Source organism: Borostomias antarcticus, assembly GCF_949987555.1.
Source record: "Borostomias antarcticus genome assembly, chromosome: 5".
NCBI lineage: Eukaryota > Metazoa > Chordata > Actinopteri > Stomiiformes > Stomiidae > Borostomias > Borostomias antarcticus.
This window is the reverse complement of record NC_140238.1, coordinates 12,503,235-12,647,413: the sequence shown is the minus strand read 5'-3', so window position 1 is coordinate 12,647,413 and position 144,179 is coordinate 12,503,235. Positions and strand designations below refer to the sequence as shown.

At 43.4% G+C, this 144,179-nt stretch overlaps 3 protein-coding genes across 3 annotated transcripts; all 3 read left to right on the top strand.

The window, feature by feature from the left end:
• Positions 1-546: 546 nt before the first annotated feature.
• Positions 547-1,443, top strand: LOC311309585 (uncharacterized protein; the record flags this gene model as incomplete). Its single annotated transcript, XM_084438915.1, has 3 exons — positions 547-632; positions 968-1,179; positions 1,261-1,443. Exons 1-3 carry the CDS (start codon positions 608-610, stop codon positions 1,441-1,443), a joined length of 420 nt encoding a protein of 139 aa, XP_084295041.1. The 5' UTR covers positions 547-607.
• Positions 1,444-50,183: 48,740 nt separating this feature from the next.
• gabra2a (gamma-aminobutyric acid type A receptor subunit alpha2a) lies at positions 50,184-107,271 on the top strand (the record flags this gene model as incomplete). The annotated part of the gene is made up of 9 exons (XM_084438914.1): positions 50,184-50,295; positions 63,044-63,111; positions 64,627-64,847; positions 66,290-66,372; positions 67,161-67,304; positions 67,823-67,975; positions 71,425-71,627; positions 80,388-80,654; positions 107,185-107,271. The coding sequence occupies exons 2-9, from the start codon at positions 63,109-63,111 to the stop codon at positions 107,269-107,271; spliced, it is 1,161 nt and encodes a 386-aa protein (XP_084295040.1). The 5' UTR covers positions 50,184-50,295; positions 63,044-63,108.
• A 1,532-nt stretch (positions 107,272-108,803) lies between these two features.
• Positions 108,804-120,816, top strand: gabrg1 (gamma-aminobutyric acid type A receptor subunit gamma1; the record flags this gene model as incomplete). Its single annotated transcript, XM_084438913.1, has 9 exons — positions 108,804-108,895; positions 113,994-114,154; positions 115,115-115,182; positions 115,494-115,714; positions 116,012-116,094; positions 116,653-116,790; positions 116,886-117,038; positions 117,472-117,671; positions 120,541-120,816. The coding sequence occupies 9 exons, from the start codon at positions 108,804-108,806 to the stop codon at positions 120,814-120,816; spliced, it is 1,392 nt and encodes a 463-aa protein (XP_084295039.1).
• Between the last annotated feature and the right edge of the window lie 23,363 nt (positions 120,817-144,179).

Sequence of the window (144,179 nt, the reverse complement as noted above, 5' to 3'; positions counted from 1 at the left end):
GAGTAGTACTTTTGAAATCGAGTAATCTGAGCAAATTTACTGATATTCCACTAGATATTCCAAGCCCCGGGCAGCCATTGGTCCCCAAAATGCAGGCCAAAGACGGTATGCCAGGTGCCGGAGTTGAAAGGCCTCTGCCGGCTGTCCAGTACAATCCACGTGTGCTGTACAATCCACGTGTGCTGTACAATCCAGGTATGCATGTTTGTGTTGAAATGAAATGTCTATGCCTACTGCACACTGATAGTTGGACTATTTTTTATTTATTTTGAATACCATTTTACTCATCTTGCAGATTTTCCAAGCTTGTCCCATGTGGGCGAGCGGGGCCCAGGCCCCATCTATAGCACCCCAGCCAGATCATACAGCACCCCAGCCAGACCAGGTAAGAGTGGAATGTACTGCTGTGGTGTCTACCCGTCTTGTCTTTATTTAGTTTCCCTCCAAATGCCAGAAGCCAAAGCCAACACCATAAAGTTTCCTGCTAATCCCTTTAGGTTTTCAGTTAGCTCTGTGATTGGCTTTTTTAGATTGAATACCATTTACTCATCTTGCAGATTTTCCGAGCTCATCCCCTGTGAGCGAAAACCATGCGAGCCCAGGCTTCATGTATAGCACCCCAGCCAGACCAGGTAAGAGTGGCATGTACTGCTGTGGTGTTGTGATGTCTACCTGTTAATGTCTTAATTTATTTTCCTTCAAATGCCAGAAGCCAAAGCATGCTGCCAACACCATACAGTTTCCTGCTAATCCCTTTCCTTTATCCTTTTTGTTTTTCAGTTAGGTCTGTGATGCCGTCGCCCAAGAAAACGGCTCCAGCACCATTGACTCCATGTACCCCTCTACCTAATCGATGCTGCTCTGCAGATGCTGGTATGGGACTACTTCATGTTGCATGCAGGGATATATTTTGAGTTTCATTTAGTTTTATGTCAATGTACTTATAGCCACATCTGTGTTTATCTAGATTTCCAGAGGTCTGTACATCAGCAGTTCTCAGAGATGCGGGAGCAACTCCGTGAGCTTGCACGGACTGTGAGGGAACTGGCCCAGAGCACGCGGCCTGTGGAGTCTGGAGCCCAGGGAGAAGTGCTGGATGTACTGAACCCTGCCCAAACGGACGAGGAGCTGCAGGTCTGTGAGGCCAGGTTGAAGGACCGGGAACATCAGAGGAAGATGGTGAGTGTCTGCAGGGCGGAACTTTGTCTTATTTTTGCAGTGCAGGGAAGGGTACAGTAAATGACTGTCTTTGTTTTGCAGACACAATACCTAGGTGCCATTGGTGGCAGAGACTTGGCGGACACAGTCCGGCGGGTGCTGTCAGCTGTAGCCACACATGCGGTGTGGAGCGCCTACAGTGTGCACGGGAAGAAGGGGAAGAAGCCACTGAAGAGTATGACACTCTTCAATGTTCTAACACGTAAGAAATGGTTCATATTTTGAATATTTTTTAATACATCGTCTTTGTTCCATGACCGATGTGAATTGAAACCATTACCTTTCTTGATAACTTAAAGGTGCAGTGATGGTCTCCATGCCAAAGGCTACGATGGCGGAGGTGGCCGCCCAGCTGCAGGAGACATTGAAACATGCCCCTGCTAAATGCAGAAGGGTAAGTGATGTCTTTTTTGTTGGTTTCTCCTACCCAGTGACACTGCATGGTTCCAAAGATTGTGTACCACTTTTTTGTGCATGTATGTGCGTTGTGTATTTACGGCCATTTCATTGTGTCTTTAGGTATCTGCAGAAGTCCGCCTGAGCACAGCCCATCCAAGAACAGTCCATCTGAGCACTCCCCAGCATTCTGATGAGGAAGACTTCCCTTCCTAGCTGCCCCCCAGCCCATCTGAGCACAGCCCCCCCCCCCCCAGCCTATCTGAGCACAGCCTGCCATTTTTTTTGTAAATAACTTTTTTTGTAAATAACTGTTTTTGTATTTTTTTTTTTAAATCCTTTTTGTTTTTAAACTTGTTTATCATATTGCAGGCCAGACATTGTGTACTTTTTTAATAAAATAAATTGTTCTTGACTGAATGGTGTTGTGTCATAACTTTTGTACCATAATTTTGCTTGCTGCATTGACTATGACATTAATAGGCTCTTTGCACAAGCTACACTACATCCTGACACTCTACAGGCATATTTCTTTCCTGGCCTATACTAGTGGATGGAAGTGATTGATCGGGTGTGCTGCACACCGGATTCATCGCTATTGCTATCCAATAGTATAGGACGGTAAAGAAATATGCCTGTAGAGTTTCAGGAAGTAGTGGAGCTTGTGCAAGGAGCTGATTTGCTTTGTAATGCAAATTATATATGTAGCCAACGGAAGTGTAGACCACGTTGCAGCAACGTAACAAAGTAATATATAAACGTGTATACAACGTTGCAGCAATATACATCGAAATCATCACGGAAATCACAACGTTGTGTACACATTGCAGGCACGTTGCAGACACGTTGGACCTGCACGTTGCAGCAACTTGTGTGCAGATACCGCGTTTGCGTTGCATGCACGTTTAACTTGACGTTGAGTGGACCATACAAAAGTCTAAATTGCACGTTTCTGCAACATTGCTGCAACCTGATTGTGTTAGTAGGGTTGGAGCCAGAGTACAAAGTCAACTCACACCACTGCCTACTATGCACAGTATGCAGATAAACAACATCAGAGACCCGGTACCAGCGTTTAATTGTCAAAACAAAACAAATGAAGTGGCATATACTGTATATAGGCTTAAGTCTATAGTTCTCTCATAGGCTACCTACGCTGTAACAGGTTTGAAAGTCCGAGGCTCGATCCATAAAATGCTTTAACACTATGCAAAACCACGGTGTAGTTTGATCTGAAAATGCTTAACAGTATGGAAAACCGAACCATGGAGAGCGAGCATTAGCAAGCCCATGGGCTGATTATTGCTAGTTTTTGTGACCACGTAACTTTGCACCCAAGAACTGTGTCCATGTAAATAAATATAGCTTTTAAAACGTAACCAGTTAGCTGGCTAGACAGTAATCAACTAGTAATCAGTCATCACTGCCCCTGACAACTGGCTGCATTTATTATTTTTACGATCGGTGCACTTTCAGATATTCCGTTTAATAGCCAGGCAGGGGTTCCCCCGGGATCCCCAGACAGCTGACGAGTCATGCCCTATCTAATATCTGATCATTGGTTGCCTGAAAGAGCCGCAGTGACGTTGGCAGCACCTTTCTGAAAAGTTGAGATGGCAAGGTTTTCAAAACGCCGGAGAGCTCGAAAAAAGACTCCGTATACAGCGCTTTTCTCCAGGCAGCAGCCAACGCTCTATCCTCTTTGGTAACAATGGCACATGCGCTCAGAAATGCGAGCTTTCACGGCCAAACATGCCATATTATATAGCCTTTAGATTAACCGAGTAGTGTTTATTTTCCGACTAGCAGATTGCCTACTCGGGTACTCGAGAAATCGGTTAACCGTGCACATCCCTAGTGATGAGCGAGCAAGAACGCTACACAGTTCAGTTGAATTGCTGTTTGCGGTACTCATGCACGTTGTACTTTACACGCGTGCATGTATTACTCACACGCACGTCGTGGAACCGAAATTGGTACCGAGTACCGTTGAAATTTACTGGTACCGGTACCGACTACTGAATTTCTGGTACTGTGACAAGCCTAGGAGAGAAGGACTGTGTTCATCCGAAGAGACGCGATGTCAACACCCTGCCCTCCAAGGGGGTTAAAAAAACAGCTCGCGAGGAGGGAGAGGCACTTCTTCTTTCCATCAACAGAGGAATGGAGTAAGTCACACTTCTTCTTTCCATCGACAGAGGAATGGAGGAAGTCAGAGGCTGGAGACCTGGGAACTATTCTCTTTCATGTTTTTCTTTTGTAACCTGTATTTTTAATGTAACTGGATTATCTGTATAATTTATGTATAACACCAAATTTTCTATAAAGATTTTTTACACTTGCATCAGATATTTTCTCCTCGCCTTTATTGGTTTGGTGAGTATTGATATATCTTGCTTGAGTCATTGAATTAATGATTGAAATGTAGCTCAAAGGTTCTGCAGCAGGGTGATTGGGCCCACCAGCCCAGGCCATGAGAGAGACTGGTCTGGACATTTCCTCTGAGGAGGGAGGTTGAAGAGGAGTGCGTGTGTGTGAGTTGTTACTGAGGAATTTACCTCTGAGCTGAGAGAAAAGCACGAACAGAGAACTAAGTCAAATGGTACTGCTCTGACACAGAGAGAGAGAGCATTGGAGCACAAACTCGTCTGGGAGATGCATTTTAAGAGAGGCTATGACTGATTGACTCATGTGATGGTAGTTTAAGCAATAACATATTAGATTCATGAGCCACAGATAACAATAAAACCTGGTGGGAGAAAAGAGTTGGTGGTAAGGTTCAATAAGCCAATGGCAGGGAATTCACACATAATAAGCCATCACATTGAGGTCGATAGGTCGGTAGCCTACTCTTCAACAGAACCAATATGTTCAACTAGAAAGTACATTTCCTGGAGAAAATGTCAGGTGGGCTAGCTGCTGCAGCTGTATGTAACAGCTACTGCTAGAACTACTATGGACCGGGCAATTTCCATGCACCCACCGGCGAAGACCGTGCGTCTCTAGCCCACTCAGGGGCTGAATTGTGGGGTCCGTGGCGTGGACAGTGGCGTGGTGGTAAGACTCCGCCCCCTCAGGTCAGAGCTGGTCGGGGACAGTGTACCCCTCTCCGGTCCACCTACCTGACTCCACCAGTGAAGATCGTGTGTCTCTAACCCACTCAGGGGCTGAGTTGTGGGGCCCGTGGCGTGGATAGTGGCATGCTGGTTAGGCTCCGCCCCCTTGGGTCACAGCTAGTCGGGGACAGTACAGTGACCTCCGGGCAAATTCCATGCATCCACCATTGAAGACTGTGTGTCTCTAGCACACTCAGGGGCTGAAAAGTGGGTTCTGTGGCGTGAATAGTGGCGTGGTGGCGAGGCTCCACCCCTTTTGGTCATAGCCAGTCAGGGACGGTGTACTCCTCGCCGGGCTACCCACCGGCCCCCACCAGTGAAGATCATGTGTCTCTATTCCACTTTGGCTGAGTTCTGTGCTACCACATTAGTTATAATAGGGTGCCTGTACCTTTAAGAGAGGCTGCACATGCACACAAATTCAAAAAAAGCAACAGCTACCAACACTCTAATCCCAACTGACACTCTCATCCTAGACATGGTCCGCTTCAGACAGCTCTATCGCGTAAACTATAAATGTAACAGCTTATATATTGATACCATAGGAATCCTGAGAACTTGCAGAACATTTCTTTGTATAATATGTCCGTATAGCCCAAACACTGTAGGCATGGCGACAAGTTAGAAAAAGGGTAAAAATGCAAAATTAGCAGCTCAAAAGTTAGTGCGGCACCATATGTTTCAATGGGGAGCGCAGTTGCCGAACAAATCGTCATACCTCAAAAACGGTAAGTCACACAGCTTAGATACTTACATTGTACGAATCAGCACAGCTGTGTGAACATTTTGATGTATAATATGATTATGAGCTGTTAAAACTGTAGGCATGGCAACAAGTTAGAAAAAGGCTAAAAATGCAAAATTAGCAGCTCAAAAGCTAGAGTGCGGCACCATACGTTTCAATGGGGAGCGCAGTTGCCGAACAAATCGTCATACTGTGAAAACTATAAGTCACACAGCTTAGATACTTACATTGTACGAATCAGCACAGTTGTGTGAATGTTTTGATGTATAATATGTGTGTGAGCTTTCAAAACTGTAGGAGTGCCAGCAGTTTACAAAATGTGTTAATATTTTCAAAGCAACAGCTGCCACCACTCTAAAAACATAATGATAGTGAACATTCCGCCAGCAGTTTCAATGGCACAAAAATGACTAATAAAAGTTAAATTACTAAAAAAATATAAAAAATCTGAATACATCCGGGAAACAGCTAAAGACGATGAACATTTTAAAGTTTGAATTAGGTTTCTAGCACAAAGTATGAAGAAGTAGTTAAGGGACATAAAACTGAGGAGAATAATAATAAACTAGAAAGTACATTTCCTGGAGAAAATGTGAGGTGGGCTAGCTGCTGCAGCTGTATGTAACAGCTACTGCTAGAACTACTATGGACCAGGCAATCTCCATGCACCCATTGGCGAAGACCGTGCGTCTGTAGCCCACTCAGGGGCTGAGTTGTGGGGTCTGTGGCGTGGACAGTGGCATGGTGGTTAGGCCCCGCCCCTTTGGGTCACAGCTAGTCGGGGACAGTACAGTGACCTCTGGGCAAGACTGTCTCTAGCCCACTCAGGGGTTGAGTTGTGGGGCCCGGATAGTGGCGTGGTGGTGAGGGACAGTTATTTGTCAGGGACAGTGTACCCCTCTCCAGGCCACCTACCTGACTCCACCATGAAGACCTCCGGGCAGTCTCCTTGCACCCACTGGTGAAGACTGTGTGTCTCTAGCTCAATCAGGGGCTGAGTTGTGGGGTCTGTGGCGTGGTTGCGAGACTCCGCCCGCTTGGTTCAGAGCCAGGCGTAAACCGTGTAGGCCACACCGGGCTATTCACCTGCCTTCACCAGTGAAGACCGTGTGTCTCCAGCCCACTCAAGGGCTGAGTTGTGGTGTCCGTAGCATGTTCAGTGGCGTGGTAGCGAGACTCCGCCCCCTTGGGTCAGAGCCGGTCGAGGACAGTGTAGGCCATGCCGGGCTACCCACCTGCCTTCACCAGTGAAGACTGTGTGTCTCTAGCCACCTCAGAGGCTGTGTTGTGAGGTCCATGGCGTGGATATTGGTGTGATGGCGAGACTCCGCCCCCTCGGGTCAGAGCCCGTCTAGGACAGTGTACTGCTTGTTGTGGGGGGCAGGTCAGTGATTGCCAGGCCATCCCCATGCACCCCTCATTGGAGACCAAGATGGATGGATGGATGGATGGATGGATGGATGGATGGATGAAAGAAAGAAAGAAAGAAAGAAAGAAAGAAAGAAAGAAAGAAAGATGGATGGATGGATGGATGGATGGATGGATGGATGGATGAAAGAAAGAAAGAAAGAAAGAAAGGATGGATGAATGGATGACAGAAAGAAAGAAAGAAAGAAAGAAAGGATGGATGGATGAAAGAAAGGATGGATGGATGGATGGATGAAAGAGAGAATGGATGGATGAAAGAAAGAAAGAAGGAAGGATGGAAGGATGGAAGGAAAGAAGGAAGGAAGGAAGGAAAGAAAGAAAGAAAGAAAGAAAGAAGGAAGGATGGATGGAAGGAAGGAAAGGAAGGAAGGAAGGAAGGAAGGAAGGATGGAAGGAAGGAAAGAAGGATGGAAGGAAGGAAGGATGGATGGAAGGAAGGAAAGAAAGAAAGAAAGAAAGAAAGAAAGAAAGAAAGAAAGAAAGAAAGAAAGAAAGAAAGAAAGAAAGAAAGAAAGGATGGAAGGATGGAAGGATGAATGGAAGGAAGGAAGGAAGGATGGAAGGAAAGAAGGAAAGGAAGGATGGAAGGAAGGAATGAAGGAAAGATGGATGGAAGGAAGGAAAGAAGGAAGGAATGAATATGTGACCGCCGCTGGTAATTTGGTCCTCAACTAGGCATTTTCATTTTTCATTTTTTTACAGATTATGAAAGTGCAGATTGTAAGCTTTCAAATGAGGTCTCATACATTGAAATCTGAACATATTTGAAGAAGATATGCTTATTTGAATGCTAGTACTGCCAAATCAACTTAGCTGAGAAATCTCCCTCCAAAGTTCTCCAACATTTTCACACCTCTGACTGCCAGGTAATGGGCGTGAACAATAGCCTGGTAACCGCACCCCCAGCCACTCCCCCACTGGACGATCTGTCATTATCTGTCAGAGTGGCTGTCAACTTGGGGTATTACCTGAGAGTGGCTGCCAAGTGAGGTGCTCTCTCACTGATGATCCCACACTCTTTGAGTCAGTATTAATCTTGTGTTGTGAATGCAGTTAAGAACAATATAAGATGAAGTTCAAATTTAACGTTCTTTATTGTCACATACATGATATACATTACAAGCATAAGTAGTAAAGTGTACAAAAAAAGGCAACAGTCTAAGTGTTAAAGTGTACAGTCAGTTGTCTGTTGTATAGACAAGGTGCATAGTGTTCATTGTGATCAAGTGCACAACAAAGTAATAAGGTGCATAGTGTTCAATGTGATCAAGTGCACAACAAAGTAATAACAAGGTGCATAGTGTTCATTGTGATCAAGTGCACAGCAAAGTAATAACAAGGTGCATAGTGTTCAATGTGATCAAGTGCACAACAAACTAATAACAAGGTGCATAGTGTTCATTGTGATCAAGTGTACAACAAAGTAATAACAGTCCCCAGCTCAATACTCAAGGTAATAACAGTACTCGGCTCAGTATTCAATATTCGAACAATGCAGTCTGTGCAAGTGTGCGCAAGTCTGTGCAAGAGAACAAGCAATGCTTCAGTATACAAACAGGAAAAGGCTGTGGCCTTTCTCCTGCAGTGCTGTCCGTCCTGATGATCTGCAGTGAATCTACAAGCGGACAGTCTTGTTCTGAGCTGCTGTGGAGTTTGGCGGGGGACATGTGATGTCTCGTCCCTCATCAGAACAGAACTCTCTGATCTTGTTAAAGAGATATGTCTGTCTGGCCATGTCCAGTCCGGGTGGGGCTTGCACAGGAAGACCTTCTCTGGGGGGCAGGACATCAGGCTTGCGCAGCAGCTGAAACTCAACTGCTGGTGCATCACGGTGTTCTCTGGCCACAACCATGCCAGGTCTCTCTGCATCAAAACTGCAATAGAATAGAAGGAAGAAAGTACATTAAACTATTGCCCACAGTACTGGCACTCCATATACATAAAATAGTACCAGAAAGTGTTGATTAAATAGACTAGCTAATGCATGATAATTACCTGAAGTGCTGGTAACTCGAAATCTGTGGGAGTGCCCGGAAGTAGGGTTTCAGATGCTCTTGCCAGTTGTAGCATTCAACAAGCACGGTGCCGTCTTCCAGTCCAACAAGCTGGGGGATGTTGACGTGCTTCACAGGAGAGCTGTCCCTGACGACTCCAGCAATGGCAGACAGAGTGTCCACTCTGGTCTTCCTGAAGCTCTGCTTGACCAGGCCGAAGCACCAGTCAGGGCCAAACTTGGTGTGGCCTGCAATCAGGAAGTGGACGTCCAGCTGCAGGTGAAGCTTGTGCATGGTCCGCCAAGCACAGTACCACAGCACAAAATTGTTCTTGTTTTGTCCACGGCAGTTGTCGCAATGAAGGTCCACGTGTGTTTCTCCAACTCCATAGTTGTTGAAGAAATGATGCACGTAGTTGATGACTGCATTGCTGCCCTTGCTTGAGGCCATCCCTTCGTCGATCAGGTAGTTCACTTGCTTCGGTATTCCCTCACAGCAGACACCAAAAATGCCACACTTATGAGGAGTCAAGAAGTACATGGGTCCTGGCTGAAAAGGGTCAGAAGGGAAGTGAACCTAAGAGACAAAGGAAAAAATAGGAAGAAAAGGAAAAGATGAGATGCATTGAAAATCAAAAACACACATGTAACCCTAACCATACCACATCACATCCCAACACACTCATCATAGGATGAACGTATTCTCACCTGTTGTGCAAAATCAAAGCTGTAGTGCATAGTGATCTTCGGGCTGGCTGGTGTGGAGGGGCCAAGGGAGAGCTGCAAATCCTCACAGGTCTTGGCACATGTAGCTTTCATGTCATTGTAGAGTGACCGCTCCTGTAGAACAAGGTTGAGATGCTGCTCCTGCTTCTTCAGCTTGGCTGATTTCACATTGTCAGGCAGGTTGGCACTTCGGTAAACTTGATAGTTGTTGCTCTGACACTGCCAGCAGAGATCTGTCCGGGGTTTGGTGCTTGCTATGTGAGGGAGAAATGACTTCCACAGCCGTCTGAAGGTGTCCAGAGCCACAACACGGTGTTCTGAAAATAAATAATATTTTATCAGAATGATATTGAATTAAATATGTGACACCGGCTGGTGATTTGGTCCGCAACTCGGCAAACCCCGAAATGCGCTAGAGGGCAAAATACATAAAAAAACGTTTTTTTTCGTTTTTTGTTTTACTTTGTATTACCAAAGTTGAAGTTGTGAAGAACCCACTTACTATAACAGACAACAGTTTTAGGTTCACGAAATACGTTTAATTAGTCTGCAAACTAAGCTCGTTTTTAGCTGATTTCGAGCCGGGCTTGGGGGCGGGCAGATCGATTAGCATGATTTGTTTTCATTGGCTATTGCTTCCGGGTTCTCCGCCCCCACCCTTCCCAAACAACACGCCGGCTGTTTACATTCAGTTCCAAGTTTACCAAGGATGCTACAGCTTTTGCTAAAGAGAAGACGGGGATGGCATCCAGGACATGGAAAGAGTTTTAAGAGCAGCTAAAACTCCAGCAGAGCAGGACTCGTTCATACACGGAGTTTATTCTTGATGACCTGTGATACAGAGATGACTGTAACAAAGCAAGCTGCTACCAAGCGAACGCGAACGACGTACCATTCACACCACCGCCAAGCATTCTGCTTTGCTTTGGGGTAAGCTGATCTTTATACTATCTGTGCTGTTTACATTACATTAACGTTAGTCGTTTAGCAGTAGCTCCTTTCTAAACAAGTGACTAAGTCTAGCTAGCATAACAAACTAACAAAGGCTAGCTAGCTAACGTTAGCCAACATGCTAGTTAGCTGAGCTAGCCCTTTGTTCCTAAACTAGCCAGCGTGGCAGCTAATATCGAGCTAGGTAGCTATATTATAGAGAGAAACAGAATGAGAGAGCATGAGAGCTATGGTAGTCTGACACCTTTGTTTTTTGTTTTGGTTACAGGATGAGCAAAAGGGTGAGGATTTGCAGCTCTCCCTTGGCCCCTCCATACCAGCCAGCAAGAAGATCACTATGCACTACAGCTTTGATTTTGCACAACAGGTGAGAATACGTTCATCCTATCATGCATTAGCTAGTCTATTTAATCAACACTTTCTGGTACTATTTTATCTATATGGAGTGCCAGTACTGTGGGCAATAGTTTAATGTACTTTCTTCCTTCTATTCTATTGCAGTTTTGATGCTGAGAGACCTGGCATGGTTGTGGCCAGAGAACACCGTGATGCACCGGCAGTCGAGTTTCAGCTGCTGCGCAAGCCTGATGTCCTGCCCCCCAGAGAAGGTCTTCTTGTGCAAGCCCCACCCGGACTGGACATGGCCAGACAGACGTATCTCTTTGACAAGATCAGAGAGTTCTGTTCTGATGAGGGACGAGACGTCACATGTCCCCCGCCAAACTCCACAGCAGCTCAGAACAAGACTGTCCGCTTGTAGATTCACTGCAGATCATCAGGACGGACAGCACTGCAGGAGAAAGGCAACAGCCTTTCCTGTTTTCCTGTTTGTATACTGAAGCGTTGCTTGTTCTCTTGCACAGACTTGCCCACACTTGCACAGACTGCATTGTTAGAATATTGAATACTGAGCTGAGTACTGTTGTTATTACCTTGAGTATTGAGCTGGGGACTGTTATTACTTTTGTTGTACACTTGATCACAATGAACACTATGCACCTTGTCTATAAAACAGACAACTGACTGTACACTTTAACACTTAGACAGTTGCCTTTTTTTGTACACTTAACTACTTATGCTTGTACTTTATATCATGTATGTGACAATAAAGAACTTAAATTTGAACTTCATCTTATATTGTTCTTAACTGCATTCACAACACAAGATTAATACTGACTCAGAGTGTGGGGTCATCAGTGAGAGAGCACCTCACTTGGCAGCCACTCTCAGTTAATACCCCAAGTTGACAGCCACTCTGACAGATAATGACAGATCGTCCAGTGGGGGAGTGGCTGGGGGAGGGGTTACCAGGCCATTGTTCACGCCCATTACCTGGCAGTCAGAGGTGTGAAAATGTTGGAGAACTTTGGAGGGAGATTTCTCAGCTAAGTTGATTTGGCAGTACTAGCATTCAAATAAGCATATCTTCTTCAAATATGTTCAGATTTCAATGTATGAGACCTCATTTGAAAGCTTACAATCTGCACTTTCATAATCTGTAAAAAAATGAAAAATGAAAATGCCTAGTTGAGGACCAAATTACCAGCGGCGGTCACATATGTATGTTTTTAACCATAGGATGTAAATATGTATGTATTTATACAACTTTTACATACCAAGCTTTTCCACAGCATCTTTGTAGAGCCGCCACACTGAAGCTTTGGAGACATTGGATGGCAGCAACTTTGCAGTTAAATCCCTGTGACCAGGGTGTCTGCCAGGCAAGACAATGGCATGGTCTTCAGCGTAGTTGCCGATGAACGTCACAACTCGTTCGATGTCCTCTTTCTTAAGGAAGTAGCGGTTTGTACGTGGACCTTTCTTCCTTTCTCGCACTTGTCCACCATTCTCCTGGTAGTCTTGGGCTATGGCCTGGAGCTTGTTTTTGCTCATGCTGTAACCAAAACAAAAAACAAAGGTGTCAGACTAACATACCTCTCATGCTCTCTCATTCTGTTTCTCTCTGTAATATAGCTACCTAGCTAGCTAGCTAGATATTAGCTGCCTCGCTGGCTAGTTTAGGAACAAAGGGCTAGCTCAGCTAACTAGCATGTTAGCTAACGTTAGCTAGCTAGCCTTTGTTAGTTAGTGCTAGTGCCTTTGTTATGCTAGCTAGACTCAGTCACTTGTTTAGAAAGGAGCTACTGCTAAACGACTAACGTAAATGTAAACAGCACAGATAGTATAAAGATAGCTTACCCTATAGAAAAGCAGAAAGCTTGGCGGCAGACAACCGTCGTGTGAATCTGGTACGTCGTTCGACGCAACTTTCGTTTGGCAGCCACCTGCTTTGTTGAAACAGTCAGCTCTGTATCACAGTTCATCAAGTACAAAACTGCGTGTACGAACGAGTCCTCCTCTCCTGGAGTTCTAGCTGCCATGTTCAGTCTCGACCGGTAAACCACTTCAGGGTTCACTTTGCGAAGGCAAGAGGTAGGAGCCACAGCAGAATTCTCCTTTCGTCTCACTTGGCACTTGCAATCAAAGTTTTTGATCCTGTCCATTTCTTCTGCTTCACAGTCGATGTTCACGGTAACAATATCGATTGCTCGTAAAACTCTTTCCATGTCCTGGATGTCATCCCCGTCTTCTCCATCTTCGTCGACTTCCAGCTCGAGATCAGAAGCATTGTCCTCTTCTTCACTACCACATTCCGAGTTTGTACCCTCGTCAACATCCATGTAGTCCTTTAGGTACGAATCCATAAGTTCTCTATTGTCGAATCGTCGAGTGGCGTTGAGCAGATCTTTGTTCAGAGCTTTCGCAAAAGCTGTAGCATCCATGGTAAACTTGGAACTGAATGTAAACAAAGACGGCGTGCTGTTCTTATGGGCAGGGTGGGGGGCGGAGAACCCGGAAGCAATAGCCAATGAAAACAAATCATGCTAATCGATCTGCCCGCCCCCAAACCCGGCTCGAAATCAGCTAAAAACGAGCTTAGTTTGCAGACTAATTAAACGTATTTCGTGAACCTAAAACTGTTGTCTGTTATAGTAAATAGGTTCTTCACAACTTCAACTTTGGTAATACGCAAAAAAACAAAAAAAAAAAAAAGAAGTTTTTTTTAGCTATTTTGCCCTCTAGCGCATTTCAGGGTTTGCCGAGTTGCGGACCAAATCACCAGCCGCTGTCACATATGAATGCTACCACAGTAGTCATAAAAGGGTGCCTGTACAGAGAGCCTGCACGTGTCCCCAAATTCAAATCCCAACTGACACTGTGAGCATCCTCTCATTCACTTCAATGGAAAGGCATGTTGGCTTCAGACAGCTCTCTCTCAAAAAGTATAAAGGTCACAGCCTAGATATTGACACCGTAGGAATCCTGAGAAAATGCTGAACATTTTAGGCTATGATATGTCCGTGTAGCTTAAAAACTGTAGGCATGGCGACGAGTTAGAAAAAGGGTAAAAATGCAAAATTAGCAGCTCAAAAGGTAGAGTGTGGGCCCATACATTTCAATGGAGAGCGCAGTTGCCGAACAAATCGTCATACAGCAAAACTATAAGTCACACGGCTTCGATACTTACATTGTACGAATCAGCACAGTTATGGGAACGTTTCGATATATAATATGTGTATGAGCTGTTAAAACTGTAGGCATAGCGACAAGTTAGAAAAAGAGTAAAAATTAGCAGCTCAAAAGCTAGAGTGCGTTGCCATACGTTTCAATGAGGAGCGCAGTTGCCGAACAAATCGTCATACAGCGAAAACTATAAGTCACACTGCTTAGATACTTACATTGTACGAATCAGCACAGTTGTGTGAACATTTTGATGTATAATATGTGTGTGAGCTTTCAAAACTGTAGGAGTGCCAGCAGTTTACAAAATGTGTGAATATTTTCAAAGCAACTGCTGCCACCACTCTAAAAACATAAAGTTTCTGAACATTCCAAAAGCAGATTCAAGCAATTTCAATGGGACAAAAAATAGTTTTAAAAGTTAAATTTCTTAAAAACTATAACAAATATCAAAAATCTGAATGGATCCGTTCAAGAGCTAAACATTATGAACGTTTGAATGAAGTTTCTAGGACAAAGTATGAAGAACTAGTTAAGGTTCAAAAAAGTGGGGAGAATAATAAGAAAGAAAGAAAGAAAGAAAGAAAGAAAGAAAGAAAGAAAGAAAGAACGAAATAGTGGGAATATCACAAGTTGGGCTAGCTTTTGCAAGCTAGCCCACCTAATAATGAAATAGTGGGAATATCACAAGTTGGGCTAGCTTTTACAAGCTAGCCCACCTAACTAGCTTTTACAAGCTAGCCCACCTAATTATGTTGTCGTTCAAAGATGTCAGTTCGTTCCTCATAGCAGCAGATCGCTATGTGTCTCCGAAGGTCTTGTTGGTCACATCTTCAACAAGATTATCAGGCAACAGACAGAGGAGCAGCTCACTCCTGTTTGAATAGGTACAGTATGTCATCTGTGATCTCAGATCTGGCGGCCGAAGTTCCTCTGTTATCATTTTTATTTCTGTGATATCTTCCACATCTGAATGGCATTGTTTCTCTGTAGAAGCTGGAAGTGAGGCTCTTCCACTGTCGTAGTATTTCCAGGACTCCAAAGGTTGTCTGTCCAGCCTCTTTCAAATATTCTCCCTGGATACATGGGACCTGCTCCATCACAATCAGGAATTGGTACCTTCCATCCATTTGTCTATCTAACTTATAGTCTAGCAGGAGGGACCCTCAGATTTTGAAGTACCCCTACCCGAGTTAGAACAAAACACAACCATGCTTTTGTATATCCCCTATGTGTCCCATTAATGAAATAGATGGTTGTGGAACCTTAGTTTTGTGGGAAATACGTTTTTTGGGCTATTCTTTAGACCTACTCTAATATCTGAAAAAGAGCCAAATTAGGCCAGTCCGGATAGGAGTGAGGTGACAAAAAAGCCCATACTTTCATAATGCTCACTCAAATTTGCATCAACTTTTCTGTGGTTTGACCTAATTAACTGTCCAACAACACCAAAGAGTTAAAATCTAATTTTCCCAAAGTAATACTAGAATATAGTCCTGCAAAAATTACTTTAGTGTAGGCGGAAATTGTTAGTCTAGCAGGAGGGGCCCTCAGATTTTGAGGCACTGTCCCTACTAACACAATCAGGTTGCAGCAATGTTGCAGAAACGTGCAATTTAGACTTTTGTATGGTCCACTCAACGTCAAGTTAAACGTGCATGCAACGCAAACGCGGTATCTGCACACAAGTTGCTGCAACTTGCAGGTCCAACGTGTCTGCAACGTGCCTGCAATGTCCACACAACGTTGTGATTTCCGTGAAGATTTCGATGTATATGGCTGCAACGTTGTATACACGTTTATATATTACTTACGTTGCTGCAACGTGGTCTACACTTCCGTTGGCTACATTTATAATTTGCATTACAAAACAAATCAGCTCCTTGCACAAGCTCCACTACTTCCTGAAACTCTACAGGCATATTTCTTTACCGTCCTATACTATTGGATAGCAATTGCGATGAATTCGGTGTGCAGCACACCTGATCAGTCACTTCCATCCACTAGTATAGGACAGGAAAGAAATGCGCCTGTAGAGTGTCAGGAAGTAGTGGAGCTTGTGCAAAGAGCCTATTAATGTCATAGTCAATGCAGCAAGCAAAATTATTGTACAAAAGTTATGACAACACCATTTACAGTTAAGAACAATTTATTTTATTAAAAAAGTACACACAATGTCTGGCCTGCAACATGATTAACAAGTTTTAAAAACAAAAAGGATTTTAAAAACAACAAAAAAGTTATTTACAAAAAAAGTTATTTACAAAAAAAATGACAGGCTGTGCTCAGATAGGCTGGGGGGGGGGCTGTGCTCAGATGGGCTGCGGGTGGGCGTCAGATGGGCTGGGGGGCAGCTAGGAAGGGAAGTCTTCCTCATCAGAATGCTGGGGAGTGCTCAGATGGACTGTTCTTGGATGGGCTGTGCTCAGACGGACTTCTGCAGATACCTAAAGACATAATGAAATGGCCGTAAATACACAACGCACATACATGCACAAAAAGTGGTACACAATCTTTGGAACCATGCAGTGTCACTGGGTAGGAGAAACCAAAAAAAAAAGACAACACTTACCCTTCGGCATTTAGCAGGGGCATGTTTTAATGTCTCCTGCAGCTGGGCGGCCACCTCCGCCATCGTAGCCTTCGGCATGGAGACCATAACTGCACCTTTAAGTTATCAAGAAAGGTAATGGTTTCAATTCACATCGGTCATGGAACAAAGACGATGTATTAAAAAATATTAAAAATATGAACCATTTCTTACGTGTTAGAACATTAAAGAGTGTCATACTCTTCAGTGGCTTCTTCCCCTTCTTCCCGTGCACACTGTAGGCGCTCCACACCGCATGTGGCAACAGCTGACAGCACCCGCCGGACTGTGTCCGCCAAGTCTCTGCCACCAATGGCACCTAGGTATTGTGTCTGCAAAACAAAGACAGTCATTTACTGTACCCTTCCCTGCAAAAATAAGACTAAGTTCTGCCCCGCAGACACTCACCATCCTCCTCTGATGTTCCCGGTCCTTCAACCTGGCCTCAAAGACCTGCAGCTCCTCCTCCGTTTGGGCAGGGTCCAGTACATCCAGCACTTCTCCCTGGGCTCCAGACTCCCCAGGCCGCATGCTCTGGGCCAATTCCCCTTACACTCTGTGCAAGCTCACGGAGTTGCTCCCGCAAGTCTTAGAACTGCTGATGTACAGACCTCTGGAAATCTAGATAAACACAGATGTGGCTATAAGTACATTGACATAAAACTAAATGAAACTCAAAATATATCCCTGCATGCAACATTAAGTAGTTCCATACCAGCATCTGCAGAGCAGCATCGATTCGGTAGAGGGGTACATGGAGTCAATGGTGCTGGAGACGTTTTCTTGGGCGACGGCATCACAGACCTAACTGAAAAACAAAAGGGATAAAGGAAAGGGATTAGCAGGAAACTGTATGGTGTTGGCAGCATGCTTTGGCTTCTGGTATTTGAAGGAAAATAAATTAAGACATTAACAGGTAGACATCACAACACCACAGCAGTACATGCCACTCTTACCTGGTCTGGCTGGGGTGCTACACATGAGGCCTGGGCTCATGTGGTTTTCGCTCACAGGGGATGAGCTCGGAAAATCTGCAAGATGAGTAAAATGGTATTCAATCTAAAAAAGCCAATCACAGAGCTAACTGAAAACCTAAAGGGATTAGCAGGAAACTTTATGGTGTTGGCTTTGGCTTCTGGCATTTGGAGGGAAACTAAATAAAGACATGACAGGTAGACACCACAACACCACAGCAGTACATTCCACTCTTACCTGGTCTGGCTGGGGTGCTATACCTGGGGTCTGGGCCCCGCTCGCTCACATGGGACAAGCTTGGAAAATCTGGAAGATGAGTAAAATGGTATTCAAAATAAATAAAAAATAGTCCAACTATCAGTGTGCAGTAGGCATAGACATTTCATTTCAACACAAACATGCATACCTGGATTGTACAGCACACGTGGATTGTACTGGACAGCCGGCAGAGGCCTTTCAACTCCGGCACCTGGCATACTGTCTTTGGCCTGCATTGTGGGGACCAATGGCTGCCCGGGGCTTTGAATATCTAGTGGAATATCAGTATATTAGCTCAGATTACTCGATTTCAAAAGTACTACTCTTTTGGGACTGTTGAATGCACTTTAGTATATTACCTTCGTCACTGGAGTGATAGCGAGTGTTGCGCCGTCTCTTTCGAACATCGTCCATTGACGACTGCTGCTCAAAGACTTTTGCCATGAGCCTGGCACCTTCGTAATGATCTGTGTGCATAAAGTACCATAATCAATACATTTCAGCCATCCTTTTTCCTCAGAATAATGAGTCATGATCTCCCCCCCCCCCCATCAGTATTTTTTAACAGCTTAAAATGCAAACAGTACCAGTTGTGGACTTTGGGAAAACCCGGACTCTGTGGAGCGCCCAGCCAGGGTTAGGTTCCACACAGCTCTTTATCCGTTGGCTGACTCATTCATTGGCCAGGAACACATCTGCAACTGTGAGTGAAACCATGTTAGTACCCGCTTCCTTGTACAATTGAAAAGTAGCACACCAATCAGAAACATTGTTCACACAAACATGTTCTTACCCCATCCTTTTTGGAGAGCCAGGATACTGGGACAACCGACACAGTGTCCTCCCCCAGAAACTCCACACTGCAATACAGTCTGCCCAATAAACAAAAAAATATTAAGTTTATAAACACATAAGGACCCTATGGGAAAGTAGGCAGAGAGGAAGATGCGACTAAAACAACAATTCAACAAGTCATTACAGCCGATAAGTAATTAGTGACACGCCACTATTCTATACTATTCTTTTTTTTTGATTCTCTGCCGGCCCAGGACAGATGCGGTCAATGGCGGTCAATCATCAGTGTGGGAAACATGAAGCTAGTTTAGGCATTAGCCACTGCAGTGCACAGATTAAATGTATAAGGCCCGTGAATCACGCGTTACTACTCGCAGTTTTAACAGGAACGACTTTTTTTTTTTACTCGTGAACTCCAACAATACACACCGATACTACTAATGTGGCAAACAAAGCTGCCTCCATCTTTGTTTCGAGCTAACGATATTGTCCATGGTACCCCGCTTACCTCGTGGGTGGCATCTTTCTCAGTCTCCCACTTTCCAGACAAATGGAAAATATATAAAGCATTATCTTGGCTTCGCCTTCACTTTTGCCTATGTAAAATTAGCCTATGATTCGTGGTGGCCTTAGAAAGCCTGACACGAGCGAGTTCCCAATGTGAGTCTCAAATTCAGCAGAGTCAAACAATTCACATTTCCCTCAGTCCAGCGGCCATTTTAGATTAACGTTAACTAACACAAAACTTAACAGCTCAGACCGTTCGCTTATGTTTCTGCAAATTTTCGCGGCGAACACAAAGCCAGCAGTAACAGAAAAAAGGTTTGCAATAGTTTGTCGGAGTATTCGCAATATTGTCTAAACGTTAGTCAAGTTCGGGCCTCGACTTAGCTAGCTAACACTAGGTAGCATGCTAGCTAGCATTAGCTAACGTTAGCTAGCTAGCATTAGGCTTCCAATTCCTGAACTTAGTTTAGCGTGCAGGTTATGAGTTACTTCTGTTTACTTAAATTATTACCGGTAAGTAAACAAATAAATAGCTAAACCAACAGTAAAATCAATGTAATTTGATGAGAAAAAAACCCAGAGGTAACTGGTATAATTTACCAGAGATGAAGTGCGCACCACACAAAAAAAGAGTTTGTTGGTCCCCAATCTGCTCTCTTTATGGCTTTAAACCACAGCTTTCGGCGGTTCCTCTGAAAAGGGTGACATCTCAAGGGGATGCTGAAGAATCTGAGGCCATCATCTTGTCCTTTTCTGTTTGTACAGTTCACAGCACAGCAGCTTTGAGGCATAATTAGCTACATGAAACGGAGCTCCTGGCTACTGTGGCTAGCGAGTTTCGCTCGTTCCTTTTTACCGAGAGGCTGCGTGCGCACCCCGCTGTAACGTAGGCGGCGAACACATCTATAGGGAGGGAAAGTAATCTCATCGCCCCCTAGTGGAAGCGTTCCATAATGCCGAGAGAATGAATGGGATTTCTCATAGACACGTCTTTTGAAAAATGATATCTTGGTCGACACCGAAAAGTTAGTTTTAATTAATGAAAAAGCATTCAATTTATAACAAACAGGGAAATATACAATCAATAACATTTCTAAGATGAGTTATTCACCTCAACATACAGTACAATATGAAGGATATAAGCGAAAATTAAAAAAAAAAAAAAAAATACAGGAGCAGTTTGGCAAAGAATCCTGCCTACTTTAACTGTGAACCAGCAAGCAGTGACGTCACGGGATAGCCCGATTGCTAGCCTAATAGGACTGTAATACAACGTTACTGTCACGTTATGTAATGACGTTGCAGGGACCCATGTTGCCAATGTTTCTGCAACGTTGCAGTAAAGTCTAATTAGACTTAGGAGGGTAAAGTTATTTTCGACCATAGATGGACGTTGTCACAACATCGCCTGATGGTAACGTTGCAACCTACCTAAGTACAACTTATGTGCAACGTTGCTGCAACCCACTGTGTTAGTAGGGGTACCTCAAAGTTAGAACAAAACACAACAATGTTTTTTTTATCTTCAGGGTTTCCCATTGAAGACATGCATTGTTGTGGAACTTTATTTTTGTGGGATATTAGTGAAATCAACTGATGAAGTGATGCACCCCACAGAGAATAAAGATCTTTCTGGGGGAGCGGGGAGTGCAAGGGTTACATTATGCAGTCTAGTTTTCCAAAGGAAGCTCTGATCCACTTAAAGTTTTATGTGAGAGTAGTCAGGTACCTCAGGTATCCTGTGCACATGGATTACCTGAATTTATGTTGATAATTTGTTTTAATTATGTACTGTTGACCTCTAAACACTGTGATGAATAGGCGGAAAGCATATACAGTAAATTATTTTTCATGCAGAAATAACACTTTTTATTTGAACAAAATCAAAAGGTTTTGGAAGTCAATATCCTAATTTACCATAAACCAGCCCTTCCTGAAAGAGATACATTAATTGTTGTAAAAAGTGTTAATTTGGGAATCCATATCACCCTCTGAAGTCAATATAGCACCACATTCCATTCAGGCATTACATTACATCCAGGAGTGTGTCTCTTTGTTTTTTCCTTGTTTTTTAAATTTGAACTGCCATTTTTAAACTGCCAGATCCAGAGGATTGTCATAATGTCATGTGGCAGAAATAAAAAAGAAAGAAGAAACCCTTCACTACCAGTCTAATGATCAAATAGGTACCACAAATGTCTAAATATGATTCATTCATTTTTATATATTCTTAAATTGAGTATAACATGTTTTGTGTTGAAAGAATTATTATTATTTTAGCTAGCTTAGCCAGCTTACTATTCCTTTAGCTAGATAGCATATCATTGTACAATGCTAAATGCAGATACAAAGATAACTCTTGACAGTGTGTGTGTGTGTGTGTGTGTGTGTGTGTGTGTGTGTGTGTGTGTGTGTGTGTGTGTGCGCGAGAGAGAGTCTGTGTGGCAAATATGTTAACTGTGTTTTCCGTATTCACCAGCTGTGTCTGAGTCCAGCTGTCACTTATGGAACCAACAGAGCCAGCACAGTCAACAAGGCATGTGGAAAAGCTCTGCGAGATTATTTAAAAAAATCCATATATCAGGAATCCCAAATTTGAAGGACTAAAAACAATATTGAAGGTTGCCCAGGAACGAAATGACGAGGTTCACAAGATACTCTCTCCCCACTCAAGTGACCTACTCTCCTTCAAAGTAAAAGTGTCAATACCACAAGTCATGCAGAGCAAATTACTCCAGCACAACCAACCTGGCCTATTGCGCTACTTCCACCGTGACTGTGCAAGACCCAGACAAGGATCAGTCCCTAATCAAAAAACCAAGACTGAGCAGAGGCACCGAATTTGACATCCGCAATCAGTGTTTCATTTATGACGAGAAAGCCCACTATAACCAGGCCAGGTCTAGCCTGTCTTATGTGCGTGGCTGGCTTGTTTATGTTCAGGACTGGTAGGACGGAAGCTAGTCATGCCACTGAAATAGCTGTGAATTGAATTGAATGAAATTACATGAAATAATGTCTGAAAAATTAAGATAGGTCTTGTCGCCTGGACACATTAGTTCCAATGCTTCCAATGCTAATCCTACCCAATAAGAGCGAGATAGCCAGTTAGCTCATTAGCTCACAACAACTAGCAGAACAACTAGCTCACAAACATTAATGGTAGCAGTCAGTGGCTAATGTTAGCTATTTTGCTGCAATTGGTTCAACTTCTGTTTCTGGACAAAGGTAATGGATAAACCCAGATAACACAAGGCTAGCGGACCTACAGCGGGTCCCCGATGGACGAGTTGGCGGACTTCCGGCAGAATATAACACAAGGCTAGGGGACCTACAGCGGGTCCCCGATGGATGCTCCACCATCATTTCACCGGTAGTTAATTGTCTATATCCTAGGCCCATTGGCCGTGGGGTCCGTGGCCTAGTGGCGAGACTCCGCCCCCTCGCGTAAGAGCGGTTCGGGTGTAGTGCAGTTACTTCCGGGCAATCTCCATACACCCACTGGTGAAAACCGTGTGTCTCTAGCCCGCTCAGGGGCTGAGTTGTGGAGTTCATGGCATGGATAGTGGCGTGGTGGCGAGACTCCGCCCCCTCGAGTCAGAGCTGGTCGTGGACAGTGTACCTCTCTCCGGGCCACCCACCTGCCCCCACCAGTGAAGACCCTGTGTCTCTAGCCTATCTCTAGCCCACTCAAGGGCTGAGTTGTATTATTATTATTTATTTTTTTTTGTTATCAATTTTTTATTTCAAAGTTACCAATTGCATGTCCAACATACAATCTTGTTGTCTTCCGACATGTAAAGTGCAACATGACATGCTATAACCAATAACACTGACAAAAAGAACAAAATCAACCTCCCCCCCCCATCTCGGTGTGTGTCCTCCCTCATCTCCCTAGTAGCTTTCCTACCTCTGAGGCTGTTCCCTTCCACATTTTTACTGTCCCGGCCTTGGCTCTGTGCAACCTGGCTGTGGAAAGTTCCATAATTATAACATCTAGGAAATATTCCAACCATTTCTTCATGCATAACGTGTGAGGCGGGATCCAGCGTTGTACTAACAGTTTTTTGGCTGCCGTCAACCCAGCCAACAATAATTTCAGTTTGTATTATTAATTTTGAGAGCCCCTGCATTGTCCTTTCCCAGAGGTCCCTGGACGTGTTTCAGGACTCTTGTTCCACATATCTACGTATGTATGTCCAACAAGACACAGTGAGGATATGGTCTGAAATGGTCTGAAAAGCAATTCCTTTGCAGTTTGTTAACGGATAAACACTTTCATCAAAATAGTGCAGTCTTAGAAGTCTTTGTCAATCTGTTGGTGGCACATGCCAAGCTGAGTTCTGTGAACTTTTATCTGAATTTGAATTAAGTGGCATAACACTCAGTTTTGGGGGGCATTAATCCATTAATATAATATCAGGGGTTCAAGGAGTGAGAGTAAATCCTTGAACCCCTGACATTCTATTAATGGATTAATGCCCCCCAAAACTGAGTGTTATGCCACTCCACAGTTGTAATCTCCTTTAGCTCCCTGCTGTGATGAATACCAAGCATTGGGTCCTCTTACCTTCCCAGCAGTAAATGTTGACTAATATTGGTCACAATGGACAGTTCACACTCAAGATAATAAGATGAAAATTGAATGCCTGCTACATACAGTACTATGTGTGTTAGCAGAAAACACTGCAGTTGTCGGAACTATTACATCCACGTTGAATTGCACAGCTTTTGGGTGATTTTCTATTCATCAAATTGTATCTTAAATATTCAGGGATTAGTATTGTAAGTATGAATTCTTGACTAACAAATTAAATTATAAGATTTTCAAACAAATTTGCTCATCATATATTGTCATACCAAAACCATGGTCTATATGTCACACACAGCTGAAATAAAGATCCCAAAGCAGTGTCCTTTGAACTATAGTGACATCTAGTGGTGGAAAGGGCTTCCTACAGCCTTAATTAAAGCAGTCTAATAATACATCAAAATCAGAAATTGTTTATTGCCATGCAGTTTTTCAACGTACTAGGAATTTGCTTTCGATCGTGGTGCATAACATGGAGACAACATTGGGCAGGGTGCAGGGATGAGACAGGACAGTGCAAAGACAGGACAGTGCAAAAAGTGAGTACAAAATGCTAGTGCAAAAAAGGATAAGCTAAGAAAAAGAACAATATCAAGTAGTGCAGTCGGTGTACAGTTAGTATGCAGAGTGTAATGTGTGAGTGGGTGTATGTGTGTGCGGTGTGATATGTAAGTGCGGCGCATCCTATACAGTACATTCAGGTCATGTGCAAATGTCTATTGACAATGTCTCTAAACGGTGGTTGGGTCCATGGTGGGGGGGGGGGGACACAAGCCTTGGTGAAGAGCCTGTGGGAAAGAAGCTGCCTCTGTGACGTGCAGACGTGGTCCTGGATAGACTGCAGCCTCCTGAACATAGTAGGCCTAAGCTTATCCCACCAATGTTAGTGTTTGCCAATGGCAAAGACGAGGCAACTTGAAATTTGCTGCGCCTTCTTGTGGTCCTGGGAGATGATGGTGCCCAGCAAGCAAAAAGTATCCACAGAGTTTACTGGGGAGTCACCCAGGATGATGGGAGATGAGTTCCTTCTGAAGTCCACAACCATTCCACTGTCTTTAGATCGTTGAGCTCCAGGTTGTTTTGGCCGCACCAGGGCCCTGTACTACGAAACAGGTTTACGGGGTTAGCGCGATAACTTCAGGTTCAAGCCTGGCTTATCCGTACCACGAAGGTGGATCACTTTTCACCGTGCTATATCACCATGGTAACTTATGCTGCCGAGCTAACCTGCTCCGGGGCAAGTTCCAGATTATGGATCAAAAGGTATGAAGCACTGCTCGTTGACCGATCAATTCACTTGGAAAAATTAAGATTCTATATGGAACTTCAGTGTGCGAATTAAAAAATAATCTGCAGTGCGCGAACAGTGAGAGGTTATTTTAAAGACGACTTTTTACAAACCAACAAAACCCTCTTTGGCTTTCCCCGATATCAAAAAAAAATTTAAAAAATAAAAATTGCAGAATGACAGCTGCTTGAGACATATTTTGCCTTGTGCATTTACAGTCTTATGTGGTCTAGGTGGGGGAAAAAGAGCGAAATTTCCCTTTTCTGGCTTTCACAAATAGGACAAAGGTTTCACAAATCTGACACTGCATCTACATGAGCCCTTGGTGTCTACTTGATAATCTAGTGCAGGTTTTACAGGTGTAAGTCATTTGGTTTTTGATCTGGAGCTGGTCTAATGTGGTCTAGATGGGGAAATAATAGTGAAATTGTCTCTTTTCTGGCTTTCACAAATAGGAAAAAAGGTTTCACAAATCTGAAATTGCATCTTAATGAGCCCCTGGTGTCTACTTGATAATATAGTACAGGTTTGACAGGTCTAGGTAATGTGGTTTTTGTGCAAGGCAAAGCCCGCACCATAGAGAGCAAATGTCTATTTGATGTCCCTCCCTTCCTCCCTGGGTCCCCGGAATTGTTGACCTGCAGTTCCATGTTGCTACCACAAGAGGCAGTGGTCACAAAACATCAAAACACCTATGACACCTCAGGTTTCCCAGATATTCAGTGGCTTGGTGGTTAGGGAGTTCGCCTCTCAAACTGAACGTCGCGGGTTTAAATACCAATGGGACAGTATTTTGTCACTGGATGTTATAAAAGCTATGTAAAAATGTGGTTACCTGGTGGTTCTATGTCAGTTATTGAATTTATGTGCAGTAATTAAACATATGAAATACTCCTGTTTTGAAATTATACCTACAGTATATGTCTCAGTAATTACCCATTATATATAGACCCTTTTACTGTTGGCAAACAGTTAAAGGACAATGCTCGTTTTTGACAACCTGGACCTTATTTACGACATATACGTTTGACTCACCGAGATCACTTTGGTGTAGTTCGGAGGCCTGTAGAAGAAATGTAAAATCCAGCACGAGCCAGTATATCCATGTAATGGCGGTGATCGGGGCAACGAGAATGCAGCTTCTAAAAATCTATTTTCTGCCGGTTGTTTTCATCAATCTGTCTGGATGGATCGCTAGTTGTGCTTACATAGAGCATAACTGTTGTGGTTTTCACATGCCATGATCTTTAGAAACGTCTTTCGAAACGAAATAGCTTCCGCACTTGCTCCAGCACTAATGCGCACAGCGCGCAATCGTTGCTCCAGCACGCTGTGCACGCGCATTTTGGCAACAAAAGAATGAACTACGGATGCCACCAGGTCCATCAATCAAATGCATCGATTCTTTTGACCGGTGTCATTACAGCGATGCGTGCGCAATGTTGAAACAGGATGATGATGTTGCACAGAAAAGGGTCTATTAGGCTATACTTTTTTTTTCTTTAAAGAAATGTAGTCTATTTTGCAGATGAATTAACTGTGTCAAACTGATTGTGCCACCACAAGACGAAGAACATCAAAGTCCCAGAACATCAAACACTATAGCTGTTTTCCCACTGTCGGACCAAACGGTTACTAGGCAGTTTCGTTCGGCTCCGTTCTGTCCTGGACTCGTGAGAACCATTACCATCTGTTTTTCCACTGTCGGGCCACTAACAGTATGGAGGAGGATTTGGTTTATTTTGGACTTTTTCTGTTTTTTCTTTTTATGTGCCTACATGAGCACACAAACCGTACCTGGCGTGATGGTGTTGAAAGAAGCAGACAGAGAAGAAAGAGAGAGGAAGATAGTAGGCAGGAGGATGACACAAATCAAAGAAGTTACAACTAACGTTACACACTAACTACAAAAAGTAAACCTTTTGCGTTCTTGTGATTGAAACAAGTTTAGGTAGGCTACAGTAACGTTATATTACACAGCCTAGCAGCAGTGTTTCCCCTATGATAGTTGCAGAATAAGACAGTCTAAGCTGGAAGGGCTAACACAGCCAGACAAAGGATTTGAGGCACGTTCAGGTAGCTAACTTTGGCCAATACGACTGGCTAACGGCTAGCAAAACCTAATGAAATGGTGATAATTTGGCTTATGTGCGTTGGCTGGCTTGTTTCTGTGCAGGACTGGTGGGACGGAAGCTAGTCATGCCACTGAAATAGCTGTGAATTGAAATGACTGATGTCTGATAAATAAAGATGGGTCTTGGCACCTGGACACATCAGTTCCAATGCTTCCAATGATAATCCAGCACAATGAGAGCGGGATAGCCAGTTAGCTCATGGGCTCACAACTAGCAGCAGCTTCCATAACATTAATGGTAGCGGTCAGTGGCTAAAGCAGTTACACTGATGATAACATAAAGTCATCCCCACCGGGAACCCCGGTCTCCTGGGTGGGAGTCCAATGCTCTCACCACTACTCTACTTGTGCAGTGGAGATCGGCGGGTGGGTTTTGGTGCCCTTCTTCCAGTCCCTAGTGTGGGTTGGGGTTAGAATATGGGTTGGGGTTGGGACAGGATCTGATTTATAAGGCAAGGGGTAAAGGTTGGAGTGAAAGGATGAACATGTGGAGGTTTGGGGTATAGTCCCATAAAGTCATCCCCACCGGGTCTTCAACCCCAGTCTCCAGGGTGGGAGTCCAGTGTTCTCACCACTACTCTACTTGTGCAGTGGAGATCTGCGGGTTGATTTTGGTGTCCTTCTTGATTTTGGTGTGCTGGGACTACTGCCTCTTGTGGTTCCAACAGAGAAATGCAGGCCAACATAGTTCACAAGTTATAGTCTGGTGACCTATGAACTCTCCAGACCGAACAGAAGAAGAAGAAGAACTCTCCAGACCGGCAGAGACAGAGCGAAAATGGCTACTGAAGAGGAGTGCATTATCTTGCTGCAGACATAAAGAGTGGAGCCTCAGGTGAGGAGAAAGGAAAGAAAATATTGCGCTGTCCAGCGCACCACCTCTAAAACACACGCCACTTAATGGAGTATTGTGCCCGCGTAGCCGGCGCCCTGGCATTGAGCATGGTATCAATCACACCCCGTGAGTTCACTCATGTCCACATCAGAGGAGGCTCGTCCATTGAGGCAGGGGAGGACAGTCCTCCTCAGTTTTTGGAGAGAAGAGAGGGATTATAGAGAGGGAAATATAAATATATGCATTTATTTATTTATAATTAATATTTAATATTATATCAGTTTTGTTCATACATCAGGTTTTCCCTATGGATAAAAACCCATTATTGAAATTCTAAAACTCCAACAGTGACATCTATAACATGCAGCTGGAGCTTCCATAGATATCTATGGAAGGGAGGCTAGCCTCCGTTAGGGCGGGTTCTTTTATATTAAATCAATGTAATGCAATTTTTTCATGCTAATTTGTGATTGGCCAAAACGCTGAAAAATTACAGCAAGGGAGGACAGTCCTGCCCTGTCTGAACAGGATTGAGATATTGACATTTTGTTAGTCCAATCACATTCCAGATTCCAGATTCACCACAGTGAATTAAGGCCGATTGAGTCGGCGGTGATGTCTGTGTTTCTCTTCCCTGTGCCATTGGAGACTTTTTGTGTGTTCGTAGCTCCATAATATAATACATCCGAAAGTATTATGGGACATATTATACATCAAACTGTTCGTCTCTTTGTCTTGACTCTAGCCATCTAAATATCTAAGCAGACACAAATACGTTTTGAGCTAGAGCCGTCTGAACACGACAGTTCCACTAGCTGGCTATAGCCTGTAACGTTAGCTACGAGGTGCACTCAGACTACGGCATAGGCAGGAAGATTGGCTGGAGGCACAAACTGTAGGCTACTCGTTCAAAAAATTTCTAGAGATTGGGTCGCAACCCCGGATCGGAGAAATGCACTGAACAGCCTGGCTCCTGCTTGAGTGAGAATTGATCGCTTTGCGGTGCTTATTCCTCATCTATGTTCTGATAATTGTAGGCTATAGCAACATAAGAGTGGCAGCTTTGACAGCAACCCAAATGAGCTAATCCCATAGTTGTACCATTGCTAGCTAGCCATGAGCGAACTATTGGATACTGCATTTGCTGTGCAACGTATTCCATTGTCCAGTTGTCAAATCTATTTGCCAACAAACCGGTTCTCCAGGCTCGCTCGCTGGGCTGTCGTGATCGGATCACAGAGTAGGCACAGGGTCCGTCCCCACTGGTCAAATGTCACTCACGTCAATTTCCGCGTCCAATTCAAAACCAATGGAGAGCGTTTGCCGGAAGGTGGAGTCGAATGATCTTCCAGTCGCGGGGAAAACGCACTGGCGGCGCGTCGCGGACTCGCGAGCTAATTAGCATAAAATAGACAGCCATCCTTTAAGCAATATATTTGACAGAATCAGTATTCTATGCAAGATTATGACGCTCGTTAGCTTGAAGCCCGAACAAGCCCACCCAAGCAGATGAAAACGCGGAGGGCACGCGGACACGCGTTAATTCCCGCTGACCAGTGGGGACAGGCACAATTTTATGCTAATTAGCCCCCGTCCCCACTGGTCAGCGTGAATTAACGCTGTACGCGTGCCCTCCGCTTTTTCATCGCTTGGGTGTGTGTGAAGGGGAGGAGTTCAAGCTAACGAGCGTTATAATCTTGCATAGAATACTGATTCTGTCAAATATATCGGTTCGAAAAATTATTATTATTATTATTTTGTTCACAAGTTCGCGATCGTACAACCAGGCTACAGAGCTCCAGGAACCCCTATGCCAAGCCGAGCTGCATCAAATTGTGGCCGGCCCAGAATGTGATTCGGCTCGGCTTGGCATAGGGGATCCTGGAGCTCTGTAGCCTGGCTGATCGCGAAGTTGTGAACAGAATAAATACAACATACGAGCAAATATAACCTGCTCTGCTATAATGAAACTGTTAAAACTAAGATACCTGGATAAATAAATATTTTTTCGAAATGATATTGTAATGTTCTGGGGTTGTTGTGTATCGCTCTAGTTATATGGTCTTAGGGGCACCACTGTTTAGCTGGGGGTGTTGTTTCCCCCCGGGAATTGTAAGAGTGAGGGACCAGATGTGAGACGCGGGTGATGCGAGTTGTGGATGCAGAGAACTTACTGTGTGTTTAAAACGTGGGCATCAGCCGGTAGAAACCAACACATACCTTCTGTTTTAAAATCCTTTGTTCTTTAGTGTTATCACTAACATGGCAGCTCAAATCAACCCTTTCAACCTCAATGCTCTTTCTAACCTCCGGGGAGGAGCCGGTAGTCGCTATGCACGCAGCCTTGGAGCACGGCCCCCAGCTCAGGGAGGGGCACCACGTGTCTATGGTGCTCTCTCACGGGGGCTCTTCTGACGACAGGTGTAACGTGAAATGGCAGCTGAGAACATCATCCGTGATCCGGACGTACGCCAAGCCATCGGAGCCGTCAATCTTGTCTCCGGCGGGATGGGGCAGATCAACCCTGATTGGATGTTCGGGGATGCCGAACGAATTCACATCATGTGGGGCTGCTTCGGTGCACAGCCGGCCCCACTCCAGGGATACTCGGTCAATGTTATTGTTAATGTCAACGAGCTCCTCTCTGGGAATTGGCCCGCGGCGCAGCAGATGCCATGTCGACCCAATCAGGGTGGTGAGATCATCTTCAATGCTACCAACTTCACCGCTTGGCTACTGTTGATTCACGATGCTCAGAACCCGGCCCGTGTCGCCAACAATGTTCCGAGCCTGCCCCCCGCCGGGATAGTTCCGGCCCCCGGGGCAAATGAGATCACGCCGTGGCATCTTGGAGGCTACCTGAATGTCAATGTGGCGACTGGGGTCGCGGTGAACGCCCTCATTCCTGGAGCATTGCCTCCGATCCTTAAGGTTCTGGCATTGGTCAGTCTTTATCAGCCCAATGGAGCCCAGAGGCGCAATGACATCATCAACCTGCTAGTCCTCGGCACCACAATTGTCACCAGCGGAGGGAACATCACCCCAACCAAGGTGCGGAAGGTAATCCTCGCTGCGATGCGGGAAACGATGATTGACACAATCGATTTCACGCGGGAGATGGTCCTTCGCGGGTGGGATTTCTTATCCCTCCACTGGGTTGGTCCCGGTGCAGGACAGGCCACCTCAGCCAATTTTTGAGCAGATGTTTTCGCTAATGGCTCAATCGACTACCCCCGTATCCTTGCGTCTCACACTCCTGTGCCAACAGACAGAACTCAAGATGTTGACCGGGATCGTAACCATCATCCGATCCATGCGAGGCTTCGGAGACTTCCCTTGGACCGGGTTTTTCGCCACAATCCAGCATTGCACAGGGGTGGATGAGCTTGTGAACGTGGTCGCCTTCGCTGACTACATCGACCCCCCGGTCGGAGGTGTTGGACAAGTGGCGGGTCCGGTTGCTGCGGGAGGTCACTGGGCAGGATGGACATTTGCTCTGCGTACCCAAGCCCAAGGGAACTTCCACATTGTAATGATCGGGCATGCGCTTTACCTCTCTCTTCGCCTATGCATCCTCGTGGGCGGAAACATGTCCCCCCGGTCTCGATAACATCACTCTCCCCTGCCGTCCACTGTGTGACACCTGGGTACAGGCCTATAGGAACCAATTCCCCGCCGCCCCGGGCGTCCCGAATGCCCAAGTCGCTGCTGTGACTGCTCATAACCTCTAAAGATGCCAACAATGTACCTCTACTAATCCGTCCATGTATTAACTCACTGAAGCCAAAGACTGTTCACTACTAACTATTCACTTTTCTACTTTAATCTTTTGCATAAACCTCACTTTGTAGAAACCAAACTACTGTTTTAAAAAAATAAAATAATAATTAAAAATAAAAAACCTGGGCATCAGCCATATAGTTGCCTGTCAAATAACAGAGAAAATGAATCACCATTCACAAGTGAAACTCTCCTCATCATTTACTAAGACGGATCGTTACAGTATATTTGACAGAATCGTGATATGATGGAAGATACTTCACAATGCTAATGCAGGGACATGCAATACAGCTGGGAGAGCAAAAATCCACACGAACGTGTAATACCCTCTCCTGATTGGACACTGCTCGCGTAAATTAGCATAAAATAGGATGGATGTCTACGCGACGCGAGCAACAGAACGCGACATTGCATGCTTGCTGTCCTAACTGAAATCATTAAATTTCCTGTTCTGTTACGTCATTTGTCTATATTCCCAACTGAAGACAGTTAAAGAACGAACTCCTGTCAATGCGGGCGACAGGAGGAAAATAGGAACAGGGCGAGCGTCAAAAGGGCAGTTAAAACATTGCGCCACTTCATGCTGCGTCGCTCGCGTCCAGTTAGGACATAACAATATAAAACAAAGCAATAGAACGCATTTTGTCGCTGACGCTCGCTCGCATCGCATGTAGTTAGGACACGGTGTAAGGAACACTGAGCTGTGCTCATCGACTGGAAAACCGCAACCAAAACAGCCACTGAATCCGCCTGCAAGCCGTTAAGCGACACAGTACCTTTAGAACTGGCAACTCAAGCATAGGTTCACACAAATCTTCACGGGGAAGAAAGCAAGAATGACGTTTGGCACGGTGACGCAGGTATATAACCTGGGAGGGCGGGGCCTCCTGTCATGCTTTGCCAGTCCAATCACGACAACAGTTGTATAAAAGCTTCCGTCGTGGGATCCGCGCAAGCGCATCCCATAGGTGAAACATTGAAACTAATGTTTGAAAGAGAACTTCAGGAGCTTGACTGACTTGTGACTGGAGGTGCTGCTGTTCGTATACAGGGAGAAGAGTGGAAGAAGAGGGGAAAGGACTCAGCCTTGAGGGAAACCAGTGCTGATGGTCCAGGGATACTAGGCGTGTTAGGCCCTATCCCAATACCCCCCCTTAGCCCTACTCCCTAGTTTTGGAGTGCCCTCGACTGGGTAGTGGCCCTTCAGAACAGAGCCACAAAGGATAGAGGTTAAAATCTTTACCTTAGAAATGGGACACCACTCGCTACATTTTCAATCGGAATTTTATTAGTTGCCTGATTTTCTGTGGAGTCCCTGGGATGTTGCAGTATGATTACTGTTATTATAGTGACACATCTGACCAAATTTCAGGACAGAATAAGACAGATGCAGGAAGCATGTCGGCTGTTATCATTAGTCCTGCCCATAGAAATGCACTGATATTAGATGAGCAGGGAAGTGCAAGAAAATGCTAGCCTACTGAATTATTTTTCCGTCACTCAAAAACTGTCACTCAAAAATCGTTGTTCACACAAAGTTCTATTGATTAGATTAGATTCAACATTGCACCGTAGCCTACTAGTAACTTACTGAAACATCAAAACGCAATAAAATGTTGTTGACGTCGTAAATAGCGACTTTTTTTCTGAAGTGCGGGTCATAACGATCCAATGACATGAAATCCACAGATTTTACAATTTTTGAATGATTATTTGCAAAGATATTGGGCTTTTTCCCCATGTTTTTTCACAGCATCGACAGCTAGGTTTCATATCACTGCCTCAGCTCGCAAAGTATTGTGTGAGTTTTCATCTACCCCTCGGTTTTAAGTCAGGATCTAAAAACCCTTGTTTTGGAGGACTGTTTGAACGTCCACTAGCCCCTGATATGCCCCCTAGCCCTAGAAGCTAAAATGAATGGGACAGACTACCCTACGCGTGAACACGCAAAATGTAGGGGTAGACCCAAGGGCTAGAGCTAAGGGGGGGTATTGGGATTGGGCCTTACACCAGCTTCATGTGCTGCTTCCTGCGGGAGAGGAAGTTGGTGATCTACTTGCACATTTAGGCATGTGTACCTGGGAGAGCTTGTCCTCCAGCCAGGCCAAGTGACAGAGTGATAATATAATACCAAAACATGTTAAAATCTTGATTATCTGACTCCATTTTACATTATTTCATCTGTGGATAGAATTGTTTATTAAAAGCTTCTTTGGATTGTATTATGCCATTCATATATTACTGTTTTCATATATCCAGATTACTAGGCCTATACAGATTTATTTTCATTTTCATTATTATTCATTCATTGATGAAGCCTTGCCCCAGTGCAAGATGAACAGTAGCTTAAATTCCAGATAGTGTAATGTTTATGCTATATTATTAGTGTTATTGTAGAGGTTTTATGTTGGGTCTCCGAAACGGTAACTGCAACATATTAAAGTCTCAAAAATAGGCCCACTTAGCCTGATAGAGGATCGGTAAACTGGACAGGAATGATATAATACCAAAACATGTTAAAATCTCGATTATCTGACCTTTTTAATTATTTAACAATCTGTGCAAAGACTAGTTGACTATGGGTTTAACTAGTGCAAGAATGGTCAACATGATGTTAAATCATATTTCTGTATTACATGGCAAATTAGTTAAATCAATTACAAGGCACGTGTTACCATACATATTATGGTATGGTAACACAGGATTTAGATCATACCCTACTCTACCATTGTGATGTGATATTGGAGAGAGACGGGTAGAGAGAAGGAGAGAGAGAGAGGAAGAGAGAACTCATGGCCAAAGCATATGAGGAGAGAGCCACTGGAAGAATGGGCAAAGAAGAAAAGATGAGCAAGAAGAGAGGAAGAGCAGTAGATAAAAAGAGGAAAAAGAGAGCCAGAACAATGAAATGGTCTACATTCCCCCTTTATATCCAACCATCAACTGTTAGATTTCAAACTCAGAGATGATGTTAGGATGACCAATCAGAGCCCACCTTGTAATCTTTATGAGTAGGTAGCAGATTATGGACATGACAAATATTCTACAGACCATATTGTGAGACCATCTCACTGACTGGAATTTTGGTGATGCCTGATAAAGATCTGCCAGGCCCGGGACATCCTGCCCTACCCTACCCAGTGACTAATCAATGGGAGGTCATATAGGGAGGAACATGGTTAATTTAGACTGTTTCCTGTCAAACTCAGAGTAAATATGACAAAACCCTTTTAGCGAAAGCTAGTTCTTTGAAATGGGATTTTGAAAACCATTAACTTTTTCTCTCCTTGCTATGGTCCTCCTCCCTTCCCCCCTGGAGTAATAAATCCATGGCACAACATTCCTGAGGCTACATGGGCCCAACAGAGACTCACAGTTAAACAAAGGAGTATGAGCATGCTTTGTCTTGTTTCTTTAATAAAGTTCAATTACTTTCTCTCAACTATGTGATGCAACCACCACGAGAATAAGACCCAGGAATAAAGTATGGGCATTGATGCATTGTATTTGTAACCAAGTGTTACTGTGTGTTGTAAATAACTGGTTATATGCTGCTAGGTCAACCTAGCAATGTTTGCTATCAATCTGAAGCTAACATCATGAATTCGTTGATTATGCATGTTGGGGAAATGTAATACCATGTTGAAACCATAACAGGGATATTTAATGATTCCAGACTGCTAAGAGAATCTTGGCTCCCCTTTTATGACCGAAGGGAGTGGGGGTCACTATGTGTGAGTGACCAATTGGTGCTGTCTATGCAAACAGGACACACCTCAATGTCCTGCCCTTTTTAAGTAGGGACCGGACAGGTTCTCTCTCTCATGTCTCTCTCAAGTTCCTCTCTAAAATTTCTCTCCGTAACCAAGGATCCAAGCTTGTGCCTGATTGGTGAAAATCAATCTGTATCCATAGAATTGCTGAACCGCTACCAACGTCTAAGCTCTCTGTAGTTTTGAATGAGACATTTGCAACATTTAAATTCTGAACCATTTCAGTTACTGTACACCGAGCAGCACTGAAATTGAACTCTAACCTCTGTGAACATCAAAGTTCGCACAATAGTCTACCATCACTGTTTCAACGGGAGCGCAGGCACACTACCTCCTCCTTCAGACTGAGATTGATAAATTAGACTATTGATGAATATGATGATATCTGTTTCCCTGTACAGAACAGGGTGGTGGCCCATACGAGTACATTTAATGTATTAAATCCATATTGCATCATATTTTTTGATAACTGCGGTATAATCATAAATTATACTTAGTCAGTCATATTTCCATAGTTCTAACCCTTAGGCTGCTACAACTACCATTGCAAGGAAACCAATGATCAAGTCTTTTGCATAATGAGACGGGGGCAGGATATCTCTTAACCTATAGTACAATATCATAAGAAAAAAGAGAGTGAATTATTGAGAGAAAAAGTGAGAGAGAAATAGAGAGCGAGAGAGAGAGAAGACGTCGGGGCAGTCGGGGCCCTTCGGATCCCCCCCCCGACACACACATAATGTGTCAGCTGAGATTAGTGTTAATGTCTGAGCCTAGTCTGAGTCCTACAGGCAGTTATTCACTGCCTGAGTATTTATAGAACAGACACACACTCATACAGTATACTGCCTAAAGCATACATTCACAAAACATACATAGTCATATTAGCCACACACGCATGCACATACAGTATATGGACCCACACACACATACAGTACAAACAAATCCAAGGCAATTATTGTCATGTCAGGACAAACAAATCTCAATAGGGATAACCACTATAATTTTACTTTGCTTATTTGAACATGTTCTTCATAGGTTTGAAACGGAGTACCCTGCCCAACCACTTCCCAGACCCCTGACCCACACTGCCACCCAACCACTGCTGTCCCATACATCTACGACTACTTGACTGGCAGACCGCAGTATGTGAGAAAGTGATCAGTAACACAAGGTCCCCACAAGGGACTGACCTGTCTCCCTTCCTGTTCGCACTCAGTTCATGACTCACTTCAGTTACATCTTGGAGACGTGTCACCTGCAGAAGGTTTCAGACAACTCTGCTATTGTTGGATGTGTAAGAGGAGGACAGGAGGAAGAATACAGTCCTAATAGAGGACTTGGCAGAATCAGTTGGGATATTGTGTGCAAAGTATTTCACATTTAGATGTGCAAAGTAATTCACATTTAGTAATGTATCTTCATAAACAAACCTCAACACTAGGCTTTCATTCAAAGCCAGCCTTGTCCACAATTTGTGCTTTTCCAAACCTCTCCATATGATGGCATACTAAGTTTGCTTAATATTCAGCAGGAAATATACAGTACTGTAGCCTACACTTTAACTGTGGGTGAGGAGAATTCACATCTGTCATAGAATATCATGGAGGGGATGGGAGTGCTTTGATTTTAATAAATAAACATTTTGAGCAAATTGAAATCTAATCATCAGTTAGAAATGTTTGGCAGCATTTTTTAACACTCAAATTATTCTGAAACCAGTGCACCTGGATACACAGCAGCTTAAGCCATTAATAATGTGTTTTGATTACTTTTTGAATCTTATTAAGGTTTCAACCTTCAGGTAATGCTCCAGGCTATCGTTAATTGTTTTAATCTTCTGATTCATTTGGAATAATCAGAGTACATTTGGTCAATAATAATCATTCTTATAGGACATATGGAAACCATCAAAGGGAATTATTTGTTAAATGTCTTGGACATGTGACATGTTTTAGGAATACAGAGTACGAGCTCTCCCAGCTGCACGTGTCCGACTCTACCTGCAGATGGATCACCGACTTCCTGTCCGTCAGGAAACGGCACGTAAAGTTGGGCAAATGCATCTCCGACTCCAGGTCCATCAGCACTGAGTCCTGCCAGGGCTGTGCCCTTTCCCCCCTACTCTTCTCCCTATACACGAACAGCTGCACCTCGGTCAAGCTCCTTAAGTTTGCGGACGACACCACCCTCTTTGGACTCATCTCCAAGGAGACAAGTCCGACTACAGGTGGGAGATCAACCGGCTGTTGTCCTGGTGAGGCCAAAACAAAACCTGGAGCTCAACACTCTCAAGACAGTGGAGATGATTGTAATTTGCACTTTTTGGCATGCCCTGGGTGGAATTTGAACCTGGACATACCCGCGGGACATACACGGTTTTATTCAGCTACAACGATGAAAAGCCAGCTTTTCATCGGTGCGGGTGGACGGTATTCATACTGGGGGAGTGAGTTTAACCAACTCGCTACCTACTCAAGGACACACAAGGACTCAGTTTAATTTGGTTACACTACTGTAGGTCATGTACAGTATGTGTTGTGACAGTTGTAAACTATTAGTTTTAACCTTTTTCATGTAATTGAAAAAACGTTTTTAAAATGTGGTGAGGGCAAATTCTCATGTGTAGCAAGCATATGTATAAAATGTGTTATGTATTTCATCAGTTTCTCTAGTGTTTTCTAAGCTTTCCGCGTAGACAATTGTGCAATGCTCCAAAGGAACGGAGTAAACGTGTGATAGCCATGCCCAGTAAATGCCATGGTAAATGTGAAAATCGTTTTTCCGAAATGGGTAGCTTGCTTCAGCCTCGTTTTTTTTAAGCAGATTATTAACCTGAGGTTTAAAAGAAAGGCAGTCATCAAGACAGATACTGAGATAGTATAACAGGAGACAACTACGAATGTATTTCCCTATGTGGAAAAATGTCTAACGGCCGAGCTACACCAAGATAAGCACACGTAGTCCGTGAAAATAATCCCACGCGGGAATTGTCTGAGCTACACCAGGAAGTGTAGAGCGCGTGTATGACAATTGAAAGATCAACTTTGCATTTCTGGAAACAATATACGCATGTACAAAATACGCGCGGGGAAAAAATCTAACCAATTCCTATTTTAGAGCACGCGTACGCGGGGTCCGCGCTGTCCGCATTCCGGTATCGTTGACATCAATTGAATCTTTCCAAACGCAAAGTACGTGCGTGCGAGTTCCACGCACGAGACACACGTGAAAAGGCTTGGTGTAGCTTGGCCGTGAGGTGTTCTCGGGTTTCTTCCTAGTATTTCAAAAATGCATTAACTTTTATCAACATTTAAAATCAGCTTAAGCTGTGATAGCTGAGTCTGAATAATATTAAAAATAGCCTGCAAATTAATGGAGGGACCAGCACAATAAACCACATATCATCTGCATAAAAATGAATGTTAGCTCCATCCACATTATGACCTAAATATGAATATAGATAGAGAATAACAGCTGCCCTAAAACCATGGGGTACACCATTACAAATGTTTAGCCACTTAACACTGCAAACAGAAAACGATCAAAAAGGGCTTGATACTATTGACTGATTAATCAAATGTGTTCATGAAAATGACCACAGCACAACATCCTATGCATAATAATAATGCATTTGATGTATAGCGCTTTTCACAATACTCACTCAAAATAGTTGTGGGGTTGGTGATAAAACTTGAGTGATCATTTGACAGAAATGATTTGCCTTTTCCAGAAATGGACAGCGACAACATATTTTGTAAATAACTAGAATTAAATGTATTCACATACATGGAAATTAGTTGATGTTGTGTAGGCATAAAGATGAAATGATAAACTGTCATTCAGTAATTCCACTATAATTAGCCTACTGGTAATACATCTCCGCACTGGCCAGTGAGCCCCCCAAGCTCAGCGGGTTAGCCGCGAACTTCATGCCGCAACGAGAGATCCCGTCTCTGGGTGGACAGCTGTTCAACTCGCCTGGGACCAGGTCCCCTGAAGCTATTTCGCCTGTCTGCCCATCACGTTGTTGTGAACAGAATGAATACCACCTACTAGCAAACAACAAATGTTCAGTCACAATTACACTGTTAAAACTAAGATGCCTGGATAAAAAAAAACATTTTCCAACGGATATATTTGACGAAAGTAGATTAATAAGCAAGCCGATCTGCATTGCTAACTCAGAGCCATGAACGCGCGTTTGCATTTCACATCTGTTCGTGGACTACAAGAATGCGTCATTGATACCTTTGACTGCGCATGTCAAAGGTACCAATGAAAAGATGGCACGGTCCTATAGGGCTTCACTTTAGATTTCGAATCCTGGGCGCCTGACAGAAACAGACATTTCAGATCATCTAACTTCCGTAGTTTGACGTATTTCCGACACAAACAAGCTATGAGGGTGGGACATACTGTTTAGAGGAATTTGATTGGAACATTGACAAGTGGACGGGTTTAAGAACTTTAGACAGATTCGATAGAAGGATAGCGTTGATTGACGGGTGGATGTCGTGAGATTATTGGCCTAAAATCTAAGGTAGCTGTTGTCGTAATTGCACATGACCTACCGTTTTCCAGGAAGTAAGAAATTATATACTTTGATATAAGATTACAACAAAAGTACAATTTTGAAAAATAATTTGGCATACATCGTTGAATAGGTGAACACTATGACCAATTATGTGAACCAAAATGGGACAGAATGCTTTTTTCATTTCTGTGCGGCTTTAAAACCGTTTAACGCAGACCTACTCATTGATTATACCTTACATAGTTCTCTCTTCTAGGCCATTCATCATTGTTGACCTGGTGGTCTATCAAAGAAAAGAATCCTAAATATACCACTATCACAGGAACCCACTCATTCTCTTATTCATTCACTTATTAGTACTATTTATTTGGTATTTATTTAGGCCTAGCTATTTATATTGTACATAATCCATCCAGACCGCTTGTATACTGGAATTATAAAATATGTAAACTTGTATTTTAGTACCTGTAAATTGTAAACTGTAATTCTGTATTTAGTAAGTATGTTTTTATTATTACAGCATGTAGGCCACTAACTCTCCTATGCCCCCCCCCCTCCTCCTCCATGGTCATATTTATATTTCCTTACTATTTACCCCTACATACAGCATGTTCAGTACATAACCCTTCCAGACCACATTTGTAGGCTATTGCACATCAGATAATTTTTTATAGCATGTATTGTACACGAGACTTATACTTTAAACTTAGACTGAGACTTGTATATTAAACTTGTATTCTGTAAACCTGTAGATTAGACTGTAAATGTGTAAACTTGTATTTTGTAATACATAGTATTCTACTTGAACCTATTGTAGCAAATCTCTGAGTCCGTAGCAACATTTCACTGCCACTGTACAATGTTACTTTGGCATGTGACCAATAAAGAAATCTTGAATTCTGAATCTTGAAAACTATGAGAGAATGGCGTGGCTGGTGGGTCCACAGTAGTCTACGTGTCCTAACGTTAGCTGTGATCAACATTGAAAGAAAGAAATGTCGAGGACGTGGGCCGATCTGCTGCGGGAGGCAGCAGATGCTATTGAAGAGACTCATGTCTCTCCAGCCCCAGCCTCACACCCTGGACCTTCACCTGGGTCAACAAGGGCGGAACAGGTCCACCATGCCTCTCCAGCCCCAGGCTCAGCCCCAGCCTCACACCCTGGACCATTCTAGCCCAGCCCCAGCGTATTTTTATTTCAACTCCATGTTTTGGCACACCTCTCGAAATACAATACACAGCATATTGCTATTGCTATTTTGACATGAGGTTTTGGCACACCTCTCGAAATACAATACACAGCGTTTTGCTATTGCTTTTTCGACATGAGGTTTTCACACACCTCTCGAAATACAATACGGTTGTATTGTTTTTATTTTGGCACAAATATTCCTGACCGACATTGAAATACAAAGCATTTTTGTATTGTATTTATGTTACATGTATTGTATTTCAATATTGTGTATTGTATTTCAATGTCTGTATTGTATTTCTTTTTGGCACGAATCACCCTGCTCGGATAAACCAATACTAGTCAGCCTTTGCTTCAGAATAAGATGATTGACTGTTTCAACACCTTGGACAGATCAATAAATAGAGCAGCACAACTTTGCTTTTTATCCATAATGCCCACAATATCATTCACCATTTTCATAGTTTCTGTAATGGTGCTACAGGTATGTTGCTTTCTGAAGCCAGATTAGTGTATAGAAAGTGTCATATTTACATACAAACTATTTAACTCTTTAACTGTTCACTTACATGTTTTTCAAAGATTTTAACCAGAATCGACAATTTCGAAATGGGCCTATAATTATTTCCCCTTTTAACATGGGGACAACATTGGCTGACTTCCACATTTTTGGAATCAGATAAGATATCAAGACAGGGTATGTCACTCATAAACAGCAACGATGATGCACCATGAACAGTTGCTGTGCTTGATGTGACTTTCAAAATTGTTTAAGGTGAGTGACATTAGGGTACAGATACTTAAGAGGCCACACATGTTTTTTTTTTTTTAAGTGTGTAATAGTAGTGTTGTAACTTGTTTTCTCTTGCATCAGAGAGATGTCTGCCATTTGTCTGCCATTGTTAAAAAAAGTGACATTAGGGTACAGATACTTAAGAGGCCACACATGTTTTTTTTTTTTTAAGTGTGTAATAGTAGTGTTGTAACTTGTTTTCTCTTGCATCAGAGAGATGTCTGCCATTTGTCTGCCATTGTTAAAAAAAACATCACTTTATACCAGAATAAACCTTAAATGAAAATTACTGCAGTGCTAGCTAGATAAGTTTCAAGATTTCTTTATTTGTCACTGGTAATGTATGTGTACCGTTACAGTGAAATGTTGCTGCTGGCACCAAAATTATGCTCGATGCAGATAAACTCCAATACTCAATTAACAAATTTGAAATTTACCAATTTACAAATTACACAATACTGTATGTACCATGTCTATACGGAATGAAGATAGGACTAATGGCACGTTCCAGGCAACCCGTAACTCATGTTTTTCCTACCTCCTACACGTGAAAATGCTCTGGAATGGCAGTCAAACCCGTAACTTCCCACCCGTGAACTCGTACAGATCGATGTACTCCCAGTTGCGCTCTCTGACGTCACACAGCCCTCTAAGCGAGATGGCAGCCCCCATGGGTATGGCGACAAAGATAACTTTAGGGCAACGTAAAGTAAATTTGTACGTTGTAATCAAAATAATACAAACGATTATGCACTACAACCTGCTATGTGTATGTAATGATTCCCAAATATGTTGACAAGAGATAGCTACTGCTAGCTAGCTAACATTAAGGTAAACCTGAACGTGACCATGCAAACGGCGAAAAGTCGATGATGTCAATAAATAAAATGTAACGTACAATTTCTTAGCATAGCGAAATTAGGCATACAATGTTTAGCTTGCCAGCTCTGACAATGTGCCAAATCTCAAGCTTTTACCATATCGGCTTGTTTACATTTATCCAGAATGCCACGCATTCAGACAGTTTGCCTGGAACGCTATGAAGTCGTGAGTCGGGACTTGAAGTCGTAACTTACGAGCTCAAAATCCTATCTGGAACGCGGCATGAGATACCAGTCTGGATGGATTATGTACATGCTGTATATGGATATTATTGGATTGGATTGGATTGGGAGTAACTCCCTGCGACATTCTAGCGTCATGTCCAGGGGGTGAACTTGTACATCAAGCTGCCTCATGCTACAGAAACAGGAGAAAGGCTCCTGCCCTATGGGCCACTAGGCCAAAAAACATTCTCAAAAGGCTTACTTACTTTACTTGTATATGGATATGAATAAATAAATAAATAACCCGGGTGTGTTATGTACATGCTATAGCTATAATAAATAATCCTGGGGGAATTTACATGCGGTTATGTTATGTACACTAGATATTCTATGTAGGCTGCACTAGATGCTCTAGATCGAGTCATTCAGGTGCAGGATGGCTTGCGAGAAGAAGCTCTTCCTGAGCCTCTCCGTCCAATCCAATGTAATCCACTTTATTTATATATAATATATTATATAACACACTAAAACACATACAGTAGAACACAGCTAGTGATTTCTAACATTACAAGACACAAATACAGAAGAAAGCCAAAGAAAAGAAATGGGACTTAAGGCAATCTTGACACGTTTCAAGGATGGGGGCCATTTTCATTTCATTTCATTTCAAACCTTTATTTATACTCATAAACACTGAGGTTTCCCTTATTTACAGTGTTAAAGGAGTAGTAAAGGAAAAATGCATGTTTAGCCCTGTTTTAAGGTTACTTATGATCATATACAATGCTCAGATCAAAACGTTGACAAAACTAGCACTTTTGAGAAAGTCTGATAATTGCTCTACCACCGTTTTGGTCATACAATGGATGTGGGTGGGCACCTTGAAAAATCTTTCAAAAACATGTTAAACTCTTGATTTCAAAGACAAGAAGCTCACCGAGGTGAGATAGTCAGATAGTCCTGAAACGAATCACAGGCACCTCTATCCAAACCAATACTAGACAGTCTATTTAAAAGCAGGTAGTGATTGACTGTATCAAATTGAAGGATCTACAAAGAGGGCAGCACAATGTTTCCTGTTGTCTAATGCCGTGATGATGTCATTAGTAACAAGAGTGACAGCAAAAATGGTGCTGTGATTAGCTCTGAATCCAGATTGGTGAATATTTAAAACTGAGTGACTTGAATGAAAATATTTAAATTGCTTATTTACCAAGGTCTCCATAACTTTGGCTAAACATGGTAATCTGGAGATATAACAATAGTTAGTTTTCCCTATCACCCCCTTTGTGCAACGGGACCACCTGGGCAGATTTCAAAACCGGAGTAACTATAGCTGACGCAATGAAGAGATTAAAAATACATGACAATGGCTCACTAATGACTGGGGCTGCCAGTTTTATAAAAAATGAATGTAGATTGTCCTCACCAGTAGAACACTTAGGGTCTATGGATGGCAAGATTCCTAACGTTTCACTAGGTGTAAAAGGTTGAAAGGAGAAATGAGAGACACGGTCCAAAGGGGGAATGCAACCAGAATCAGTATCCAAAGGAGCTACTACACAACGTAGCGATTTTGGGGTTCAGTGTCTTGCTCAAGGATACTTCGGCACAATGCTGGAAGCTGGGAATGAACCTGGGACTTGCGATCCCAAGCCAGCTGCGCTACCTTCCAAGCTACGAGGGGACAACTGTCCAAAATGAAATGGCGGTGCATGGCCGTTGCAGTTTATGAGTAGCTGGGTTTAACACAGTCAGCCAAACGGGTGCTCTTCGACTCTGCTCTCTGAGGCACGATATATCTTTTATGCATCACCATCACAATGTGCACATGCGCAATAGTCACATCGCAAGGGCCTACAAAGTTTTCTCTTTTTTCCCCTGCTATGTTAACTCAAAACATGTCATGCTACAAACTTTTTGCTCAACTTTTTAATTTTGATCACTGTCAAAAACTAAGAGACGCATTATTAGTAGGCGTTTTGGAAGACACTTGGCTACCAGTGTAAGCAGACGCAAGGATCACTGTTTAGTTCTAACCTCATATAGGACATAGGCCTGTATGTTTACAAGTTTGCTTATTTCTGTTTTAAACAAACAAAATATATTTAAATATTATATATTGCAAAAAAATTGCATCACTGCAATGTATGTTTTTGTCAATATCGCCCCGCCCTACTCTGAGGTATCTCAGCTCCCTCACTAGCTACATACAGTATGACAGGACAATGACAGGATGAATGGAACTGAATAGGCGGCCGTGTATGGGCAGCTCTGTGGCACCCCCCTCGGGTCAAAGCTGGTGGGGGGTGGTTCATTGCACTTCAGGCTTTCTCCCTGCACCCCCCAGTCCAAACCCTGTGTCTCTAGCACCCCCACATGGGGAGCTGGCTTCACTCAAAGTTTTTCACTCTTCACTTTTGTTTTTACTCTGTGCACACACATGCTTGCAAGCATAACATGTTTGATATTGCTGCATTTGAGAGCTTTACGCCAGTCCAAACCCTGTGTGTCTGTGACCTTCCCACGTCGAGATATGGCTGTTTCAATCCATACTTGAATACATGTATACTTGTATTTAGATACCATTTATACTGTTCATACTTTATTAGGTGGGCTAGCTTGCAAAAGCTAGCCCAACTTGTGATATTCCCACTATTTTCTTCTTTCTTCTTTCTTATTGTCTCAAATTTTTGGGCCCTTTACTTCTACATACATTGTGCTAGAAACTTCATTCAAACTTTAAAATGTGCATGATGTTCAGCTGTTTCCCTGATCTATTCAGATTTTTTATATTTTTTTTAAAGTTTTTTAGTAATTTAACTTTTAAGTAGTTTGTGTACCATTGAAATTGCCGGTAGACTGTTCAGTAACTTGATGTTTTTAGAGTGGTGGCAGTTGTTGCTTTGAAAATATTCCCACATTTTGTAAACTGCCTGCACTCCTACAGTTTTAAAAGCTCATTCACATATTATACATCAAAATGTTCACATAATTGTGCTGATTCGTACAATATAAGCATCTAAGCAGTGTGACTTATAGTTTTCGAGGTATGACGATTTGTTCGACAACTATGCTCCCCATTCAAACGAATGGCTCTCCACTCTAACTTTTGTGCTGCTAATTTTGAATTTATACCCATTTTCTAACTTGCCACCATGCCTGTGGGTGCATGTGGGTAGCCCGGAGAGGGATACACTGTCACTAACCGTCTCTGACCCTAGGGGGCGGAGTCCCTCCATCACGCCACTATTCACGCCATGGAACCTACAACTCAGCCCCTGGGTGGACTAGAGACACACGGTCTTCGTCGGTGGGGCCAGATGGATCACCCGTAGAGGGGTACACTGTCCCCGACTGGTTCTCTACGCCATGAGAGACAGCTAGAGACACATGGTCTTTGTCAGTGGGTGCAGGTGGCCCAAAGAGGGGTACACAACCCTGACCAGCTACTGTATGACCCAAGTGGGCAGAGTCTCGCCACCATGCTACGATCCACGTCACAGACCCCATAACTTGACACCTGAGTGTGCTAGAGACACACGCTCTTCACTAGTAAGGGCAGGGGGGTGGCCCAGAGAGGGGTACACTGTCCCCGACTGGCTCTAGCCCGAGGGGTCGGAGTCTCGCCACTACCCACGCCACGGATCCCACAACTCAGCCCCTGAGTGGACTAGAGACACATGGTCTTCGTCGGTGGGGGCAAGTGGATCACCCGTAGAGGGGTACACTGTCCCTGACTGGTTCTGACCCAAGGGGGCAGAGTCTCAATACTACGCCATGAACCCCACAACTTGGCACCTGAGTGGGCAAGAGACACACGGTCTTCACTGATGGGGGCAGGTGGGTCGACCGGAGAGGGGTACACTGTCCCCAACTGGCTATGAATTGAGGGGGTGGAGTCTCGCCACTAGCCACGCCACGGACCCCACAACTCAGCCCTTGCGTGGGCTTGAGACACACGGTCTTCACCGGTAGGGGCAGGTGGGTGGCCCAGAGAGGAGTACACTGTCCCCGACTGGCTATGACCCGAGGGGGCGGAGTCTCACCACCATGCCACTATCCACGCCACGGATCCCATACCTCAGTTCCTGAGAGGGCTAGAGACACACGTTCTTCACCGGTGGGGGAAGGTGGGTGGCCCAGAGAGGGGTACACTGTCCCCGACTGGCTCTAGCCCGAGGGGGTGGAGTCTCGCCTCCACGCCACAGATCCCACAACTCCGCCTCTGAGTGGGCTAGAGACACACGGTCTTTGGCGGTGGGAGCCATGGAGTTTGCCCAGAGGTCACTGCACTGCCCCCGAACAGCTGTGATGCAAGGGGTTGTAGTCTCACCATCATGCCACTATCCATGCCACGGACCCCAGAACTCAGCCCCTGAGTGGGCTAGAGATGCATGGTCTTCACCGGTGAGTGTATGGAGATTGCCCAGAAGTCACTGCCCTGCCCCCAACCTGCTGTGATCCGAGGGGGCGGAGTCTCACCACCATGGCACTATCCATGCCATGGGCCCCACAACTCAGCCCCTGAGTGGGCTAGAGACACAGGGTCTTCACCAGTAGGTGCATAGAGAATGCCAGGTCTGTAGTAGTACTAGCAGTAGTTGTTACATACAGCTACGGCAGCTAGCCCATTCACATTTTCTCCAGGAAATGTACTTTCAAGTTCTCATTAGATACCATTCATACTTATTGACTATTTTTTATATATTTGTTTTAATAAGTAGTATTATTGTAGTAGTAGCCTAGTAGTAGTAGTAGTAGTAGTAGTAATAGTAGTAGTAGTACTATTAGACTTATCTAAACTACATACAGTATTATGCCTGCTGTCAGCACACACATTTTCGTAAGAAAATGTATACCTTTTCTAGTTATTATTAGGGGCCCTATGCTATGGTAATAGGAGCCCTATTGTAATATGGTGGTGTGTAGTCCAAAATCTGTCAGTCTACCCTCTGTCTGCTACCCTGCCCTCCTGTCTGTCAGTCTACCTCCTATCTATCAATCTCCTGATTATGGTTATGGGGGCATGTATGTAGGACCCCGTCCCATTACCGCTTGAGGTTATATTAGTTTATTATTTTTTATCCAACAATACAATCTGTCATCAGACAATTTCTTCGAAACGGCTTAGTTATGTCCAACTATTAAGGTATTTTTAAATGAATGGAGATAGCCAAACGCTGTACATGAACGTCGGCTACTTCAATGCATTCGTGAGCTAATTAAGCAAATCCATTGCGACAGAGCAGAAAAATCCGCCTACAATAACATCATTTTATCTTCTCAATTCCCTCGCGATTCTCTCGCCTATGAGTTGGCGAGTCATCTCCCCGAATGTGCCATATGAAGAATCTTGACGTGTGGTAGGGATCTACTCTGTGTGGCTTTTTCTTTGCTGTTTCTAAAGTGGCTGAAGCCACACGGAGCTGAGCGCGCGCGTGCAATACAGATGAGAGGACACATCTGGGGAATTCACCAGAGGACTGAAGAACTTAAATCAATGAACAAGACGCTTCATTTGGATTTTTCTTTTTCTAGGATTTAGGAATCTCCATTTGCTTTTATAGCCTACTTGGCTCGTAGCCTAATCTGGGTGCACCTGAATGGTGATATTTTGTTGATTTACAGCCTAGTGGACTCTGGCACAACTTCTTCAGTCGATACCTAAGCGCCGTCAAGGTAGCCTAGAACTGCACATTGATAACTTGAAAAGAGACTGCATTGAGCTGGGTTATTTAAAAAAAGAGCATTTTCCCATGTGTTGATAGCATTGAGTAGACTATTTTTCCAACAATGACTGCATTATTTGCTTAGCTGTAGGCACAGACTTGACTTGCAGACCCAGAACTGCTTTGTTTGAGAACACGGATTATTTCACACAAAAAAATAATAATAATAATAAAACGTGTAGCCTACTACATTGTATTAAAATGAAAACCGAAATACACCCATTTCAAATTAAACCCGTGGCTCTTATGCAGATGGAATCTGTGGTAGGCAAATGTTTGACTGAAATTACGCGTTTGAAGCAATTGCTGTGGACCTCTCTCTGGCTCTGTACAGGTTTGCTTGTCAGCAATGAGAGCACGATGGGGTTTATGCTTTCAAGTGGTGTTCTTTTCGTCGATGGTCCTTTGGCAGACAATGTAAGTTAATCTATTTTTTCTATCACAAAAGAAAATGAATGTGCGCGCACAAAGCACTTGCTACTCTGTGTCACCTAAACCTCTGAAAATGAAGAAAACGTGAGTTTCAAATTTTACACGTGGGTATAATTTGCACAGAGAGAATCCTTCATGGTGAATGACAATAGAAAAAGACCGGGGATCCTGTGCCGCGCTGTGCGCATGGCGGTTCGGAGACCGCGCACAGCTTCAGAGTTCGACTGTTATAACCTCGCATCCTCTTTTGTTTTATGAATTCACGAAAACAGTGCAAGTTTTTCACCCCTTTTCCTCCATACCGTACAACGTATGTCTAATTAGGTTTGGAATTTGTTTTGTAGACATGAATTCTACAAGTGTTGTTTTTTCTAAAAGAACCGTACACCTCAAACCGTGTGTTAAGTAGCCATATCTAGGCTACTAGTTGATTGCATATTGTAGATATTTTCACTAAATCAGTGTCACTCCTTAAATGAGTCACTATGGAAACAGTGGAAAACCTCTGAATAAGAAATGATGAACTGTATTCAATGTTGGGGTTATTTTCATTTGCATTATTATTTAAATTTTAATGGTAGGCTATTTCTAATGGAAAATAATATCAACATGCATTAAGCCCATTGGTTATGCATTCTTACCTTGGGGTTAAGAATGTGAGAAGGGATAGGCTATTATCAAAACTAAGTTGGATGTGACTGTATTTCTCTCTCTCTCTCTCTCTCTCTCTATATATATATATATATATATATATATAGCCTATATATATATGTGTGTGTGTGTTTCACATAATGTGCACACACAAACTCATGTTTCCTCCTGTTAGATCAAGAGCAGAATCCAATGCCACAGATGCCTTCAAGAATAACATCAAAACCTTCACCAAAATATTGGACAGCCTTCTGGATGGCTATGACAACAGACTGAGACCTGGACTTGGGGGTGAGAACACACAGTACAACTCGGGTTGTTGCTCTCAGTATGGATGATTGTCTTAGCTACAGTAGGCCTATGGTATAGGCTATTTCTGGTTGGATGTGTGTATTTGAGATGAATAACATTGCTCTGCTCCATGAGGTTGTCAACAAGGCACTTGTACTTGTTGTGATATGATAGCTAGCCTATAGAATTATGGCCAGTAGCCTATTGTTTGTAGATTTTGAAGCTAAGGTTAGGTAATATACTTAGGCTGCGGTGTGTAACATTTTTTTAGTAGAAATGAAGAGGTTGATCCACAGTTTTTTTAGAAAGGCTTTTGGAGAACTTCTGGCCACTTGCTCGTTTCCATAACAACATCTCCACTCTTCTCAGCAGCTATGTGGTTATGAAGTTGCAGTCTATTTTGTGTTTATATGTAGGCTAGGCTACTATGAACCTGGGCTGTATCCGAATGTCCATACTATACTGCAACTCACATACTACATACTATTTAGTATGTACTGAATAAATACAACACAGATAAGCACAAAGCTGCCCATATTTGATATCACTAAGAAATCTGCATAAAACATATTTTTTCCACCGACATATTTAGCTTCAATGTCCACAAACTGAACAGTGACGTGCCACAATGTTTCACTCAAATCACGTCTTGTTTCCGGAATAGTATCCTCTCAATGAATACTACATTTTGGGGGTGATTTCGGCAATTTGTAGCACATACAGTACTATGTAGTACACCAGATGTACAGTAGTACGGACAATTTTGATGTAGTATACTACATCTGGCGTAATATATACTGTAGTACGTACTACATACTTAGTATGGACATTCGGACACGGCCCTGGTGTGTCAGATAGTTTGCTTTGCATAACAATGGTTTGATTTGCATAATCATCTGGGAACTCTCAGTTGGAAACTGTTTGGAAAAGGGCAGGCACTTTCAAAAAATACTTGGCAGATGAGTGGATGAACCATCTGTCTATCACCATCTAGCCTTGCGTCACCAGGCTCCCTTCGGGGGAGAGCCTGGTTTCTATTTACTCCGATTCCTGTGTAGAGCCCGCCTACTACACCCTTGTTTCCGGTCTCTAGAGCCCAGCTACTACACTCTTGGTTCCAGTCTCTAAGGCCCGCCTACTACATCCACTTTCCTTGTTTATGTCACAGTGTTATCGTTCGTTCACCAAAGATAGATTGCTGTGAGAAACTTGGACATACCAGACAAAGTATTACAATATGTTATTGAAGAAACTTGACGGATCCATAAAATAACACCTTTGAAGCCACTACAGCGTCTTTGCCTCCGAAATTTTCTTGACCAAAGACATTCTAATATGCCTGCCTCTGTAATTTTTCACACATGGCCCACGGTATGCAATCAAGAAGTTAACGTTGAATAAATGGCCGGTTGACAGAATTGTTACAGTTGTCTGTCCGCTATCCATCATGGAAGATCAAGTCCAGCTGCTGAGCTCATTCATTCATTATCAATTGTTTTATTGTTGTATTGACTTTTGTACTATAATAGACAACAACAGACTCTTTACAACTGTACTTGAATGTTATTTAATTGCACTGCCTATATCAAGGATACAGTCACCCATGATTGGATGGGATATTTAGATGAGGATCAAACTGATAGAATTGACAGACTGCTAGATCATGGATAGTAAATGTCAATTTGGGAACCTTTGCTAACTGATAACTGATTAGTGCTGATAAGTTACTGCAAGGACATGCAATGACAAGAATTCCAATGTATCTGTAGACTACCGGTACCGGTTATATTTGGCAATTTTCTATTTCTGTTCTGTGTACATTTGTCTTTTGTGAGCTGGGGTGGACAGCTAATTTCCCAAAAAGGGATTAATAAAACCAAAACCCAACTCAACATGTCACATTGTTATCTACAGTACTATGGTAAAAAAGTAGACCTATATGTCCCATTGTGATTTGCTTATTAACTTCATTAACTTAATAGTATAACTGAGGGTTGTAATGGGGATTTCATTAAGTCATTACTATATGCAAATTATCTCTGAAGTTTTCATAACATGAAGTACCCTGGAGAGATGTACTTTTTTTCAATCATATCAGGTATATCAGGTATACATAACATCAACTAACATCTACCATCAACACTTGAAATTATTGTTGCGACGACTTCCAGAGGGGGAATTGAACACTTTGCCTATACGATAGACAATAACAATTGATTCTTGCCTATACAATAGACAGCAAATTACTCTGCACAACTGTATACTTGTTTTTGCACTGCTGACACAGACAGTGATCCATGATCGGATGGGATAAATAGATGAGGATTATACTGCTAGACAACGGATAGTAAATTGCCAGTTTGGGAACCTTTAATGTCTAGCTGCGTACTTAGGACTGGAATGATGAACTGATTAGTGCTGATAAGACACTAAGGACAAGCGATGACACAAATTCCCAATGTGGAATATATGCAAATAAATTTCAGGTGTCATCTCCGGATAGATATGCTAAAAGTCCACGTCATGAGTTTCTTTCTTGCGTCTTGCACGGCTTGCATCTCGCATCTTCTTTTACTAGTTTTGTCGGTGTGATAGGTGGTGATGCCATTACATTAACCTCACCATTACATTATGTAAATTACGTATTAGCTTTAGCAGCCTTTTTGGGCTGCAAATTGATTTAGTTATCTATTTTTCATTTTGAGATTGATTTAGTTATCTATTTTTCATTTTGAGATTCTCTATGGATAGTATCCAGACTAACTACTAGCATCGTAGGCGGCGTGCTTAGAAAACAAACAAACATCAAAATCGGTTCTGGTTCTGCCCTGAACCAGGGAAACAACTGCGATGCGAATAGGCCCCAGGCTAATCACCGTCCATCACACTTCAACTTCAACCACTCCTTGCCATCATCACACCTAAACCTGCCCAGTGTACTGTAACTCTTTGTATTTCAAACTCCTCAGAACCAACGATGATTGACAGGATCGTTTTCAACATATCTCTATGGAGAATATCCAGACTGATTAACTAGAGAAAAAGAATGTGAGCCTAAAACTGTTCTCTGTGCTCCCTAGTTTGAATACTCATCGCTTGATATTTGGGGAGACTTAAATCTCGCGATGGACCCAGTATTGGATAAATCTAGTTCTAAAGTGCAGAAACCAACTCAAATGGCCCAAACACTGAGCTCTCTGATGGAGCAGATAGTTGGAACTGACGCCTATGTGAAATTCGCAGAGACCCCCAAACTTTGGTCACGATCCCAATAGAAATGAATGAGGTGTTCGCTTCGTACTATTCGTCGTTGTATAGATCTGAGGCTACACAGGATACGCGGGGGATGTCCGATTTCTTAGATAATTTGGTATGTCCCCAAATAAACGAGACTACGAAAAGGAAACTGGACACCCCATTCACATTAGAGGAAATTACGGTCAGCCTCAGGCGATTATCTAGTGGGAAGACGCCCGGGCCGGATGGCTTTCCGGTTGAGTTTTATAAGAGGTTTGCGAATCATGTGGCACCATTGCTGTTGAAAATGTTTAATCATGTGTTGGAGGAGGGCTGTCTCCCACCAACCCTTAGGGAGGCCACTATTACTCTAATCCCAAAGAAAGATAAGGACCCTACTGAATGTCGCAACTGGAGACCAATAAGTCTCTTAAATGTTGACGTAAAGATTCTAGCTAAGACACTGGCCATTCGGTTGGAGTCCTGTCTCCCGGAGATAATCTTATTATGGGAAGGCAGCTCTCCTCCAATATCCGTCGCCTCCTCAACGTGATCCTCTCCGACTGCCATTCTGACTCTGAGGAGGTGGTGTTTGCGATGGATGCGGAAAAAGCCTTCGACAGAGTCAAATTTAACTACCTTTTCGAGGTGCTGGGGAGGTTCAGGTTTGGGGAGGGCTTCATTAACTGGGTCCGCCTACTTTATGACTCGCCGGTAGCCAAGGTTGTTACAAATCTCAATTGCTCAGAAAGCTTCCCTTTGGGAAGGGGGTGCCGCCAGGGCTGCCCGTTGTCGCCCCTGCTTTTTGCCATTGCGATTGAACCCCTAGAAATTGCACTCAAAAGTGACCAATTCTCTGGGATTGTGAGAGGGGGTAGGGAACATAGTCTCACTGTATGCGGATGACCTGCTACTATATGTATCCAACCCCACTACCTGTATAGGGAACATTCTAAACTTGTTGTATAGATTTGGGGCCTTCTCGGGCTACAAGCTAAATATAGAGAAGAGTGAATGGTTCCCAATCAACGCAGTGGCGAAAAGGATCCCTCCGCAGGCACTCGCGTTTAAACTTGCCCTCTCTCAATTCTGTTATCTGGGGATTAACATAGCTAGTACCATGCACATGCTCTATCAGCATAACTTCGCAAGGTTGATGGAGGATGTGGAAGCAGATCTGCAGAGGTGGGGTCACCTCCCCTTGTCGATGCTGGGTAGAATTAACAGTGTTAAAATGAATGTCCTGCCCCGTTTCCTGTTCTTATTTAAATGCTTGCCAATCTTTTTGCCCAAGTCCTTCTTTAAAAAGTTGGATAGTAAGATTTTATCTTTTGTTTGGGCTGGACGGGTACCAAGGGCAAAACTGTCGGTTCTCCAGCGTTGTAAGGAGGAAGGTGGCCTTGCTTTGCCAAACTTTATGCCTTACTATTGGGCAGCACACATTCAAAAAATTCACATCTGGCATAATCAACCCGCCCAGGACTGGTGCCAAATGGAGGCTAACTCATGTGGGTCAGTTTCGCTGTCGGCTTTGATTTGCGCTCCCCTGAGCAGGGGCCCCGGGGGGTGCACTTCGAATCCGGCGGTGCTGTCCATTATCAGAATCTGGAGGCAGTTCAGACGCCATTTCGGTTTGACCTCAATGTCCACCGTAATGCCAGTTGTGGGCAATAACCTCTTCCAGGCCTTTGATGCTGGCTTCCTAGTGTGGAGGGACAGGGGTCTGAATTCTTTCAACAAACTTTATAAGGATGATGGCAGATTTGCCAAATTCAACTATGTTGTGGCTAAGTTTCAAATCCCGGGCTCAGACTGACTCAAATTTCGGCAAGTGGAGAGTTTCGCGAGGGCCAATTTTCCTGGCTTTCTTTCACGGCCGCCGGTAACACTAGTAGAAAAGATTCTAGCCTTCCCAACAGTTCGAGGCATGATCTCAGGGATGGCAGGTAATCTGACCTCGTTGATGTCCCCCCCTCGTACAGTCAGAGGAGAGTGGGAGCAGGAACTGGGCACCACGTTCATGGAAAGCTGGTGGGAGGGAGCCCTGGATAGGGTTAACTCCACAACACCCTGTGCCAGTCTAACCATGATTCAATTCAAAGTACTGCATAGACTGCATTTTACCAAGGTGAGACTGCACAGGATATATGGGACAGGAGACCAATGCAACAGGTGCTCCCACTCCCCAGCGGACCATACCCACACCTTTTATTCGTGTCCTAAACTTTTTGGATATTGGTCCTTCTTCTATAGGACACTATCAGATATGTTCGGGAAGGACGTGGAGCCCGGCCTGCACATTTCCATCTTTGGCGTGCCTGAGCAAGAGAAATGGAAACTATATACGGCCCGCGAACTAGAAGCGATTGCATTTGCCTCTCTCATAGCCCAAAGACGCATACTTATTCAATGGAGGGACTTGGATCTCCCCTCGGCAAGGGCTTGGGTAAGGGATATGAGGTCCTTCCTCCATTTGGAAAAAATTAAGTATAGTTTGCGGGGGCAGGTGGAGGGGTTCGGGAAGAGGTGGGGACCGATCTTGGAATTTTCTGACAGCAATAATACCCTAGCTGGCGAGGCTGACGAAGTAGAGAAGGCAGCGAGCAATTAGAAAGTCTAGATTAGAATTGTGAGGTTGTCCAGTGTGAACCCCCCATGTGTGATTGTGAGTGCATCTATGTGTGTTTTTTTTGTTGTTGTTTTTTTTTGCTTTTTTTGTACATAGTTCATTTTGCATAGTTAAGTTGTTGTTTTTTCCCTAAAAAAACCTGAGGCCAATAGCCACAGCACGTTGTAATTTGAGATATGATGCCTCAATGGAAAAATAAATAAAAAGATTTTGGGAAAAAAAAAGAAAAAGAATGTGAGCCTAGGCTAGTAGGCTATGTATCTAACTTATCTAACACATAAATTATGTAACCTCAGCCTGCCTGATAACTACCTGAAGATCCAGTAAGTCACTCCACTCAGATTGGGCATAGGCCTACAGTACTTAGTAAACTAATAGAAAAGTCAGGGCAGATGCTGCAGCATATGCAGGCTACTTTTCTAAAGCCTGTTAACATTTTGTTGGGTATGTTGACCGCTAAAACAAAACAATACATTCAATTCCCTCATTTTCATCACCTATTCTGATTACAATACATTTTTGTTAATTATTAAAGTATGTAGGCAGTATAATATCAAACATTCCTCACAGAATTTTCTCACAGAATTCAAATTGTAGCTGCCTTAACTAAGGTTTACAGTGTGTTACAGTACCTCTGCCGAGTTTATTGCTATAGTAACTTACTGTTATTATTTGCTAGATAGATAGATAGCTCTGTTCACTTGTACCCATGATCAGTGTTAGCTAGCTTAGCTTCAGATAAAATGAAGACTATAAGTAGGCATGCATGTAATTACAGTATCTCGCCAAATCCAGTATAATTACTTCCAACATCAATCCTTGTTGTGTGGGAGCTCAGCTGAGGCTGGGGTGCAGGATGATCGTTTTGCAGTGTAGCGTATCAGTGGTTGTTCCGTAGGCCTATACTGTGTATTTTAAAATAAACAATTTTATATTTTAGCATATTCTGACTTGTTGATGCATTATTTGGCATAGCCTATATATTGATAGTCAACCCATTGAGTGTAAGTGTTGTCTGAGTAGTGACACAGGCTTCGTTTCCAAAGTGGTATTTAAAGCCGATGCTCAATGTGCTTTGCGAGACAATTTGAGTATAAGAACCAGATCTGTCTCAAAATGCTGACTAGTAAAACAGCGTTGTTGCTTGCCCTGACCTCTGCTAAGCGTGTCAATGATTTGTGTGCTTTGTCAATGTGCCCCAAGACTCAGGGCTGTGTTGCATCCTAATCCCACATTTCAGACAAGATCACTTTTGTCAAATTTGAACATTTATTATACAAGCAGCATAATTATACAAGCGGCATAATACATGCATATGAATGTTTGGCGGTGTGCTCGGTCCGGGGGGCCCCCTGCCCACCGGCGTGGAAAGCGCTCCACGCGCGTGGAGCGCGTTAGCAGGGGGAGGCAATCTGGTGTTCCCCCCCTCTGGGCCAAGCCCTTGGCCCAGAGAGCCAGGAAGGGGGAACGGCATCTAGCCCCCTGCCTCAATGACGATCAGAGTGGGCCGCGATCGGGAAGACGCTCGGAGGTAACTCAGCCCACTAAGACCGTCAAAGAGTGCCACAGGAGGACTGCTGTACATTATAGTCCCTGGTCCCCACGGGCCGACGCTTCGTGGGTTCCGCGGGAGATACAGCCTAGTGTCTCTGCGTCCATGGCGCCCGCCACGGAAAGCCACAGAGACCAGCTAGCGGCTACTCTGGCATCCACCGGCCGACGCCGGTGGAATACCTGCAAACTACCCCGGACAGAGAGCAATGACGACAACAGACGACATCGACATACGCAGGAGGAGCAGGGGAGGAGGTGGGGCGAGCATGCAATTACGACAGCAGTAAAGCAAGCGCGAATAATGACATGTTTTGACAGCTTAAATACCTGCGCTCTGGTGAGCTGACCAATGCTATGACAGCTACAGTCAGCTGGTGCTGCGTCATGCGTGACAGATTAACCTCTGCTGACCCCCGGCTGTGACGTACGTGCCTTGGCTGAATTTGCGTCGGAGACTTCATTTCAGACAAGATCACTTTTGTCAAATTTGAACATTTATTATACAAGCAGCATAATTATACAAGCGGCATAATACATGCATATGAATGTTTGGCGGTGTGCTCTGTCCGGGGGGCCCCCTGCCCACCGGCGTGGAAAGCGCTCCACGCGCGTGGAGCGCGTTAGCAGGGGGAGGCAATCTGGTGTTCCCCCCCTCTGGGCCAAGCCCTTGGCCCAGAGAGCCAGGAAGGGGGAACGGCATCTAGCCCCCTGCCTCAATGACGATCAGAGTGGGCCGCGATCGGGAAGACGCTCGGAGGTAACTCAGCCCACTAAGACCGTCAAAGAGTGCCACAGGAGGACTGCTGTACATTATAGTCCCTGGTCCCCACGGGCCGACGCTTCGTGGGTTCCGCGGGAGATACAGCCTAGTGTCTCTGCGTCCATGGCGCCCGCCACGGAAAGCCACAGAGACCAGCTAGCGGCTACTCTGGCATCCACCGGCCGACGCCGGTGGAATACCTGCAAACTACCCCCCAAGAACACACCAGCAACTCCGCGGCCCGCATGCGCAGAAGGGTTGACGGAGAGCGCTCTGACTGATGTCAGACAACATTTGATAGTGCACCAGCCACATGACCACCTGAAAACGCAGTATCCCCCCAACCCCAAAGTCACAGTCCACTCATAGCCCTCTGGGCACCCAGAATGTCCTGGACTCCAGGCCGTAGGTAGCGTTCATAAGCGGATGAGGACCATCGGCCCATGGACTTCAGGGTATACACCGGGGTGATGGCGGCGGCGGTGGTTGCCGCTCCTATACGGAGGGAGTGTGTGGTGTACCGGACCGGTGGGAGCCCGCACGCCTGGCAGAGGGCGCGGAGTCTGGCGGCAAACCAGGCTCCGGTCATGGCTTTGCCTCTCTTACGAAGAGGGGCTCCTCCTCCCGGCCTGGGGTCTGCTCGTCAGGTAGGAGCTCATGGAGGACAGAGGACAAAACAAGGTGTTATTGCCTGATAACAAACGGTCACGCCGGCACCAGCTCTGACCGCCTTGAATGCTTCAGGTGCAGGACGAAATAGAGCGCGTGCAACGTGACATCTGCCCGAGTGAGGTCGTGCGCGGGGTTGAATGACAATGTGCGTGTAGAATATTCACCGACCTTAAGGAACCCATAGAAAGCTGTGAGAATGACTGTTTCTAACATCAAATACGAGTGACCACCAAAACACCCCTGCCTCAACCGTGCGATAACCGTTGAACGAGCGAAGGAGTGAAGGGAAGACGTACATCCATGCCTTGGGGATGCTCTCCGTGATGCCATCAAGGAGGAGCTGGACGGATCGGTTCCCCAGCAGAGAAACGGTGGAGGGGTCCAGGCATCGCATGTGGAATGAACACCTGCAACATACTCTTAACCGACTGAGGCCGCAGCCGCCTAGACACGACACAATGAACTATGAATGCTTATAGTATTGAATATCCACAGCATGACGTTTACATTGAATATGGAGCAGGGCGTAGTGGACTCCGGGCCCCAGTAGCGTTCGTACGCCGATGAAGGGGTCCAGGCGGCGCATGCGAATTTGTACGCCTGCTACTACACGTTCGACCGATCGAAGCCGCAGCCGTCAGGATCCAACACGATGGACAAAAAATTCTGAGAAACCGAAACGCTAGCGGGCACGAGGTTCATCAAATGTGGAGCAGAACGCAGCGAAAAGAGACCATGCGGTCGCATTGGTCAATGCGGCCCGGGCCAGACCAGCTCTCATGCATCGGGCAGCGGATACAGTAGGGCACGAGGCATCGCTTGGTCCAGAACCATCCGCTGAAGAGGCAGACCAGGCCGCACAGGGCCGCCCGCAGCCGGGCACAGTCTGCAGAACTCTGTAAAACAAAAAGGGAAGCGAGTCTGCGATTCGATCGTTGAGCCGGGGACGAGGATGCGTGGAAAATAATTTCCCCCTGCCCGGACAGCCATGCGACAGCACACGAATGTTGACGAACGGAATGCACGAACGAACATAGTTGATAGAAACACGGTGCACCGTTATGCAGAAGAGAAGCGATTCCTAGACGACTGAGGGGCCCCGCAAAATATTAGCGACGATAGAGAAACTGCACGTCGCGCACAACACCCCATCCATCGTCCAGTCGATAACCGATCATGTCATGCACGCAGCATTATAATAGGTGATTAGTCTTTGAAATAACGCAGAGGGCTAAATGCGAAGAGCAATGCAGGATCCCAACGCAGCGTAAAATGACACATCCGACATCGAGCGTGACCAGCGCAGCATACATCCTTTTTTACATTAGAAATAAAAGCCCGTAAACCCTGCCCCCAAACATCGCGGAGGAGCAGGCGACGAACGGAAATGGTGGAAGAATAAGCACCGCGTTAAACCGAACAGCCAGGATAGTCGCGCACGCCCAGCAGATCGCAGCACAATGGCTTGAAACAATTGATGACAACGCACAGGTCACAGTACGATGCCCTAAGAACCATGCAGTAGCCCGATGCTACTGACCCGAACTAATTATAAAGCCAATAACGCAATAATTGGTAAGGCATCATCGCCGTCGTTGTCCCCGAACGAGGTGTGGACATGCCGAAGCAATCGGCCAAACAAGCCAGCCTACCAGACAGGCGAGACAGCCTTAATATCATAATATTTATCGTCCCTATCACATACTTACAGGCATCAATTAATCCCACATATATCACACATGGTTCGCATCTCCGGAAGCAATACCGATGCGATCATGAACGTCAAGCCAGCATTAGAATCATGAGCCAGTAACAGAATCATGAGCCAGTATTAGCAATCTAACATAATGAACCATGAGCCAGTAGCAATCTAACATAATGAATCATGAGCTAGTATTAGCAATCTAACATAATGAAACACGAGCGAGTATTAGCAATCCAACATACGATGCCCCGACGTGCAATACGGGAACCTTGACGAACGCCAGCTAGTTAGCAACGAGCAGTATAGCCTGTCATGCGGCCAGCGAATCCACGAACGAGCCGCGAGGGGAGGACTTATGGTGCATTCGTTCGTGGCCGGAGGTGGCAAGTCGCAAGTGGCAAAATACCTACCACCGACCCGTGTGCATCGAGCTATATAAATATTATATCACAGTCACCTAGTCACATCTATATAACATTATATCACAGCCACCTAGTTATAACTAGTGCATCGAGCAACCGGGGGCTGAGAAACATATCCGAATGTGCGACGAGGAAGTGCGAGTTCATGCGGTGGAGCACCTAAGTATTCCTAGTAGCAAGCCGCAATTAGTCACCTCCCATTTACAAACGAACGCACACGAGATGAACCAAATACATAGAGAATACACACAGCACGTCCACGCCCGAACTGCAAACATTACAATGGCGAATGCACCCGGCGCACATCGACAGGAGAGTAATGCGGCAGACGAGCATGGACAACCACCGACACAGCGGCTCATGAATGAAACCCAGTGACCGGCGCGTAGCAATGCCTAAACGGACTTCCAACGCAAGCTATGCGAGCAACGAACCACACGCAAGTATGGCACCACGGAGCTACAGGGAGACGGGCTCCCCGGCCCCGGAAGCCGGCGCTCCACGACGCCACTAAACGGACACCCAAACCACGGACCGGAGAGACGACTCGGGCAGAGGGGAACGCGGAAGAGCGAGACACCGCGGGCGGCAGGTAGCAAAACGCACCAAATCACAATATGAGCACGGAACGCGAGCAAGACGCGGAGCAGCGAGCAAAGCAGTAACAGCGAGCATGCAATTACGACAGCAGTAAAGCAAGCGCGAATAATGACATGTTTTGACAGCTTAAATACCTGCGCTCTGGTGAGCTGACCAATGCTATGACAGCTACAGTCAGCTGGTGCTGCGTCATGCGTGACAGATTAACCTCTGCTGACCCCCGGCTGTGACGTACGTGCCTTGGCTGAATTTGCGTCGGAGACTTCATTTCTGCATAACATTAGTAAGAAACGTCTTACAGATCACAACATGTGGTGCTGTGTGCCTTCACTCCCTCCTCATCCTTGTTCCCAGTATGCTCCCTAACGAGCTACGCATAGTCTGGAGCACTAGTTTTTGTGTCTAGAGTGCTTTAAAACCTTGAGTGCACAGAATGCTAAATTGGACAGGCAGTGGAAATTGCATTGCAGTTCCAACTGGGTAGCAGCACTGTAAGCTGTAAAGCATTTGACTCCTTTAGTAAGGTATGTACTCTAGTTGACTTCTCACTGCTCTCAGCATAGATCACACTAAAAGTGATTTTGATTTGGCCTGGGTCTGCAGTTGTATCTCAAATCATCACTGGCAGTTGTGAACAATTTTTTGTGAATTCTTTGTGAAGTCAATTCGTTTCAGAAGAATTTGTAGAAAACAATTAATATCAGGGGTGGGGGGGTTGGTCCCACCAGCAAAGAGTCAGTGACAGACGGATGAGCGATGACAGAATGGAAATGTAGCATCATGGACAGAGCGTTGCCATGACAGTGGTGTCATCCAAGTTTAATGTGAAATCATGGCTTTCAGTGGCTGCATTGATCTTGAACACAAACCAATGTACTCATTTCATGTGTGACCCTACTTGGGTACTGTACTTCATATCTGGAGAAACACACACAGAAAATATTTTAAACATACTTTAAGCTTATCATTCAGTTATTACTAGTTTGTCTCAAGTGTCCTTTTAAACTCCCCAAATTTATTTTTGTAAAGGGAACGTATGACTACATGCACCTACTCTCTTTTGGTGAGATGAAAAGCTTGATAGATGGATTGTGGCAAGCTTAATTGAAGATATAAAAGAAAAATATGAAATCAAATTAATTTGTGCATGTGTTTTTTGTGTGTTACAGATCGGGTGACAGAAGTCAAGACTGATATCTATGTCACCAGTTTTGGTCCGGTGTCTGACACAGATATGGTAAGTATATACAGTACTCTTATTATTATATGTAGTTATGCTGCATCAAGGTTGTGTTTTATAAAACCACATACTGTTCATGTACAGTACAGTAATTTAGTATCCCAAATCAAGTTACTCTCTCAGACATGAGTGTTGGACCAGTGTCCTAGTTCTGCTCTGATGGCTGCGTCCCCTGCTGTGTTCATATACAGACAATATTCCATCAAATTCTGCACAGTCATTCCCCCTTTACCTCTCCACACAAAGGCAGGCTCACACAAACAAATGCCATGCACAGAGACTACACATACTACACATACACAGGAGTCCTCAACCCTCTCTCTGTACTGTATACTCTTTTCCATCTCCCTGTCTCCCTGTCAACCCTCACGCCCACGTCCTATCCTCTGGCTTTGTTCTCCAAGCTCGTACCTGCTGGGCCTTAAAAGCTTTTTGCAGTTCCTACATGTACACAACACTAGCCCTTTACTTCAGTCTGCTTTCAAATATTAAAACCATAAAGAAGAGGGGGGAAATGGGTGCTACCGAGCCAGTGCATTCAGAAGAAGAAGGGATAGCAAAATGTATTATTCATTCCATGGCTCCATCAAACTTGCAGTGGATAATTTCACTCACGGGCCATTATTCTTGCTCGGCTTTGATAGTGCTGCTCTGCTAGTGGCACACCTCTCTCTTTCTCTCTTTGATATATTTGACAGCATCTCTGCTGCTCCCTGTACCTAGTGCTCAAGTAAAAATTTATTTCTGTCTGATGTGATCTGCATTATATACCAGCTCATATGGAACTTGGGTCTCCCTCCTGCAACACGATAATCTGCAGTTAAAACTTAGCCATTAGGTTGGGGGTCTTCCATCACAGTTGTGTCACCATATTAGCCATTTAACCCAACTTACAGGGGAACACAGACACTGGCTTAATGTATTGGAGCAGAGTGAGCTCCCTGCGGTGATACCCACCCATGATTAACATCTTACAGTAAGGATCTGGCCTACAATATATTCATAGTGTTCTAGGAAATAAGAAATTCTCAAAAAATGTGGTGTTCCTCTTTACATTTATGAAGTGTCCCAATTTGGGGATTTGTCAACACACTTCTCATTCTGAAAGCATAATGGGTTAGGATTAGGAAGTATTGACATACAGTGCAGTATGAAAAAACATGGAAATAAACTACTGTGTGTGTGTGTGTGTGTGTGTACAGTATGTGCTTGGCTCAAAAAACAGCCAGAGGACAATTTCCACACTTTCTTTACATGTGCTTAGAAATAACAATCCATGTAAAACAGCAGGTACTGACTCCTTCCAGAAAAAGCCACCTCAAACAGGGTTAGACAATTTACAATTCATATCTGCTTAAATAGCCAGTTCACTCTAGTCAATATACTGCCTTTAAACCAAGGAAACAATCTCCAGTGCCATAGTTTGTTTTCCTCCAGTAACCAAATGACTGATGTTGAGGTTGATAACAGTACCTGCAGTGCCACAGTCCTCTTTCACTCTCTCCTCCTCAGGAGTACACAGTGGACGTATTTTTCCGCCAGACCTGGCAGGATGAGCGACTGAAGTTCCACGGGCCAATGAACATCCTGCGATTGAACAATCTGATGGCCAGTAAGATCTGGACGCCAGACACATTCTTCCATAATGGGAAGAAGTCTGTGGCTCACAACATGACCATGCCCAACAAACTTCTTAGGATCATGGAGGATGGAACGCTGCTGTACACCATGAGGTAGCCTGTGTTCACTGATCCTTATGTGACCCTTTAGCCTCTTTTTTAAATACAGTATCGCATCAGATTGTGAACTTTGAGCTGTGAATACTATCCACATTTTATTCTGTCAATATTGATGTTTCAATCATGTTGCGATTATTGTATTGTTATATACAGTAGGGCTACATAACACTTCTATATGTTAACTGTTTTATGTGATCTGTAATGTTGTAATACACAATCCAACGCATTATTATAACTCAGTCTAAGAGACTTATTTTATTCTCTGAAAATATAACTTGGTGCATGCAGCTATTTTCATTGTGCAAATGATTTATATGGGTTTTCTATGTGCCTTTGAGATGCTGTGCTAATGTGAACTCTTGACCAAGTAAAACATAAGGTTGTGCATTAATTGATTCATTGTGCATTAATTGATTCATTGACTACAGTCAATGTAGATACTGACAAAACTGAAGTTCTCATTGTTGCTGCTGACAGCATGGCTTCTAAGGTGTCCGGCTGTATTGGGTCCCTCAACTGTAATGTCCGCTCGAACCCAAGAAATCTTTGTCATTTTTGATCAGGCTATGCACCTTGACAAGAGCATCAAGTCCCAGACCTGTACATGTTTATTCCTAAGAAACATTGCAAAACTCTGACCCATTCTATCTCACTCTGAGTTAGAAATGATTATCCATGCCTTTGTCTCATCACGCCTGGATTATTGTAATTCTCTTTTTACTTGCCTCAGCAAAGCATCCTTGGACCGCCTTTATCTGGTCCAAAATGCTGCCGCCAGGCTGTGGAATAGGTTTAGTAGAACCTCTCATATTACTCCTGTCCTGGCCTCCTTGCACTGGCTTCCAGTTAATTTTAGAATCCAGTTCAACGTTCTTGTAATTACGTATAGAGCCCTACATGGTCAGGCATCTGTTTATCTGTCTGACCTGCTCTGTGCGTATGCTCCCAGCAGGTCACTGAGGTCTGCTGACCAAGCTCTGTTGGTTGTCCCTCGCAGCAGGCTTAAGACCAGAGGTGACAGAGCCTTTGAGTCTGTGGCACCTAGATTGTGGAATGCTCTTCCTCAGGAGCTGCAGCCTCGGTGGACATTTTTAAGAAGCAGCTAAAACACTTCTATTTAGACAGGCATTTGTTAATGTAATTTGACTGTATGTTTTTGACTGTTGTCCTGTTTCCTGTGTTGTTTGTTTGCCTTGTATGCATTTTAGCCTGTGTGAAGCACTTTGTGAGTCCTCTCTGTGAGAAGTGCTACAGTATATAAATAAACATTTCTTACTTACTACTTACTTACCTCTCATCATAGCCTACATAGATGCCCATAGAGTTGAGCTGAGGTTATACAGGGTAGTATATAACAATATAAGAATTCACTAAGAGTGTATTTGAGGTGCTGTGCTGATGTGAACTCCTGTATCGGTGTGTTTGTGTAATCTCAGGCTAACCGTCCAGGCTGAGTGTCCCATGCACCTTGAAGACTTCCCCATGGACTCCCACTCCTGCCCACTGAAGTTTGGCAGTTGTAAGTGTGAATCTTCTTGAATGACGACATACACTGGCACACACACACACTCACAGAAAATCTCCCAAAAACTAATCAAAACGCCTCAGTACTACTCCCTCAGTAAGTGCAAAAACAAGCTAAACATTGAAAATCTTAGAGCACCCCTTAATGTTAAGAAGGCCATCTACTGTACAGATGAAATCCACAAACCATTTTTTTTTTTTTTTTTTTTATTGTCTTAATTACGTCAAACAAACCATCTTCTTTTAAATGTGGGATCTCATAGCCTTTCCTCCTATAGGTATATCCCTAACTTGTTCATCCAGGGTGCCATTCCCTCTCTGTGAGCAGTGCTTTTGTAGAGGCTCTGTATTTAATTTCTAAGACATTAGAAACCAGTAATCTCTGTAGATTACAATATTGTCAAATTCTATCATCTTTGTCTTGCTGTGTACGGCTATACTGTATACAGTACATTCAATTCATCTCTTTGATGTTAGGGACAAAATGAAAACGTCCGGAATCCCATTTCTGTTCTATATTACTTGATGTAGTACAATCATGTGTAGAGTACTTTGTGTGTGTGTGTGTGTGTGTGTGTGTGTGGCTAGAGGCAGTGTTCCGCTGTACTGTACATACCTACTGTATTCACAATCTCCCAAACAAGTATACTGGGAATAACAAAGTTCTTCTATTCTGTTAATCATTAATTTAGCAGATCACTGTACTGCAGTTGTCATGTATTCTCTATCAGTCCTTTGTCTTGTAGTGTGCATGTACATTTTGTTGTTATTTTGTTCTAACAGATGCGTACACCATGACAGAAGTGACTTATATTTGGACTCGAAATGCATCGCAATCTGTGGAGGTAGCCGAAGACGGATCCAGATTGAACCAGTACGACCTCCTGGGTCAAACTGTAGGAACGGAGACAATCAAATCTAACACAGGTGAGCTTCATTACACAGTCTACTCTGGCTCTGGATGGAAAGAGAATACAGGTTGAGTAGTTGTCTCATGGCTGCATGTATGAAGGACCTCCTTGAAGTAATAAAATGTACATTAAACAAGCTTGTTTGCTCCAGAGGGGGCACAAGTCTAAAGTCCCTTACTTTCTTATTGAGCCCCCTCTGGACGGTTGTCTACACTGTGGCTTGCCAATGTTGGAGCTGGCCCTCTTCATCAGTTTGTTCAGCCTCATAGCATCCCTCCTGCATGGCCCCTCCCTAGCACACAGACTCTGCTAGAACATCGATAGCATTTTGCTGACACATCGAAGGAACACAGTTCCTCAGGAAAAGCCTGGATTTACTGTTTTTACAGATGAAGTCAGTGTCGGTGGACTAGCCAAATTTATTGTCAAGGTGGACACAAAGGAATTTATAGGACACGACTGTCTCCACTTTGGCTCCTTGGATAATACTGTCATGGTTATTCATTTATCACTGTGATTTGTCCCTGTCTGCAGGCGAGTACACAGTCATGACAGCCCACTTCCATCTGAAGAGGAAGATTGGCTACTTTGTCATCCAGACTTACCTCCCCTGCATAATGACCGTCATCTTGTCCCAGGTCTCCTTCTGGCTCAACCGTGAATCTGTGCCAGCAAGGACTGTTTTTGGTAAGCTTTTTTTAATAATCTTGGTTTCTGCTCGCATAGTCTGGAGCAGGGCTTAAAAATGAAATTATTTTTCAATTCATTTATTCCAAGCAAAACCAATATTTAACATTTCGGTTCTTGCGTCCTGCCCCGAACATAATGTTCCTGAACTGGTTAAAACAAGATAAAATACTGGCTAATACCGTTCTTTTCTCAATACATGCATAAAACATTTAACAAATCCGGTCGCAATTGACACGTTTGTGTCAAAAGAAAGTAACAAAAGCACTAGTGAATGTGGTGGCAATGATGATCTTGGGGAAATAATAAACTTAAGGCTTGAAAATACCCGTTCCACACTAAGGACTAATCCCCTATCCCTGCCCGTGCCCCTGCCACTACCCCTTGCCCCTCAGACCAGAATCTTCCCGTATGAACACCCCTTCAAAACCGATAAGTCATCAGGTCCTCTAATCTGCTGGTCTGCAGCAACTTCGCTGCTCGACTTAAATTACATTTCCAGTGTCCCTCATATGTTATCAAAAGGGGCAATGTGACATGGAAATGTGTCCAAATGCAGGACTGTCATGCACAAATCAGCCTTAAAACAATGTTGTAACGTTAGCTAACTAGAGACATATCAGCATAGTGTCATAGCGATTTTTTGTTAGACTATCCGTGATATAAAGAAAAGGTCTACATTGAAACAACATTAAACAAGGATAATACGATGGTTATCATAGTTTTGGAATCTTTATTAACAAAGAAAATATTAGGCTACATTTGTGATTTTCTTTTGCTATGAGACTGATTGTCCACCTAATGTTAGCCTACCCAAAACGGACCACTACACAGACATTAGAGCCAGGTAGTTTGTGTGTAATCCTGCTGAAGAACGAACCAACCAGCCAACCAACATACACAACCAAAAACGTAACCTCTCACCCTGCAGCGTTGCTGGGGCGGTGGCAGTTTATCATAATGAAACTGACTTAAGGGGACATTAATTACTATGTAACCACATAAACCTATCAAGTGATTTTGTAGGCCAATATTAGAATCTGCATTTGTTTTCCCTAAAACTTTCCTACAAGGATAAACTGTTTGTGAACTGAAATATCACATACAGTTAAATGAAATAGTCAAGAGAATGTTTTTATCAGCTATTTTCTATGTTTTCCTATGGTCATCATGGTTCTATAAAGGCTGGAATTGTGGTGTTGTCCTAGTTAAATTATTAATACTATCGCCACTTCCAGCCTCCAAAACATATTCCCACAGGACATCACCTGATTGTTATGTTCCCCCAGTTACAGTAGCTTGTGTGATGATGTTTTATGTAGTTTGATGTTTTCCACAAATAAGATTAAAAAAGAACAAATAGCATATCCAGTGACAGCCATAAGGGTAATAAGCAAACAAAATCATTTCATTATCTGTGTTATCTTAGTCTACAGATTTGAAGGAGGTAATGACTTTCTTTGTGTACATGCTTGCACAGTGGCGTGCACAGACATTTTGGGGGGCAGGTGCTCAGTAAAAAATTAGGGCACCTTGCGCGCCGAGATGTTGACGTGGGGGGGGGGGGTGCTGACGGATCATTTGTATTTTGATTGTCGCGCGAGCTGTCGACGGGAGGGGGTGATGACAGAGTTTTTTTTTTTTATTTATTATTATTGTCGCGCGAGCTTAAGTATACTGATAGCTTCACATGCTGTACCAACAACAAATTCGACCGACATTGGTCGTGTGGTGGTCATCATTACGTTAAATCCATTTAAATCCTAGCGTCTAGCCTGGCAGGTGGGCAGTCGGCTAATTTATGCTCAGCTGTTTGGATGAGACTTACTTCACAACAGAGACAAATAAATGCAAGTTATAGTTTTGCAACTGAGGCTTAGGGGGCAAACAATACACTTGTTTAGTTTATGTGTTAGTTACCTGGCTGGTTATCACTCGGGCACTCTGGATTGGGAAAGGGCAGTGAAGGAGTAGCGCCCCTCCGTTTGTGTCCGCTTTTCGCGTTTACCGTTGACAACGGAAGAGAGGGAGGGGAGGGGCACGGTGTGTGTGTGTGGGGGGGGGGGGGCTGGCAAAATTACAACGCATTTTGGGGCATTATTATTACACGCTTTTAATCGAGAATCGATCAATGTCACCATGGGCCACATACAGTAGGCCTAAAAAGTAACTTTCAAAAGGGCACTTGCCTTGTCCAGAGGGCAAAGGGCAGGTGCTTTAGCTCCACCTCGTGTTTATCTGTGCACGTCCCTGTGCTTGCATTTGTTTGTGTGCGCGATTAGGAAAGTAGAATTAGTCTGCTCTGGTGTGGGTCTATGGCAGTGACTATGAAGTGGAGAGAACATGAAAAGGAAACCACATTATCCTCTAAAAGCATTGGGGATCGATAGGGTGTGATCCTCCAGCACCCAATGTTGTAATAGGCATCATGTGGAGGGCCTGCGTGAAATACTTTACTTGAAGTGAATAAGAACACTTCCCCTGCTATTAACAACACATCTTTCATTAGTCTCACTTGACATAGACAAGTAAACTTCATGTGGGGGAGTATGTGTATCGGTGTGCATTTGTGAGAGCATGAATGTGTGTGTGTGTGTGTGTGTGTGTGTGTGTGTGTGTGTGTGTGTGTGTGTGTGTGTGTGTGTATGACTGAGTGTCATATCAGCATAGAACAGTAGACTCTCCCCCTGGAGTTGTTACATCTACTCCAGCCGCTTGCACTCTATACCGACAGGTGTTTCCGCTACACTTGAGAGTACTTTCAATGTACAACGGGTTTCTTTGCATGAACAAAGTATTTTTTCTGTTAGCGCTGTTAGCACTTTTATGTACATACATAATATAATGTGCTTAAAGCTCAATTAGATATTTTTTTTATGGTTCAATATTCGCCTTTACTTGCTATTAGTTTATGAATTGGTCTTAGCAAGACCTCAAAAATCATTTTCGTGACACGAGACTGCATGAGACCCTGTGAATTTATTATTTTAGAATTTCGATGTACTGGCTAGTACACTGCGGGAAATCTTGTGGTGGAAACAGAAGTGACATGTTTTGCGTGTCACAATATCAGGAAAACAACAAACACTTCGCCCCGCGAAACGATCTACATGCACATAAAAGAAAGAAGACCTGCATTGAAGCCATCCTTCCAGAAAGTAGCTACAATCTTCCAATTCAGTCACGCGCGTTTGTTATCATGTTTCCCCTTCATTACAGCGAGTGAGTGGGGGATTGTGGGAAGTGTGGTTCTTAAAACGCCGTGCCAACTTTATCACGACCAGAGGGGCTGCCAAAGTGCAGAGTTATCTCATGTAGCTTTAAAGCTATAGTTCAGTCAATCTAAAAGTGCCATGCTGCAATAGTACATGAAGTAGTACTAGGCTATGTATACTGAAATAACCAAACAATATGTTTGTTATTGTTTTCTCTTCCCTGTGATGATGCAGGTGTTACCACAGTGCTCACTATGACGACCCTGAGTATCAGTGCCCGCAATTCGCTGCCCAAAGTTGCCTACGCCACTGCCATGGATTGGTTTATCGCTGTGTGCTATGCCTTTGTGTTCTCTGCACTCATCGAATTTGCAACAGTCAACTACTTCACCAAAAGAGGCTGGGCCTGGGATGGCAAAAGTCTGGTCAATGACAAGGTAACTTGTTCACAGAGAAGTCATGTATGTTATGCTGTACTTTTTGAATAATATTACATATTAAACATAACAACTGTAACTAGAAAGGGTGCTCAGAGAGCACACACCTCCGGCCATGAATGTATTTTGTTGAAATGGTTAAACTCACTCCTCAGTATAAATATTGGCCACTCGCATCATTGAAGAGTAAGCTTTTTGGTGATGTAACTGGTTGTGGTGTTTATGAGAGGTTTGAGAGGCAGAAATGGTGTGATGAGAAGAACACCATGACACTGCAACGCCACTGCTTGCCTGACTTGGAATTCCTATAAAATGCTGACCGCACTTTCTCCCACGTGAGTTTTCCTCGGTTATAATCGTGGCTGTGTATATTCCACCACAGGCGACGTCTTCCACCCTCTCCATGCTCCATGAAGCATTGAACAGCTACTAATCTTGCGACCCAAATGCTGCGCTAATTGTAGTTGGTGATTTTTTGTGTTGCCTAACTTCCACCAACACATAGACTGTGCCACGAGAGGATCAAAAACATTGGATCACTGTTATACCCCAATCAAAGGGGCATAGAGGGCCGAATCCACAGCACTGACAGGAAACAGCGATCACTCCACAATCTTCACGTGGCCTGCCTATGTAAACAAACTACGAAAAGAGCGACTGGACATGAGAGAGGTGCACCGATGGACGGAACATTGAGAGAACAGCATGCAGGTTGCACTACACAACGTGCTATGGGGTAACTAACACTACTGTTGACTAACACAACTGTTGAATACTGCTAAAAGACAACACGGATATAAACACAGTCACAGAGGAAGTTATTGAAATGATCGTGAAAGCTACAGAGCCACAGTAACCACACAGTCCATCAAAACCATTCTCCTCAGGAGATGTAGAAGCTGCTCTCGTGAACAGCCTCAACACTTTCTATGCATGCCTTAAGACCAGCAACAGCCAGACAGCACCTGAGGGGGAGGAGAGCGGAAGGGAAAGAAGAGCACTCATTCCCTCTGAACAAGATGTCTGAAGGGTGCTTAAACAGGTGAACACCAGGAAAGCCGCGGGACCAGATAGTATTGCAGGGGGGGGTCTTAAGGCGTGCGCCGACCAACTGGTTCCTGCATTCACAGTGATAGTCAACCTGTCTCTGGCCCTGTCCATCGTCCCCATATACTACAAGAAGTCCTCCCATCATCCCTGTACCGAAGAAGCCAAGACCAACCTGCCTCAATGACTACCCCCTGGTAGTTCTCACCTCCGCGGTGATGAAGTGCTTTGAGAAGCTGGTCAATGAACGCATCTGCTCCTCACCTCCTACTTGTTTGCATACAAACCCAACAGATCCACAGAAGATGCAGCTCACATACTCCCCACCACCCTATCCCACCTAGACAAGAGCAAGGGGAACATGTCAGGTTATGTGAGACTGCTATTCATTGACTACAGTTCAGTTTTCAACACTATAACCTCACCCAGACTCGACACCAAGCTCAGGGTTTTGACGAAACAACGCCCTCTGCAAGTGGATCCTTGACTTCCTGTCAGATAGACCCCAGGTGGTGAAGGTAGGCAACCACATCTCATCCCTCCTCACGCTCAACATGGGAGCCTCCCAGGGCTGTGTGCTGTCCCAACTACTGTACTCCCTGTACACGCATGACTGTACAGCCACCTTCGACTCCAATGCCAATGTCAAGTTTGCTGATGACACAACAGTGATAGGCCTGATCACCAACAATGATGGGAGGGCCTACCTGGAGGAGGTGAGGGTCCTAACCCAGTGGTGTCAGGAAAACAACCTTCATCTGAACATCAACGATACAAAGGAAATGGTGGTGGACTTTGGGAGGAAGCAGAGAGGTGGTGAGGTGTTGTGAGGAAAGCACGTCAAAGACTGTACCACCTCTGACAACTGAGGAAATTCGGAGCGCTCCAGATCCGACAGAGCTTCTACTCATCCACAATCAAGAGCATCCTGACTGGGAATATCACCACCTGGTATGGGAACAGCAGCTCTCAGGATCACAAGGCCCTACAGAGAGTGGTACGGTCAACTGAACATACCCTGGAGGGGCCACTCTCCCACCTTGAAGACATATACTCCAAAAGATGCAAGACCAAGGCCAACAGGATCCTGAGAGACCCCAGCCACCCAGGCAACGTCAGTTCAAAACCCCAGTGGGAACGTTTATGATTTCTTTAGAAACTATGTTACTATAACAGAAAAAGACAGAAAAATTACTAACAGAAAAAGCATGGTCCCCCTTTGTTTTGAGCCTGGACCGTGGGAATTATGAAGAGGACCTAAGCAATCTTGGTGCCGAGAATGCTGTTAAAAGGTCAGAGATATAGATAGGAGCCATACCATTTAGTGCTTTGAAAGTAATTAATTAATTAAAAGGATTCGAATTCTGCAGCGTATAGGAAGCCAATGTAAGTTGGGTAAAATGGGGGTAACCCTCTACGTTAGTGTTAGTTAAAAGCGTGGCTGCTGCACTCTGGACCATTTGTAGTCAAGCAATGGAATACTCTCTTAAACATGAAAAAATAGAGTTGCAGTAATGGAATGTCCCTGTCAGGATGCAAACTCACGTCAGAGTGGGCAACTCCAGTATTGGAAGTCCTGTGCTCTACCACTGTGCTATCTGGCAGTATGGTAAGACATGCAGATGAAGTATGGGCAGCCAAGTTTTGTTTTAATTTGTGGATCCGCCCAGTGATTCTGATCCTTTCCAAAATGTTATGGGTTCTAAGTTGATCCATGCTACACCCCTCCACTGAGTTTCAGGAAAACTGGTCTGGTAGTTTTTGCTTAATCCTGCTAAAGAACGAATTATCCAACCAACCAACCAACAAACCCACACATACAACCAAAAACAACCTTTCTCCCTCACACGTCGCTGAGGCACTTAAAGGATTAACATGGTAATTTTCACTTTTTTTGAGTTTGAACGTGCTATTTGCACAATAGGACATTGAAGAAACACAATAAAAACATTAAATATATCCGTTTTGTCGTTTTTGAGAAACTGGATGCGTAACATTTTCAGTCCAATTTGACTCGGGGTAAAAATACTCCGAATTCGTGACGTTTTTCCCTTTGTTGACGTCACCCTAAAGTTTGAAAATCCCGCCTCCACTCCCCTGCACCGCCTCCAACAGAAATCTGTCTGCCTCCCGCACCTGCTGTCTGCGCCGTTTCACCATCTATCCAACATGGTAAGGCAGCTCTGAACCCTTTCTCATCTTGAGAATAATTGAATAGTTGCAGTCTCTTAATTTTATATAATTTGTACGTTTTATAGGCCTAATTGTATTTGTGGTTGTCATACATATTGGGAAGTTTTTACCATGATCTCCGTGTCTGAGTAGCCAACCTAGCTAATGTTAGATAAACGAACCATAACGTTAGCTGTAATTGGCAACAGTTTTTAAAAAGCTGTCTGATCCAGCTAGCTATTTGTCTTTATCCAGCATGTTGACGTTAGCTAGCCTAATGTTTGGAATGTCAGCTAGCTGTGTTAATTATCCTAGCATGCTAACGTTAGCTCTCAATGCATTTGCTTTTGGTAACGTTAGCCCTCCTGTGCAATGGCAGAAACACAGCGCACCATACTGTACTCTTCCCTGGCATCAAATCTACTTGCACCAGGTGCAAACTGTGCTGTAAGGTTTCCGAAGTGATAGCCTACCATAACTGTTGTGAGCGTGCTTTGTTGTATAGGCCAATACAATAGGCAACGTTACGAAGTCAAAGTTGGATATAAGTCAGTTTGTCTCCACAAGAATCTCCCGATTATCTCTCGCTCAAACTTCATTCGATATAATGTAGACTTACTGATAAATAGCCTATTGTTGTAATTTATGCTGTTTTGTATATGCAAAATAACGATGCTATTACTAATCGCTTTTATAATTTGCCCTCTTTTCTTGTAGCCAGATCACTACATTTCCAATCCTGGGACTCGGGAGGTCCAGGTCCCGCGCTTCAGGGCTCTGGAGGTGTGCAGGTCCTGGAGGACAGGTTGCAGCCAATGTAACCTAATGATATTATAAATATGTTACAACACCGCCCTGTTTTATGAGAAAGTAGCCTATGTCTTAATTTAATGTCATGTTGTATGCGCAACAATTACCTCGGAAAATAAAGACGTAGTCCTACCCGTGCGGGTTTTTGTCATTTATTTATTCTCACATTGAGATCTTAACTTGATCAAACACACCTGCTGTGTACTGAATCGTTTGTCCTAAGGTCTTGTATTGCAGCGTTGTGATGTGCATATAGAGGCTACTGTGCTAAAATTATGACTACATTTCAGGGTGGGTGGAGGTGAAGATATTAAGTCAAGTTATGTTCCTTTCATAATTTACAACTCCAAATAATTGTAATTCTGCAAAACATTCTGAAAGTTGTGTAAGGCTTATCATCACTGTGGCAACTGCTCCACATAATGTTGATCATCCCAGCACCTCGATCCGACCCAACTTCAGGAAGCATTGCGCATTTTGGGATTAAACAGCTCCAGTAGCGATATTCTATTATAACCAGAGGGCATTACAATAACATTCAAAACGAGATCTATTGACTGCATGACCTGTTAGTCTCCAGACTCCGGAGTAGGCTATACCCCTTGACCGCTGCGCTCACGGAGTGGTGGTGCACGGCCCTCTGTCTCCAAACTCATCGATTATGTTGAATCGCTGCGCTACGCATGCAGTCTGCCACATATTAGTAGGATCAGTAGGCTAGCCTATATGTAGGCTACATCCCCAGCCCCTTTCTGCAAAATGTATTGTGTTGCCTTTGTATGTGAAATGAGCTATAATGATTTAATTGATCTGACCAATCAGTTATTGCAGTGGTATTCCGCTCGATTCCTTACATCACCACAACTGACAGATGTTGAACCCAGAACAGTAACGTTTCAGTGTTCAACTGGCTTTGTTGGACACCTACTAAGATAAATAACGTTAGACTGGTGAACAATGCGGATGTTATGTCGGTTTCACAGCGCAAATGATCTGTCTTCTGGCAAGACCCACAATTGCAATTATTTGACTAAATAGGTACTGTTCGTAGCTGGCTGAAAGCTATATCGTTAGTCTAATAGCCCAAGCCTCCAAGCTTGCGTGGCCGGCTGCAGGGTGCTTTTTCCTCTGTGTCGTGGGGGAGACGTGTCGTCGTTATACTTTTATCGTACTTTTCCCAAATAGGCCTAATGCAAATTTGAGGATACGGCCTGTTAGGTAGCGTGTATCTTTATAATGTTTGGGGGTTAATATAATATTAAGGACTTTGTAAATGCCCCTGGTTAGCAGCTAGAAAAATGGCTATTGATCTGGCTGTTGTGCGATCTAGCTCTTGTTGTCTAGCTCGGAGCGGTGGTAGCTATGGTAACGGGGCACACGTCTGTCAATCATAATGATTCCAGTTGGTCATTTGCTCAGAGAACTGTCAATCAGTTGTAATGAATCACGCGCAGTTTTGAGTGAGTGAACTTTTTGAGTGGCAGATTCAGACCTATAAAAACATATTTTAAAATAATTTTTATGGATGAATTCTGAAATAGTTAAACACATTTGTTTTGTTGTTGCCTAAAGATATCTGGAAAGTGTTATATTGAATTACCATGTTAATCCTTTAATCATAATGTAACTTAAGGTGACATTAATTACTATGTAAAAAGTGATGTCCTCATTTTGTAGGCCAATATTAGCATCTCCAACTTCTGTGGATCTAAAGATAGAAAGTCTGTGGCGAATTATTATTATTTTATTTTTTTTATCGAAAGGCGTAACTAATGGTAACTGTGGGTTACATCCTTTGTATTGTATTATGAAAAAATACAGATTTGTGATTTTTTTTCACAATTATCTTTTTGTAATGCTATGTCTATCATTTATTTTTAATAAGCAATTTACTAACAGCCAACTAGCGGCTAATGAGCCATCAGTCGCACTTTTGCTACATCACTCACAGAGCTGGCCATAGCGGAGCTGAATAAAAGTGGATGGATGGTGATTTTAGCTAGTTAGCTACTGGAGCTAGCTAAATGATGGAGATAGTGCAAGGGCCCATTATTACTCTATGTAAGCTTTGCTAGCACGAGATACGCTGCCGCGAGTTATACCTAAGGCTACGCGAGGTGATGTTGTTGTGTCCTTGCGTGTCATGGATAAAATTGAAACTTTACGCAAGCATAGTAAGTAAGTAAGTAAGTAAACCTTTATATAGCGCTCTTCACAGCAAGAGTGCACAGAGTGCTTCACAGTAGAGAAGTAAAAATACAAATTACACATACAAAATACAGATATAAAATACAAATACACATATAAAAAACAGGCAGCTCCTACTACGACATAAAAACCACAACAAGAAAAGAAAAACAGTAGTTGAGCTACAAATGGCCAAAAGCCTACCTGAAAAGGTGAGTCTTCAACTGTCTCCTAAAAGAGTTCTCAGATGTCGAGGCTCTCAAGTCCTGTGGGAGTGCATTCCAGAGCCTAGAGGCCTCCACCCCAAAGGCTCGGGCACCCTTAGTCTTTAGCTTGAGCCCGCGTTCACAGCCACATCAGCGGAGCTTGTGATAACGTGAATTTTCAGAATTCAAAAGATGGTAAAAAGATGTTGGTAATTGTAAGAGCAATATTACAGTATAGGGCAGAACATCCATCTGGATAAATCCTATGTTAACACAGACCTTGGTAGAGGCATGTAAAATCATATCTCCTTATTTGGGCACAGTTTGGACTACAGCATGACTCATGTCAGAATTTAGTACTCCATTGTAATTATTTACTCTCAAGGGGTACAGTATGTGAATTTGGTATAAGGACAACTTAATGTTGTGTTAGAAAAACTACTGTAAATCATAGTATTATGTAATGTGTGTTCCGATGTCACTACACTACACTACAATGTTGGTACAGGTATTACAATGTAGTAATGTCAACTGAAGGTAAACTACAAATAATAGCTCAAACTATTCCTTAAACTATAATACACAAGAGAGGTAGTGCTACGGTTGTGCTGCAGTATGGGTATGGTGCAAGGCATTTGTACTACCTAAAAACTGTCTTATTAAAGGTAAAGGGATGAAAGAAAACTAGATAAAACGAAAAAGACGATAGGGAGCTGTGTGGAAGTGCTTCAAAAGCATAGGACACGGGTACACATAACTTGATCTTTTTGAGAGGAAGAGTGATGATAATTATAATGATAATTATAAAGGTGCTCCTTTTATGTCTGTGCCTGACTTTTTGAACACATCTTGAATTCTGACACATCTGTCATCAGAGCACATGTACTTCACACACATCTGCACCCACCTCTTTTACTCAGGCAGAAAATTGCTTGCAGAGAATTGAAATCAGACGCAAACAGAACCTGCTTCTTATTACAAAGCATCTCAGAATAAAACCCCCCTACAGTTATATAATCTAAGCTTACAGTTTATGCTGAGATCAATTATCTGATTAATTTAGTTCAAGCTAGTTATTCAAACCTGCTTACTAGAATAGACCTTTCCAACCTGTCAACCACGCAGAGAATAACCAAAACGGTTGCCTGACTTCTTAAGACCATGCCTCTGATGTCCCACAATCAAAGCTTGTCCCGTTATGTGTTCATAATTTACACATTACTTTGAAGAAAATGGCTTAAAACATACAGAAAACCAGCCTGCAGGCTGCTGCACCATAATGTCATAAGAAAACATCTGTACGATACTCCACACCTCCCTCCATACATCAGTTTACAGCAGCGCAGTTTACTCACCCTGCTTTACATGTGCAGTCAGACTCCACAACTTTGTCCTGATGAATTTCAATCTGGAGTTTGTGAGGTGTTTGTGCCTTCCGCATAGATCGCCAACACCTACTGTAGCATCAACTCATATGTTGTCACCTGCTCCGTCCTAAATCCAAATCTCATGGACATATCCTTGTGTCACGTAGTTCAGGCCTTTCTGTAGAACTCTCTTAGACAACGTAGTGGCATTTGACAAACAACATACAGCAATATTGTCAGGAGTCCTTGAGAGAATCATCAGGCATGTGCTGTTCAGTGGACATTTTATTAACTTGCTCCAAAGCTTGTGGGGCATAGCAACAGTAACTACGAAAGGTCTATACCCCTCTGTTAAACACATTCTTAATTTCTGTTTCTGCCATCTATGACCCATTAAAAGTTATGATGGTATTATTTATGCTAATTGGAACTGAGATTTATTGATTTACAAGAAGTACAAGTATGCGGCTGGTAGGTAGCGTAGTGGTTAGAGCATTGGACTAGTAGGCCGAAAGGTTGCTGGTTCAGGTCCCAAGCCAATTGAAAAGGTGGGAACTTTCATGGTGTCTGGTACAGTAGCTCCTGTAAATAACAGCCTACCATTGTGCCCTTACAGTATATCCACAGTACAGTATACAGAACACCCAGGGGTGCTGCTCATGCTGGCTGACCCTGTGCTTGCCTTGACTGTGTATGACGTGACGCATCACTGAGAGAGAAGAGCAGGAAACAAATGTTTTCATAATGAAATACAAGTTGTAGGCAACATTTTGTTAAAATTTACAAGCACTCAGTTTACACGTCTGGATCATAGATTATAATGCTTTACACATACACAGCCGAACAGGAAGCCCTTGTGAATTGTTTATTTAATTATTTTTGCTTGAGTGTTAAAAGACTGACGTCTATTTAAATATAAAGAAATATCTTGAATCATTTAATGATTATCATTGTGTTTTACTTAACTGCAGAAAAAAGAGGAATCCATCATGAAGAAGAACAATGCTTATGCTATCGCTGTGGCAAACTATGCACCCAACTTCACCAAGGACACAGTGCTGCCCACCATAGCGAAGAGTGCCACCACTGACCACAACAAGGCCAAATCAGTGGCCAAACCTGAGCAGAACAAGAAGACCTTTAACAGCGTGAGCAAAATCGATCGCATGTCACGGATCATGTTTCCCGTGCTCTTTGGCAGCTTCAATCTGGTCTATTGGGCCACATACGTCAACAGAGTAGCAGTCCAAATGAAAACATAAAAGAACACAAATCTTTGGGACTTTAAACACAACCTATCCAGGACGGATCTACTGTATCTGTACTCGTTACTTTCGGGAGTTTGGCCACTTGCAACAACGGATTGGAGTCAATGTGATTGTTTTCTTTTGCAGTGTATTAATTGCAATCAGGTAATTGTAGTGTACAGGTAATCAGGTAATTTTAGTGTAATTTGGTTAAGAGTTTTTACTGAAAATGTTTAGAATGTAGCACCAAAATAATCACAACAGTAGAGGACTTGTTTCTACATTAATCTTTTTCCTGATCACTATACAAAGTAGCAAGGTCACCAGGCTCAGTTCTGTCACTTTTCATGCTTCTGGCAAGATATATATTTTAGATCCCTTTGTGTAGTGTTGAAGTACAGTATGATTCATAACAAACACAAGTATATTCTCTAACTGTTTTTTTTTTGTTTTTGTTTTTTAAATCAAAGTCATATTCACAAGGAATCTTACAAGGAGTCCTTCTAACTAGCGCTAACAATTCCTAGTTAGGAATTTCCCCTAAAAATCAATTCACAAAACTGCTCAGACCAACTCTTTCTAAGGAATGAGGAGAAAACCTTAGCTAAGAGAAAAGGCAGGGTTGACTTTGTTGCTAGGTATGACAGTGTGCTTCATGAACATGCTTGCTAATAAAGCATTATGGAACGAGAAGCAGTGGGATGTCATGGATATCGCCACGGCTAGCGGGAGTGGTTAGGCATGACGCACAGCGGAGTGCCGTTACACCCCGCTAGCCGTGGCGATATCCGTGACATCCCACGGCTTCGAGTTCCATATTGCTTTTATACAACAGTTGCCACATTTATCTGACAATATTTCAAAAAGAAAGGTAATACGAACTTTAAAATGTATTTTTAATGGAACTATTTGTTGATCATTTGCAGATACTTCCGCTGAAAAAGGGAACGTTGCCAGGCAACGACAATGCTACAGCACATCTTTGTAAAAATTGATCTGGACACTGCCACAGCTACTAATAAGAGGTGGATTGATATTAAAAGATGTGCGAACATTCCATTTTAGCGTGGGGATATCGTGGTTATTGCCACGGCTGGAATGCAAACTGACCAATAGAGACAATGGACCGGATCTATACCGTTGTATAACTATGACTAAACACTTGCTGACACTGATTGGTACAGTAGATGTGGGACTAGTGTCGATGAATCCATCACGTAGAGAAAAAGGCTACAGTAGGTTATTTGATTTGATTTGAAACCTTTATTTATTTAGGGAAGATGTTTGAGAGCAAGCTCTCTTTTCCAACATCGCCCTGATTACATACAAAATAACATACAGTACAAAATACAAAAATAGAATATAGTACAAAACATACAATACAGTATACAAAGTAGAAAATAAGTAATGAAAATAAATAACAGAAATGGCATCCGATAGGAGAGTGGCAGACACACCTATAGGAAGCATGTGCAGTCTCTATGTAACATACTGTAGGAGAGAACCCTAAAGAGAGTGGATAGTAACGTATTGATTAAGCCTGTGAGATCTAGAGAACACCATGCATTTAGTTTTATCTGAATTTAACATGAGCTTATGGTTGATAAGAGCTAATTGGAGTGAGTTAAAGGCTGATTGCAAGTTGCTAGCGGCCGCTTTAAGGGCCGAGCCCATACAGTATAGAATTGTATCATCTGCATAATAGTGTACATTACAAAGGGGAATGGGAGGAAGCAGATTATTAATGTAAAGTGTGAAGAGAAGTGGACCCAGATTAGATCATTGCAGGACACCCATGCTATGTTATAGCCTTTAAGCTACTCTAACTATTGTGGGAAGTAGAAATGTACTGGAATGGACTTAAATATAGTCTTGTTACAATTATAGTGTATAATGTATTTCTCCTTATTATTTATTAACACAATTGTGCAATAGCCTACTTTTTTACCATTATTATTATATAGCTAAAATTAAGTATCTTTCCATAGCATGCTCGATTGAGTTAATCATGTGGAAATTAAATGAACCACCGAACTATTTGGGCACTGGAGAGGGCATCGTTTGGGTTATGATTCAGCTATATGATAGCTGAATCACAGCTGTGATAGGCCCAAATCCTCACCACTGTACTACTATTCCCTGTGGCTAAATAACTGCCATTTTCATCTCAGGTGGGATTGCTTCAGGTTGTTGGAAATTTAAGTACATCCCTCCAACTCCACAATAAACAATATAACCTCCCGATAGTGACGGTACCTCCTTACCAACGTGTTATTATTTGCTTGCAAAGCATTTTGCCAATTGCAGCAATGTGGACTATGTGCAGCAGCCATTCCCTTTGCTTTATGAATTATTATAGCCTCTCTGAAAGTCCTTTCCACCACTTGTCCTGGGTTTAGGAGCTATCGCAACTTAAAAACGCTTTGTGAATTATTTTGAATGAATGTATGAATGAATGAATGAAAGTTTATTTCGAACATAATAAAAACAGATTAAAACAAACAAAAAACAATAACAGTGTTCGAAAAGTGAATTTTGTGAATTATTTTGAGACCAACCTTTTAAATAAGAAGTGATACGGACACTTTTCTTAGGATTTACTGTACTCTTAATATGGGCCATTTAGGCTTATGATGTTTTGTGAACATCGCCCCAGGTTTGTACTGTAGCCACATATCGTAAATACTGTAAATTTTTTGCCAACCCTTCTGTGTAGTTATCGTAAATGAAATGCATGTGTTTAGAACATACAGAAGAATTATGTTGCAACATTTTTTTTCAGTGTAACAGTGACACAACAAACACACACACACTCATTTGACTTCGTCTCCATCAGTTCAGGAATATATGGAGATTTGCTTTTCATACTTTATCTTGTTGGTTGAATTTCACATCTGTCACTCAACATGGACACAGACACTGTGACACAAGTTAGTGATTGGGACATGATATTAGTATATTGAGTGTCTGCAGGAATGCCAATATGTGCTGTAAGGAATAAAATGTTTATGTCTACTTATTTATATTTATTCAGCTAAGTATGTTTTCCTGTTGTTCATTTTTACACAGAAGAAAACCATTTTCTTGTACTGTACAATTTATATTCTTCCCAATAATTATTACAATTTAGCATCTTACTGAAAATAAGTCTGTTTGTATTTCTCTGTTTTAATGATTTGGATAACTTGTGGACTATTCACTTCTTTGTCTATCATCATATTGTGAGATGTTTGTATTGTTCATATTGTATTTCTAACCGTTAGTATATTTTAAGCAGAGGTTAATGCATTTGTGCTCTTTGTAAATTTGTAGTGTATTGGGATTTGTTTTAGTGTGTTGTACACAAATTTCATTTATTAAAACGTGTACACTCAACTGCAATCTGAAATAGTTTTATCCGGATGAGGACCAATGTCAATTTGGAGTTCATATGTCAGTTTCTCTCATGCTTTTTTATAGCTATATTGTTGTCAAAATCACAGGAGAGTTCTACTCTATTTTGAAATAAAATTGAGCACAGTATTGGATTCGTTGTTTGATTCAATCTTTCTTTTGATAAAAAAAAAAGTGCTATATAATAGCAACTCTAGCCTGTTTCACCGTGAGTTGAAGTAGCAGAGTCAAAAATTGCATTCAGTAGTTTTATATTCTATCATCTGATTGAACTTTACAAACAGCTAAACCCCAACCACCTGTGTACCTTTAGAAATGCCATATCACACACACGCACAGACACACAAACAACCTGACGATGTCAAGGATACAGCGGAAAAAATCTGAAAACTCGTAATATCAACACTAGTAGAGATATACAGTAGAAGCTTAATATCTTTACCCAACCACTAAATAGGGCTGTGCAATAAAATCGATACAGCTGAATATCAATCAATAAATAAATGCAATACTGTAGCGATTTTCCAGCCCCTCATATCAATATTTTTAGCACAAGGAAACTATACAGAACAAGACGAATAGTGAATCAATAACTCACTCGAGGGTGTGGTATATCGTCAATATACCAGGGGTTTGCTGCGGTCGTCTCCTTCAAAAATAGAAAGAATAAGAAACAAAAATAGAATACAGCAAACAAACAAACAAATAAGGGAAATGAGCAGCAACAAACAACAACGCTTCTATGATATAGAGTTAATTAAAAAATAGCAACATTGTTTTGATAGGTGTTCAGATGCCATCAACCTGAAATGGTCCAATGGTACCAAGGACTCCAGCTTGTCCTGAAGGACATTCAATGAGGATGGTGCCCGAACACTAAAAGCTGTTCCCCCTTGAACAGTAAGCGTAGGGGTGACATCTAATAAACAGTTAAATATCTAATAAATATATCATTCATATTAAAAACCCTATTCAAATATGTATTTATACTGCAACTACAGTATTAATGAGACATAATGTGTGCTGCAGGATTATGTACCATGCTCTCTTGTGCAAAATAACCTTTATAGCAGAGGATCCCGCCCACAACATACTTGCCCGATGAAGCGATAGCAACACATCTGAAAAGACTCAAGGAAATATTTTAGTCTTATTTCCCTGCTACAAACAAAGACTGCGATTGGATCTGTGATCCTTTCTAACATACACACACACACACACACACACACACACACACACACACACACACACACAAGCCTCACCTCAAGCCTCACCTCAAGCAGCCATCAGCACTCCTGGCCACAACATATGAGAGTCAGCAGGACATCTAGTGCACTCTTCTAAACAGTGGAAATCCTAACACTGCTAAAATCCCAAACACTGCAGATACTCCAACACTTTTAATGCCTATGTTGCTGAAACGTCCACAATCTATATAAAAGTGAGCCTACGCACTCTGAAAACAGCAAGCTGCTCACAGTTCATCAGCAGATTTACCTCTCTCTGTGAGGCCATTGATACACAAACAGCCTATTAGTTGCTGACAGTGTTGGTATGCTTTTGAATAACTTAATCTGCCCACTCTATTAGAGAACCCCCAATAACCTTGTAAGATCTTAAATGCTCCTGGAACATTCTTGTTGTAGAATTCAAGCACAGACTAAAATGTATCCGATCTATAATCACCACTTTATTATGAAGCTCCTCTATAGGATAGAGGCCCCACACAGCTATAGATTTTGTGAGGCCCCATTGGACGGGGGGTGGGGGACGGAAGGGGACATGCCCCCTTGGAAGACCATTACATGTTAGCAAATAATGACCCCAAAATGGGTAATTTTCCCTGATTAAAGAAAATATACTTATTAGTGGTCTTGATGACTTGAATAGATGTCTTGATGACATCTACAGTATGGTGAAAAATCACTGATGTACATGGTGAACCAGTCAGGGCCCTCTAGCAGCTGTTGGGGCAGTGGTCTGCATTAGAGAACCCCACTGTTGGTCAGTCCTTCCCTTTTATTAAAGCTATACAATATGTATGATTTTCATCAGATTTTCAACATTTAAATATTTTTATACTGAGTCTGCTATGATCAATCGAGAGGAATCATTGACCCTGTTTAGACTTTGTTTTGAATTCTGTTTGGTCCACATTGAATCGGATCGTCCAAAACACATTATAAGACCAAGTCTGAATGGTTGAATGGGCTGCTCTTTTAGACCACTGCTTCTTCTGTAATTCTTAGATTCTGTGTCAGGGAACTACACCTGGGGCCTCATTTATCAAAGAGCGTGTAAATTCAGGTGTAAAAGAGGGCGTACGACGAAAACGAGGAAAAGGCGAAATGTCGCGTACGACGAGAATATTTACACGGTTTTCGGATCTATCAAACATGGCGTACACGCTGCTGCGCCGATTCCTCAACGAAAAATCCGACGGTGGCGTAGAAGAGAGCGGACGTGCACGCGCCCCGTGTTCCACCCTCGCCACGCCCAAATCCAACCATATATGGTCAAAACCATGAGTGGCCAAACGTGGTTTCCCGGAAGGAACCGACATAATATAGCGTGGAGAAAAAAAGGCAAGACAATTACGTTTATGGAAAAACGCGGAAAGATGAGAAACTTTTCGGAGACGGAGGTGCATGTGCTTGGTGAGGTCCACGCGAGGAAAGAAAATCATCTTCGGAAGGTAAGCTATTTGTACGAGCCTACATTTGTCTGATTGCTCCTACAGTTAAGGTAGCCTACTGTACGTTTCGTGCATCCTGTATTTGGCGTAGGCTACACGGACATGCTGTATTATGTGGCTGTGAGGAAAGCAAACATTCCACACATTCTGTGGTAGGCTATGATTGATTTAGGACCAAAAACAGGGAACGATAACACAGATGATCACTTCATAATGTTATACCACATGAAACATTTTCCCCTCTGGGAAATGAAGACTCATCTAAATCACCCGGTAAATCACACTTAAGCATTTATTTGGCTGCCAACAGAAAAACATATCAATTGAATATGTCTACACAATGAAATGTTTAATGCATAATCAAGTTAACAGACAAACTCAAAGAAAACTAGTGCTGCGAGCAGCAGTGAGCGGGCCCTCGCACCCCACGCGGGTCGGGGTGTGGCGCCGTTAAAGGGTGTGCTATTTCGGTGTCCAGTACTGACAGAAACTTCCTGTCACCAGTAGGTGGCGCTCTAAGCGTGACTCAATACCGACGCATAGATGTGTTCAGGACAGTACTTAGATGAAGCGTGAGAAATGTTGTGTAAATCGGACAAAGTATGTAGGAGTTATGAGGACTTCCTGTAAGCAGTAGGTGGCGCTGTAGGTATGACGCAATACTGACCAACAGATGTGTTCAAGATGCGACCTTCATCAAGCATGAGCAATTTGGAGTAAATCGGATAATGTATGTAGGAGTTATGAGTACTTCCTGTTTCACCAGTAGGTGGCGCTGTAAGTGTAACTCAATACCGATGCATAGATGTGTTCAGAAGGTGACCTTCATGAAGCGTCAGCAATTTGGTGCAAATCGGATGATGTATGCAGGAGTTATGAGGACTTCCTGTTTCACCAATAGGTGGCGCTATAAGTATGACGCAATACTGACACATAGATGTGTTCAGGACAGAACCGTCATGAAGCGTGAGATAAATCGGACAAATCGGATAATGTATGGAGGAGTTATGAGGACTTCCTGTTTCACCAATAGGTGGCGCTATGAGTATGACGCAATACTGACACATAGATGTGTTCAGGACAGAACCGTCATGAAGCGTGAGATATATCGGACAAATCGGATAATGTATGGAGGAGTTATGAGGACTTCCTGTTTGACCAATAGGTGGCGCTATAAGTATGACGCAATACTGACACATAGATGTCTTCAGGACAGAACCGTCATGAAGCGTGAGACATATCGGACAAATCGGATAATGTATGGAGGAGTTATGAGGACGTACTGTTTCACCAATAGGTGGCGCTATAAGTATGACGCAATACTGACACATAGATGTGTTCATGACAGAACCGTCATGAAGCGTGAGATATATGGGACAAATCGGATAATGTATGGAGGAGTTATGAAGACTTCGTGTTTTATGGCGAAATGTCAAACTTTGGCGGGGCGCCACGGCAAGGGTGTTTGGTAAAAACTCAATTTTTTTGATAACTTTTGATCACAAAAGTCTTAAGATGAAGCTGACCGGATATGAAGTTGATCGGATGAAATCTCTAGGAGGAGTTCGTTGAAGTACGAGGCATGGAAATGGTCAAAACAAGGACAAAATGGCACATAAAAAGCAAAATGGCGGACTTCCTGTTGCATGTTGGGTATAGTTTCAAGAGACATTTTAGTGTGGCTCGATGAAATACATATGCCCACCGAATTTCGTTCGCCTACATCCAACTGAAAGGTGGGGCTCGCCATTTTAAACTTTCCAGGGGGCGCTCTTGAGCCGTTTTGCCACGCCCATTTCCGTCACCAATGAAATATCCGATTTTCACCAGGACTGATGTATCTGCAAAGTTTCATCCGTTTTCATCGATGTTTAGGCCGCCAAAAAGGCATTTGTTTGGGGAGAAGAAGAAGGTAGGAGAATAATAATAATAATCCTTCGAGTTTCAATAGGGCCTAGCACCGCCAGTGCTCGGGCCCTAACTAGTGCTGCGAGCAGCAGTGAGCGGGCCCTCGCACCCCATGCGGGTCGGGGTGTGGCACCGTTAAAGGGTGTGCTATTTCGGTGTCCAGTACTGACAGAAACTTCCTGTCACCAGTAGGTGGCGCTCTAAGCGTGACTCAATACCGACGCATAGATGTGTTCAGGACAGTACCTTGATGAAGCGTTAGAAATGTTGTGTAAATCGGACAAAGTATGTAGGAGTTATGAGGACTTCCTGTAAGCAGTAGGTGGCGCAGTAGGTATGACGCAATACTGACCTACAGATGTGTTCAAGATGCGACCTTCATCAAGCATGAGCAATTTGGAGTAAATCGGATAATGTATGTAGGAGTTATGAGTACTTCCTGTTTCACCAGTAGGTGGCCCTGTAAGTGTAACTCAATACCGACGCATAGATGTGTTCAGAAGGTGACCTTCATGAAGCGTCAGCAATTTGGTCCAAAACGGATGATGTATGCAGGAGTTATGAGGACTTCCTGTTTCACCAATAGGTGGCGCTATAAGTATGACGCAATACTGACACATAGATGTGTTCAGGACAGAACCGTCATGAAGCGTGAGATATATCGGACAAATCGGATAATGTATGGAGGAGTTATGAGGACTTCCTGTTTTACCAATAGGTGGCGCTATAAGTATGACGCAATACTGACACATAGATGTGTTCAGGACAGAACCTTCATGAAGCGTGAGATATATCGGACGAATTGGATAATGTATGTAGGAGTTATGAGGACTTCCTGTTTCACCAATAGGTGGCGCTATAAGTATGACGCAATACTGACACATAGATGTGTTCAGGACAGAACCGTCATGAAGCGTGAGATATATCGGACAAATTGGATAATGTATGGAGGAGTTATGAGGACTTCCTGTTACACCAATAGGTGGCGCTATAAGTATGACGCAATACTGACACATAGATGTGTTCAGGACAGAACCCTCATGAAGCGTGAGATATATCGGACGAATTGGATAATGTATGTAGGAGTTATGAGGACTTCCTGTTTCACCAATAGGTGGCGCTATAAGTATGATGCAATACTGACACATAGATGTGTTCAGGACAGAACCGTCATGAAGCGTGAGATATATCGGACGAATCGGATAATGTATGGAGGAGTTATGAGGACTTCCTGTTTCACCAATAGGTGGCGCTATAAGTATGACGCAATACTGACACATAGATGTGTTCAGGACAGAACCGTCATGAAGCGTGAGATATATCGGACAAATTGGATAATGTATGGAGGAGTTATGAGGACGTCCTGTTTCACCAATAGGTGGCGCTATAAGTATGACGCAATACTGACACATAGATGTGTTCAGGACAGAACCGTCATGAAGCGTGAGATATATCGGACGAATTGGATAATGTATGTAGGAGTTATGAGGACTTCCTGTTTCACCAATAGGTGGCGCTATAAGTATGACGCAATACTGACACATAGATGTGTTCAGGACAGAACCTTCATGAAGCGTGAGATATATCGGACGAATTGGATAATGTATGGAGGAGTTATGAGGACTTCCTGTTTCACCAATAGGTGGCGCTATAAGTATGACGCAATACTGACACATAGATGTGTTCAGGACAGAACCGTCATGAAGCGTGAGATATATCGGACAAATTGGATAATGTATGGAGGAGTTATGAGGACTTCCTGTTTCACCAATAGGTGGCGCTATAAGTATGACGCAATACTGACACATAGATGTGTTCAGGACAGAACCGTCATGAAGCGTGAGATATATCGGACAAATTGGATAATGTATGGAGGAGTTATGAGGACTTCGTGTTTTATGGCGAAATGTCAAACTTTGGCAGGGCGCCACGGCAAGGGTGTTTGGTGAAAACTCAATTTTTTTGATAACTTTTGATCACAAAGGTCTTAAGATGAAGCTGACCCGATATGAAGTTGATCGGATGAAATCTGTAGGAGGAGTTCGTCGAAGTACGAGGCATGGAAATGGTCAAAACAAGGACAAAATGGCACATTAAGAGCAAAATGGCGGACTTCCTGTTGCATGTTGGGTATAGCTCCAAGAGACATTTAAGTGTGGCTCGATGAAATACATATGCCCACCGAATTTCGTTAGCCTACATCAAACTGAAAGGTGGGGCTCGCCATTTTAAACTTTCCAGGGGGCGCTCTTGAGCCGTTTTGCCACGCCCATTTCCGTCACCCATGAATTATCAAATTTTTCACCGGGACTGACGTATCTGCAAAGTTTCATCCGTTTTCATCGATGTTCAGGCCGCCTAAAAGGCATTTGTTTGGAGTAAAGGAGAAGGAGAAGAAGGAGAAGAAGGAGAAGAATAAATAATCCTTCGAAATACAATAGGGCCTCGCACCGCCAGTGCTCGGGCCCTAATGACTGAAATTGTTTCTCCAGACTCTGACGTGGGGTGGGACTCAGAGGAGGGGAAGTCTGCAGTGGTCCTTGACCTGACGGTCGTGCCCCCACCGGTTGCAGCCTCCACCTCCAGCGCCACGACTTCCAGTGCCTCCACCTCCAGCGCGCCAGCCTCCACCTCCAGTGCCATCTCCAGCGCCTCCGTCTCCGTCTCCACCGCCCACGCCTCCACCTCCGGCTGCCAGCGTCCCTGCCTCAAGGGTCCCTGAGGGCTGGGCTTCCTCTCAGACGCTGTGCTGGAGGCTCATGACCCTAGAGGCCCAGAGGGACATGGCAGAAGGGATTGGGGCAGTTGAGCAGCAGTTGGTGGAGGTCACCACATTACACCACCAGAGCCAACAGGACATCCTCACTGCACTTCATTCCCACACATGCTGTCACGGACCTCACACAGTCACTCACTACCACACTCACGGACCTCACACATGCACTCACAAACGCACTCACACACCTCACACAGTCACCCACCAACAGACAATAAAATGGTAACAATGTGAACCTTACTTTGTCTTCATAGCTGGCGCATGACCTCAGTGCGGGCCCTTTGGCCCCGCTGGTAACCCTCATGACGGGGAGGGGGCTGAGGGCTTGGGTCCTCATTTTGTGGTGGGGTCTTGACTGGTTCTCATTCTTATCAGCTTTGAATATATATCTTGGCAAACATAACACAGGATGATGTACAAGGAGGGGACAGATACCTAGTGAAAGTACTATTGGTTGCTAGTAAAAAGACAACTAGTGCTGCGAGCAGCAGTGAGCGGGCCCTCGCACCCCACGCGGGTCGGGGTGTGGCGCCGTTAAAGGGTGTGCTATTTCGGTGTCCAGTACTGACAGAAACTTCCTGTCACCAGTAGGTGGCGCTCTAAGCGTGACTCAATACCGACGCATAGATGTGTTCAGGACAGTACCTTGATGAAGCGTGAGAAATGTTGTGTAAATCGGACAAAGTATGTAGGACTTATGAGGACTTCCTGTAAGCAGTAGGTGGCGCTGTAGGTATGACGCAATACTGACCTACAGATGTGTTCAAGATGCGACCTTCATCAAGCATTAGCAATTTGGAGTAAATCGGATAATGTATGTAGGAGTTATGAGTACTTCCTGTTTCACCAGTAGGTGGCGCTGTAAGTGTAACTCAATACCGACGCATAGATGTGTTCAGAAGGTGACCTTCATGAAGCGTCAGCAATTTGGTGCAAATCGGATGATGTATGCAGGAGTTATGAGGACTTCCTGTTTCACCAATAGGTGGCGCTCTAAGTATGACGCAATACTGACACATAGATGTGTTCAGGACAGAACCGTCATGAAGCGTGAGATAAATCGGACAAATCGGATAATGTATGGAGGAGTTTTGAGGACTTCCTGTTTCACCAATAGGTGGCGCTATAAGTATGACGCAATACTGACACATAGATGTGTTCAGGACAGAACCGTCATGAAGCGTGAGATATATCGGACAAATCGGATAATGTATGGAGGAGTTATGAGGACTTCCTGTTTAACCAATAGGTGGCGCTATAATTATGACGCAATACTGACACATAGATGTGTTCAGGACAGAACCTTCATGAAGCGTGAGATATATCGGACGAATTGGATAATGTATGGAGGAGTTATGAGGACTTCCTGTTTCACCAATAGGTGGCGCTATAAGTATGATGCAATACTGACACATAGATGTGTTCAGGACAGAACCGTCATGAAGCGTGAGATATATCGGACAAATTGGATAATGTATGGAGGAGTTATGAGGACTTCCTGTTTCACCAATAGGTGGCGCTATAAGTATGATGCAATACTGACACATAGATGTGTTCAGGACAGAACCTTCATGAAGCGTGAGATATATCGGACGAATTGGATAATGTATGGAGGAGTTGTGAGGACTTCCTGTTTCACCAATAGGTGGCGCTATAAGTATGATGCAATACTGACACATAGATGTGTTCAGGACAGAACCGTCATGAAGCGTGAGATATATCGGACAAATCGGATAATGTATGGAGGAGTTATGAGGACATCGTGTTTTATGGCGAAATGTCAAACTTTGGCGGGGCGCCACGGCAAGGGTGTTTGGTGAAAACTCAATTTTTTTGATAACTTTTGATCACAAAGGTCTTAAGATGAAGCTGACCCGATATGAAGTTGATCGGATGAAATCTGTAGGAGGAGTTCGTCGAAGTACGAGGCATGGAAATGGTCAAAACAAGGACAAAATGGCACATTAAGAGCAAAATGGCGGACTTCCTGTTGCATGTTGGGTATAGCTCCAAGAGACATTTAAGTGTGGCTCGATGAAATACATATGCCCACCGAATTTCGTTAGCCTACATCAAACTGAAAGGTGGGGCTCGCCATTTTAAACTTTCCAGGGGGCGCTCTTGAGCCGTTTTGCCACGCCCATTTCCGTCACCCATGAATTATCAAATTTTTCACCGGGACTGACGTATCTGCAAAGTTTCATCCGTTTTCATCGATGTTCAGGCCGCCTAAAAGGCATTTGTTTGGAGTAAAGGAGAAGAAGAAGGAGAAGGAGAAGAATAATAATAATCCTTCGAGTTTCAATAGGGCCTCGCACCGCCAGTGCTCGGGCCCTAATAATGAGCGCTTGGTATAAGGTGGAACCCCCAACCAAGGAGCAGTGGCTGGGTGTTGTGGAAGAGATTTATGTTAGGGAGAAGTTCACGCATGCATTGAGGATGCAGGAAGGAAAGTTTGAAGGGAGATGGGAAAAATGGATGGATTATAGAAGGAAGTGTGATGATACCACTAATATTGAAATTGTAATATTTGATTAAGAGAAAAAAGCTGCATGGATGGAAGTACCCATAAGCTGTTATTGTAAGTTTTTATGTTTTATTGTATTGTCGTTGTATGGATGGAAAATGCTAATAAAGATTAAAGTAAAGAAGAAAAAGAATATATCTTGGCTATGCACACACCAACAAGCCAGCCGTCACGCGCAGCGCCTGCCTCCATTCTAGCCCCTACCCTGCTGTGCGCCAGGATGGATGAGTCATGCGTGGAGCCAGGCCACCGTGCCACTACACTTGTAATGAGCATGTCGGCGTCACATATGATTTGGGTATTTATAGTGTGCACATTTTTGCGATTCACATAGACGTATTCATTCAATGATGGTGCTCTTATGTGGGTGCAGTCGCCATCGCCGTCACCTCTTTGGAGTTCTATCTCGGCCAGTAGGCCGAGTAGCGCCGGATTCATTTAGGCTCGCATTACGCACAGGAGGACTGTCATTTGCTTACCAAACAGCAAACAGGTCCACATGATCACATATTAATGACAATCTAATTGGTCAATTATTGCCGTTTGATGGAGTACCTGCATTAGGTGTGCGCATAGGTTAAGTTTGGGGAACAAATCCATATCGGACCATTAATGAGCCGGTTAGAGGACACGTCCAATCTTGCATTGCGATATATGTTGGTGCTGAATTGGGCTATTAGCCTACATGATTGTGCGTTCATGAACTGTCGCTCTTATTCTCTCCATCACACATTGTAATTCACCGACGCACCACCTGCGTCGCCAGTTCCCCCTGTGTTCAAAAAGGGTGTAGAAAACCGTGTAAATCGGTACGGCTACTTGAGAGGTGTCCTACAAAAGCGCGTAGAAAGGCGACTACATTTTCGCCCTTTCGGCTTGATAGATCGCGCTGTGGGGGGGGGAAATGGCGTACGCCTGAAATCGCGGAAAAAGACCGTGTACAAGAAGGTGTACCTCAATGATAAATGAGGCCCCAGAGCTTTAGGGAAAAAATGCAGCTTGGAGCTGAGGATGCTTCCTCCCATAGAGGCATGGCCACATGTGGTTCAAATATGCACATGCTGGGATTCAATCAGCAACATGGCACATTCTTCTACGGCCTTATTTGAATGACCACTTCATCCAGATGTTTAACTGATTGCAGATAAACAGTAAGCCATGCGTGTTTGATATGGCAGAGAGTCAGATGTTATGCTTGAAAGTATTTAAGGCACAGTCAGCAATATTTTCTGTTATTTCTGTAATTTAAATGTACCTCTTAATGAGAGGAATATGAGACAGAAACGTACATCTGAAAACCTGCAAACAGTAGACAAAGCTGGTACGTAACACAACATTTACATTATCATACTTATGTATTATAGGAGATAGTAGAGAAGTAGAAAAGTACAATACCACATCTGTCTCAAGAACAATAATGATGATGGAGGAATATTCTTTTCATTCTCATAATCTACTTACAAAACCTACATGTTTGTGGGTTCACAAAATAGAATGTATTTAGACATGCTACATGATACAGCTTACACTAGTAGTATACACACAGACACGCACACACACACACACATACACACACACACATCACACACAGGCACGCACACATGCTGGCCCTGTCAGAACAGTTTACATTTGTCCACAGGTATACACACTAGAAGCCCCATCGGCAGAGATGCAAACAGCACACTCACTCTCTTCCTGATCTTTGAAGGCTGGTCTCTGAGGGCCCATGGCCATGCAGCAGTCAGAGCTGTCAAGTGTCATCAGAGCTCTCTTCTCCACGGCTGCATTCCCATGTGCCTCTTTAACAAGTCAACCAGTGTCTGGCAGCACATGTTAAGGGAGCTTTTCTTCATCTCCATTGCTACACACGAAAAAGCATTCCCCCACTACCCCACCCACAGCCTTCTTCCTTGTGTGGCATTCATTATTATTACAAAGTTATTTATTACATACACACTCTCCTAATTAAATGCTTAGTAAAGCATTAATCACAGAACGACTACAATTGTGTTTGCATAGTCAACTTTTTGCATCACTATGTACCACTACAGTAAATTGCACAGATACGTCTCAAGTGACTAATATAGCCTTAAATCTCAAAAAATACATTGTAACAATAATATGTTGCAAAGGTTTCAGACAGGGGGATACATTCTAATAAAAAATCTTGTTCCTGTGCAAACGTAAAACATGGTGTTTGAGAGGACCTGTGGACAAATGTAAACTGTCAATTAAAGCTGCTACGCAGCGATGAGGCGGGGCCAGGCAATTTCCGACAAGTTTAGGAGCAATAAGCGAGAGAATAGGAAGACAACAAGAAAGTTGACATTCCAATGTTCATTTTGTACATTCGTATCGTATCGTAAAACATTTGTAAAACATTTTGTTGCATTGTAAGCTCGATTTTGATAATTCAACAATCTGGTCAATGAGTTTGTGAATTACAGTCTGAAGATCCAGTGTAGCAAGTTTGGTGTTAATTGATTGAAAAATGTGGGATGAGATTTGCTTTTCTTCATAATTGAACATTAACTTCAGCAGCTGTGTACTCAGTCAGTTGCCAATCATCGATTTAGTCATTGTAATCCTCAGCGGGGGTTGGGTAGGGTTGCCAACAGCGATGTCTCCAATTCGTGGAGCTTGCGTTGGATTGTGGGTAATGTAGTTTTCTCTCTATGAAGTGTTGGTTTCAGAGGACAGAATTAAACATATTTTTTTAAATTCAATTTTTGAGATAAGATTCTGAAAAAAATCACACTACATCTTGGATATGTGGCCAATGTGGTCACTTTTTATGAGGATGATCAGACATTGATTTGGCGAGAATTAATAGGAACTGTATACAGAACTGTTAACAGTAAAACTTGTTGATGTGCTGTGGGCTCAATTTTTCATATTTCAAAAATCTGTGAGGATCGTTTGGTAAGGACAGTCTGAAGATACAGTATATTTTTGTGTCAATTGAACAAAAAATGTGGGAGGATATAGGTTTGATAGGTTTTACAGTTTATGAAAAAATCAGAGTGATGGACTTCAAAATTCCTGCAAGGTCAGAGCATATGAAAGTTTTGTCTCACTTGGGACTACATTGACATGGCGGTTTTACAGTGATGGCACCTATGGCTGATTTGTTATGATTTTTTAAAGTTTTAAACTTCAGACTGTTGCTGTAGCGCCACCTTCAGCTATATTGACCTACAATGCAGGTTGAGGACTTTGGGTATAGTACTGGAGCTATGTGCAAAGTTTGGTGAGTTTTTGTCCATGGGAAGTCAGACTTCAGTGGAAGATGGAGAATAATAATAATAACTAGGGCTGCGAGCAGCATTGAGCGGGCCCTCGCACCCCACGCGCGTCGGGGTGCGGCGCCGTTAAAGGCTGTGCTATTTCGGTGTCCAGTTCTGAGAGAAACTTCCTGTCACCAGTAGGTGGCGCTCTAAGCGTGACTCAATACCGATGCATAGATGTGTTCAGGACGGTACCTTGATGAAGCGTGAGAAATGTTGAGTAAATCGGATAATGTATGTAGGAGTTATGATGACTTCCTGCTTGACCTGTAGGCGGCGCTATAAGTATGACTCAATACTGACCTACAGATGTGTTTCAGGACGCGACCTTCATCAACCCTGAGCAATTGGAGTAAATCGGATAATGTATGTAGGAGTTATTAGGACTTACTGTTTCACCAGTAGGTGGCGCTGTAGGTATGACACAATACTGACTTACATATGTGTTCAAGATGCGACCTTCATCAAGCATGAGCAATTTGGAGTAAATCGGATAACGTATGTAGGAGTTATGAGTACTTCCTGTTTCACCAGTAGGTGGCGCTGTAAGTGTGACTCAATAACGACGCATAGATGTATTCAGAATGCGACCTTCATGAATCGTCAGCAATTTGGTGCAAATCGGATAATGTATGTAGGAGTTATGAGGACTTCCTGTTTCACCAATAGGTGGCGCTATAAGTATGACGCAATACTGACACATAGATGTGTTCAGGACAGAACTGTCATGAAGCGTGAGATATATCGGACAAATTGGATAATGTTTGGAGGAGTTATGAGGACTTCGTGTTTTATGGCGAAATGTCAAACTTTGGCGGGGCACCACGGCAAGGGTGTTTGGTGAAAACTAAATTTTTGATCACAAAGGTCTTAAGATGAAACTGACCGAATATGAAGTTGATCGGATGAAATCTGAGGAGGAGTTCGTTAAAGTACGAGGCATGGAAATGGTAAAAACAAGGTGAAAATGGCCCATTAAGAGCAAAATGGCGGACTTCCTGTTGCATGTTGGGTATAGCTCCAAGAGACATTTTAGTGTGTCTCGATGAACTACATATGCCGTCCGAATTTCGTTCGCCTACATCAAACTGAAAGGTGGGGCTCGCCATTTTTAATTTTTCCAGGGGGCGCTCTTGAGACGTTTTGCCACGCCCATTTCCGGCACCGATGAAATATCTTATTTTCAACGGGACTGATGTATCTGCAAAGTTTCATCCGTTTTCATCGATGTTTAGGTCGCCAAAAAGGCATTTGTTTGGGGAGAAGAAGGAGAAGGTAGAAGAAGGAGAATAATAATCCTTCGAATTTCAATAGGGCCTCGCACCGCCAGTGCTCGGGCCCTAATAATAGTAATAATAATAATATAGGCAAATACAATAGGGTTCCGGCAGCTATGCTGCCTGGCCCCTAATGATGCACAGGAGGATACAGGCATGGAGATAAGAGCTTTGATGATACTTGACAGTTCTGCCTGCTGGCCATGTTGTATAAACAAGGTGGTAAACAAGGTGTTTTTATATGATGTGTGCAGGAATTTTTCATTATTATTTTGAGTAAAGTGATGGGACTTTGATCCCCTGTACCACAGAAGAGAAAATAGAGTGGGTGGTGTGTGTGTGTGTGTGTGTGTGTGTGTGTGTGTATAATTATGACCAATTACTACTATCTAGGGGTATAAATTCTGGCATGCCAAGGGCTGAACACATACAAAACCCCTTAAAGACAATGCTGAAAAAAATAAAACTTGAATAAATAAATGATTTAATATCTAACTTGAAATAATATCAATCTCAAATGAAAAGACATTAACCAAATTGTGTGTTGCCATTGACAAGTGACAACATCAGCTAAGCATAGGTAGGCCTACATAAAAGACCAGAAATGTTCTATATGGAAGACAGAAAGGTATTAAATCGGGGCACCTTAGTGGCTCATTGGGTTGGGGCACGTACCATGTAAAGGCTAGTCCTTGGCGCGGGCTTTAATCCAGCCCGGGCCCTTTGCTGCATGTCTTCTTATTTCTTTCTCCCGCCTTTTGTGTCCGTCCTTACACTGTCCTATCCCAAGAAAGCAGAAATGCCCTAAAAAATATATACTCAAAACAGAAAGGTATGACTGACTGACTCCTCCAGCATGCATGGAGGTCTCTGAGGCCCACGATGGCCACTTTATAGGACTAATGAACTTAACTTATGGACTGGATAGCACTTACTGTACTGTGACAGACTTCCTTCATTAACTGTTTTAATATACTGTGTGAGTAGCAATATTTTATTAGTTATTTGTATAATGTGTCCACTGTCCACCCTATTTGTCCCCTATTTATTATGTATTCTTATTCTGCATGTTTTATTAACCTTACTCTCTTAATCTGCTGTGAAACAGAAATGTCCCCACTGGGATAAATAAAGAGCTGTCTGTCTGTCTGTCTATCAAATCTTGAATATACAATAGGTCACATCCATACCTTTCCACACAGTAACCACATGCATACTGAACACAAGCCATCGGCACTTGAAAGTATGATTAATTTGGGACAAGTCTCCAGACTCAAGATGAGTAGCCTAACCTTGGCTTTAAAGAGGGAGAACAAGCACATGCTGTTTGTCTGTTTACAAACCTCTTCCCTTCTAAGCCACAGGAAGTATCTTACCAAAATCAGCATTTGTATATAAATTCATGTATGCATAGCCTGCAGTTCCCGAAGTATATACTTTGTTTGTTGGTCAAGGTTGCTGTGGAATGTACTGATTTAGATTAATGTTAAAGGCTTGTAGTAATTGTTTGTGACGCAAGCAAAGCTTTCTCTCTCCACCTCTCTCCTTCTACTTTCAGTTGCTTTCTCCTCTCATTCTTTCATTGTCATATAATTCTCAGATTCATATTCAGATTCAGAAAATGTTAGTCGTGACAGAAAATCAACAACAATCAACACAAGTTAGCACAACACAACTCAGACTAAGGAGATAATACAGTACATTCCTAAAACCAGTCATTAAAAATAAGCGTAATACTACTATGTGCAAAGTGGCAGAGTGCGTGTGTAAGAGTTCTTCCTCATTGTTTGTTTAAAATCTTTATGGCAGTGGGAATAAAGGAGTTCCAAGAAGTGGTTTTCTTGGCCAGGGGAACTTTATAGCGACGGCCTGATGGTAGTAGCTGGAATGACTTGTGCAGGGGGTGAGTGGGATCCTCTGTAATGAGGCTATCTTTCCTTCCAACTGCTTGAGTATGGAGTACCCTCTCTCCCCTTGTCACAAACCACATCCCTTGTTTTCTCCTCAATAATCAACTCATTGAAAGTCACATATTAGGTTCCCTCTTTGTAGACTAACATCAGTAGCTGCTCTACAATGAGGGATTAAATATCACATTGAAAATTATAACAAAGAAGGATTATAACTAAGAATTATAACTTATACTAATAAACATAAACACTTGATAACATGTGTCGTCATAACACTAGTTTGTCATGACTATTTTGCCTTTTGGCTCTGTTATAATAACAAAAGAATAAGAAATCCAACAAGGTTAATCCACTGTCTGTGTGTTTTGGGTCACTCGATGCATTACAAACATGAGTCACTGTTTTAAGTTTATTATGTCACAGAGAGCATACAATAGGTTGGAACACATTTAAGCAATTGACCACTCGAGGCAGTTGGCTACAGGGGATTTTACCACAGCTACGGGGCGTTGTTAGGCCCGACGCGACAGCGGAGGGCCTAAAACTCCCGTAGCTGTGGTAAAATCCCCTGTAACCCACTGCCTCGAGTGGTCAATTGCTTTTCTACAACGGTTACTACATATATATTCACAAAAAACACTCAGTAGTAACATTCAATAATTTATTTACTGATCATTCTTATCATTTTAGTATTTACAAAATCTTCCGCGATAGGCTATAGTTCTGAATTAAATGGTTGCCAGGCAACATAGGCTATCTCGCCTATTTGGGTTGGCCTTGTTCGCATAAACCATAAGGCATAATTCGGGTGGTTCACGTTTATTTGAATATTTCCAGCCATGGTGCAGTTATTAAAACAGCTCTCCAGAGCACTCGTTTTTGCTGATAGGGGAAGTGTTGGAGTCGGACTGATGAGTGCGTTTTTGTAATAGGATACGAAAAAAGCGAAGTTGCTGCGAGTGGTTGCTACGCAAAGCATAGCCTACCGCTTGATCTTATCAATGGTTTCGTCAATGAGATTGACGGCGCATTAACACTAATTGTTATGCGGTCGCAGCAGTGGGTTACAGAGTATTTTACCACTGCTGCTAGCCAATCAGAAACAAGTATCCAAACTCTCCATTGTAGAATACTGGTTAGGTCATGGGAGTTGCCTTTTAAATTCTGTAGAGCTTTTAAATACACAGCAACTGTGCTCATGTTTATGTTTTGCTCACCCACATTGCGGAGAGATTTTCACAGAGGATGACTGAAATTGGGCTGAGCTGGTTAGTATTTCCAAGGAAAGCTTAGACAACCAAAATGAGCATGCGTATGATTACACCCAATATGGTTTTCTCTCATCGGTCTCCTTTAAGTACAGAGGTTGCTATGGTAGGAGAGAGAGGTGGAAATGGTGGACAAAAAGCGAGAAGATGTGATATTCTCTTCATGGCAGGTGAACAAGTCAGGAGTGAACAAGGTGTTGATACAGTTGCCTAGCAACAGAATCCCGAACAAGGCTTTGACGTTAAAAGTCAACGAGAGCCTTTTGAGTAGGTATTGCGTGCCTGGATTTTCATGAAGATCATTCCATAAAATTAAATATGAGAAGCATCTATCCACAAAGCGAAACACAACCTTGGCTGCTTTTCAGTCATCTTAATGGAATCTTTTCTCTTTTAAAAAAAAAAAATTTTGAAAACTTTGAAAGCTTTGCTTCAATTTACTATGGTCTCCTCTCCAAGGTCACTCTTTGACAAAATATGTCATCTTTTGAGATACACAATTTTGTTCAGAGAAATTTCCTTAGATTGCAGGTGTCACAATTAACCCTTAAAAAAGCAGACCTTTTACAGTATCTCACCTGTTGAACAAGAACAGCTCCCACAGACCTAAATGCTAAAAACGAAGGCATACAAAAGCCTTGACACTATAGAAGTGTTCCCCATCGCCACCACTATGTCTTATTTCTAAATCTAAAAAAAAGTTCAGAGATGAAGGTTGTGTTCAAATGATCAGAAAAGGTGAGAAAGGAAGGTGACAAAATAATTGATATGGAATCTACACGCATGATGATAGGGGTCTGTGTGTGTGTGTGTGTGTGTGTGGGGGGGGGTGATACCTTATGTACTGTATACAGTATACATACCATATAAAGTATATTCACAGCATAGCTGGCACAAATATGGGGACATCAATACAGTGGCTTTGTGTGGAACAGGAGACAATGGTCTCAAATGCTTGTCAGCCAATTCAGAGCTCGTCAGAATACTAATGGTTGTCATCTCTGTAGTGACATCTCTGTTCTTGTTGTTATTTTTGCCTAAGAACTTCTGTAGTGCATCTGCATATTAATGTGACGACTGTCTCATTATCACCTTTCTCTTGTAGCGTTGCCTCTCATCAGGCTTGACTGTCATTTTCAGTTAAATTGAGGAAATGTAGTTCGCATCGTGAAGTAAATTGCATTTTAGACACTGGTGCATATCTTGGTTTAGGCTCATGATGAGGACATTTTTAAATGTTTATTGTGTTTGGTATCATGAGGGCCTTAGTTTTCATTCAAGCCCAGTTGTGAATCTTTCAGACAAATACAGTATAGAGGTCATTTGAACTCCTCAAACCGTCAATGACACGTTTTTCCACAATTTTCACCTAAACTATATACTTTATTTTAGTCCTGTGGCATCAACAGTAGGAACACCAGGGACACACAACACAAAAAGTGGAACATTCACATGACTCTAAGGATTCAGGAAATGTATAATATACAGTATAAACAGTACCCATACTATTTAATCGTGAGAGGTGATTGTGAGCCTTAAAGTCACACTGAAACTGAAAGTTTGATATCATCTAACTTCCGTAGTTTGACGTATTTCTGACGCAAACAAGCTATGAGGGTGGGACATGTGTTTAGAGGAATTTGATTGGAACAATGACAAGTGGACAGGTTTGAAGAACTTTAGACAGATTTGATAGAAGGATAGCGTTGATTGACGGGTGGATGTCGTGAGATTATTGGCCTCAAATCTAAGTACCTGTTGTCGTCATTGCACGTGACCTACCGTTTTCCAGGAAGTAAGAAATTATATACTTTGATATAAGATTACAACAAAAGTAGAATTTTGTAATTTTTTGGGCATACATCGTTGAATAGGTGAACACTGACCAATTATGTGAACCAAAATGGGACAGAATGCTTTTTTCATTTCAGTACGACTTTAAGGGGAGACACTACAGTTGAATAGGATTTTTTTTTCCTTTAAAGATATCCTCATGAATTTTTACCAGTTTAATCTTCACATCAAGAGAAATATTTTTTGTGTAACACTTTCTCTCAAAAAAAAGTTTAGGTATGCAAATTAGGCAATAACTCATTAAATAGGAGTAATGTTGCATATATTTCGGTACCTACTATCTAAACAATGGATAAAGTCAGGCTTAAAGTTTTACTTTTGTTTTGACAATATACTAAAAACTTAAATATTTACAGCTGGGTTTTAGAATACAAGCTTATTTTCAAGAGATATTGAAAAAATACTGCATACATCCATTAAAAATCTTTTTTTGCCTATTTTTAGACACAAAATGCAACCTAAAATGAAAAGACAACAATATATTCACAATTACAGCTGTAAATATTTGCAGAATACATGTGAGAGTCAGTATGTAAAGTTTAGTGAATGCACCTGCCCTGGAAGTTGAGATAGCTGATACCGAGTGATGTCAGGTACTGAAAAAACATAATTTTAAGAAAATGGACGATAAAGATAAGCATTATGCATTCATATGCTTGTTTCACAAGTACAACCATTTGAGAAATAGCCGTTTTTAATCAAGTCTCGCCATTTCTCTGTTAATGTAGTGATAGTATACATGTTACAGTAGAAGAATATCAAAAAATCTGAAAATTTAAGTTCGGAAGAAAAACACCATTTTGTCTCCCCTTAAATTAGAAGGGTATTATTACTAAGAAACTAACTAGACCAAAGCCAGTTACTGTAGGTTACAAACTGGTCTTTCATACATTTATTTAAATACACATTTATTTAAATATTTAAATACAGCTATAGGGAGACATTAGGAGGATCTTGACCGAGAAAGGGGTGGGGGTAGCCTGGTATGACCATCCCGATCTAGCGAGCTCACAGCTTCACTCCTCAATATCGGTCTGGCCTTCGCCCCATAGAGAGCGATTACGTGGGCGGGGGTACTTGCCTTGACAGACAAACACCTTCAGCCAATCAGCGTTCAGCAAACTTCTGCCAAATCCAGTCGGAAGAACGACACAAACGTCTTTTCCACCGAGAAACTCCACTAGTGCATACTCTTCCATCCATCCATCTTCATCCGCTTATCCGGGGTCGGGTCGCGGAGGCAGCAGCTCCAGCAGGGGGCCTCAGACATCCCTTTCCCTAGCAGCATCAACCAGCTCTGCCTGGGGAATATTTAGCCGTTCACAGGCCAGTGCCGAGATGTAGTCCCGCCACCTAGTCCTGGGTCTACCACACGGCCTCCTCCCAGCCGGACACGCCTGGAACACCTCCCTCGGGAGGCGCCCAGGAGGCATCCTCACTAGATGCCCGAACCACCTCAACTGGCTCCTTTCGACGCAAAGGAGCAGCGGCTCTACTCCGAGTCTCTCCCGGATGACTGAACTTCTCACCCGATCTCTCAGGGAGACCCCAGCCACCCTCCGGAGAAAACTCATTTCGGCCACTTGTATCCGTGATCTCGTTCTTTCGGTCATGACGTGCATACTCTTGTTCTTGTTTAAGTGTTGTGATTAAGTCTATTTCTGCAATACCTGCACTTATAGCTGTGTTTATTCTTCTAACGTTAACGTCACCACTCATTGCTTCAGGAGCCGCCATGTTTGTTTAGCGAGCAGCAGGGACACGAACCAATCAGGGGCTGCTTTCCACAGTGGGGCGGGACAGCAGTTAAAACGCAGTCCCTGATTGGCCCGGTATGGTCTGGATTTTGGCATAATCGCTCTGGAGGAGGCGAAGGCCAGACCGTTCTGCGTTAGTGAAACAGAATGTGAGCTCGCGAGAACGGGATGGTCGTACCAAGGTACTATAGGGGGGAGTACTTTCCGGGACCTTCGTGCAGTACAAGAGGGGGAGACACTAGGGAGGACAAAAGAAGACAGGGTTAGTAGCTGCACTGGGTCTTTGCAGCAGTCAGGGGGATTTCTACCGGATTCAGGGTGGCCTACTGGAAACAGAGGCATCCACAGGACCTGTTTAGACTATAAGAGGGAGAGAGACTAGGGAGGAGAGAGGAAGAAAGGGTTAGTAGCTGTACTGGACCGCTACAGCAATCACAGGGATTTCTACTGGACCCAGGATGGTCTGCAGGTGACAGAGGGGCATCCACAGGACCTGGTTAGAAAATAGGAGAGAGAGGCATAAGGGAGAGGGGAGGCAGAACACAGTTAGTAGCATGCAGACACAACACACAACACATTTTCGCCAGACCATGCCAGTCGCAGAGCAACAAACGTCTATATATATACATACACACACTGCATGCTGGAGGCAGGAGGAAGCTGTTCCTTTCATTGCCCTGTTAGGCTAGGAGTACCAGAGTTTTAAACTGGATGTGAGCTGCTACAGGGAGCCAGTGTAGACAACAGAGAATGGAAGTTGTGTGGGAGAACTTGGGTGGTTGAACACCAGCAACTGCAGCTTTCTGGACAAGTTCCAGAGGTTTCATGGCTGACGCCGGGGCCCCAGCAAGGAATCTGCAAGAGTATGTATTCGATGTGATATGTGCCGAGAATGACAGTTGGTCACGGTGGGGGCAGCCCTTCTCCTGGAGGAACAGTAGCTCTGTCTTGTTCTTGTTGAGCTTGACATGGTGTTTTGCCATCCACTCGAGATATCAGTCAAGCATGCAGTAATGTGTGCCTCCACTTGTGTGTTAGAGGGGGAAATAACAGGACCAGCTGGGTGTAATCGGAATAACAGAGCAGGAGAAGCCATGCGAACGAATGACAGAATCCAGAGATGTAGAGTAGAGGGACCCATGCCATCTCTCTGACCACTATTTCATGTCCTACTCCCTCTCCCTCCCCTCTTCCCCCGTAATTCTTCCTCCTACCCACATGGTTACTACCCGAAGCCACTTCCGCTCGCTCTCCCCTACTGACCTTTCCTCTGCTGTTACCACTGCCCTCCCTGCCCCTGAATCCTTCTCTCTCCTACCCTCTGATACTGCCATTGATCTTCTCCTCTCTACTCTTTCCTCTTTTCTGGACAATCTCTGTATCCTCACCTCCAGGCCTGCACGCCCAACTCCACCTTCCCCATGGCTGTCGGACTCAGTACGTACTGATAGACAGAGCCTGAGAACAGCTGAGCGTAAATGGAGAAAAGGCAGACTCCCAGAGGACCTCCCAGAGGAATCAGCTGAAAATGTTCTCCAACAATCAACAACATTATGGGTAAGTCATAAGGCTCTATGTCCAAAATTCTGAACTACCCCTTTAATGAGAAATGTTTGCCTGATAGGGACCTGACATCATAAATTGTATATGTATTGGATCAGAATCACCATTCAAATATCGTCAGGAGAAAGGCTTGACTGGCAGGCCTGGGTGGCATATTCACTGGAATGGATATAAACGTTTTTCATATTTTATCCACCTGACTGTTTCCTTGTGGTAGTAGGAGTACAATAGGAAATAATGTTCTGAATGGCATATTCCTGTGGGCAAGGTTTGTTTATAGAGGCATAATCATTACTTTTTTGCCAGGTGTCTGTGGGGGAGCACATCCAGGTCTTTGGTGATGGAGCTGATGAGCCCAAACTGGGGGTACAGGAGATCTATGTCGAGCAGTAGGGCTGTTGAAATGGATCGGATTGGTTTTAGGTTAGTCACTAATAACCTTATAATGAATCTCTTATAGTAGCAAAATTAGCCAAGTACCACACTGTGCCATGTTGTTATAATTGTAATATAATTAAATGCAGTATAACTATTGGGGGAAAAATAATTTTATAGAGATGTTTTTATTATAACTGAAAAATAATCTACTGTATAGGCCTATATCAGTCTTAAGTAAGCAGTGTGTCCCAGTCTCAATCTCCTATTATTCATCATGAAACAGAGAGAGATTTGATATAATCTATATCACTCTTGCAGTTGACCATGCGTGGGGTCAATGGTAACAGTCTGACTTTTCTTTCTTCTCATATAATGCAAAGACAACAAGGCTAGTGTGTGGGCTCTATGACAAAGTGCAACACATAAAAGACAAACTGTAAATTGTTATTGTCAAATTAAATAAAAATGGCCTAATTATGACATTTCTATCTCAAGATGGTTGGGATTAAATAAGAGAAAAGCGTAAAGTGTTACATTTGACTCCTAGACAGTTTGCCCAACCCACTCTGATCCTCACCACATGGTCTACCAGGGACCATGCAAGTGCAGGGGGTTTCCTCCTTAGTATTTTCCCTGTCCCACGTGCATTTACCATAGTACCCACTGGCTTAGACGAGGGAACGTTGACAGAAACATTAAAGTGCTATTTTTTTTATAATAGAATGTCATATCTATAGGCTATATATACATATATGGAACAAACCTCGAGAAAACTGCAGGTCTGCTGCAACTCTCAGTTCCTTTAAATCAGGACTGAAGACTTTTCTTTTTGCCGCTGCTTTTATTAAATCAAATAATTATTAATTCATACTGCACTGTAACTTTTATTTTATTTTTTCAGCATTTTGTTTTAAATGTCCTTTTTTGCATTTATGACCTTTTATGTGTTGCACTTTGTCTTGATGCTTTTAATGTCTCATGTAAAGCACTTTGAAATGCCTTGTTGCTGAAATGTGCTATACAAATAAACTTGCCTTGCCTTGCCTTGCCTTGTCATTTTGGTCACTACCAGAGCAGGTTCCCGGTGGGGATACATTGATTTATAAATTCCAGCGAACTGTTAGTTAAATGTTCGCATGATTATTTTGGAAAACGCAAGTTATCACTAATTATTATTAGTAATCACTATATTCATGTTTAAATAATTTTACACAAAAAATACTTCAACACTGCAGAACAGTTATGGCAGTGTCAGCGTTACAGATGCAAGATGAGACAAAAGCCACTGGCGCATTTGAAACGCTATTCCTCCAAGAGCAGAGGCAGTCACAGAAGGTCCATCCTATCCATGCGCGCGTCTGACACAACACCACATCTATGCAACACTCAAGTGCATCGATTAGTAGAATTTACCGTCTATTCGGAAACATGCTCTTTACAGTTAGCTTATCCATACTGAATTATTTAGTGTAGAGCGGTAAAAAGCAACGTTGTGTTTTTTTTTCCTTTTCAAGGTAGTCCGATATTTTGCGTGTATCTTTGTGAGCATGAAACGGGAGATTTTCACCAAGGCTCTGCTGCAACATGCCAAAGGCAAAGCGATGAATTCGTGGCTGTTGCTTGCTATCATTGGACTCTGGTGAGTTTGCTGTGATCCGACGTCTTGACCGATGAACTGTCCATGTTTCTGAATTAGGGCAGTGAACAAGGCATCTTTAGAATGAAATATAGGATAGTTAGCGGTGGCGGGTGAAGCTGTTTGCAGGTGTGCTTCATTTTGCCGCTATGAATGAACAACCATTTGTCGCTGAATAATATTCGTGCGTCATCCCAAACACAAAGAATACAATTCGTAGTGTTCTCTTGGCTACTTAAATATTACGGATCGCCCCAGTAGGCCTACATTTTAGTAGACCTATGAATTCCCATCGTGGATATTGCCAATATGTGTAGACAACATATCGTCCTGGTTCAGAGCAATGTCCTTAAAGTCATAGGGACAACCTTGAACAAATCATACCCTCAAGAGGAATACATAAATATTTTCGAGTCTTGCTCTTTACAGCTGGCTACTTCAAAAATAAATATCTTATCATTGAATTAGAATATACAAATTAGCATGTGTATGATTTTTCTCTAGGCTGGTTTCTCACATTGCTGAAGAGGGTCTCCATGGTAATACCAAATTATCACTCCAAGAGCAAAGGACATGGTTTATGGCTTTTCTCCTTAAATTGAAAAGCCTTATACCACAAATTGTGTCTCTCTGGGACAAAATCTATCGGCTATTTCGTCTAGGGTGCAAGATTAAGTAAGCAGTGGTCTACATTCAAGGTAACAATGGAGTTTGACAAATAACATTGTCCTTGTTATCAAGGGATTGAGCCAATATGGTGCCATAGTAGCAGTAGGCCTAGTCATTTTTCATTGATCAATTTGCATTTCTTTGTATTTGTAGATTTCTTTGTATTTGTAGGCCTATTTGTAGATCTTCATACAGGGGGAGCCTTACTACTACTGCAAAATTGCATAATAAGTGCATAATTAACTGCTAATAAATGCATAATAAGTTCATAATAGCAATCTATAAACAGTTAACAAGCTTCTTATAAGTGCTTATAAATGTCTTATAATATAACAATAAATGTGTTTATTATGCTATTAAACACTTGTATAGTCTTATTTACGCATTATGTCTTATAAGCATGTTTTAGGGATTTATAAGGTCCTTATTACCTATTAACTAACGTTTATAATCTATCAATATGCATGTTTATTATGCTATTATTAAACATGAATATAGTCTTATTAACACATAATAATGTCTTATAAGCCCCTTATAAGGACTTATAAGGTCCTTATTACCTATTAATTAATGCTTATTACGGATGGTTACTATAAAGCGCTTCCGATTTTTTTGTCACACGTGCGCTAGGCAGAGAGCTAGGCTTGCAGCCAGGCTGCAGTTATGCTAGCTAAAAGTCTCATGCTACGGATGAAAATTAGCTTCTCTAGCTATCATCTGGTGCAATAAATGTATTGTGCATTCATACATTCAAACATAAGGTAGACTAAATATCCTTCGGTTGTATTCAGTTACAGTACTGGTGTTGCTGCTGTGTCTGTCTTATCTTCTATCACATTCGCTAACCTGTCGCTCTTTGAATTGTTTGTGTAAGTCGGCATGTCTGTCTGCAAGATGCTTTGCCAGGTTGGTCGTATTGGCTCCCTTGGTTTGTATAGATTTGTAACGTTTGTACAGATGGGCTTTGTAATGTCCGTGGGCTTGCATCACTCACTGTCGGCTCTGTAAGCAAAATAATGCCAGATTTCGTTGCGCACAACAGCTTTATCGACAAGCTGTGGACAGTTGACATTTGTACTTGTAGCCATCTCAGGTTAGCTACCGTCCTCTCGAAGATGCTGCGTGCATATGAGGGAGAAAAAAACTGTTGCGCTGCTCGCTGCAGAGTGACAGAGCGAGGAGAGAGAGAGAGAGTGCGCGCACACCCACACACACATACTGCCCCGCTTGGGAGAGAGAAGCAGAGGGCTATTAGCCTACAAACAAACACGGCTTCACTGTCGCATGAACGCAACTCAATATATACGGCTCTTATTCAAACACTGTCTTTCTTAAAGTATCGATACTTTAAAGTTGGGTATTGTACCGTTTTTGACGACAGAGCCTAACCAGCACTGTTATCCATCTCTATACTAATAAAAGACTTACAACTAAGAGGTACAACATAGTAGCTGGCGGTTATGTTATGTTTGTATACAGCTTTAGATTTTGAACCAGAATTTACCTGACCTGTCCGGGGCGTCGTGTTGAGTTGAGCAACCCGACAAACGCTATCTATGGTGCTGGCTTCCAGCCATGCACAAAAAATGTTGATTGAGAGCCTGCATGCTTGGTAGAGGGAGGCAGAGAAACCTACTCCAGTGAGAAAGTCCCAGCTGTCCAGCAGCTAACGTAAGCTAAGTTAACCTAAGCAGATCTATCCAATTCAGCAGCATGGCTTTGCATTCGCAGCATGGCTCTGTAACAGCAGTTGAAAAACACAATATTGCCTCATCATCATCCTCAGCTAGCTAACTTGTGTTACCTCCACATGCTTCTTTAAATTTGATTTTGAAGATGATAATGCTTTTGCTGCTGGCAAACAACTTGCACCTCACACTGAACGTTATTTCCATGTTAAGCTTAAAAAATTAAATGCTTGCAAAATGTCCAGCTGGTACCTTCTTGTTTGAAGGCATGCTTGCTAATGCTGTCCATTGCTGTCACGCTCATCTGATGTTCTTGCTGGTTAGGCTGTTTTTTCCCCAGATTATTAACATTTTCCGACTTGAAAATTGTGGGGGGGGTTTCAGGGGGGAGTCTGATATTTTCTCATAAAACATATGTAAAATGTCATCATGCAAGTAATCACCATATTGTCGCTGTCGGGTGAAAACCACTTAAGATATATTTTTTTCAATTATCAGCTGAAAGCTGGGGACTACCTTTTACAACCTCTGAACAGCTCCCAGCCCTGGGACAAATTAAATGTATTCTAAACAGTTCATCATACAGTATGTGATTTTATGTGCAAAAACATAGAAATTGGAATGTTCTTATCAACATTCTGAAAACCTGCTATTTTGGAGATAAGTGGTATTCATCTGACATCAAAGATATGTATCAGATGTATACATATGTCTTTTTTTCTGTAACTTTAATTGATTGCAGTTATTAGGGCCCGAGCACACTGGCGGTGCGAGGCCCTATTGTATTTCGAAGGATTATTCTCCTTCTTCTCCTTCTCCTTCTTCTTCCAAAACAAATGCCTTTTTGGCGGCCTAAACATCGATGAAAACGGATGAAACTTTGCAGATACGTCAGTCCCGGTGAAAAATTTGATAATTCATGGGTGACGGAAATGGGCGTGGCAAAACGGCTCAAGAGCGCCCCCTGGAAAATTTAAAATGGCGAGCCCCACCTTCCAGTTTGATGTAGGCGAACGAAATTCGGTGGGCATATGTAGTTCATCGAGACACACTAAAATGTCTCTTAGAGCTATACCCAACATGCAACAGGAAGTCCGCAATTTTGCTCTTAATGTGCCATTTTCCCCTTGTTTTTACCATTTCCATGCCTCGTACTTTAACGAACTCCTCCTACAGATTTCATCCGATCAACTTCCTATTCGGTCAGCTTCATCTTAAGACCTTTGTGATCAAAAGTTATCAAAAAAATTGAGTTTTCACCAAACACCCTTGCCGTGGCGCCCCGCCAAAGTTTGACATTTCGCCATAAAACACGAAGTCCTCATAACTCCTCCATACATTATCCAATTTGTCCGATATATCTCACGCTTCATGACGGTTCTGTCCTGAACACATCTATGTGTCAGTATTGCGTCATACTTATAGCGCCACCTATTGGTGAAACAGGAAGTCCTCATATCTCCTCCATACATAATCCAATTTGTCCCATATATCTCACGCTTCATGACGGTTCTGTCCTGAACACATCTATGTGTCAGTATTGCATCATACTTATAGTGCCACCTATTGGTGAAACAGGAAGTCCTCATAACTCCTACATACATTATCCAATTTGTCCGATATATCTCACGCTTCATGACGGTTCTGTCCTGAACACATCTATGTGTCAGTATTGCGTCATACTTATAGCGCCACCTATTGGTGAAACAGGAAGTCCTCATAACTCCTACATACATTAGCCAATTCGTCCGATATATCTCACGCTTCATGACGGTTCTGTCCTGAACACATCTATGTGTCAGTATTACATCATACTTATAGCGCCACCTATTGGTGAAACAGGAAGTCCCCATAACTCCTCCATACATTATCGGATTTGTCCGATATATCTCACGCTTCATGACGGTTCTGTCCTGAACACATCTATGTGTCAGTATTGCGTCATACTTATAGCGCCACCTATTGGTGAAACAGGAAGTCCTCATAACTCCTACATACATTATCCAATTCGTCCGATATATCTCACGCTTCATGACGGTTCTGTCCTGAACACATCTATGTTTCAGTATTGCGTCATACTTATAGCGCCACCTATTGGTGAAACAGGAAGTCCTCATAACTCCTGCATACATCATACGATTTGCACCAAATTGCTGACGCTTCATGAAGGTCACCTTCTGAACACATCTATGCGTCGGTATTGAGTTACACTTACAGCGCCACCTACTGGTGAAACAGGAAGTACTCATAACTCCTACATACATTATCCGATTTACTCCAAATTGCTCATGCTTGATGAAGGTCGCATCTTGAACACATCTGTAGGTCAGTATTGCGTCATACCTACAGCGCCACCTACTGCTTACAGGAAGTCCTCATAACTCCTACATACTTTGTCCGATTTACACAACATTTCTCACGCTTCATCAAGGTACTGTCCTGAACACATCTATGCGTCGGTATTGAGTCACGCTTAGAGCGCCACCTACTGGTGACAGGAAGTTTCTGTCAGTACTGGACACCGAAATAGCACACCCTTTAACGGCGCCACACCCCGACGCGCGTGGGGTGCGAGGGCCCGCTCACTGCTGCTCGCAGCACTAGTGTTTTTTTGTAATTTGATTAGGCCTACGTAACGTTGTGACGTAATCCAACACCCCTGCAGACACACACACACACACACACACACACAAACACACACACACACCCTTCCCTCATTTTCACCTTCTTTCCTCTCTTCACAGTGCTGCATTTGGTCCCAGTAAACACGAGGATGAGGACTATGAAGACGTCCCCATAAATAAGACCTGGGTTTTATCGCCCAAGGTCTATGAAAGCGATGTCACTTTGATCCTAAATAAATTACTGCAGGGCTACGACAACAAACTCCGACCCGACATTGGAGGCAAGTCTGACAGCAGTCAATATTTTGAGCAATACTCCATTTTAGTTGTCCATTTAGTTGTAATTGAGCAATTCATAGTTCATCATTTCATTAGTGGTTTATTCAGCAGTACATAGTATCTAGTATGCATTTGTAGAGATTTAGGGTGCCAGATGGCCATCTCTGTTAATGTCTAAGTAGCCTACTGCAACAATGCCAAATGAGATAACGTTACTACTAATTGATTAATTGACATTTTATTTTTTATATATAATTTGTAGCACTTGTGCTGCAACACATTATTTATTACAATGTAACAATTTCCCTTCAACCTCCCCTCAGTTGCAGCCTTTGGGGGCGATCACACCTGGGAAAGACGCTAGAAACGAGACGCTAGTAAAACCATTGATTTCCTATGATACGGCGCGTCTGACTGGCGTTCTGGCGTCTTTTTCGACGGGCGTCTTTCAAGCGTCTTTTCTTGCAGGCACGCCAGTTTTGATGCGCGTTTGTAGACGCTGAATTTAAAAAAAAGACACGAGAAGCGCCATTTAGTTTTTTCAAAAAATGTGGTATTCAAAATAAAATCTTTTTTTCTAGGTGGTTATATTTCTGCCAGTCTACGCATGGATGTATAAACTTGGGATTATTAAAAAATTAACATTTTTTGACGGGGCACTCAGCGTTGTACTGAATGACATGGGACACCTTTACGTCATTGACCCTTATACCATCATTTTTAAAGTCAAATTATCCTTGAATCCTTTACTTTTTGGGGACCTATTTTCTCTATGGAAGTAAGGCAACGGAGTGATATTTCATGTTAGCTAGGAATGTACACACTGGCACTACATTAGGTAGGTAATGTGAAGAGAAAGAGAAAATAGGTCCCTGCAAAGCAAAGGATTCAATGATCATTTGACACTGCAAGATGGGTAGACTCATTGGCTTATTTACACGGTTTTGCATTGTGTGTTCCAGTGAGGCCAACAGTGATCGAGACAGCTGTGTATGTCAACAGCATTGGACCAGTTGACCCCATTAACATGGTGAGTGTGTCGTTTGTGGTTCTGAGGATCGTACCCTAAGTTTAAAGAATAATATACGATCAAATGAAAAAAGGCAAGTATAGCACAAGGCTTTTGGTTATTTAGAGGAAAACATTACATTTATAGATTCACTACTTACACTAGCCCTAACTCTTAAGTCAACTATGATTGGAATGTGTGTGTGTTGTTTTCATTAGATTTTTCCATTCATTCGTCAATCCAACCTGTGCAATACCAACGACCTGTGCAATACTAGCATTTGTCTGAATAAAGATGATTGACTGGATTCATCTATCTCAATCTTGTTGCAGGAGTACACCATAGACATTTTTTTTGCCCAGACATGGTATGACAGCCGACTCAAGTTTAACAGCTCCATGAAACTTCTGATGCTCAACAGCAACATGGTAGGAAAGATATGGATTCCCGACACTTTCTTCCGTAACTCCAGGAAGTCAGATGCCCACTGGATCACAACACCGAACCGCCTGCTTCGACTGTGGAGCAATGGGAGAGTAATGTACACCCTGAGGTATATGAGAGAGAGGTGGCCATCTTGTTACTGTGAAATCTTTGTTGTTTGTGCAGCTCTAGTTTGTGCATCTGTTCTCTTTGTCTTGTAGCCTTCTTTTAGGCCCCCACTATTTGTCAAAGCATGACTTTGAAGTCACTGTTATTTTCTCCTACATTTGTGTCGAAAAAAGAAAGAGCAAAACATCAAATATTTGTATTTAGTGTATTTAAGCAGTTTCTAAGGGGAAAACACATAACAAAAGCAATGTAATGCACAATTGAGACTTACTTTCTGTCACAATTCTGTTTTTATCAGGTTGACTATTAATGCGGAGTGCTACCTTAAGCTGCATAACTTTCCAATGGATGAGCACTCGTGTCCGCTGGAGTTTTCGAGCTGTAGGTGTTCAAACGCTCTCTCCCTCCCTCTGTTTCAATCTGTCATTTCGACCTCAGCTTCAGTAACCAGCCCAGAGAGAGAGAGAGGGGTGTCCCGACGGGCTAGAATTAGGAGCCAAAGCCTCGTCCCTCCTAAACCCCAAAGGCCCCCATCTGCTTGAGGCTGTTTCTCCAGCCCATGCAATCTATCATCTGCTCCGCCAGCGGAGAAGCAAGGTCACATAGTCCCATTGTCAGACAGGACTAATGACTTAAGCACCATCCTTCCTGTCCTGATTCATGCTGTCTATGTCATTCTCCATCCGTCTCCTGCATCATGCTTCAGCTTCTCATGTCTCGTCATGATCTCAACCCTTTCCACGCACCCTGTTGAGGAACAGTGTCAAGCATCATGAGTAGAAGGGAAATATGCTCCATCTTGAATGCTCCCCTTTGCCTGGCCATATAGTTTGCCTGGCTGGATTGTGACTTTTACACCAACTTGATAGGCAAAGTCTCTAATGATTGTGCATGTATTGTGTATGTGTGTGTGTCATTGTGTGGGTCGAACCTTTCTAGATGGCTATCCGAGGAATGAGATTCAGTACCGTTGGCAAAGACGCTCTGTGGAGGTGGCAGACCAGAGGTACTGGAGACTCTACCAGTTTGCCTTTGTAGGTCTGCGTAACACATCCGATGTGGCGAACACTCAGTCAGGTAAGGAGCATTTGAGACTCATATGAAACTAATGCATAACTATATGTCTGTCTTGCTGATTTGAATAACCACTCAACGATCCCTTGAATATCCAGGAGAATATGTCATCATGACAATCTTTTTCGACCTGAGTCGGAGAATGGGCTACTTTACCATTCAGACGTACATCCCTTGCAGCATGATTGTGGTGCTGTCCTGGGTTTCCTTCTGGATCAACAAAGATGCGGTCCCTGCCAGAACTTCATTGGGTATGAACTTGTCTCTTTCTCTCTCTAGATGACAGATTGAAGTCACATGTAACCTAGTCTTGCATAGTCAGACCTTTCTCCACACTTTGTTTTGCGCTGTGCCAGGGCTGCACCGCCTTATCATTCTGAGATAGTGGGGTGGGTGCTTATATCTTTAAACCAATCACAATTATCTTGGGCGGCACTAAGCTTGTTGTTTTTTCAAACGGTGTCCTTTCAAAATAGTGTTGTCAGATTGAATCTGATTGGCACTGTTCAATTCTAGTGAGAGGCTTATCTCAAAAAAATACATCCATTGAGCAAGACTATATAACCTCATAAAACAGACTAGTTCAATAGTCACTTATTAACATCACTACACAACTAGTATTGATAGATGCATGTGTGCTCCAATCATAGAACAGGAAAAGTGACCAGATGACTTCCTGTGTAGGCATCACCACAGTGCTCACCATGACGACCCTCAGCACCATCTCCAGGAAGTCCTTACCTAAGGTGTCCTATGTTACTGCTATGGACCTGTTTGTGTCTGTTTGCTTCATCTTCACCTTTGCCGCTCTCATGGAGTATGGGACTCTGCACTACTTCACCAGCAACCGGCAAACCAAGAAGGACAAGGCTAACAATACACAGGTAAAATAATGCGTAGATAAGCCCTACACACTTGTGTATGTTGTGTAATGTTATGTACTGTAGTTACAGGGTTAAAATATCAATTATATATTGTATGTATTTTATGAAACAAATCTGCACATGACTTTGTCTGAAAGGTAGCTAAAGTTAGTAAGAAGTGGAATATGGCTTATATATTTTTTTCTCCCTTTTTTTTGGGGGGGGGGGGGCAAGCAGCGAAGCTGCGTAGGCCCCCATTGTGTTTGTACCTTTTCTTATTATTATTCAGCAACTTCTTCTTCTGCCATGGGAGTCTATGGCAGCCCATAGAACCGTATGGTAAAAAGTTGTGCATTATGGCACACTCATTCATGACAGTCGCCCGAGTCTTGTCATCTCATAACATGTCGTTGGAGGTGTTCACACTGGCACACTGGAGGTGCGCACCCTACAACATAATTTTCCGCCATATTGGATTTTCCGCCATTTGGATTAAAATGTATCTCCTCCTAGAGATTTTCACCAATCTGCACAAAACTCAGTTGGCATCATCGCTAGACCAATGTCTACAAAAGGCTTACAGGGATTTTAGATTTTCCAAAGCGTTCGCCCATCACAGCTAATTGACATCGGTGACGAAGCTGCAAAACAGGAAGTGGTGTCGTATCTGAGCAACATTTTGAGGTATCAAAACCTGATTTGGCAGACTCATTGTGCACAGTCCCGGGACCCCTGTCACAAGTGTCGTGTCGACAGCTTGAACACTCTAGCGTCACCAATGTGTCACAGTTGGAGGTGTGTTCATACTGAGCAATGTACCCGTTTTTCAAAATTCAAGTCCCGTTGCATTCCTTGGCTCAAGCCAAGTTCAATCACGTCATCTTCAGCCATATTGGATTTTCCACTATGTTGGATTTTGTAAAAAATAAAATAAAAAAGGCATTACAGCAGCATTAAAGAGCCAGAACAGAAGGTATAGAATAAAAACACGAATCAAGAGCTCATAAATATTGGTCCTAAAATATGGAGAAATGTGTCCTACCATCTTTTAATGTAATCCTTTGTTTTACAAAAGAGATCGTTTCCTTTTAAAATTCAATTTTAAAATGAAAACGTACAGTATTAACTGATTAACTGTATTTGTGTAAACATAGCCTTAGTCTTGAGACATGCTATATTAAATACAAAAGCACATTTCTTGGTGATGATAAAACATTGCATTTAAATGCTGCTATTGCAGTGGCGATTTTAGCATGGCATTTCTGGAGGGGCAGTTTTATATTATGTCGCCATCACAAGAACTAAAGGTAGCCAATTAGTCTACGGTAGGTACATCAGAGCAGAGGCTACAACACACACAGTTAACGACACATTAACACACGCAGAGTAGGCTAATTAGAACCATAAGAGAGCGCATGCCCGGTCCAGGGTTCTGAAAGCAACAAGTGACAAGTGTGCACCCATCAGACCTGGGCACTACGCATAACCTATTAGTACTCCACTTATATCACAGCCAAATAGTCTACTACAGTGAAGGCGCACTGTCCACATTAGTCCCCCTCACACATCGTCTCAAAAATGCACCGAAAAATGCCTGGGTTCAGTGAGTTCGCTGACTCGTCGTGACCACGCAAACCTATTTCGTACTTCCCACAGAGTTGAATACAAGTGATCAGCCTCCCCAGAACATACCGATTCTCCTCGGTCTGTTTGTTGTGCTCCGCAATGGAACGGCGAAACGCATCAGAGCTGTGCCTGGACGTTGAGCTGCCCCAGTAAACCCAGCTTCATGGCACAGTTCAGATGGGACGCAGAGCTTTCATGCTTCGCTGTTCTTTCTGACAGATGTTTAATGTCTTTGAATCCAGACGATGCCCAAACAGAGTCTCCACCAAAAAGAATACAAGGGAAACAGAACAGCGCACTTTTCGAGGTGCTAGCAGTTAGCCACTTCTTTTTCTCAAACCATTCCTGTTTGAAGGTACGGGTTACCTTATCTCCAGCCTGAAGCAGCACCAATTCTTCTGGTCGTGTGGCCCTAAACGTTTTATTTCCAGTTTCTCTTCAAGTTTCAATGTACTAAACCGCACATTCAACAAATAATCTACACTATTCATTGTTGCACCTGAAAACACTTAATTTCTACAAAACTTTAGCTAGCAGCATTGGCTAACGTAGATCGACATCGACAATGACCCAGTAGTTCAACTTTGATCAACGTTGTTTTATTATTCCCTGGCTAAACCTGTTGCCAGGTAGATTTCGTAGGGGAAGAGACTTTTCTGCCCCTCCACCCAATTAAATCTGCGTGATATTTTTTCACATTACTCCCGACCACGCTCACATTGTCGCTATAGCAACAGTAGGGGAGAACGCTTCGGTGCCCCTCTGCCGAGTCAGAGCAGTCTGTGACACGCTCATACAAAGGGAATTACTGCAAAACAGCACTATACATAGTGTCAGTCAGGTTTATTATATTTATACATGCGTTTTTCATTTTAACCACTGAATCACTATTTTGTATTAATTATAAATTGGATTTTTCCGAAACACAGTTGTAGGCTAAGATGCATCTTGCACAACAGCGCCACCTGGTGGGGCACTGCCCCACCTGCCCCTAATGTAAAATCGCCACTGTGCTATTGTTTGTGTGGCAACACAGCACAGAAGTGACTTGGAAACTTAAGAAGAATTGTATCATTTATTTGGGCAACCCAATATACTATACAGAGCTATTGTGCTATTTATTTACATTTACAGAACAATTATAGACAGAATAATGTCAGGATAATAGCCACTATTACTACATTGTCCACCCTTGCATACTTTAAACTATATGCAAGTGTAGATATCTTTGAAATTGAGCCAACCAGTGATTTCTCCCCAACAGAAATCCAGCATGGTGAACATTCGGCCAGGGACTTCACTACTCCAGATGAACAACATTGCCCCCTATCATGAAGATGATGATTATGCATATGAATGTCTGGATGGGAAAGACTGCACAAGTTTCTTCTGCTGTTTTGATGATTGTCGTTCAGGTGCCTGGCGTGAAAACAGGATGCACGTCCGGGTATCAAAAATTGACTCCTACTCGCGAATATTTTTCCCCACTGCCTTTGGCATTTTCAATTTGGTCTACTGGATAGGTTATCTGTACTTATAATAAAGAGGAGGTATTGCCATTAATGTTCTTTTTCAGTCTATATTCCCTTGCTATTCTTGGCAATGCTTATCTCTAGTATTTGGACAGCTCTAAAATGTGTAACAAAAATTGTTTTCAAGAGAGGTTTGGTGACTTTAATTCTACTAATACATCTATATCTAAATTAACATAACGTGTGAAGATTCCTAAAAATATATATAAATTACCCCCTCAAAAACTTACATTTTACAAAATCGTACATTATTAAAGCCTACTGAATTATTTTCAGTTGTGCCAAGACATTTCCATAGTAATTGGAAGTAGTCCGTGATTTAAATCCTATTGTGATCCTACTGTGACTGCAATGGCATGTTTTGGTAATATTTTACCCACCCTAGTAATTTATTTAAGTCAGAAAATATAAGTCAACAAAGTAGGAAATGAATAGCATTTAAGAATACTTCCACTGATATTACCAACTATTAGATATTTTCAATGATTCTGGATGTGATTACAATTTAATGGCAGCTGTTAATTCTCATAGAGCCAGCAATAATCTCAGAAGGACAGACATTTACTTTTTACGATCTTACCTTGCAATCAAGACATATTGTAATGCTATTGATACTTAAGTGAAGTTATGAGCGCTGTTGCTTTTGCCATTGCCAGCTGTAACCTCAGATCTACAAAACTAAGGTAGTAAGAACTGGCTTAGTCATGCAATTCACAATCTATAGTATGTAAAATAGTCAAGCAGATAGTTTAGTTAAAAATGTATATTGCTGGTTTTAACTCAAATAGTAATGCCGCTATAACCTTTTTAACTTGAAATACCAATATTGTAATGTAATATAGCCTACTATTTTTGCTTCATGAAGTATAGCTGTGGAAAGGAGCTATCCTCTAATAATGTCTAAGATGAAACTAAAATAAAATAAGCACTCAAATGCTGTCCCCATGACCCTCACATCCACACTACACAACTATCTGGACCAGCTGAAAACAAGCAGCTGCAAACATTGGTATAAGGGCTTTTCACACTGCACCTAGCCCAGGGCTAAACACATTCTTAGAACCTTGTTAGCCCCAGGCTAAAAAATCTTTCACACTGGCACCATCCTGGCACATTCCAAAGTGGGCTAACCCCGACTTTAGCCTAGTCCAGAGTTTGTTGGGTTATCCCCTGAAAATCAACTTAACATGCTAAAAGGTGCCAGTGTGAAACGGGGCTAAAATAAACAATGGACTTTGCATCACGTTTTTGTTGTCCAATCACACGACTTTTTCATGTCATTACAGTAGGCACTAGGCAACCAAAATCGTTGCACTGGTAAAGGCAACATGATAGCTAACTAAAACAACAATATGTCCATAAAGGATTTTAAAAGATCTAATTGATCGCAGGCAGCAACAGCAAAGTTTTTGAGTGGTTAGAAAAGTCAGTTAAGAACAAACACGTTGCTCAATGAGTAGGCTAGTCACACGTAATTCAAATGTAAACATTAGTTGTGTGTTCCAACAGACATTTAACCCAGGGCTAGTAGAACTGCACTGTGAATCATATAGTCGTGGGCTTAGGTTAACCCTGGGTTAACAATATGTGTATGAAAAGGGGCTAAGTTAACCCAGGTGCTACAACAGAGAGTTTGGATACTTGATTCTGATTGGCCAGCAGCCATTGTAAAATATTCTGTAACCCACGGCTGCGACCACATAACAATTAGTATTAATGCGCCATCAATCTCATTGACGAGGCCATTGATAAGATCAAGCGGTAGGCTACTATGCTTTGCGTAGCAACAACTCGCAGCAACCTCGCCTTTTTCATATCCTATTACAAAAACGCACGCATCAGTCCGACTCCAACACTTCCACACCCCTACCAGCAAAAACGAGTGCTCTTGAGAACTGTTTTAATAACTGCACCATAGATGGAAATGTTCAAATAAACGTGAACCACCCGAATTATGCCTATATAGGCTTATGTGAACAAGGCCTATCCAAATAGGCGAGATAGCCTATGTTGCCTGGCAACCATTTAATTCAGAACTATAGCCTATCGCGGAAGATTATGTAAGTACTAAAATGATAAGAATGATCGGTAAATAAATGATTGAATGTTACTATTGTGTGTTTTTTGTGAATATAGATATGTAGTAACCGTAGAAAAGCAATTGACCACTCGAGGCAGTGGGTTACACAGGATTTTACAACAGCTACGGGGGTTTTAGGCCCTCCGCTCTCACTTCGGGCCTAACAACGCCCCATAGCTGTTGTAAAATCCTGTGTAACCCACTGCCTCTCGTGGTCAATTGCTTAAGTTAACTCTTAGCCCAGGGCTAAGGACAAGCCCTATGCTAAGAATATGCAGTGTGAAAAGATCTATAGAGTGCCTAAGCGGAAGCAGGAAGAGAAAACTCCCATGGGACCTTAATTCTGGAAAAAAAAAAAAGTTGTTAGAAAAATATCTTGATCCCGATTGAATTGTGCCATGACAATCACATATGATGTTTGTCAATGTAAAACATACATTTTACTCATCTTGGTTAATTTGCAAGTTAGCTAAGTAAGTAAATTTTATTTATATAGCCTACTGTAGCACTTCTCAGAGAGAGGACTCACAAAGTGCTTCACACAGGTTAACATGCGTACAAAGAATCGACAAAATTAAACAGGAAACAAGACAACAGTCATAAACATACAGTTAAATTAATTTGACAAATGCCTGTCTAAATAGAAGCTGCTTCTTAAAAATGTCCACAGAGGACACAGCTCTCAAGTCCTGAGGAAGAGCATTCCACAATCTAGGTGCCACAGACTTGAAGGCTCTGTCACCTCTGGTGCGAGGCACAACTAACAGAGCTTGGTCAGCAGACCTCAATGACCTGCTAGCTAATAGTTGTTAGCTAGCTGACATTACACTCATTTAAAAGACATGGCCAAGATTTGGGGAAATACGCTTATTTTCCATCTTCCCTGGGGTTAGACAAGCAGTATGAAGCATTTTCAACTCTGTGCGTGCAATATGGAGTGGCGAGACCTGGACCGATTAGCCTAGCTTAGCAGCATTCACTGGTACCAGGTTAGGCCGATTAGCCTACTTTCCAAATGTCACAAAATAAAAGCTCTTTACAACACACTGAACCATATTTCTAAAGTTATGGACGATGTATCTAGATACAAGCTAGTCTATTGTAGCATCTAACTATGTGCGAGCTGATGATATCCACTTCGCTCGTTGCTCGTTGGAACACACGTTTGTTTACCTTGATACCTAGCTAGTCACAATGCTACGCGTTTGGAGTGAGGCGTGTAATCCCTACGCCTGGTTCTAAAAAAAAAAAGTTCCGGGTATTTCTGCTTAGAAAACGAAAATGTTTAATTAAAAACTGTGATCACTCAACATGGTAAATACACACATTCAGAATCAACATTCAGAATAGTTTTGGAGTTGTATTGAAGGGTTCTTGACATTTGGAAAGTAGGCTAATCGGCCTATCCTGGTACCAGTGAATGTCGCTAAGCTAGGCTAATCGGTCCAGGTCTCGCCACTCCATATTGCACGCACAGAGTTGAAAGTGCTTCATACTGCTTGTCTAACCCCAGGGGAGATGGAAAACAAAATCTTGGCCATGTCCTTTAACACTCACCAAAACCTTGTAAAGCCTTGTAAAAAGATTGGGCGATCACAGTTCCATAAATTCTTGCCGTGTCGTGGCCAGGACACTGGCAACACTACACAAATGACCGTGACAAATCATCGTATGCTGTCATGCACGACCATGCGCATCATTGCAGGAGTTCAAGTAGTCTGGTCAAGAAATTGTCAGTCATGGAAGAAGCACTGTATTCAAGCTTTTTTTATGCTCGAAATTATGGTGGCAGGGTGTTGTGCCGAATTCCGACTCCCCGGCAGAATCTGACTCCCCTTCACTATCTTTGAGTTATCCTTTAACTCCTGAAACCGTATGTACCACAACTAGGCTATATCTACCTCATTAAAACTACAGTTTAAGTATTACGTTTTCGTCTGGGATTCATCCCTTTTTATCTACCAACTCCACTGTCCAGTGACCTAAAAATGCAGGCTCACCACAATAAATGTGTGGAGGGATAAATAATATAATACATGAATGTAGGCCTATTACTTATAACCTATTATGTACACTAACTTCCTATTCCATGTGCTCTTGTAGTTTATTATCGTGGATGTTATAGCAGTAGCTAGCCACATGTTCACATTGCAATGTGGTCATCTTAAGACCTAAAACAGCATCGCTTCTTGATGTTCTGTTCGTTGCCGAGTGGTAGAAACTGTTAACACTTGTTTGTCGGAAGAGCGCAGATCGAACTAAACACAAAAGGGAGTGGGATTCTGCCAGGGAGTCGGAATTCGGTGCAAGCTGTTATGCTCAGAGTCAAAGAAGAAAAATAAAATAAAGACAAAATGATTGTGCACCTGTTCCTGGGTGCCACAAGGGCAGTATGGGCTGTCTATTCTTCAAAGAGGATTTGAGGTAACGGATGTGTTAACATGTAAAGAACACATGTAAAGAACATCCTGCTGGTCAAAGTCAAGATATGTCGTAGGCATGGTCGCAGATGTCAAACTAGGCAGGAAAATACCAAAAATTCTGGGGTGTCATAAGGCGGTGGTCTTCGATTATATCACACTACACAGGGTTTCATCGTTCCCTACATTCATGTTCGGGCCCAATGCTAGACACTTTGTCGACAACAAAAAAAACGGTCCAAAATTGGGCTGAATTTGGGTAGTCTGAACAACCTGGTCTCACCCGGCAGACGTCAGAATTCGACGTTTGTCCATTGCCTCCAAACGTCATTTCTAGACGGCATCATACAACTCCAAACGTCATTTCTAGACGGCGTCATACAAATGATGCAAATAACATATATGCATGGAGGCGCTCGGGCAGCAAGCATTGAGCAATTTCCCTGCGCGCCTGCACGCCTCCAGGCGTGCATGCCTGCGCAGGGGTATTGCGATATGCGGAGCACGCCCACTAAGTGCCGTCCGAGTAGCTCCACTCCTGGGTCCAGTTTCGTAAATTTGCCTGATCCCTGTGTCCACGTTAGAACACGAGCTATAAGAACAGTAGCTAATGCTAACTAATAATAATGACAGTAAGAATGTGAGCTAGTTGACTAGCTAGTAGTCTTGTTTGCTAGTTGTTGTTAAACGTTGTTGTTGTTTGCTAGTTTCGCCAGCTAGTTTTGCACTCTGTGTTGTCCCACCAAAGTTGTTAAGTTGTTTGACCCACCCATGCCACCCTCATAAGCGCTCGGAAATGTATACCCCTCTTCCATCACGTCTTCCAATGTGAACAACCAACCACAAAACTCTGAGAACAACCAATCAAAAACTTAGGCCTATCCCACGTCGTCTGCCGACGTTTATAACTGTATGATGCCGTCTAGAAATTAAGTTTGGAGGCGATGGACAAACGTCGAATTCTGACGTCTGCCGAGTGAGTCTGAACGGGGCATAACGGGGCATAACTTTCACTTAGCTGCAGCTCTCAACATGGCCAGACTCAGTGATTTTCACCTTTATAAATAATTTTAAACTTGTTCTGGAATAACTGTTTTACAATCTTGCGAAAAACTATGTGTATGAGTAAATGTGTACTGTATAGTCATGGCACAATTCAAATGAGATCAAGAAATGATTTGTTTATTGCGGTTCACTACCGTAATTTTTCTGAAATAAGGTCCCATGGGACGGCTCTTCCTACTTCTGCCTAGGCACTCTATTGAACAGCAGAACACAAGACCACCCTCAATACAATAAGACAGCCACATACATTAGACCTACTGTATACAGACTACTCTGTATTCACTGGCAACATTTAATACATACCCCAAGACCTACCCATCCCAAGACCTTACCTGAGGCAAATTAGACAGTGTTGTAGTGATTTCTAATTGGAACAACAAACAACAAATTCACATTAAATTCACATTTAAAGAATCATGACATCTTACATTTGCAACAACACAATCTGTATAAAATTAGTTTTATTAGAAAAATATTTTCTCATCTCCATCTGCTTTTTCCCCCATCTCCAGCTGCTGCACCACCACTGGATGAAAAAGTGGTAGACTTGAGCAACTTTAGGGAGATGAAAAGATAACTGTGGTGTCTTTATAACTGTGAAATTCAAATTAGACTAGCAATGCTTGTTCCAGGAATTTGTACACCAAACCAAAGAAAATACTGCACATGATTTTGAAGCATTAATGTTATGTTGAAGATCAATGTGAATCCCTTGAAACTCAATGATCGTGAGATATTACACAAAAGTAAGCTGTTTAATATCTATATTCGACAGTAGGCTATGTACAAAAGAACTGCAACCATATTTGAGCAATTGTCATTGCTCATCATTATGCAAAATATACTCATTCAGATGGTTTATCTAAGATGCCCTGTCTCGCTCTCAAAAGACATACATATACACTGTATATACAGTTTAATTCAAACAGTGAAACTTTAATGCATTCTAGATCAATTACACAAAGTGAAATGTTTCAAGCCTTTTTTGTTTAAATCTTTATGATTGTACATATGTTCAGTATGTTCATTTATACACTCAATACATCATGTATATATAGTCTGCTGAACTCTTTCTGCAATAATGCTTCTATGTAGTTCTAAAAGTGTATGCTCATTCATTGTCATCAGTTTGTCAGAGACATGTATTAGCACCTGGTTACTAAGTACTACTAATAAGTCATGTAATGCTTATAAACATGTAATATGCTACAGTACTGTATGAAAGTGGTCCATAAAATGTAAACATATACAGTAGAGGCTTCTTGTCATTTTGGAGGCATAAAGCAGCGCTAAAAACAATAGAAAAAGACTGAGATGTTTTTTTTCTAGCATAAATAGGTTATCTATTTAATTTTCTTAGCTGTGGGATTAAACTAATCATGAATTTGCAGTTTACTGGGCCCAGTCTAGTGATTAACACTGCTGACTTTGGTCCTTGCAGTTTAGGGTTGGATGCCATGGTCTGACAATATTTATTCTATTCCTCCATCTTCTCTGTCTATTTATGAGATGTATGATCATCTCAATAAGGTTCAGATATGAAAAGGAGATCTATTAAATTCATGTCACATCTTTGCATTCTGTTGAGGGTAACTCACCTCATTCAAATGATTCTACTCATTTGAGGGTCATAAACAAAGTTCTCTTTCATCTGAATATCTACGATAATGTTGTATCCTCCTCATTTGTATTGAATGTTTAATCATCCTCATTCTAGGTATTTGTATAAATTTCAAAATGTACTGTATTTGAACTGTATATGCTATGTTTTCATACAGTCAACCTCAAGAACATGAACAAATGGTATAACGTGTATGTAAACATGTAAATGTTGATTGTATACTGATGTAACACTGACATGGACAGCATTGACTGTCAGGAAGATGTAGTCAAACCAAGCCATAGGTAACCTTGTTATTCATCTGTATGTGCAAGATACTATTCTCTCCAAATGAGAAAACCTAATACACTGTGAGAGACTAAAACAGTGCCTGAAAGAGCCTACGTTTATTCTCATTGCTTTTGTCACACCAAGATGGAATCTAAAACAGTGCCTGAAAGAGCCTACGTTTATTCTCATTGCTTTTGTCACACCAAGATGGAATAAGAGCTACAGTAATTTCTCAATAAGGCCCATCAAAATATTTTACTGTAAACTGTAGCCTATTGTATGCAGCTACTGCAAATTCTCGTTCAATAAATCTCAATATCCATGAAAGAAAATGACAAAATGTTAATGTTATGGTAGATGTAGTGTGAAAAATGTCTGAATTGTATATCAAAAACTGATAGTATTTTGAATTCTGTCCTCATTCTGTCCCCCTCAAACTATTGCTCTCACATGAAAACCAGGCCAGATCCAGCCTGGTTTATGTGCGTGGCTGGCTTATTTCTGTTCAGGACTGGTAGTTATGCCACTGAAATAGCTGTGAATTGAAATGACGATGAAATAATGTCTGATAAATTAAGATAGGTCTTGTCGCCTGGACAATGCTAATGCTAATCCAGCACAATAAGAGTGGGATAGCCAGTTAGCTCATGAGCTCACAACAACTAGCAGCAGCTTCCATAACATTAATGTTAGCGGTCAGTGGCTAAAGCAGTTACACTGATGATTCCTGTAACGTTAGCTATTTTGCTGCAATTGGTTCAACTTCTGTTTCTGGACAAAGGTAAGGGATAAACCCAGATAACACAAGGCTAGCGGACCTACAGCGGGTCCCCAAAGGACGAGCTGATGGACCTCCGGCCGAATCCGCTGGCAGACCTCCGGCCGAATCCGCTGGCGGGTTCCTGGCTATTTGCATATCGAATGGCTAGTGGACCTCTGGCGGATTATTAGCGGATTATAATCCGAAATGCTGCCGCTATTGCTCCACCACCATTCCACCGGTAGTTTGTCTATATCCTAGGCCCATTGGCCCTAGGCTTAGGGATTTCTATTGCTAAATGAACTTACTCTGAACATTTTTGGGTAACCCTTCCTTTCATCGTCCCCCAATTACTAAACATTTACCTGGTAAATATATGCAGTGTAAGTATAGCCTAATATATAATGGGTAATTACTGAGACACCTATACTGTAGGTATAATTTCAAAACAGGAGTATTTCAAACATTCAATTACTGCACATAAATTCAATAAATGACATAGCACCACCAGGTAACCACATTTATACATAGCTTCTATAACATCCAGTGACAAAAAATCTCCCACACCAGGGCTTGAACCCCTGACCTTCAGCATGGAAGGCAGACACCCATCCACTATACTACCGAGGAACTTGAAAGTGTAGGATGTCATAGTCTTTTTATTTTGGTGTGCTGGGACCACTGCCTCTTGTGGTGGCAACATAGAAATGCAGGTCAACAACGGGACAGAGGGATTGACAACCTGACATTTGCTATCTTTGGTGCGTGTTGCCACGCACAAAACCACTACCCACAATCTTATAGTGCAACAGTGCAAGATCCACCAATCAGAGGCGTCATTGTTGACAACCTTGCCCAACCCCCACTTCATCTGGCAAAATTGATTGATTGGCTACTGATTGAGCAGTTAATCTGCAATTAGCAAGACAAGCCACACAACCTTTCAGACCCCAGGCAGCTTGTCACGCATGGAGCAGATTAGACAGACAGACAGACAGACAGACAGATACAGAAATAGTAGCCACATGAACAATGATCTGACAGATTGTTTCTTGTTACAACTTGTGTATGAACATTTCAAATACATTCAGAGAAGAGGATTCACCTGTTTCCACTGCTTCATTGCTACAAAAGGGTGAAGCATCATTGGTGGGGGACAACATTTTCACTATGCACTTGTTTTTATCTCCCTTTCTTGGAACTCATGCCTCTCCCCCACTCTCTCGCAGCCTATCGCTATCTTAAGGTACTAATTACAACCTAAGCTCATTGACATTGCTAAGGAGGAAATCAGTGGTACCAGTGAAAGAGTGTTGTTAGCTGATTCCCAAATCACACACTTAGGCGAACGTGCAGAGCACTCACAGCCTTGTGGCCTTACATGCGCATTCTCGCTAAGTCCACAAGGGCTCAGGGTAGTCCCAAAACGGAATTGCTAGGTTCACAAGTGCGCCACTGCCACCATTTTGCGCACTTTAACCGCACTTACCGAAAGTCTGCAATTTCGCGGACTTAGGAGCAGAAAATACCCACAGTCCACCGCGTCTCATGTGACACAGTGCTTGAGTGCATCCGAGTCATGATCCGAGTGCATCACACATAAATTATGACATTTGCCGATAACACAACATTTATCTTGAAATCCACATGCTGCAAACATATCCCACCCAACATCAATTTTAAATTATTATTAAATTAAAACAGACGTCAGTCGGTCAATTTGCAGAGCCGAGCGGAGAGCTGAGGAGTGCGTCAGAGCAGCCTCTGCGTCGGAGGGACGCGGCAGCCAATGAAAATGAAGTGGGAGGGGCATTGAGCTAAACTGTCTTGGGAATCGTTGGCACGCCACTGGAAGTGCTGTCCCATTTAATTCACGGCCCTGCACCCTCTGGCACTTCCAGCTGACGTCAATTAAGTGCTCAGGGGCTTCATTTATAAAGCTTGCATACGCACAAAAGAATGCGTACGCCACTCCTGAGCAAACGGGATTTATAAAAAACAAACTTGACAGGAGAATGGCGTAGAATGTGTTCACCTCCAAATACACTCACCCATGCGTACGCACATTTCTGGCAAAATGAGAAACTGCGATCCTAATGGCAGAAAGGTGAAACCCAAGAAACGCTTTGAAATTGACACCATTTCAATATAACAATAAATATAGGCCTAGGCCTATCCGATATTGCAAAATAACACCTCAAATATGTTGCACAGTCCAACCGGGAATCATAATCAACTGGATCTGTCATCGCAAAACAATTGATTCATTTATTTATTGTCATAAATGATTCCTTTATTTATTTAATCTCATAAATAATAATGTGGACAGCGTAGGCTACAGTATGTGCTCAAAGCAATCATTATAATTCAAATAGGCTACTGTTGTGAATGACTTGCCTTCAGATTTACATTGCTGTGAATCCCAATTTTGGTAGAACAACAATCACTCTAGTCGTAGAGAAGGCGGGGGGTGAGAGTGCCTAGACGCAGCCTAGCCTTCCGCAACAAGAACATGTGCACTGTTGTGCATGACATACTCAAGCAATGTGTAGGCTAATATATTATAAGGATAATATGATTCACTATAAGCTGTGTTACACTGAAATAGGCTGTGTTTGTTGGTGGTGTTTCATTGCCTCATTGTTTGACCCGGGAATCCATATTCATAGGGCGCCCATTATTATAAGCTATTTAGGCTATGAAATCGCCATGCATATTTGATGAATGAAATAGGCTAAACTGACCCCGTGTTCGGTGCCTCAGTTGGGCAGATAAGAGTGCTGTTAATTGTCTTAGATGTTATGGATGTTATGTGTCATCGGCTGTTCTGTCTTCATGACATCCAGCATTGTCGGAAATAAGTGCCCTCGCCTCTACATGTCATCCCTGTATCGTCTCCTATACCCAGAGATGAAATCAAACAATCACGTGCGTGGTTCATATATTGTCAATGACAATCACACCTGTTTCATATAATCATGTCCGTGGGAGGGTAAGGCATGCAATTCCAATGCGTAATGACGCGCAATGGCTGCTTTATATGTACTGCTTTTGGATGATGTGGATGAAGGAAAGGAATTCTGAGAGGGCGAGTCGCAGGGACCGGCGAGTCCTACTGGCCAATGACGACGAGTGGCTCATGAGCCGCTTCCGTGTTTTTGCTGTCACGTGTTAGATTTGGGCTGTATCGATATCTGTGAATTGGAGGCGTTTCACGGGCCATTTATAGGCATTTATGGGCGTTAACAGGGTGGGACAACACACGCGCGGCAAGTTTAGAGTTGATTGAGATTTATAATGGGGAACCGGCGTGACATGCGTGCGCACATCGTTATAAATCGGAAAATCGTTCTGCGTACCTTTTGGATCTTGCGGATGTCCGCAACCCTTAGTACGTGAATCCTGAGCAAGGTTTTATAAATGAGGCCCCAGGCCTCAGGCCACAATTGTGAGGGGCCGCAAGGGTGGTTTGCGCACTCAGATTGGGATTCAGATATATGTAGGCCCAATCTCAAACCACCCCCTAAGCCCTCGCCCTATCCACTCCCCCTCCGTTTGCGCATTCACGCCGAGCTTCGCCATGTTAAGGGCCGTCCCAAACCAATTAGCGCGGAGTGCGCTTGGAGTGCGAGTGGGCTGTCAACCCCTTAAATAGCAAGCCTGCATCATAAACATTTTTCCCATAAATCACCTAAACATGCCATGGTCCCGGTCGGTTCCGGTGGAGTGGGGAGTCCGTCCCACATTTGGCTTTCCAAATATACCCTCCCCCTCGATTGAGAGTGCCCTCCACAGCTGCGAGTGACACTTCATTTGTGGAGGGACACTCGGTGGCGGAGTGGGAGTGGGTAGGGGGTGGTTTGGGATTGGGCCGTAGAGTTTGAGTAAAAGCCATGGATGTATTAATAGAACTGGATACAGCCACTCCATTCACTGACCGCTAACAACAATGAAGCCCTATTGAACCGCGCCATCTTGGCAAATTTGTAGTCATTTGGCTATTTCCGGTGACTTTTGACTTGCGCAGTTGAGCTTTTCTGTCCGACGCGCGTCCACGAAAAAGTTCACCTTTATGTGAAATGTAGACGCACGTTCCCGGCTCTCCCCGCTTTGATTTAGCAATGAAAACCGGCTTGCATATTAACCTGTTTTTGTCAAATATATCCATTGGAGAAATTATTTTTTCATCCAGGCATCTTAGTTTTAACAGGTTAAATATAACTGAACATGTTTTGTTTGCTAGTAGATGGTATTCATTCCGTTCGCGATAACGTTATTGCAGCCAGGCTAAATTCCTCCAGGGAGCCAGTGACCGGCGAGTTGAAGAGCTTCACTCCCCGCCAGCAGGAGCTTTGGCCGCGGCTACCGCATCTCGGATAACCCGCTGAGTTCCTGGCTGCTATTTCACATTCGCCCTTGATCAATCGAATCTTATCTCCGTATAAATACACATTAAGCCTATATCGCCTCATTCACCACAAAATATGTTTCAATCTGAGGTTATTTTCATAGATAGATTTTGCCAAATTTTTGATAATTTACTGCCATGCAGGCCGTCTGCGCTGTCCCCAGCACCACCTTAACAGAGGAAGTTTGAAATGTCTAAATATTCCCAAGCATGTATTTCCATTCGTAAATCACATTAGCTGACCTGCCCGGACAACTGCATCTCATCCGATAAACATAGCCTATGAACAATACATCCATGATGGCAAGCCAGAAACGCAGACACAAGTTCAAGTACCACAAATAAAGGTAGCCTATTCATTCTAACATCAACGGGGTCCCGGCTAAAGTCTTTTAATACCATCCATCGTCATCCGCTTATCCGGGGTCGGGTCGCGGAGGCAGCAGTTCCAGCAGGGAGCAGACATCCCTTTCCCTAGCAGCATCAACCAGCTCTGCCTGGGGAATCTTTAGCCGTTCATAGGCCAGTGCGGATGTTTAATCAAATGTGTTAATGAAAATGACCACAAAAAAGGAGAGTAGTCAAAGCACACCGCTCAAAAAGGGCTTAATACATACAACAAACTGATCAGGCTAATCATTTTTTAATGAAAATGACCACAAGACAACCTCTTGTGCATAGTTGAAATGGTAGTGGAATACGGTGATAAACTGGAGTGATCATTAGACAGCAATTATTAGCCTTTTCCAGGAATGGACAGAAATGGGATATTTTTAGAATAACAGTAATTTATTCACATACAATGGAAAGGAGTTGATGTGTAGCATGAAGATGAAACGATACACTGAGTTTGGGTGTTTTCAGTCAACGTTGGCACCGCTTCCAGCTATCGAATGGCCGACTGGTGTAAGATGGATAGCCTAACGTTAGAGAGATAAATGTAGGCTATGGTTATGTTAATAAAGCTAACAATGATGTTGTAACATGCATGCAGCACTGCCGATCTGATCTGAACGATTGATTCATTGTTACCATGGATCGGTATTGGGATTGATCAAGGGCGAGTGTGAAATAGCAGCCAGGAACTCAGCGGGTTATCCGAGATGCGGTAGCCGCGGCCAAAGCTCCTGCTGGCGGGGAGTGAAGCTCTTCAACTCGCCGGTCACTGGCTCCCTGGAGGAATTTAGCCTGGCTGCAATAACGTTATCGCGAACGGAATGAATACCATCTACTAGCAAACAAAACATGTTCCGTTATATTTAACCTGTTAAAACTAAGATGCCTGGATGAAAAAATAATTTCTCCAATGGATATATTTTACAAAAACAGGTAAATATGCAAGCCGGTTTTCATTGCTAAATCAAAGCGGGGAGAGCCGAGAGAGCCGGGAACGCGTGTCTACATTTCACATAAAGGTGAACTTTTTCGTGGACGCGCGTCGGACAGAAAAGCTCAACTGCGCAAGTCAAAAGTCACCGGAAATAGCCAAATGACTACAAATCTAGCCAAGATGGCGCGGTTCAATAGGCCTTGGCTGCGTTCCGAATCGCATACTTACCCTACTTACTACTAGTACCTACTACAGCTGCCCTCAGAAAGTACGTACTTTGCAAGCAGTAGGCATCCAATTGGGACATACTACTCTGTCATAACATTGCGCCCTGAAAGCTGACCACATCCGTCGCAGTCCATAAAGCGACATTCGCCCACAGCTGTCCGCAGAGACGCGCAAGATTCGAGATGGTTGGCGCAGTAAATCCCTTGCAGATGCACGAGAACGCCAGAGACGCCAATACCGTCGGAGGACAAGAGCTCTCCTGTTGTTCCTTTGCAATGTATGTAGTTTGAACTGAATTGTACATTTTAACCTGATCAAGGTATTTATCCACGTCAGTAAAATTACATAATGCATTTCAGTCATTGTCATTCTATGTCCTGTCTGCATGTGAAGCAGCCTCACATTTAACTTAGTAACGTCAGTGTAAACATTATTGCCAATTCTGTTGTGTAACTTAGTTGACTGAACCTACATTTTACTAACTTTGATATGTGACAGTATATAATCAGATCATTGCAGTTGTAATGTAGTGTCCTTGTATCTCAAACTGGAAATAAACCATTCATGCAATTAAGTTAACTTTTTATTTCCCATTCATTTCACTTCAATCACCATACTCATATTCATAGGATGTCCACCCTACAACATATTGCCAGTTGAACCCCAATGCACCCATCCTGCAGCTCTACTTTGATGATCTCCTGGCTGCAGCAGTGTCTGCACCACTTGACTGTGTTCCAGCTCTCCAAGAACACGATTACACGATCCAACATTAGGATACACAGCATCACACCTCATTGTTTCTTCACCAAAACCAAGCTTGATGCCTGTTAATTTGTTCTTCATTTTGTATTGTCACCCTCATTTTCCCAAGCTACCATTATGCATTATGTTTTGTTTAACACGTGTGATGTATAAATCCAATGATCAATCATAACTACATCTAATGATCAATCATGACTTGTGTATTGTGTACTGTGTAATCCACACATCACTTTGTCCCAGTTTCACCTGTAACTTTGAAGGAAAAAGTGTGGATGCTTTGAAAGACCATTTCAAGTCCAGTGGAGGCCAAGCTACCCGTCAGTCAACAATTATTCAACACTCAGGATACAGTATATTTAACTGATTGAGCTCTAAGAAAGCACAGGTTAGTTGGTCGAAACATTTAATGAGGCATTTTAAGCAAACAAATGAAGCTAATAAAATTAAACATGCTGCAACACAAGACAAACAAAACAAACAAAGCTAAATGATCATTTCTTGGCGAGTGCCTCCAGTAGTGCCAAAAAGCGGTCCTCCCGCCTCTCCTCTCTTGACCGAGACTCATCCTCTCTCCTCCTGGCCTCCTCGTCTCTTCTCTCCTCCCTTGTAAGTTTTATTAGTCAGGTGCACATCATACAGGTATAATATGCACTGGAATGCAATTGCTAGCTCCCAAAAGTGCATAGTACAGTAAAAAATAGAAGTAATTAAGTAAAAGACACTAAAGATTTAAAAAAGAGTAAAAATACAGCACAATCTTGTTATACTGAGGGAGACTGGAGTAGTCCACACCATCTTGTATTTGTCATACCTTGTTCTGGCCACCTCCTCTCTCCTCCTGGCCTCCTCTTCTCTCCTCTCTCCTCCTGCTCTCCTGGTACCTCTCTTCCTCCCTAGCCCTGGCTGCCTCCTCTCTCCCCCTGGCCTCCTCATACCTTTGCCCCTCTATTGCCTGCTGTCTTGCCTCTCTCTTTTCCGTCTCTCTAAGGTAGTCCAGTACCTGGCTACTGGACTGACCTCCCTCCCTCCTTCTCTTTCGTGGTGGTACAGCAGGACACTCGTCCTCCACAGGAATGGGATCAGACACAGAGGGAGTTGAGACTTCAACAGCCTCCTGGCTTGCTGATGAAATTAGCAATGGTGGGGTGATGGATGGCTTACTGCCCAATGCAGCATCCATCACCCCATACCATTTCCAGGAGGCTGCTGTTGCCTCCCCTCCCTCTGTGCTGACCCCTGTTTTAGGACACTTCAAATCCTGCAAATTAGATGACAGGATTAGTTAATGACACTAAAGCATAGTAAATGGCTAATCGAAGGCATACACACAACACTGGTGACTGACTTTCTATTTTAGTTTGAGGTTCTCCCATTTCTTTTTTATGGTGGCTGGTGTCACCTTCCCCTCCAAGCCAAGCTCAACCACAAACATCCTAAGGGGACAAGGAACATGCCCAGCAATGACAAATGCTCCTTTCATCACATTTCGTAAAATAGGGTCAAGTGTTACTCACTCAAACCCCTTTATTGCTGCATTTCTCTTCCCAGTGAACAGCTCCTCCTTCTCCATCCTCCACTGGATGAGTTGCTCAGTATGTTCATCTGTCCCTAACAAATTAATGATGTTTTCCAGTGAGACAAAGCAGTTGACTGACTAGTACTTCAACTACCTAGTTAACGTTAGCTAACTGACGTCCTGGATAGGCTCGTGCATTAACAGCAAACTATTTTCTGGTGAGCTGAATTGGTATGTCGTACCGTACATAGCTAGCTATACTGACTTGGCTTGCATTCTGCTTTTTGGCAAATTTGACGAATGATGAGAAGAGTGAGAGGTAACGTTGTTAACTTCAGTGCACCACATAGCTAGCTAGCTAACTAGCTGGCTAGTTGATGTTACAGAAGTAAGTTAAGCTAGTAGCTACCACTATAGATACCACTAGGCCACTGGCTGAGGTTATAGGTTTACATTTGCGCTCATTTATCCACTTAGCTTCGTGCAGCAATAGTATCTTTTAATGTTTCAATTATACACACAACACGAGTCGCTACAAATATGTAGTGACGTTCCTGTACTTACACTTGAATGCGCTGCCGCTGCCGCTTGCACATCTGTCTGCGCGCCGCAGGATTCATAATAAAGCCTCCAGCGCGACTCGCACGTGACGTAATTTCCGCTGCGCACAGGATTGTGGGTCAGAATAGGCAGAGAAGACTGCTGGCGTGCATACTGCAAAATACGACCGGATGTAGTATCACATCCTGGCATTTTTGCCATACTGCATGTGGCATACTATGTATTGGGACATACTACTTTCTGTTTTGGCATACTATATAGTAGGGTAGTAGGCGATTCGGAACGCAGCCCTTCACTTTAGATTTCGAATCCTGGGGGCTTGGTAAAAGCCTAGGTAATTTCCTGGTGCAACATGATAATGGTGCAGAACACAAGAAAACATAAAAAGGTTCCCCTTTTTAGTTGGAAACCTGAATACAGGAATGGAGGCCTCGCCAAATAGTTTACAATTCTCTTGGCTGATTGGGCTACTGAACCCATGCAGTGTCTGTAAACCCTTTTTAGTATGCAGGTTGCCTGCTTATTAAAGTAAGTTGCACATGCAATTGTCAATCACTGCCTACAGTATGAGTCATCATTTTCCCTTGAGGAACAAATCAACTCTTGTGTCTGTGCTGTACTACTCTGTGTCACATTTCTAATGTTAGGAAAAAATACAATTTCTACTGTTTCTAATGTTACACATTACATCAACTCATGCTGATGATCTAAGAAATTAGGCTTAACATTGTATCTTTACCCTGTATAAATAAAGCAGGGTGGGCTGGGGTTCGGTCCATCTGCCCACACTTTCTTACATCCAAGAAAGAGTGCCCATTTTCTACTGGTACCCCTCTGCTCTTTGACTATTGCATTATACATGTAAGAGAGATGGGGTCAAGTCGATGACCCGTACCAAAAGGTACCACATATGGCTTTTAGCCATGTCAGCCTCAGCTCCTTGAGTAGATTCTGAGGTTTCCCTGAAAAGGCAAGAGCACTCATGAGAATCCTTTTATCTGAGCACGGAAGAAGAAATATTTCATGACATTGAACATGGACACACTATCGCTTGACTGAATGCTGGATGGAATAAATGTTTAGAAAAAATCTGAGATTTGCAGGTGGAGGGGAGAAGATATGTACCTATTTGAAAATGAGAAACTGTTTTTGTGGCCTAATGGATATGGCACCTGACATTTAAAGAGTATGGACAAATCTAAGCAATACTCAAGTGTCAATAATTGCAGTATGTGGTTTATCATTTCCTGTCAGACTTAAAGGGAAAAATGAAATACTCTTAAAAATACAACCACTCCTCCATCCAAAGCCAGTTCAAACTGGGGGGAAACAAATGACACTCCCTAGACATACTGACACTCCCTAGGCAGATACTGTAGCCACTCCCTAGACAGATACGTGAGCCATGGCGGAGGCATAAAAACACAACCATCCCCCGTATTTCACCCCCCCGATCTATCACGGGTCTTCTCTAGAGAAAACTATGGTCCCCAGATGCCAACCTCTCGGTCTCAACCAGGTCTACTCTAGGGAGTACTATGGTCCCCAGATGCCAACGTCCCGGTCTCACCCGGGTTTACTCTAGGGAATACTATGGTCCCCAGATGCCACAAAACATACATATAGAGAAGTGGAGCAGTGGCCTACTTCACAAGACAAAACAATGCGCACGCCTTGGCATTACAAACATAAGACATGTAGCTACATACATTCACATCCAGCACTACAGTAGGACCTCACTTATCCGAACCCAACGGGACCGAAGGTCGTTCGTATCTCTGAAATGTCCGGATGACTGAAACATATGTTAAAATGCACCAAATTCAATAAATGGTATACTTGTTTCATATAGACTCATAATAGACCGATAAATACCCTTAATTACTTGTGAAAATGCATCAAAATTGCAATCAAATAGCCAACTAAACTCATACAGCCTAGCCTATAATAGGCCTACAGTTACTGTAGCCTACAATAAAATAAACGAATTTCCACTTGAGTGCATGCTTTGATCAAATACAGTACTTTATTCTCAAATGAGGCCTACGCTGCATCGATAGGCTTCTGTATTCGCAGAACAAAATGGTATAGCCTAAAAACAACCCAACATTAGAACAATTAGAGCAAATGATAATCAATAAATAAATAAATGAAATGACAGACAAGCTGTCGTGTCTTAGGCTATTGCAGCCTAAAGGAAAGTCTCTAAAACAACCGATGTAGGCTAACGGCTAGCTGTGTTCCTGAAGTCCATTAACTGGGAACAAATAATGACTCGATGCTCCTCTGCTTCAGGTTGCTGACACGCTTTCTAGCTACCAAAGAATGCAGCTCTCGCGCAGCAGACTCGTTTGCGTTTTGCGCTCGACATTAAAGTAACAAAGAAATGAAACGTGACAGTAGGCTACAGCCTACAGGCAACATGTAGGTCTACATACAGTTCTGTTTTTATTCACAGTAGGATACAGTACATGTTTATTATGACAGATTTAAATGCAAGTAGACCTACAGTTGTTACGGCTCGCATGCCCTCGCCTCCACAACCGCCTCCCTCTCTCCCCTCTGGGCCCGCTGCGCGCTCGGGGCGTCCTACGCGCTCTGCCGCACGGCGCATCAGCCCGGGCATACAACGCTCTGACTCTCCGGAGTTTCCCCCCACTGCCGGACGTTCCCCGTCTCCGGCCAGCTCCGCGGACTCGGCAGTCTCCTCCCTCTCCGGTGACGAAGAGTCGGATCCCGACATGCCCAGCACATCGGCCCGTGCGCAAAGACAAGAACGGCGCGCTCGTCTCCGACGATGACGCGGGCGCGGCTCTACTCACCGGTTTCCAATTATCATCACCACACCTGTCCCTCGTTCTGCAATCACCTTCAACCTCTACAAGAACCTGGTCTACACTCCACTCATCGCCAGATCTTACCATAATACTCTTGTGGTAAAGTATAGCCTAGCCTACAATCTCCTTACCCGTATTTTGTAGTGTTTTTTTCCCGTTCCCCGTTTGTGATTACTCTCACTCACCCTGCCTCCCCTCCTCATCTCTCCAGTTCCTGCCTGACCCACGTCTGTACGATTACCCCGCTCCTGCCTGACCATCGCCTGTACGACCCCGCTCCTGTCTGACCATCGCCTGTACGACAACCCCGCTCCTGCCTGAACATCGCCTGTACGACAACCCCGCTCCTGCCTGACCATCGCCTGTACGACAACCCCGCTCCTGCCTGACCATCGCCTGTACGACAACCCCGCTCCTGCCTGACCATCGCCTGTACGACTACCACGCTCCTGCCTGACCATCGGCTGTACGACTACCACATCCCCCTTTGTGATCTTATTAAATCGCCCCTCCGGGCTTTACCGTTCCTTGCCTCCTCCTTTCCTGTTGCGCCTGGGTCCCAAAACCGAACTCTAACAGTAAGATCTGGCCAGTTTTGACCCAGCCAACATGGAGGAGAGACCTGCACCTCCCGGACCACTCCAAGCCCTCCAACAGACCCAAGCTGAGCAACTGCCGCAGGTATCCGGCCAACAGCAAGCCCAGGACGAGCGACTGAGGGGACTCGCTACTCTGGTCAGCACCCTGTCCGACCAGGTCACCGCGCTCAGTGCCCGCCTGGCTCCGTTCCTGAACCCCACCGCTCCACCAAACCGGGAGCCCCATCTCGCCTCCCCGGCCCCCTACGACGGGACATTCACCCTCTGCTGGGAGTTCCTCATGCAGTGTGAGTACGTGTTTGAGCTCCAGCCAAGCATGTACTCCACTGCGTCAGCTCGCATAGCCTACATCGCTAACCTAACCACGGGACGGGCTCGCCGCTGGGTCATGGCGGGTCGCGAAGGCGCAGCTGCCTACATGCAGGACTACACAGCCTTCGTGGCAGAATTCAGGACTGTGTTCGACCACGACGTCCACGGACAGGACGCGGACGCTGCTCTCTCCGCCCTCACCCAGGGTTCCAGCTCAGTAGCGGACTACGCCACGGAGTTCCGCATCCTCGCTGCCCGTTGCTCCTGGAACGAGTCTGCCCTGTACAGCGCCTTCCGACGGGGCCTGGGGGACGCCATGAAGGACAGCCTGGCTGGAGGAGACAGACCAGCGACCCTGAGCCAACTCGTCTCCCTCTCCATAGCCATAGACGAGCGCCACCGGGAACGCAGGCGCGAGCGGGCGCACCAACATCACAGCGCACCCAGACCGTCTCCGCCTCCCTCTGCCGGACTCTCTCGGGCTGCCCCGGCCTCCCTCGCCCCCCCAAACACCGCTGGAGAGGAACCCATGCAACTGGGTTGGACCCGACTGACCCCTGCAGAGCGTGAGCACCGGGAACAGAACGGACTGTGCATATACTGCGCTAGCCCAGCGCACGCCGTCGACTCCTGTTCCTCTGCACCTCCCAGGGTGGCAAGAAGAGTAGGCTCACTCGCCAGGGGGTACCGAGTAAGCCGGCTCATCCATCCCCAATCCCGGACCACTGCCACCAGGTTCACTGTCACCCTCGCCTGGCAGGGGCACACGCTCTCCGTCCCTGCTCTCATCGACTCCGGTGCTGACGAGAGCTTCGTGGACGTCCAGTTCGCCCACAAAGCGGCGCTCCCCATCTCCCCTCTGGAGAGGCCCCTCTCGGCCTTCGCTCTGGATGGCCATCCTATGGGTCCCATTACTCACCGGACCCTGCCCCTCACCCTCACAGCCTCGGGAAACCACGTGGAGAACATCCGCCCCTTCGTCATCCACTCTCCCGACGCTCCGTTCATCCTAGGAAGGTCCTGGCTGGAACTCCATACCCCTCATGTCTGCTGGAGCTCGGGGCACATCCTCAGCTGGAGCACCGCCTGCCACGCCCGCTGCCTCCGAGCTGCTCAGACCTCCACTCGGGTTGACCGGCCCCGTCCCGCTCCTCCGGACCTCTCCACGGTCCCTTCGATGTACCACGACCTCGGAGAGGCCTTCAGTAAGGAGCGCGCCCGCACACTCCCCCCTCATCGACCCTACGACTGCGCCATCGAGCTCCACCCTGGCGCCCCTCTCCCAGCCAGTCGTCTCTACAACCTCTCCCTCCCGGAGAAAGCAGCCATGGACACCTACATCTCCGAGTGCTTGGCCGAGGGTCTCATCCGACCATCTCGATCCCAGGTGGCAGCGGGGTTCTTCTTCGTCAAGAAGAAGGGAGGAGATCTGAGGCCGTGCATCGACTACAGGCTGCTCAATAACATCACGGTTAAGAATAAATATCCACTCCCCCTCATGAGCTCCAACTTCGAACCCCTCATCGGTGCCACCATCTTCACCAAGTTGGATCTCAGGAACGCTTATCACCTGGTGCGTATCCGTGAGGGGGACGAATGGAAGACCGCCTTCAAGACCTCCCGTGGCCACTACGAGTACCTCGTCATGCCCTTCGGCCTCACCAACGCCCCCGCCGTCTTCCAGGCGCTGATGAACGACGTGCTCAGGGACATGCTGGACGTCTTTGTGGTCCTTTACCTGGACGACATCCTGGTATTCTCCAGGAGCGCTGAGGAGCACGTCCAGCATGTCCGCATGGTCATCCAGCGTCTCCGGGAGAACCGCCTATATATCAAGGCGGAGAAGTGCACTTTTCACTCCTCGTCAGTGGAGTTCCTGGGGCTCATTGTGGAGGGAGGCCTGACGCGACCCGACCCCCGCAAGATCAAGACCGTGGTCGAATGGCCTCAACCCACGACCCGGAGGCAACTTCAGAGCTTCCTTGGCTTCGCCAACTTTTACCGCCGTTTTATACGGGACTACAGCCGGGTAGCAGCTCCCCTCACCCACCTCACCTCATCCCTGCGTCCGTTCGTCTGGACACCGGCTGCCAGCGCTGCCTTCTCCGCGCTCAAGAAGTGCTTCACCACCGCCCCGGTCCTTCTCCATCCTGACCCCTCCAGGCAGTTCGTGGTCGAGGTGGATGCATCGGACACAGGCATCGGTGCTGTTCTGTCCCAGCGGTCAGGGGAGGACCAGAAGTTGCACCCCTGTGCCTTCCTCTCCCGCCGGTTCTCCCCAGCAGAGGTGAATTATGACATCGGGAACAGGGAGTTGTTGGCGGTGGTGGGGGCCTTGGAGGAGTGGCGCCACTGGCTTGAGGGCGCCGAACACACCACCCTCGTCTGGTCAGACCATAAGAACCTGACCTTCATCCGGGCGGCCAAGCGCCTCAACTCCCGCCAGGCGCGGTGGTCCCAGTTCCTCGGGAGGTTTGATTTTACCCTCACCTTCCGGCCCGGCTCCCGCAACGCCAAGGCCGACGCGCTGTCCCGCCTCCACGCGCCCGAGGCGCCCCCCGCGGAGCCTGAGTCCATCCTGCCGGTCTCGCGTGTCATA